Below are 144,179 nucleotides of genomic sequence, written 5' to 3' on the forward strand. Positions count from 1 at the left end.
GGGTGCAAATAGTCTGAGCTTGAAGTGTGTGAATCTTAATTAAAATGATTCCTAAACAATAAAATCACAGTACTTCACGTTTTAATTAGGGTTGTTGCTAAAAATAAGTTTAAAATGGAATCTGTGGATAAACTTGGAATTCCATCTAAGCGGAGTAGTGTTTTGAAATGGCAGCTGTACTTGGTGAAATCTTTATATAGCTTTCATGGGAAATGCTGCACGTTCATCTAAGAGATGGTTTACTGTTCTCAGCCATGCCAGTATTCTGTATATGCACTATCCTTGTGTGTGTGTGAAGTGCTGTCAAGTTGCTTCTGACTGATGGTAACCCTATGAATCAATGTCCTCCAAAACGTCCTGTCATTAACAGCCTTACTCAGGTCTTGCAAACTGAGGGCTGCGGCTTCCTCTATAGAGGACTTGATCTTGGTTGCAGTGACATATCCTTACACTTAAGAATCTTTACTAGCTCCTTTGTGGCTGCCCTTCCCAGTCTCAATCTCCTTCTGATTTCTTAGTTGCAGTCTCCCTTTTGATTGATGACTGAGTCAAAGAATACCAAATCTTTAAAAATTTCAGTTTCTTCATCATCAACCTTAAAGTTAAGAAATTCCCCAGGAGTCATTACTTTTGTCTTCTTGATGTTCAGCTGTAGTCCTGCTTTGGCAGTGTCTGCTTTAACTTTCACTAGTAGTCATTTCAGTTCACTATTTTCTGCCAATGATGTGGTATCATCAGCATATCTCAAATTATTAATATTCCCCCCCCCAATTTTCACTCCACCTTCATCTCAATCGAATCTAGGTTACTTTATGATAATGTTTTAGATTAAGAGATAGGGAGATAAAATACATCCTTGTCTGACACTTGCTGATCGGAATCCATTCTCTTTCTCCATATTCTGTCCTAACAGTAGCCTCTTGTCCAGAGTACAGATTGTACATCAAAACAATCAGATGCTGTCGCACACCCATTTCCTTTAAAACCAGCCATAGCTTTTTATCATCCACACAGTCATCAATTTTGCTGTAATCCATGAAACACAAGCTGATTTTCTTCTGGAATTCTCGCATATGCTGCAGTAACCAATGTAAATTTGCAGTATGATCTCTAGTGCCTCTTCCTTTTCTGAATCCAGCTTGAACATTTTTCGTTCCATATACGGTAACAGTTTGTTGTAAGATTTTGAGCATCACTTAACTCGCGTGAGAAATCAATGCGATGGTCCGATAGTTACTGCAGTCTCTGACGTCTCCTTTTTTGGAATTGGAATGCAAATTGACTGTTTCCAGACTGTGAGCCATTGTTTTATTTTCCATATTTGTTGGCATATTCTTGTCAAGATGTTGATGGACTATGTTTCTGTGGGTTGGAATAGCTCTGTTGATATCCCATCTGCTCCTGGTGATTTGTTTCTCAAAATTGCTCTCATTGCATCTCTTTCTCTTTCCAAAACTCTGAAGCACTACCCTTATTCTCATGGTAGTTTCTCTTTTCTGCCAGATCACCTTCAGTTAATACTATTGATTATCCCAGGAATACAATTTCACTGCAAAGACCAGTTTAACATTATGACCATTCTATTCCCAGTTCACTTGGATGACTGTTTATACAGCTTTAAGACTGCAAAGGCAATTTTGGCTGAGATCCATATAACTATTTTAATCATGCCTAAAGGCTTTGGCATGCCCAGTGGGGCTTTGCTTTATTTGACCTTCTGACCGTTGTGCCTTAACAAAAATACTTTGGAAGGTCTCCACCATTTCAAAAGCAGTTTGCTGTGGTATCGCAGAAGCACAAATCTTCTTGGCACATGAAACTAAGTGAACCATTGTTTAGATTTTGGCCATAATGTATATGAACAAAAATGCAGGTATAAACAATCAAGCAAAGAATGGAAGCAGCAGGCAGCAGACTTTCCACAAAAATCTATAGCTTGGTGGGCAGGCAGAAAAACTATTTCCAGCACAATTGCTACAGTGAGTTGCACAAATCCCTAGATTAATTCACTTGTTAATGTGGAGCGTTGGGCTATTCATAATAGAGCAGAAGCAAATAAATCAATTTGTTTTGTGTTTCTTATAAGACATTTGCAAATGCTGAAGAAAACAAAGAAACTGTACCTTAATCCAAATTTTGTCATTGTCTATTACAGTGGTTCCCAAACTTTTCGGGCCACTGCCTCCTTGGTTCCGCAAACTCAACCCCAGCGCCCCCCTACCCTATCCTATCAAAAGCATTACTCAAAATAGGGGTTTGCATGACGCACTAAAGAAGATAATAACAATAAAATTTCAAAACAGTAACAATTAATTGCACATCTATTCAAAATCAAATTAAACTTTTTTAGTTGAAATGTATTCAACAAAACTGATGAACTTGAACCAGTGGTACCAACTCTTCAAAGTCTGGGAAAAAATTCTGATAGTTTCCACCAAATGTGCCAGCATGATGCCATAGGTTGGTCTATTGTAAATTAGTGAACAACACTGTTGAAGGGGCCCAACTCTAGCGCCCCGCTGCTGCCCTCTTGCCTCTTTGTGCCCCCCCAGGTAACCCCACCTCCTCCCAGGGGGTGGTACTGCCCACTTTGGGAACCACTGGTCTATTACAAGATGCATTGTAATTGTTGCACTTTGGAGCTGATAGCACCTGTGCCTTCTGAGCCAGGAGCATAAAAAAGACCTTTAGTCAATAGGATTGAGGCAGAAGTCTGGCTTGGGCATGTGTCCATTTTAGGCTGCAAAGCTAAAGTTGAAATACAAACTGAGATGTTTGCAAAAGTATATTTATTCTAAAGAAAATTGCTAAATCAGGCCAAATTATATGCAGCTAATGTTTCTATAGGAACAGAAATGTAAAATTGCAGGTTTGCAAAGCAGGAGCACATAGCTTAACCTGGAAATCACTGCAGGCTAAGTGACCTCAGGTAGCTAATACAACACTAGCTTTTCTTTGAAGAGAGACCCTAAAAGTGCTATGAACCTGCCGACTAAAGTGGTGGAATAATGAATTGCATTAATAGGCATATAAATGAGACCTATCTGCAAGGGTCAGTGGCACCTCTAAAGTGAAATGTTTTGCCAATTTATCCAAATTCAGTGAACTAGTCATAGGGTTAAAAGACCATATAAGGCAGGATCATGTTTGCTTAAAGCATGCCATACATTATGGCTCCCTCATAATGATGTGACCCCTCATTTACTTAGAGTCCAATGGAGTAAATGAAGACCAGGAGGTTGGGTTGAGCTTCACGGCTTTCTTTATTGGCCAAGGAAGAACGAACCGGGTGATCTCAGACGCAGACTTGATGAGCTCTGCTATCTGGTCACACAGAGGGAGGGGCAATGCAAGAGGTTATATAGACAATTGACATTCCAATCAACATCCGATATAGCTTGTCACTGCTACGTCATGGTTTCTACCCCGCCTGTGTGACCATTGCTGCTTCTAGTCAATAGACCTCTATTGTTCCCTAGCAGGCTGAAGCGAAAGTATCAGAAAGGGGGGAATAGGTGGGAGGGAGACTGTTGGAGCGATCCCTTATCACACATTGGAATGTGAGTGTGCCTGCTTGGTGCTAGAGAAAAGTGGGGGGCCGCTGGGCAGCGGCCTCTGTGAGTTCTATTTGTCAGTTCTATGTGTAGCTTGTGTGTATGTCTGAACGTGATTACTCAATCACAACAATAATACATTAATTGTATAGATTATGGTGTGTCCTAGGCAGCGGGGTGCCTATTTTGGTCCAGAAAAATGTTTTCATTTTGTTTAAAATTCTTATATCCCACACTTCTTCTGACACAGTCCACAGTGCAGCCAATACATTTTATGATAAGCAGAAAAAACAGCAAAATTAACCAGAGGTAAAACAGACAGCAGCAAAAGTGCAGGAAAAAAACCAGCTATTAAATCTAGTCAGGAGTCTTAGAAGCACTGGTAAAGGGAACAATTTGATCTGGTACCTAAATGCCACTAGAGATAAAAGTAAGTTTTCTTGGGGAGGAAATTCCATAATCTAGGCATACCTGAAAAGTCCCTGTCCCCCATGGCCAAACTCTTAATGATGGTAGCCCACAGAGAATATGGGTGCTTATATTCCTACCAGTTTGGCCCACAGCCTGTTCATCATCGGAAATTAGTCAGTCAATTAATAGACAGGCTGCTTGCAGCTGATTTGCAACTAGTCTCAGGAAAGACTACATTCAGCCACCAGAAGCAGACTCCCAGCTACAGATTCCCAGCTTGAAGGGGAGGAATAAGAGATAATTTACTTCTCATATCTCTATTGCAATTGTGAGATCAGAAGCTGAACATGCCTGCTTTCCCACCACCACCACCAAAGGACAGTGCAGAGAAAAACTGATTGCTTTTCATCTCCCAACCCAAGACATAGTGATTGTTTCCTGGGGGGCGGGGGGGGGGGATGCATCAGAAGCTTACTCTCCCTCCCCCCCCCCCTGCAATCCAGAAAAACTGTTATGTCCCAGCCTGGCTGGGAAACAACAAAGTTGGAGATCAAAATTTTATAACGATTTTTTGGGGAAAGGGAGATTCAGTCAGAAGCTCAATTCCAGCGGACTCCTCCGTCAGCTGTGAGTTGGTTTCTGATTCTCTCCCCACCCTGAGCTTTCCTGGGTCCCAGCCAATCGGATGCAGGAAAGAACTTGGAGATCAGAACGTAATTCCCAGCTGTTCCCCATGCCTGCTGTGTGTTGGTTTCTGCCCAAAAGACAGCTGTAAATCCGTTCATCAGTTGTCTGATGCAAGCCAAACATATCCTTGATTAGCTCACAGTCTGGTTGTAACAAACGGTATATTCGACTGCTAGACAGGTTTGGTACAAAGTTTGTGCCATCCCTACAGAGAAGGCCATCTGAGCAAGGGTTTAACCATGTAGTCAGGTTCATATGAGAGTAAAGTAAGGTAGACACTCTTTTTGGTTCAAGTACTGGAAAAAAAGGTAGCATCAATATGTGAATATGTTGGTGTGCAGGCAAATGAAAGGATGGGTGAGAGATGAGGGTTGTAGTTGGCAAGACGCTCTTGGAGCAAGCCAATCCCCAGCGGTGTTGCAAACATTTCAGGGATTCAGATGGAACTTGGCTGTTGCTGGCTGTGAAGGTCTGGGAGACATAAGCCAGCCCTGTTGCCTTCTTTGTGCTGCTGGCCCCAGCACTGCTGCTAGTGCTCTGGTTGCTTGGGTGGAGATGCCTAGCCTTAGGCATCAAGCAAAATTGTCTGGTGTCTAATTGAGGTGAACCTGAAGGCCAAGGAAGAAGCCAAAAAAGGAGAAATTTAAGGGAAAGTTTCCCCCCATTTTTTTAACCAAGTTTCATTAGGAGAAAAAATGTAATTTGGAAAGATGCAGAATAAAACACTCCTGTGAAATGTGTTCTGTTTTTGAATAATACTCTTTTAAAGATAAAACTCAAAATGTGTAGTATGAAGATGTCTTGCATATAAATCTGCAGCACTAAATGATTATTCCTGTGTATATAATAGACACAACATATTCTGAGTGATATGGTTATTGTTTAAATGTGTTTCAGGAGGGTCTGCAGTAGAATAGCAAGATTTGAGTCCAGTAGCACCTTAGAGACAAGAAAGATTTTGGGGGCAAAAGCTTTTGAGAATCAAAGCTTCCATATCAGATACTTCAACAGATATCTGATGGAGGGGGTGTTGACTCCCAAAAGCTTACACTCTAAAAATCTTGCTGGTTTCTAAGGTGCTACTGGACTTGAATCTTGCTCTTCTACTGACCAACGCAACTACTCACCTGAAACTATCTGAAACTATCTTCACAGAAAGCACTATATTCCATGGCATGGAACTCCATTGAACTCACACACACACACACACACACACAAACTCGCACAGGTACAAACTTATATAATCTTTTTTACCAAATGCAAAAGACTGGATATTATACCTAAGGGACTGAGAGTAAAAAATCCAGTATGAACCACTTATCCTACAAACTACGGAGAACATTTTTTGCCATTCTTTCTCCAAGAAACTGCTTAAACACCTGATTAATATCTTACACTGAAAGCAGAACCTCTCTGATATTAATATTTCCATAAGGAATCAACCCGTTTACAAAGATTTTTTGCAAAAGAAAGCAAGCTTACAACTCCTGTCCCTGAAGTAACAGAGACAAGAAATTATCAAGAGAACCTCTTGCATACTGCTGGCCACAACAGTTCCTGCAAGCAATATTGTCAGCATCTTGCAGCACAATCTCAGCCTGGCAGAGGAATCTCTTCTTTCAGGAGGATTATCCTTTTGCCCCGCAAAATCCACACTGATGGTTTTATTTGTTTTAGTCTTATATCCCACCCTTTCCCGGCAGAACCGATACAGTTCTGTGGAGACTTGGAGGCCTTTTTTGCTGCCAGTTTAAAGGTGACTGATTTTGTTCAGTTAGTATGCTCCAATAAGTGTGACCACAATGATACACTACTGAAGAATCATAGAGTTGGAAGGGACCATACAGACCATCTAGTCCACCCCCTTAATGTAGAATCAGCCTAGAGCACCCCTGACAAGTGTTTGTCCAGCCTCTGCTTAAAGACTGCCAGTGAGGGGGAGCTCACCACCTCCCTAGGAAACTGATTCCAGTGTTGAACAACTCTTACTATAAAAAAATTTCCCTTAATATCCATGCGGTTCATTTCTGCCCATAATTTAAATCCATTATTATGAGTCCTATCTTCTGCTGCCAACAGGAACAGCTCCCTGCCCTCCTCTAAGTGACAGCCCTAAGTGACAGCTGAGGCTTAGTCTGGAGAAGAGGAGGTTGAGGGGGGACATGATTGCTCTCTTTTGAGTATTTGAAGAGAGCAATCATGCCCCCCCTCAACCGCCTCTTCTCCATGCTAAACATTCCCAACTCCCTCAGCCTTTCCTCATAGGGCTTGGCCTTCAGGTCCCTGATCATCCTCGTCACTCTCCTCCGCACCCACTCTATTCTCGGCTCAGAGGGACAAAGGGCATCCTCAAGATGGGTGTTTCCTTTTCCTCTTAGCTCGGGAGGCAGGAATTAATATTTCAATTTTTCCTGGCTTCTGAGGGTAAACGTCCCCTATAGCCAGTTCTATTTCCTGCCTTGATCGGGAGACCAGCCTTTCGCAGCTCTCAGCAACTAGGAATAGAAAATCTCGAGCCTTACTTCTAATCTTACCTACCTTATACCTAATTACTTATTCTTACTATTACTATTCTTATCTGCTACTATTATTCTCCTATCCGTTTGGGGACAAGGGAGATAATTTAATTTAAAAAGGGATCCCTTCCCGCGAAAACAAAATGGCTGATCGGCAGGACGACAATTACATTGCCTCAGCCGATTTGGATCCTAGCCTGCTAACGGCTATGCCTCATCCATCCGAGGCCATCCAACCCTCCACAAGTCAGCAAATTGACTTGAGGGTTAAAACTAAAAGAAAAAAATGGTGCAGGTGGCAGCGGAAAGCGCAAAAGGGCCATCTCGGCCGGCAACAAGCGCGCGAAACGCCTCATCAAAGCAGCCCGCTCTGTAGCCGCGCCGCAACGAAGCGGAGGAAAGTCCGTGGCAGCGGGCGGCACGAAGAGTTCAGCGGTGTCTGCTGCTTCCTCTTCAAAGTTCCTGCGGGTGCAAAGCCCGGAGTACGGCGACTCGCCTTTGTCTAGGGGCACTCCGGCATCAGGCGCGGAGCTCGCGCCAGCACCAGATGCCCACTCCCTGCAGCTATTCAGGGAACAGGCCCAGGAGGCTGGCGGCTCGCCTTTGCCTTGTGCCGTTTCTGAGCCGAGAAAGAGCCTTGGCTACTTACCGTGAAGGCTTCTTCTGCTCAGAGGGACGAAGGACATCTTGCCCTCCCAGATGTCCATCAATAGTTGCATTCTAATTTATAGTTTTTTAAAGTTCAAAGTTGTATATTTGAAATTCACAGTTCATGAAAATACTGTTTACAGTATAATAACGAATAACACGTTTCTTAGCTTTTTTCTACTAATCTTCTAAGGCTTGGAAAGTTTTATAACTGGCTATAGGGGGCGTTTACCCTCAGAAGCCAGGAAAAAATTAAATATTAATTCCTGCCTCCCGAGCTAAGAGGAAAAGAAAACACTCATCTTGAAGATGCCCTTCGTCCCTCTGAGCAGAAGAAGCCTTCACGGTAAGTAGCCAAGGCTCTTTCTGTCCACATCCTTTTTGAAGTGAGGCCTCCAGAACTGCACACAATACTCTAGGTGCAGCCTGACCAATGCAGTGTACATTGGAATTATGACATCTTGCAATTTAGATGTTATGTCTCTGTTGCTAATGTGATCTTGGGGTGTATCACTTTTCCAGTGTGTTCAGATCTCATTGAATTCTATATCCTCTGTGGTGTTCACTGCTCCTCCCAATTTGGTGTCATCTGCAAATTTAATGAGTAGTCCCTCCACACCTTCATCCAGATCATTTATAAAAATGTTGAAAAGTACCGGGCCCAAAACCAAGCCCTGTGGCACCCCATTGGACACCTCTCTCCATTCAGATGAAATGCCATTGACAACTACTCTTTGAGTGCGGTTCCCCAACCAGTTCCCTATCCACCTAACTATCCTAGAGTCCAGTCCACAGCCCTCTAGTTTACCCATTGGAATATCTTGGGGAACCTTGTCAAACGCTGAGCTGAAATCTGGTAACATCTGGAAACAATGCTGTGTTAGATGGACCTCAGTCTAACTCAGCAAGGATTTTTCCTATGCAGCCATCAAATTATAATTACTGTTCCTCAGTTTTACAGATATGTAAAATATTTTCTCTATCTTTGCAGATACATTTCTCCCAAATATGTTAGTCCATCATATTCCCCTCTGCCAGATTCCTTTCCCCTACAAAAGAGAGGACTAGATTTTTCTCATTCAGGCAATTTCTTTGTCACTTTCAGTTTTCTTAACTTGTTTTCTGTCACAATTCATTGCTAGGCAGCCAACTCTGTCTTCTTTAACCAGATAGCCTGATGCTGCTCTTTTCTAAACACAGGTGCTAATTTTAAAATGGGTATCCGTTAGCCAATCAGCATCCACCCCCCCAGTGCTACAGTGAACCAGTTTTCCTCTTTCATCCACTGTGCAAATATTGCAGATGCATGTGCTTTATTTCTCCAGTTTGGGGCAATAAGGTGCTAATACTGTTAGCATCTTGGCACTAAAGTCTTAGAGTCGCCCAATGCTTACTTCTTTAATAGGACTTTTGGCCTCATGCATAAATGCAGATATTTACTGGGTAGGGACTTAATTTGTTTGGCACATAACAAATACATACGTATACATAAGCAAGCATGACTAACATAGGCTTGTCCCGATGCCAGCTTAAAAGCAGAGTTATTTTCTTCTGTATTATTTTATGGAGATTGTAATTAAATGTACATATGATGATATCTGGTGCCCAGGACTTGCAGGGACAACTCACCTTGGTTGAGACAAGCCATACATAACTAGCAGCAGCCAGACTAGGAAGTGCCCAGAATTTGCGGAGGAGGGGGAGGGCGTTCAGACTCTGGGTTCAGCCAGGTGGAGCCAGTCACGATATCAAGCCCTTCCTGGAGGAAGGGAGCAGCCCAGGAAGCAGCTTCAGCAGAGACAGGGCATCAGGACACTTCTGGTTGGGTGAAAGGGTAGAGGGGTTGGAAGGGTGGCCTATTTAAGGAACATCTGCAGCAGCCCAGGAAGCATGAAGGAGCTCTGCTCAGGCAGTTCGTAAGAGTGAGGGATGTAGAAAGGAGGAGACACAAGGTGGTGCAGCTTCCTCTCCAGGGGTCCTCTAGTGAAGGGAAGGTCACGGCAGAGCAGGTAATACAGCCTTGACCAGAGGGAGCACTACATAAGATATGCTAATGCATGAGTAAATTCTGGTAGGATTTCTCTCCTGGAGTTTTTTCTTTCTTTTAAAAAACAAATGCTTTCTGTCATAGTTGTTGTTTACATGAGTTCATGTTATGTTTGTTTAATAAAAGCCAACAGGCTGTACTTGAAAATGATTTTAAAAATCCTGTATTTTTATTATTACTATTTTTTTTTTGGTAAAATTGCATTTCTCTGCAAACCATATGGTGGGATTTAGGTAATCTGATATAACTTGTTAAAGGTCTGTGCCTGTGCACATATCTAAGTCTAGAAATAAACACTGGAATGCCAAACAAAAAAAATCTAATACTTTTAGAATGACTTTCCTTTGTTCCCAAGTGTCTCATTTTATGCTTATAATATTATGCTTTAGTTCACTAAAATCTCTTCTATCAGATGTTCTTTCCAAGGGCATCATTGCACTGAGTTTCAAGATATGTTGCTGCTTCACACACACACACACACACACACACACACACACACACACACACACACACACTTTGGTTTCCGATTTAATACTCTCTGTATACTATACTCAATAGATTTACAAAGTCCTAGATTTTAAAAGCAATTTAAGTAGCTTTACTTTCCCTTGCGTTCTGGAAAAGGTTCTGTATTGCATTTTTGTCAAAGTTTATATCCTACTGCTTTTGAGTAGCCAGTAAAATACATTTAAATTAATGATTTCCTTCTCCTGGGGCTATGTTGCAAGTAAGATTATTCTTCAGAAAGTTTTGGGCTTGAGCTTGCTTCACTTGGAGCCACTGGTGAGAATCAGGCTCTTAATTGGTTTGTTTCTTTGGTAGTTTAAATCAATGACTGCAGAGCGGTAAAAAAAAAAAAAAAGGTGAGGTATACTTGTCTTTCAGAGCGGCATTTATGCTATTAGTATTTGGGGTTGGGTAGGTTGACAAGCAGCAACTTGTGCCATGCTGGCAAAGATTTAACCCATTGCTGGGCCATAAAAGTACATCAAAGGCTAAGTAGGCTGGGAGTAAGGAGCGTAACATTGTGTATCTCTATCCTGTGTGCTATGTGAATGATTCTGTCTATTTTCTCGGTAAGAAATATAAAATCTTGCTGTGCAAGAGTTGGGAACAGTGACTTGAGTATTACCATCCTCTCTCAGAGGTGATTTGCTATTGTCCGCCTGTGCGTGGGCTGAGAGAGTGCTGAGAAAACTGTGACTGGCTCAAGGTCACCCAGCAGGCTTCATGTGGCGGAGTAGGGAATCGAACCCGGTTCTCCAGTTTAGAGTCTGCCACTCTTAACGACTACACCATGCTGGCTCTCTTGTTATTGGCTGCCCTCATTCAAATGAAAGCGTTTTCCATGGATGCAATAGCAACAAGGGCCACTGGAGGATCAGGAAGACTAGTACGCATTCAGGATTGTGGTTCCATTCCCCCTTCAGACTTCACTTCTTTTTATTGTCCCTTCTCTTCCTTCCTTCCTTCCTTCCTTCCTTCCTTCCTTCCTTCCTTCCTTCCTTCCTTCCTTCCTTCCTTCCTTCCTTCCTTCCTTCCTTCCTTCCTTCCTTCCGGCTTCCCTTCATTTCTTGTTATTCCCCTTCTGCAATTCTTTTGCCAAGTGAAGAGGAAGATATTGCGTTTGGCTCTGTCTCCTGTGACAGCCATTTTTTGGTGGTGCACACCACCCCTTCTCAAAATTCCAAAGATGCTCACAGCCTCAAGTAAGTTGGGAGTCCATGCGTTAGAGAAATGATTTTTTAAAACTTTAATTTCTTTCCAGGTGGACTGTTCCAAGAAAACAGTAAGAAGAAAAGTTACAAGCCAAGTTTGAACACCTATGAGATCCTTCTCCGTGCATCCCTGTAAAATGAATGGAAATGTAGCCCTCTTGTAGGGCCATGAACCTAAAACAAGTCTATGTTTCTGTACTGATGTTTGGAGTAGCAGGTCTGCTCCTTTTTATGTATCTGCAAGCCTGGATTGATGAACAACATGCAGGTAAGGCAGCAAATCAGTTGCATTAATGCAAGAGCTTTCTTAAGTTTTAAAGCTGAGATTAGCATTTGGTGAGAAGTTCTGAGGATTTCAGTGGTACAAATACTTGCTTTATTTGTTTAGCAGAATTGGTGTACGTGACATTTTATTAAAGCTGTTGATGTAATTAAATTTCAATGACGAAGCACAGTTTTGCTTTAGTTAAAATCTGGGATTTTCTAGACTCTTGCCCTCTCCTAGAAGGAGATCTCATACCTTCACTGTTGTACTAGTGGTGTTACTATCCTACCCTTCCCATATTAGTAGTCTGTATAAAATCTGCCCCTTGTTTCTTAAACTGGAAGGGAGGGGGTAGGCAGGGCTTGCTAGGGTGAAGGAGGATTAATATTTTTTTAAAAAGAGAAAGGAATTGTGCTTCTGCAGTAGGAAAGGAGAGTGTTTAACTGCAGAAGAGTAAAGCAAGAATGAGAAGCAGAGCAGGAACAAAGCTTTAAAAAATCAAACTGTTGGGCCATCCAATAAGATGAACAAATTAATACCACTGAAAATGTGTTTCCCACGGAAACATATGCATAATTGGTGACACCCAGGTTTGATTATATGACTTGTACATGAGGCTGCTTGTGAGGGCGTTAGCATTTTAGCTGATCTGCAGCAGGTAGAGTATAAGTATTGGTGAATGGGAATATTTCTCCCCAAGTGCTGAATCAGCTTCACTGATTTCTGAGCACAATAAAAGTGCTGCTTATGACTTATAAAGCCCTAAATCGTGTGGGATCTGAGTATCTTAAGGACTGTTTACCTGTCTAACACCTTCTGAAGCTCTCCCGTGTTTCCTAGGGACAGGACTATGGACTATACTACTAATATGTTTTATCCGTATGTTATCTTGCTTTCACTGCATTATATTTCTACTTATGTAATACCATTTCTTGAATTGTTTAACACATCATGTTTAATATTGACACTTTGTTTCAGATTTCTGTAGTCCTAATTGTTTATTAAATCCCACTGTTTATTAAATGCCCCCTCATCCTATTGATTGCACTGACTTGCTTTGTGTAAATCTGCCTTGAGTCTCAGTGAGAAAGGCAGACTGTAAATAACATTAAGACAGGTGGTTACCAGAGAAGATGCCTCTAAGATGGTGGTATGCATTTTGCCTGGGCCTGCTGGGAGCTACTAGCATCTTTTAAGTGCCAAGTGAAGTCTGTCATGTGGTTCTAATGACATCTGGTGAAAGCAACTGCTATTTTTTTCAATCCTTATATGTTGCTGCTTGATCCCTTTTATTCAGTAAGCTGCACTGATGTTTTAGTCTATTAAAAATCCAATAAATTAGTAATATGGTCCTGCTTACTAGAAGTACGCATCCCAACAACAATAGTGATCATTGTGATTGCTGAGAAACAGTGGTTAAGTTCAGCTGGAATTGTAAACCATACTGTATAGCTTAAGTCACTGTGAATTAGCTTGAGGGATCATTAGGCTTGTCATCTTCCTCTTCTCCATCATGCATGGCCAGATAAACTAATATTTTCCGGGGTTCTAGCAGCAGTGGAATCCCTGCAGACCAGACTCCAAACTTTTGTTTTATCCCGGCTTGGAATCATGCTTTGCAGGGGAGCACATACCATAGTTTCCTTGCTGAAATGTAATTGTGAACATTTTTCTTGCGGCAAAAAAAAATGGAAATGTCTAATTTGACCTCCCTAAGTAACGAACAGAAGGAATGGGTGAGACTAAGAATCTTCTAATCTTGTTTGTGTCATGAAAAATCATAGCTTGCCGTTATGTCTGAACCAAGGCAGTGACTTCTTAGGAACTGCTGGGAGCTATCAGTTGGGTGGGTTGCCCGATGTACCCTACTGGGACAAAGTGAGTATCTGGAGGGCCCTTAAACTAGCTGTCATGAAAGGGGCGATACATTTAGGGTTGCTGTATTGGAAGGTTGAATGCACTACAGATAACTGTCTGGACACCTTGGGACCACGTTTTTAAAAGTAGCTTTAAAAAGCAAGTTTCTTTCTAAGCCTACTTTTCCTGAGTTGATGTGTGTGTTTTTTTATTCTGTTTTTCGTCTTCTAGACCAGGGCTTCTTCAACTTTTTCCACTTGCCACCCCTTTTTGCCTGAGAAATTTTTCATGGCCCCGAGTATATAGGTATATGAAATAGGTATATAAATCAAGCATTTACTGATAATAAATCATAAAGAAATTTATTTTAAAACAATTATTTGGTATACATATAATTTTACCATTTATTACAGATGAAAGCAAATTTGCATACTAACTTGCATACTGTTGCCAAATTTTTCATGACGCCCCACATTCAGTTACACAACCCCATATGGGGTCACGACCCATAGTTTAAGAAGCTTTGTTCTCGCTCTGGAAGAGGAGGTCATCTGTAAAGTGGGTGTTTCCATTCCTCTTGCTTCTGGGAGGCAGGACTAAAAACTTTAACTTCCTGTCTCTGGGGAAATGCCCCCTCATTTCCAGTTCTTTCCTGCCTCGCTTTGGGAGAGCAGGCTTTATCAGCAGCTCTCTGCTAACTCTTCTTAGAAGGCTAGTTTTCTAACTTTTCTTGCTCTTTCTTTTCTCAGGTCTATTTTCTAATCTATACTATTTCTCTTTCTGTCCTCTTGCTGCACAGTATAGACCCTTTTTTAGTCAGGTTGTGGCTTTCCCGCCAAATCAAAATGGCGGACGCCCCTCCTGATGGCTTTATCGCACAGGAAGATTTGGACCCCGGCTTGCTTGTTCCAGCCCCACAAGCCCAACTAAAAACCCCTGGCAGCCACTCCGGTGGTTCTAAGGGGAAGAGCAAGAAGAAGCGGGGAGACGGTTCCATTAAGAGGAAGGGAACCGATGCGGCCCATGTTAAAGGTAACAAAAGGGCTCGCGCAACTTCTGTTCCCCGCTCTCTTGCCGCGCCGCGCAGGCTCCCACCCGCGGCGACAGGGACGGAAAACCAGACGGCTACAGCCGCGCCACAAGCCACAACCTCGGAGAACCCTCCAGATGGTAAGGCGCCGACTCCCTCCTCGGAGGGTAACGCGCCCCCTCCCCTAGCCGCCATAGAAGCGATGGGACTGCTTTCTCTTAAGGCGGAACTCTCGGCACTAATTAAGGAGGCCTTTGCAGAAGGCATCAGGGCGGTGCAGCTCGCTTCCCCTACCTCCTCAGTCCATGGTTCCTCAGAACTTAGCGACCCGGGGGAGGGCCCCAGTTCCTAACCACCCCAAAGGGAGGGAGGGAGCCAGTGGCCTACCAAGGCAGCCCTTAAGGCCCCTCCGACCAAGTCAGTCACCACCACGGTCACCTTTTCCCCTGCCTCCTCTGATGATGAGAGGGAAGAAGGCGAGTTCTCCTCCGAAGGAGAGGACCTCGCTCCAGAGGAAAAGCAACTCCGGTTGTTTAGTCCCGATGACTATCAATCACTACTTTCCAAGACCCTAGCAGCCCTTGACTTGAATGCAGCCCCTGACTCCCAGCCTCAAGAAAAGCAGTTAGGGACCAAAGAGTTCTTCCATATGCACCACGCTACCCCACGTGTCGCCCCCGTCCCTGATTATTTTTTAACCCTTATTAATGCAGAGTGGGATAAACCCCTGGCTTCTCGCCAACCTCCAGCAGTAGTTAAGAAGCTTTATAACATAGCCAATAGCTCTGCTGATATATTCAAGGTCCCCCTAGTGGAACCCGCAGTTACTGCTCTCCATACCTCTGACCTAGTCACAGAGGAGGGCCAGGGCCTCATTAGGGATCCCGTTGACCGCAAAGCCGACTTGGCCTGCAAAAAGTCCCACGATGCAGCAGCCTGGGCCATCCAAGCTTCCATCACTTCAGCCCTTGTTGCTCGTGCAGCAATAGTCTGGACCAGAAAACTGGGTCAACTTATTCCAGAGGACGACAGGAATGCCTTGGAGGGGGCCTCTAGAATTCTAAAAGCTGTGTCCTTTCTAGCAGACTCCTCCCTAGACACGATGACTTTCGCAGCTAGAGCCATGGCGACACGGCGGCGGCCAGAAGAGCGCTATGGATCCGCCCCTGGCAAGTACAGCACAGATCCAAAACAGTTTTAATGGGGTTCCCCTTTCAGGGAAAGAAGCTTTTCGGGGAAAAGCTGGAAGAGATATTGGTTGAAACCAAAGATAAGAAGAAGGCCTTATCCAAGGTCTTCAGTAAAGAACAAAAAAGCTTTTCCTCCCAGGGTTCCTTTCGCACCTCCCACACCCTTTCCAGGTACAGACCGGAACAAAGAAGAAGTCATTGGAGCTCCTCAAGGGGTTCCTTTCGGAGAGGGGGCCGTTTTTCCAAACCCTCTCGCTTCACCAACTTCCAGGGAGAAAGAAACGACAAATCCTTCCGTCCAGCAAAACAATGACGCTCCCACCCAGCTGTGGGGGGCAGGCTGACTCAATTCCGCCACCGGTGGAAAACCTCCCATCCAGACGCCTGGGTATTCAACATCATCCATCAGGGCTACCAGCTGGAACTGGTTTCCACTCCCCCAGACCGTCTGGTAGCATCAACTCGCCCCTTAAACAAAGAAAAGCAGTTCAGAACAGCAGAAGCCATCCGCCACCTACTCGACATCCAAGCCATCGAAGCAGTCAATCCACAGGAGCACTCATCGGGAGTCTACTCCTATTTCTTTACAGTGCCAAAGAGAAACGGAGATTGGAGGGCTATCCTCGACCTCAAGTTCCTCAACAGACACATCCTCAGAAGACGCTTCAGGATGGAAACTCTGCGTTCAATCACAGAGTCTCTACAACCACAGGACTTCCTCACATCCATCGACTTAAAAGAAGCCTACCTGCACGTCATGATCCATCCCCTCCATCGAAAATTCCTCCGTTTCCGCTTCCAACACAGACACTTCCAGTTCCGGGCGCTTCCCTTCGGCCTGTCATCCGCCCCCCGGGTCTTCACGAAGGTGCTTGTTACCTTGATAGCCCGGGCACGGCAGAAGGGAATTCGACTGCACCCCTACTTAGATGACATCCTGATCTGTGCGTCATCAAGGGATCTGTGCCTCAACCACACCAGGATAGTCTTGGAACTTTTGGAAGCCCACAGTTTCCTCATAAACAAGGAAAAGAGTCATCTTTCCCCTTCCCAACATCTGCTTCACTTGGGCGTCCACATAGACACAGTCTCCAACACTCTGTCTCTGCCAGAGGACAAGGTAACCAAGATCTCCTCCTTGGCCAAGTTCACCCTTCTCTCCAAGTCAGCTCAGATCTTCAACCTAGCAAAACTCCAGGGCCTCATGATCTCCACCATTCCAGCAGTACGGTGGGCCAGACTTCATGGCAGGACCTTGCAGTGGTTCCTTCGCCCATATCAGAGGGAGATCTCCCTCAGGTCTCGCAAATGCCTGATTTTACCCAAGACCGTCAAGTCGAGCCTTCGATGGTGGGCCTGTCCCAGCAACCTCTCTCAGGGTCTTCAATATATCATTCCCCCTCCGATCCAGTTGTTCACCGACGCATCCCTCACAGGTTGGGGAGCCTCCCTTCTCAACCAACCGGCGCAAGGACTCTGGAACGCGAAGGAGCGACTGATGAATATCAACACCCTGGAAATCAGAGCCATCCAAAGGGCCCTACAACACTTTCATGCCCAGGTCAGAAACCAACACCTTCTCATCAGGTCCGACAATGTGGCAGCGAAAGCACACATCAACAAACAGGGGGGTTCTCGGTCCTTGAACCTGCACAGAGAGGCCAAGCTCATTCTGTCATGGGCGGAGATCCATCTCGCCTCCATTTCAGCGGAACACATACAGGGGACAGTCAACACACAAGCGGACTGGCTGAGCAGGCGGACTCTGGACGAGTCAGAATGGTCCCTACATCCGGAAACCTTCCTTCTCCTCTCCCAGCACCTGGGCTTCGCGCAGGTAGACCTTTTCGCGTCAGCTTCAAACCACCTGCTCCCAAGATTCTTTACCCGTTACCATCATCCTCAGGCGGAAATGACGGACGCCTTACTGTCTCCGTGGCCGAAGGTTCTTCTCTACGCCTTCCCTCCTCTTCCACTCATCCCCAGAGTTCTGAGACGGGTAAGGACCCTGAAAGCGTCAATCATTCTAATCGCACCTTTTTGGCCGAGACGCCCCTGGTTTCCAACCCTGGTGGTGATGTCAATCTGCGATCCCTGGAGACTCCCAGTGCGACACGATCTACTCAAACAGGGCCCTATTTGCAACCCAGATCCGGGGTGGTACCGCTTGACCGCATGGCTGTTGAAAGGGACCGGCTCTTAGCCTTAGGCTACAATCCAGACATCGCGGACACCATCGTTGCGTCCCGGCGCCCTTCCATGCGTCGCATCTACGGCACGACCTGGAAGAGGTGGTGCACCCGCAAACACGTGAACCCGTTAAAACCTCGAGTTTCTCACCTGCTGTCCTTTCTCCAGGATGGACGACTCAAGGGTCTCAAGCCAGCCACCCTTCGCCGACAACTTGCCGCAGTAGCCACCTTGGTCCCAAAGATCTCAGGCTTCCAGATAACTAAACATCCTCATATAAAGGCCTTCCTTAGAGGGGTCAGTCTTTCCTCCCCAGCAGTAGCCCATAGATTCCCCACATGGAGTCTCCATACAGTTTTGTCCGCCCTCACCAAGGCACCTTTCGAACCTTTACGCTCTACCAACCTAAGACACCTGAGAATGAAGGTTTTGTTCCTAACAGCCGTTACCTCGGCTCGAAGGGTCTCAGAGTTGGGGGTCCTTTTGGTCAGACCAGAACTATGTACCTTTCACAGGGATAAGGTAGTCCTCCGCCCAGACCTGTCCTTCCTCCCTAAGGTTAACACCAAATTCCATAGGGACCAGGAATTAGTGCTCCCCTCCTTCTGCCCCAACCCACAGCATCCCAAGGAGAGAGAATGGCACACTTTAGACCTCAGGAGGGCTCTCAAGATCTACATCTCACGCACCGAGGGCATCAGGACCTCTGAAGCCTTGTTTATCAATTTGTCAGCCCCGAATAAAGGCAAGCCCATGTCTCGCACGGCAATAAGCCGCACCATCAGATCTTGCATTTCCCAGGCCTATAGCTCCAGCAAGTTGGTCGTGCCACAAGGCATCATGGCCCATTCTGTCAGGAGTGCTGCTACCACAGCTGCCCTCCACCGACAGGCTTCCCTAGAGGAAATCTGCAAGGCGGCGACCTGGTCTTCCGTCTCCACCTTTGTCCGTCATTATAAATTGAATCTGTTCGCTTCTGCGGACGCGGCCTTTGGCCGCAGAGTCCTCCAGAGCGTTCTGCAAAATTCTTAACCCACCCGGGCCAGGGACAGCTCTTGTAAGTCCCACTTTACAGATGACCTCCTCTTCCAGAGCGAGAACGAGCCTTGGATACTCACTGTGAAGGCTCCTTCTGCTCTGGAATATGGAGGTCATCTGGCCCACCTCTCAGGAATTTAGCATTGTTCGGGATTAGCTAGTTCGTTTGGGGATCTAGCAAATTCCTGCCTTATCCACAACGGAGCCATGGCCCTTAATTGAGTTGCTGTTACTAACACTTGTTGTTTCTTCTCACAGTTACTGTTGTTCTTTCTATTTACACCTTCCTGTTCCAAAAATAAAATAAAATAAGGGGGCAGAATCTAAGTGTTCTTGTGCCCTATAGCTCGGAAAGTTTTCAAACTGGAAATGAGGGGGCATTTCCCCAGAGACAGGAAGTTAAAGTTTTTAGTCCTGCCTCCCAGAAGCAAGAGGAACGGAAACACCCACTTTACAGATGACCTCCGTATTCCAGAGCAGAAGGAGCCTTCACAGTGAGTATCCAAGGCTCGTTCTAGACAGCTCAGACTGAGCACTACAAAAATGTCTCACATATCCAAACAAAAATGGAGTTGTAGATTCTTTACATTATCAGTATTTTGGGCTGTTGTGAGAAGGAGAGGCAAGGGAGTTACTTCAAAATTAGCCTGCACCCCACAGAGAGAAACCCAGTGCAAGCTAATGGCTAATGGAACCCATAGCTTATCTAATGAAAAAGTCAAGACAAACTGCTAATCTAAAAATGTGGACCGAAGAGGGAAGGCCAAGCTTGAAGGGGAGGAGTGTGCAAACCCTTGAGGGCACTTCCAGATCCCAACTAGAGATGTAAAATATCTGAAACTTTGGAAGTCATTTGGGAAGGGGTGGGTTTTTCCCTCAGATGAAACGGAAATTTGGGGAAGATTTCAAAGGTATGCAATACTTAACATTTATATTAAATTTATGCAGTACCTACATTTCTAAACTACTTTTACTGATCTGACAACATAAAATACACCCTTTAACTTAGCATATAAAATTGTACTATTTGGCATATTTGTAGTCTTTTAAAAGTATAAATGTCTTCATTTTCTGTAAGAAAAATGGCAAGAATGCCCAGTACTTGAGAATTTCAACGGCTGCACCCTATGTTACCATAGCTAGAGTTGCCAACCTCTAGGTGGTAGCTGGAGATCTTCTACTATTACAACTGATCTCCAAGTGACAGATCAGTTCACCTGGAGCAAATGGCCACTTTGGAAGGTAAACACTATGGCATTATACCCCATTGAAGTCCCTGCCCTCCCCAAACCCTGCCCTGCTCAGCTTACACCCCTAAAATCTCCAGGTATTTCCCAACCTGGAGCTGACAACCCTAACCATAGCACATATATCTTAATTTTTTCATCTGAGCAGTAGGAAAAAATAAAAGTTGAACACAAAAAAAATTCTCCCCCAAACAAAAAATATTTGTACAGAAACAATCTTACAGTTGCAACAGGTAATGCTACCAGCATGTTAAGGTAAACATAACATTAAGAACTAAATTCTTTAATGATTGATCAATAAACCCATTATAGCATCTTAATTGTAGCCACAACTATTTACATTTAAATAAAAAAATTAGTAATTCTTGAATAAAATAATTCTTAAATAACAAATTCTTGGAAGTGTTGTCATTGTATACAGGGAATTATCATTAATCCAGTGCTGTAGATTCTTACATAAATTTTCATTTTGAGTAAAACCTTGTTTTTCATTTCTCATTTCCAAAGGAAAAAAATCAGCTTTTTGGGTGTTCCCCACAATGTCCCCAATTTGTCCATTGGAAAAATATGAAGTCTGAGGACTTTTCCTTCTGTATGTTTTGTCTGAGAAAAATGTTTGCCTTAAGAAGCATACCACTCACTCTAAGAAAATATGTCATTGGAAGTTTTTTTCAATACAACTCCAAATTGCCTGATTTTTCTCTCTAGAAAATTGGGAAAAAGTCCCAGGGGGATTTCCCCCAACAACTTTTGTCTTTCCCCTTTCCTCCAGGTGTTCACTTCTCTATTTCCAAACCAACATCTGCTTTAGTTGCAATTATTGCTGAAGTCTGCAGGCCAACTTTTCATTTGCTGCTTCTTGACTTTTTCTTATTGAGTCTCTTACATTTATCTCCTGTTTTACTGCCCATTCCTAAAGGGGGGGTAGAAATGCGGCAGACGGGAGCAGCACAGCCGTGCCACCACCTCAGAGGCTTCTTGGCCACTGAAAGGAAATGTAAACCCATTAAAAAATTAGAAAACGGAAAATGCCCCCATTGACTGCAGTGAGGCTGCACCACCAAAAAAGGTGGCGTAGCAACACCACTGCGTGAGGGGGCGTTCCCAGGGTGAGTTAGGAAGCTGCTGAAAGGCAGCTCCGCTGCTAAGGAACTCTTCCCAGGACACCGGCTGGGAGTTGTGCTGTTGGACCATCCCCAGGAGTACCCTGGGAATGCCTCCCAGCACGGGGAGTTGCACTGTTGGAACGCTGCCAGGAGGCTGTGGTTGCGTCCGAGCGCCTCGCTGCTGCCAGCAACTGGGGGCCCAGTGTAAGTTGCCCTACGCTGGCGTCCATGCCAGTTTGCACGGTGCAAGTGGCAGAGATACCGGTGTAGGGGTCATGCCGGTTCTTGTGCAGCTCTGGCCCCCCTTCAAATTTTATTTATTTATCTATTGCTTTTATATCCTGCCCTCCCCGGCAAGCCGTGTTTAGGGTGACTAACAATACAATCAGCTTCATAAATACAAGAAAGAGCAATAAAATGACATTATTATTAATCGATTAAAAGCAGGCCCATAAAATAATCATAATACATAAACCATCATTCATAATTAAAACTCAGATTGCACACTCTGTGTCTTCTCTCTTACTTCAAGGCAAGTCCTTGAAAATTCACATAAATTCCAATAAGCTATATTTGACTATGAATAAGTAGGTATTGATAAACTCTTTGTGGGGGGACTTCAAAGAGTTAGTTGGGACACATGCTGTAAAATGTAATTTCATTAATCCCACAGTGATTTGTTGAGCAAGACTGTTTTAACCGTACTTGGCCTATAAATGGCAAGAGATGCTAAAACGTCAATCTGAAATGGTCAGCTCCTAATTAATCAGAATTTAAGGGATTATTTGCTTTTTAAGCCTGTGGTCCGAATGGACTGACCACTGTGCGTATTTTTTATCTTCTCCAAAATTGGCTTGAGGCAGAAGAGGATTTAGGGAGGAAATTAGATAAAGTAGCTGGAGGGGGGGGGTCATGTTGGATGCTAGGAGTAGATCCCAGACAGAATGAGACTTAGCAGATAAATTGTATTTGCTGGATATTTTTGTTAGAGAGGTGTTTAGACCAGTACTTCATTACTCTTTAGATGACAAAAAATGATATGCAGAGAGGCTGGCAGATGCATTTCTGCAAATGATTTGGGAATGTAGGACTTGGTATACTGTTTTCAAGACCAAATAATATTCTGGAATTTTACTTGGCAAGTAACAGTTTTTTAAAAAAATGAAAAGCCATATCTCTTTATTATCTGTTAAGATTTACCTTGGCTTGTGTTCCTGTTTTATAAACAAAGAACCATCTGGTCTCTGTCAATTTTTTCCTCACACCATAACTACTGGCCCTTGGGTAGGGGGTTTTACATTCAAGGCAGAGTTCTCCTACCTCAAACAACTACTCCTGCTGGGACCCCAGTGCATCGGGGAAGGTGGAAAAGTGACAGGAATGCAAATTGTCACCGTTGTATTGGGAGTTGTTATACATAATAATGCACCAGTAAATTGGATAGACTAAGAACTGATGCCTATTCTTCTGGAATGTACCTAGTAACACAATGTCCCAGGATGTGTAAACTGTTATAGGTGACAAGGTTGTTCTCTTCAGTATGCAAATACAGATTTTAATAACTGATTTAAAAACTATTTTTTGCAGTTGTTGAAATTGTTCTCTAGTCATCAGATATGGAAACACCAGTTTGGCTTCTCCATCTACTTGCTCAGTGGAAGTGTTGCTGTGGTCAAAATAATATCACACAAGAATTCCAAAATGTTTGGTGAAATCTTTCAAGTGACCTGCTTACTGTGCAGTAGACATGAAGTGATCACATGATGGGACCTATATATGTGTGAATACTTCATATTCTCTATTTCTTTATACCTCTAGCAAAATCTGCTTTTTTATCATTTGAAGCAAATCCCCATTTTAATCCAATCGTTGGAACTAATTTAATTTTCTAAATGTCAAAGTAGCTGTATAAATCCAAGACGCAATTGTGTTATACAGAGGCTGTTCGGGGAGCTAAATTGTTAGCAGTTGACTCTTCCTAGTCAGTAAGCCCATGCAGGACCAACTATCATTAATGGAGCACATAAAATAATGGGGTTGTACCTGTTTTATCTGCTGCCAAAATGATGGAACTGATCTTTTCTCTTTGTTGCACATGCACAGCAGCAAGAAAATCTATTGGATTGGTGCACGGAAGCAGACAAGGAAGTTTTTCTTCCATTGAGTTGCTTCTACCTGTAAAGGACCGTTGCATTTCCACGTTGAGAGTTTTTCTTGGAGTTTTATCTTGGCACTTTGTTCCTACTTCTCATCTGAGGTGTCTCATAGTTCAGTACTAGTCAGATGCCACAAAATTTTCAAAACATGTTCTGTGTTGCAACGTGTGTTCCGTCAACTCGGTAGTCTGCAGTGAACTACATTTCATTGCTGATTAAAATAAAGTGGCATGTGTGTTAGGAGGATGAGCTCCTGCTGGGAACGACAAATTAGCCCTCACAAAAGGGCATGTGTGCTCACCAAAGTGCTAAACATCTGGTGATGCTGATGTGTGTTTTGTAAAGATATACAAATTGGTCGACTCATCACCCTCTTAAAACTGCTTGATGGCGTTCTCTTGCATGATAGCTCCCTTTGAGAAGCTTTGCATTATATTCAGCTCACTTTCATATGTCATCTCAAGGTCCAATTCGAATGCAGTATATTCTTTGCAAAAGAATCTGCTTTACTTGTATACATGACTTTTAGATTTAACCATCAGGTTCTCAGAGTAGTGAACAACTATCCTGTAAACTATCCAAGTATAAAAGAAGTATGAACTCAATAGGAGCTTGTTCAAACAAACAATAAGTAACAGTGAACTGGAAAAAAAAGACAGACTCATGTGGGGACAACTGAGTAAAATGTCTCTGTAAACTGGAACGATTTAATCTAGAAGAAGATGAAGAAGAAGAGTTGGTTTTTATATGCCGACTTTCTCTACCACTTAAGGGAGACTCAAACCGGCTTACAGTCACCTTCCCTTCCCCCCAACAGACACCCTGTGAAGTAGGTGAGACTGAGAGAGAGTGACTTCTCCAAGGTCACCCGGCTGGCTTCATGTGGAGGAGTGGGGAAACAAATCCAGTTCACCAGATTAGCCAACCACCACACGTGGAGGAGGGGGGAATCAAACCCGGTTCTCCAGATCAGATTCCACCGCTCCAAACCACCGCTCTTATCCACTACACCACGCTGGCTCTGTAGTGTTTGAAACTAAAAAAGATCTGGTGTCTGAGGTGTAGGGGGAGATCCTTAGGGTATTTTCTATAGTGACTCCTTGTCTGTCTCTGGTAGCCAACCAGTTTGCCTCAGTAAATGACTGCAGTTGCTGGGCAGGCATATGTGGGAATCAGGGATGTTGAAGTATTAATGGCTTTCAAGGTAATCATGAGCACTCTGAATTGTGCCTGGAAGTAAACAAGCAACAAGTGTAGTTCTTTTAGTACTGCAGAGATATGTTCTTGACAGTTTGTACCTGTCAGCAGATTAGTTCTGCTTTCTGTACCAGTTCAAGCTTCTAAACAGTCTTCAAAGGCAGACCCACATGGCACATGTCGAAATAATACCATCAGGATACAGTCATAGCATGGATAACAAAGGTCTTGGCTAACTGTCCCAGAAGGTTCCCAGGTTTGCTGGTACAGTTGAAATGTTTAAGATATTGCTGTGGCATTTGCCAACTGTATGAATATGTTTATAGTACGAATAACTTTTGGGGAAAACTGTTCGAGTTTCTAAAAGGGATAAATAGAAGGAATCCCTAGCCCACAGCAGACAATATTACTGATAAGCATAGCTTATTAAACAAAACACTTTAAGGCTTTTATGTACAGCGGATATTGAGATATTTATCATTATTTATGTCTCTGTTTCTGGTGTTCACAATAAAACAAAATCTTAGGCAGCGTAGAGGTCACTACCACCAGTCATTAATCAAATTATATGTTTACTGTAATTCTGTATTTAATCTTTGTTGACTGAGTATCGTTAGCTCTACTGAAGATTTTTTCCGGCAAGTCACTGCTACTTCATTCTAATGCGCACTCCAACTTAATGTGACCTGTCTCAAAGCTTCAGTTTTGTTTGATAAAATATGTAATCAGATTGAGTTTTGGTATTATACAAGGGAACCCCTGCAGAAGTTTGTGGGAATCATTTTGGGTGTGGAAGGTATGGAGGGACAGGAGCATCCCTTTCGATTTGCTTTAGACTTCCTAAAGCACTGCTGAAAACAGCTGAGAGATCAAGGCTAGCCCTTTGCAGATCAGCAAAGCAATGCAATAAGTTGTCTTTGAGCCTCTTTGTTGATTCCTCCTGTAGCTATATGTACACGATTTTAGTTCTTAAAAATTGTTGGGACCTTCTCACTTTTCTTTCCAAGAACTTACATGCACAGTGTGTCTTAAGTAGTATGACTTGCAGGAAAACTTCTCATGTGGTAGTGATGTCAATGTTTGCATCATGGGATTATGGAGAAGCAGTCTGATGTTTGCATGTGAATGTTCTGTTCATTCACTCTATAATTGTCTTGTAGTGCATGAACACCTTTCATTTAATTCATTTATGAAATTTTCCTTCAAATCGGCTGACCTTTTTGTCTTCAGTGTGAATGTTCATGTTTCATATTAGGTTTCTCTTTTCCATTTTGAACAAGTATGACCATCTGAACATAAGAACATAAGAAAGGTCCTACTGGATCAGACCAAGGCCCATCAAGTCCAGCAGTCTGTTCACACAGTGGCCAACTAGGTGCCTCTAGGAAGCCCACAAACAAGACAGCATTATCCTGCCTGTGTTCCACAGCACCCAATATAATAGGCATGCTCCTCTGATCCTAGAGAGAATAGGTATACAGCATGACTGGTATACATTTTAACTAATAGCCATGAATACCCCTTTCCTCCATGAATATGTCTACTCCCCTCTTAAAGCCTTCCAAGTTGGCAGCCATCACCACATCCTGGGGCAGGGAGTTCCACAATTTAATTAAGCGTTGTGTGAAAAAATACTTCCTTTTATCTGTTTTGAATCTCTCACCCTCCAGCTTCAACAGATGACCTTACGTTCTAGTATTATGGGAGAGGGAGAAAAACTTCTCCCTGTCCACTCTCTCCAAACCATGCATAATTTTATAGACCTCTATCATATCACCCCTTAGCCGCCTTCTTTCCAAAATAGCCCTAAGGGTCTTAACTGCTACCCATAGGACAGTTGCTCTAGATCTAAAATCTCTATACAAAGCTGAAATGCACAGCAATATTTTTTTGAATTGATAACAGCTGGAATGTTTTGACAGATAATGAGTAACAGTCTGTTACTTTGGAAGACATCCATAGAGGGATTGATGTTAGGCTTGTTATTACTTAACATCATTGTTGGTCATTAGGATGGAAATTGAGAAACATTTGTGTGTTAATGATAGTTATTGGAACTTAAAGGGTAGCTTTTTGTTGTTGTAAATATGTAGCTTTCACACCTGAAATCCAGCTGTTGGTATAGGAGAAATATGTGGAAAAACAGCCAACGTACATCTGAAACAAACCCCATCTGGAATGCCAGCTGCACCAGCCCTATTGAAAGTTGTGCTTTCTCCCATTCATTTGTTTCAGTGGAGTTGATACAAGACAAAATCCTAATGTCAGGAAAAAAATGGACTAATGCTACAGTGCTATGCATACTCCCCCCCCCCAAGACAATATAAATAAGATTTGGCTGTGTTCCACAAGATATTATCTGTAACACGAAGCCGCAATATTTACTGCGCACTCCTGAAATGCGCTGGCGGCCGCAGCGAAAGGCCTTAGGAGGGCGACGAAGGCCTCTGCTGGCGCAAGGGCCCACACCGCCAGCACCTGGACAGGCCCAGCCACCGGTCCCTGGCCGCCGCTGCGGCAGCACTGACCCTGGCAGCCACTGCAGCCTCCGGCCACCAGCACAGGCTGCAGCGGCAAGCAAGGAGGTGTTCCCGGAATGTAACAGTGCCCCGGAATGTAACAGTGTATATAGTTGAATGTGGTGTGTTCTAACTTTACTCTGTCTTTTTCTTATGCCAGGGATTTATTAATTTATTATTTCATATAGCGTTGGATATCTCTACCTCTTCTAGTAGCAAAGAACATCTCACTTCAGTAGGAAGATGATGTAATAGAGCAAATGTGGACTTGAAGCAGTGTGGTGTGTTTAACAAAGATAGAAGTGGGATGGAAGGATGCAGTTTTGTGTGAACATGCTTTTGCCTAATTGAAAGGTGAACCAAATTGTGACATTATGCTGTTAGGCAAAATACCACAATAATTGTATTAGCAATGAATAGGCTGGACTGCAGAGAAGATCAAGGAAAGCACTTTATCACATTTTAAATTGTTTGTCAGTTGTGGCAGCTGCGTTTTCTATTTGTTGCTACATAGGCCAAAAAGAAAAAGAACCAAACAAAATATAAAATGTTTACTTTAACAACGTCTTAACAATAAAACTACCTGCTATTCCATGGCTTGTTTTATGTTTCAAAGGACAGAGTTTTAAGGACAGAAGCTTCAAGTAGCAAATATATTTATTTTAGTATTTTGGAATGCAGGCAAACTTACTCAAAAGTAATGGGATATAAATTTTAATAATTATTCCCAAAAGCCTCCTTAATGCACTCTAATAACCTGCAGATCCATTACAATGACTGAATTATATTATTTTTCCCTCTTGATGAAGAGGAAAGCAAATAATGGTACATCATTTCATGGATGTGTTAAAGGTTGTTTTAAAAAATGGCATAATACTTGACATCATGTTAATCATGGTTTTGTAAAGGTTGTGGGAGAATTGCATTAAGTGCCTCATCCTCCAAGCTGTGAATTATGTGATTTTGACAAAGTTTAAGTTCAAGTTTATTGTTTGAGGGATTGTCTGACACACAGAGACAAAGAACAGCAAATAACATTATCTGGGTTCTGTGTCAAGTCCTAAATAAGAACGCTTCAGCCACCCTGTTGCAGCCTGACTCAAATAGATGTTCAGTAATGCTTAATGACATTAGTTTATACTGGGTTTCCAATGATTAGATAGATCCCTACATTACAATGCGAAGACTTTTAGCAAACTGCTTAAGTATTTCAAGAATGATTTGTAAATTCACTTAGAAAATAATCAAAGCTGCTTCTAAAAGGATGCTGGTGTTTGACTTTCAGGCAAATATTCTTAAACCAGGTTTCTACAGAGATAAAAATTCTGATCTATTCACTAGATGGATGTTTCTGTTTATTCCTAGCTGTTAATATTTCTTCAAATATGACAGCATTTCTTTATGGTATCTTTCAAGTATTCTGGCCAGTTTAAAGGATTAAATAATTTATTTGAGGGCCTATATTGTGGTATATTGGTACTGTTGCTTTAAGGCAATTCCCAGGGGTTCTTTAGATCCGGGATATAAGGCAAGATATAAATCGAGATAAATAAATAAAAAATAGAAAAGAGGCTCAGGTCTTGCAACCATAAGTGGAGGAGAAGTTAGTTACTGAGGCTTAGTTGTGGCCTGTTCAGTTAGTTGGCTGCTGTGTTCCAATGAACACAGTGCTTATGACCACTATTTCCTCCAGCACTGATCATTTCCCTCCCTAAAGACACAGCATATATATCCTAAACTAAATGCCAGTCTTGCCGATTCGATAGAGGCCAGTTCTAGTAATTGCTCCCTCTGGACCTTTGGTTAAGATGTGCATTATACATTTGATAAATCAGAAAGTAAATGTGAACTCTGAATTCTAACAACATAAATAGAAGGGTGAGCCCTGGACATTTGAACCTGTCTTATACCAAATCAGATCATTGGTCTAACTAGCTTGTGTTGTTCTGTTTTTACTGGCCAGTGTGGTTTAGTGGTTAAGAGCAGTGGTTTGGAGCGGTGGACTTTAATCTGGAGAACCGGGTTTGATTCCCCACTCCTCCACATGAGAGGCGGATGCTAATCTGGTGAACCGGGTTGGTTTCCCCACTCCTACACATGAAGCCAGCTGGGTGATCTTGGGCTAGTCACAGCTCTCTTAGAGCTCTCTCTGCCTCACCTACCTCAACCGGTGTCTGTTGTGGGGAGACACAGGCGGGTTGGACAGGAGTTAAACGAAAGATTTCTTGTGGCAATGGCTGGAGAAGGGACAAACTTAAGCCATGTTAAATAGCCCTATGTGTATTTTTTAAAAGACAATTTTAATTGAATAAGACATTTGATTCAATACCTAAGCCAGGATTTTCAGCCATATACAATTAAATAGCTGTATGTTTTCTTGGAAATAGATGGCAGTTTTCTGAAACTGACATAATATGGCAATTTGATTAACTCCACATTGTGACATGACCTATTTAGCCAGCCTCTGACTAAAAAGGATTACTCTGGTCTTCCAGGGCTGAACAATGTCTTAATTAATTTAGTAGCCCTAATAACTTTGTTAAAGGATTAGCATGCTTTAATTTTAACCGATTTCTCTAAATGTATCAATAGCTTAGGAGTTGCCAAAAAGGTTTGTCTGTTGTACCAACTTCAGTTCACAAGGCATTTACTTTTTAAAAAAGATGTCATTTCCTTCACATTCAAAGGTGATTCACATTTTTTTAAGTTTGGCTGTAAAATATAATTTTTCCAAGTAATTACCATAAGATAAAACAGGGCTGAACATTAATAACCAAATTGTATATTGCCTGAAAGTGTTCAAATAGAAGGTAATTTCTGGGAGATGTCCAAGGAATACAAGGGTCGTGAGGCAGGCAATGGCAAATCACCTCTGGATGTCTCTTGCATTGAAAACCCTAAGGGTTAACAAAAAGGGGGGAAAGTGAAAATAACTCAACCTGAACTAAACTAAGAACCTTAAAATTGAAAATTAACATAATTATAATATTTTATGGTGTACACACAAATAAAAACATATAACTTTATATAAAGCCTAATAATTAAAAAGAATAGATATGTATATCTATTTCCAGCATTGTTGATGATAAAAACTATTGTTAATGACCAGTAATTAACCTGACCAGTAATTAGCCAGGCAAGTTTCAGCATGTATGGCCTTCTTCAGTGGCCTTCTTTTATATATATATAAAACCTTATATATTGGGCCACAATATATATATATTGTAGTATACCATGGATATTTCACCATTGGAATTGGCTCACACGGAAGTCTTGTAATGTATTTCTAATGTTGCACAGATGTGTATACCATCAACCAGTGATAAAGCATATTTAAATGAAAGTTGGAAATTCAGAGAACCTGCTAAACCTATCATTACTATGCTAGATTGATATTTTAGTGCTATTCTTAAAATAAATGCAGCTATGATATCGATATATCATGTGCAGATAAATAAAAGGGGGTGTTGATGATGACACGGATTATGACAGCACCCTCCCTTGAAAATCCTGATTAAGGCACATACAGTCAAGAGTCGATAAAGTTTATTGTTTGTGGCCAAAGGCTATCACAAGCTATCCAATGCTTGTGGATAGACTGCCAAGAAAATCAGGAGTAAGTCAAGCATACGGAAAAGCTCTAATGCAAACAAAAGATAATATGTACTAGCCTACATTTCTTTCCATGCCTGAGATAGTTACTAATAAATTCCACATACACAATCACAATAAAATATTACAGATCACTTTAAAAACAGCTGCAAATAGCATACCATATAGCAACTCACAATGGCGGGATGTGAGCAGTGGGGTGCCTCAGGGATCTGTGTTGGGACCGGAGCTTTTCAACCTGTTCATCAATGACTTGGAGTTGGGGTTAAACAGTGAAGTAGCCAAGTTTGCAGATGACACCAAATTATTTAGGGTGGTTAAAACAAAATTGGACTGTGAAGAGCTCCGGAAGGATCTCTGCATACTGGAAGAATGGGCATTAAAATGGTCTGGGCTCCTAGTAGATCACTCTTTAAATAATTGTGCCATTTTATTTTCCTAACCTCTACTGTGTTTATTTTATCAATAGCATATTTTCCTTTAATGTCATGCAGCTGATACTCTTTTCATAAAATCTGCTTTTCAGGCCAAGCTATGCCCTGCAAGCTACACATTAATGCCCTGCAAGCTAAACATTTAATCTTAATTTCTCACTTTCCTTCCTCCCCAAAAGCACACTTCTCATATTTCTTAAGGTTTACAAGTTGATTTTAAATGTCGTTTTATATAAGGCCATTTCCTTGTCACAAACCTGTATTTTCTTCCAGGTCCTGTTTTACAAAGGGAAACATTAAGCTTAAATGAACTTTCCTCTGTATCCTAGCAACAGGCTGTGATTAATCATACCTCTCAGATAAATGCAGATAGATTACACTGGAAGGCAAAAGCAGATTCTGAATTGTTTAGCGAAAGGTTGAGTCGTGATCAGGAAGAGCATCTGCTTGGGAAAGCTTGCAGTAAGCACCAAAGGAACAAAGGATATACTTTTAATTATATAAATGCATCTGAAAAGAGGAGACAGACAAAGCCTTTTCTACTCTTCATGAATAGCTGAGGGTATGTATAGTCCTGCCATTCAAAATCGATGTTTGTCTCCTGGCTTAGTACACATGAGGAGAGTGTGGATGAGAATCACAGTACGGTGAACCATCATGTTTATCACACCAAAGGACAGTGCAGTCCAGATGTTTCTGGCATATCTGGGTAATCATCCTTACAGCTCCTGATGCCTGGCCAGCATGTAGGCTAAGGCCCAAAGATCTTCACTTGCAGTGCACTTGAGTCCCAACAGTCTGAAATAATTACTAATTTGCTGTACATCCATTGCTCTTTCTTTAAAGTCTCAACAAGATAATGCTTTATATACTGAAAATGAATGCCATATTAATGTTTTCCTGTAGCACTCTTGAGGAGTCACTTATGTGTTTTATATAAAGGTTTTTAAAAGGAAAGGCCATGGCTAATATTTTCCTGTACATGTCTTCATATATCAGTTGTACTTTACTTTACACTTTACAAGTGTTACTAGGCAAGGTGAAATAGTGCTGTAATTAATCACCAAAGGACTCAGTGCTGTTGTTAAACTAATTATGCTAATTTATTGACAGTAGTTTGCAAAGCTTCGAGCCAAAGTGGTGGTTGATTCTATAGTCTTCCTTGTTGGCAAAGCATGATAGGGATTTCTCTATAGGATAATATAGGCTCTCATACCACCATATTTAGGCCTCAGTAAAACAGTTAATACAGAATTTTTACTGGCCTGCTTTCCTCATAATGAGGTGCTACCAGCGCTTGAACTGTTACCTCAGCAACAGCAATTAAACCAAGAAAGGTTTCTGTCTCACAATATGTCCATGGTCTCACCTCTTGGTCATAGAGCTGTGGCTTCTGTTACCAGACACATGTGCGCATGTTATGAGATCATGTATGTTATAGGTCCCAGACAGCTGGGAATAACTTCTAGGGCTGTGTGCTAAGAAAAAAAATCTTATAATTTCAGATCTGGGCTTTGGTGAAGGGGGTACCATGATTGCTTATTTTTGGGTAGGACATTACCAGTTCAGGATTTAAACCTGTGTGGTTATTCAGTTTGGGACCATTATTTTCAACAGGGAAAGTAGGTGATGGTCTGTGGCAGCTATTCATAAACATAGAAACATAGAACTGGAAGGGACCTTAAGGGTCATCTAGTCCAACCCCCTGCACAATGCAGTAAATTCACAACTACCTCCCCCCGCACTTCCCCAGTGACCCCTGCTGTATGCTCAGAGTGGGAGGGAACAACCTTCAGGATCCCTGGCCAATCCTGACCCCAAAATGGTGATCAGTATTATCCTGGGTGTGTAAGAATGGGCCACAAGGGCCAAGCACTGATTCATCCATTCCTGCTTTTCCTCTCATGATCTGCCTAAGTTCACAAAATCAGCATTGGTGTCAGATGGCCATCTAGCCTCTGTTTAAAACCCCCCAAAGAAGGGCACCCCATCACCTCCCAAGGAAGCCTGTTCCACTGAGAAATCATTCTAACCATCAGAAGTTCTTCCTGATGTTTAGCTGAAAACTCTTTTGATTTATTTTCAGCCCATTGGTTCTGGTCTGACCTTCTGGAGCAACTCAAAACAACTCTGCACCAGCAAGCCCCTGAACAAAATTCCCCAAGCTCTCTGTTTTCCAAGCTATAGGAAGCTGCAAAGTACAAAAGGGTTCTGCTTCCCATAGGAGGGAGGTAAAGAAAACTGCAGCTCCATTGCGCAGGAAATCTGTAAAATCAAAGAAAAACATAAGTGTATGCTGTAGCCAGCTAGCAGTGCCTAAAGATGAAAAATAACACTGATTGTTTTGGGAGGGAGTTTTCATTAATGAAGAATCTCAGATTTGTAATACTGTTCTAGAAAATCACTGTAATGTCTTGAATTGGCAATTTCTGTATATATCTTCAGTTTGAGAATTTTGATATGCACACCCCTAACAGTTTCTGCTAAGCTTCACCATCTATCGAAGGAGAGAAAATTGCATTTTAAAGAAAATGATTAAAATTTGTTTCAGGCTTTTGCAGGTAGACTGAAAATATTTATTTATTTTGTTTACATAATTTATGTCCCACCTTTCTGCCCTTACAAGGGCTGCCAGAGTGTCTAACAATTTAAAACATACATTATAAAATTATACTATTAAACCATTAAAATTAACACCCTCCCAAGCATACATCATTAAAACAATTTTAAGAGTTACAAAATAGAGTTAAAATACATATAAAGTATAAAAACATTGGCTAGGAAGGAGGGATCATTGAGGGAATGCCAAATAAAGGTGGAAGATGGCCACAGAAAAGATACCTTCCTGAGGAGAAAGTTCCAGAGCTTTAGTGCCATGACTGAAAAGGCTCTGTCCTGGATTGCCACTCACCTAATCTCGGAAGGCAGAGGCACCTGAAGCAGATTCCCCAAAGATGACCTTAATGGCTGGTCAGATTCATAAGGGATTAGGCGCCCCTTCAGGTATGTGTGCCCCAAAGCATAAAGGGTTTTAAAGGTCAAGACCAGCACCATGAATTGTGTCCAGACACATATTGGAACCCAGTGTAGATGGCCCAAAACTGGAGTTCCTATGATCCACTCCAGTCAGCACATATATATGACGACTATGTGTGAGAAAGTATGAGCAAATTACATTATGATATGTTATGGGTCTTTTGATTTGCCAAGCCAAACTCAGCCAAATAATCACTTATAGGGTATCATACTAGGCTAGTAGGCTGTTTATCTTGACACACTAGTTGTGTGGTTTTGGTGTATAGAATGAACAAGTGGAAACCCACAAGGACTAGTGGGTTCCGTTCCCTTAAAGCCCCTATAGTCTCTCCCCTTTTCCCGCTTCCTTCTCTCCTTCCCACCCAACAGTCAACCTACATTTATAATTCTGTGAGGTAGGTTAGGCTGAAAGTATGTGACTGGCCCAACATCACCTAGTAAGTTTCCATGGCAGACTGGTGATTTGAACCTGGATCTCCCAGATGCTATTCCGAAGCTCTAATGGCTACACCACACTGGTTTTCATAGGGTTGCTGCTGTTGAATGGTAGCAAGCAGCCAGACCTAGGTGAGTCATGCAAGTCAGGTGGTATCAAAGTCACCCAGCAGTTGCTGCAAGGCCTGGCCCTGATGAGTCCTCCCTTAAAAGGCTAAAACAGCTCTGGAAAGGACCCTTCCCCTACCGTTTACTCACAGAAACCCAGTCTGGAATGCTGTGGTTGCCTAACAACAGCCACTGAGGGAATTAGTCACTTAAAGCTACAGGTGATTCTTTTATTATTTTAGGTTGTTTAAACTTCCCACTGTCTTTTTCTAGGTATCACATTTTTCTGCAAACTTTCTTTCTCATCCCATCCCCTTCTGTAAATCTTCCCCACCTTCTTTCCCCCTTCTCTATCAATCTTCCCCTCATTTCTACCCCGCCCCCTTTTTCTTCCCTCCTCCCATTCTTATTAATATATCCCCCATCTCTTTTTCCTCCCATCTCCTTACCTTACCAGCTGCAACAGCTGCGGTGTCTGGAAGCTGCTCCAGGCTTGGAGAGGCTCCCCTGTCACCGAGCCAAGGTGTGGCTCTGGGGCTAGAGCGGTTCCCAGATGCCAATGCCGCAGCCAGCTCTAAAGAAGGAAGGTAACTGCACAGACTTTTTTTTATTTGGGTGGCAATATAAACCCCCAATGTATTTTTTTAAGATTTCAGATTTTTCTGCAGGAAAATCTATTTAGTATCAGGGTGGCCCTGATCTGCGGATTTAGATATCCGCAGATGGGGCAACACTTGAGAAATAGATATTTAGATGATATAATAAGGGCAGATTATTTCCCAGTTGTATCTCCACCAAGGGATGACTGAGCCAGGTAAATATAATTGGCACAATCAAAATTAGATTTTCAGCATTAAGGGGTAATAGGTGGAGTACACACCCACTCAATTTTAACTTTGCTCATCCTTCTCCTTTGTGCTCCATTGTGAAATCTCCAGTTTCAGGCAAGGGTTGCCATTTTGACTCTGCTCTGGTTGCTAGGCATCAGAGCATGGTTCCCTGAAAATACCACAGAAACAACTGCAGCTTTGACATGGAATATCTGGAATAGTTAAAGCCTTTTGCTACCATTATCTAAAAATGAATGTTGCCTTCAGATTTTCTCAAGGACATAACACTTTTATTTCAAGGCATAATGGATATAGCCAGAACAGTTGCTCAGACTTTTGATTGTCTCTTTCTGCTTGTTCAAACCATTTTGCATGCAGGTTTTCTGTCAGCGACTCGCCATATTGCTTGTTCTAAGTAAAAATTACTTTATACTCACCAAAGTAACCCACCCTCTTTGATCACCTGCACTCACTGTGGCTCTCATACTGCCTACCTAAATTAGCTACTGGCTCTCTTAAGGAAGAGAATCCAGTAAGACTTCCTATTTAATATGTTTGTTTTCCTATAAAAACAAACTGGATTTTAACCAGGTCGTTAAAGAGACACCTGTGAAGAGGACCTTGAGGTACAGAAGAATCAAAATGATGGTTTCTAAGCAAATTGTATTTTACAGGCAGTTATATTTAAGAAGAAGTGCAAGTAAAAAAGAAAAACCAGCGGTGGTGCATCAGTCTGAAAAAAACAAAACCAAGGGATTTCTTTGTTTTAAAATAGCTGTGTTTATGCAGGCAAAACAAATCTGAAATGATAAATGACTAATGCAAAAGAAACTGTCATTTTGCCTCATGCTGACAAAATGCAGATAGGAAAATATTTCTCTGCTCTTCTCTTTGTCTTATTGAATTTTACAGTATAGCCATTGGAATACTGAAGAAATTGGAATACTGTTGGGTAGAAGTGGGATTCCCCCTGACTCACCTAGATGGAATTCCATGTAGGACATGTCTCTTACAGAATCTTGAGAATCTCTGCTTTAATATTTTTGGGGAAGGGCTGGGGTGGGGGGTTCTGGGAGATTCTGGGAATTCCTCATTGTTGTAGAATCAAGGTTGAAAACGCTGAGTAAGCAAAAAGTGGGGGGTTCTGTGAGTGGCATTTCCTGCATGGCTTCTCATTAACATTTGAGAATTGCCATTATCTTTCTTACAATAACCATCCAGATGTTTTTAGAAGCTTTCAAACCTAGGCTTGAAGGTGATGATAGCCTTCCCTTGTGGATTTTTCCATCTCACCTGCTGAGAAGTGTACACCTTTCTTACATGAGGAACCTATTTAACTCTCATAGCAAATAGCTGTTGACAGGCAAATTCATGGAGAATGGGGCTAATCCTGTCAATGCATTTTGTTACCGGAATTCTATGTGTTCCATTTATGTTAATCTGTCAAACTGCTGCCGTTTAACTTAATTGGGTGATTCCAAGTTCTAGTATGAGAGGAAGAGAAACTCATTACTTTCTCAGTGTCCATCACCATAATCTAATAAACCTCTGTCCTCCCTCCCAGGGGGTCTTTCCTCTGAAGCTAGGGTTCTAAACACATTAGCCTTTTCACTTGGAGAATATGCTCTAGTAGTACCCTTTATTTTAGTTTTACTTTCACTGAACCTTTCCCAGTTGTTGATACCTTTTCTAAAAATGGAGGAACAAGGGAATTCAATAGTTGTCTTCTGCCAGCAAAAGAGGGGAATGATCTTTACAATTTCCTCTCCCGTTGCTAGATTCGAGTTCGGTAGCACTAGAGAGACCAACAGTGTTTTCAGGGTATGAGCTTTGAAAAGTCTGTCGGATATGGAGTATTGATTCTCGAAAGCTCATACTCTGAAAATATTGCTGGTCTCTGAGGTACTATGGACTGAATCAAGCTGTTCTACTGCAGGGCAACATGGCTACCCCTCTGAAACTACCCTCCCATTGCAGATCTTTTCCTCCCGATGCTGTTCCTGGGGTTTTCCAGGGTGAGAAAAAGGAGAGGAGGAAGGAAGGAATGGGGAAAGGAGATTCTCCAAATCCTTGTGGGTCCCCAACTTGTCATGTATAAACACTGGTTCTGCAGCAAGGAGAAGAGGTTCCAGCAAAGTAAATAGTACCACAAAACTCACACTATCTGGATATCTCCATGAATCTCTTTGTTCCACTGTAGCATTGTGATCAATTGTTGTTGCTTAGCCTTGTTCTGTATAATATATAGTGTCCTGTAAGGCTGTCATCCAATTTCAGATTTTTTTCTCTCCTGCTTTTCTCTGCTTCCTTGATATGTCAAGCTCTTTTATAAAACTCTTGTTATCTGCCTCTTTTATTCAGCCTTTATTTGGTTTTCTTTGATTTCACTGTCTTGTGTGTCTTCCCTTGACACTGTATTTTCCCCTCTTATCATGCCTAACTTTCTATATTTGGGTTGGTGAGGGAGATTTATTTTTGTCAGCCTAACCTTCCTTCCAGTTCCCAGCCGCGTTATGTTCTTGACATTGAAAACCCTAGAACTTCCTATCATCACTTGTTGTATAATGGCAATACAGTCTCTGATCTGTGTGTATGAGCTCCTATAAGACAGCAAATTTCCGCTGGTCCTCTTCACTGAAGGGCTGTAGAGCTGTATTCGCATGTTGATCTGGATTTTGCACCGCCTTGGGGACCCTGATTGGATTGAAAGGTGGCATAAGAATGTTTTAAAATAAATAAATAAAAATAAATCTTGTTTGCAAGGGACATATGCTTAAGCATTCATTTGTAACTTTCAAATCTTAAACTTTGTTGTCCCTTGGCTATCTGTGAAACAGGGTTCCATTGTCTGGCATATAATTCATATTGTTAAAAGCCTGTTGGCAATAACAGTTTTTAAGGCTCCTGATCTCTTCATATATATTTTTTATTTGTTTAATCTGTCAGCTGGAATTCAGAGCTGCTGATGTAGCATTTGGTAAGCTTCAGCTGTTTGGTTTCAAAGCCCACAGTGATCTGTGAGTAATGGTGGCTGAACTTGGTCAGTCTTTATATTTAGCCCTCGAGGTTCAAGAAGATGTGCCTGTACCTTTGGATACTGCTAAAAGCTTGTTTGTCTTCTGAATATCATTGTATCCATATATAAACTCATATCAGCTAATGTAATGAAGCCCAGAAAGATTGACTCTACACACCATGTTGCTTCCTAAGTACTTTGTAAGTACTTTGTAAAAAACACACACTAATTTATAGGTAACGTTAGCAAATATCTATGTTTTAAAACTGGAGGGGGGTGTCAAAATTAAATGTACATACTGATAGTAACAGCAAGTAGTTTCACATGAGTAAAAGAAATGCATTAGTTATCCACCCTGTATCCTTTTCCTGAAAGTTGCTCCTGACAGTATGGGCTGTGGCATATAAGGCAGAATTAGCAAAAATCAAGTCGATGATGCTACACACTCACACACACCAGTACTGGAAGTGCCTTGTCAACAAAGGCATCTTTGGATCAAAGCCTCTAGGTCAAGGGTGTCAAACATAAGGCCCGGGGGCCGGATTCGGCCCCTTGAGAGCTCTTATCCGGCCCATGAGGCAGCCATCCCCCTCAGTCCCGATCTGGGCTGGCGAGGCATGGCCCAGCCTGGCCGAGTGACATTTATGTCATATCCGGCCCTCGCAACAATTGAGTTTGACGCAGCTGCACTAGGTTTTTACAGCAACTCTCTTATTGCCATTTAATTTGGGTCTTCGTAACCTGATATGAAAAGGTCTTATGAGGTATCTCTTGCATACCACAGAGCCTAGTTTCCAATTTTAATTGGGTTTATTTTGACGGCATTTTGCAGCAAGTCATTGGAAGCATTATACAATTATTTCCTAAAGCATGTATCTGGACTCTTTGGAGCTAAATTAAGACACTTAACTGGTTGAAGTTAAAACAGTGACCGTTAAAACTTAGCAATGTGCCTGATGCTGTGGCAAGAAAAGCTACCTGAAAAAACAAAAGCAGATTGACTTGGATAAGAAGAAAGACACATGAACAGTGTGTGACACTGACAAATGATAATAGGCAGGACTGGTTGGAGAAAGATAATCTTGTGCCACAGAGATCATCCACAGGTCCAGGTTCTTAAATGAACAATTAACATCTTGTTAGTGTGATAAATGGAAAAGCAAACAGTGTATTTAGCACCTGCTTACAAAGTGTAGAGAATATAAGCAGGGCCCCGTGGCGCAGAGTGTTAAGCTGCAGTACTGCAGTCCAAAGCTCTGCTCACGACCTAAGTTCGATCCCGACGGAAGTTGGTTTCAGGTAGCCGGCTCAAGGTTGACTCAGCCTTCCATCTTTCCAAGGTCGGTCAAATGAATACCCAGCTTGCTGGGGGTAAATGGAAGATGACTGGGGAAGGCACTGGCAAACCACCCCACAAACAAAGTCTGCCTTGGAAACGTTGGCATGTGACGTCACCCCATGGGTCAGGAATGACCCAGTGCTTGCACAGGGGACCTTTACCTTTTAACGCAAAGGGGCCTGCAAAGCTTAAACATGAGAAGGAATAAAAATGGAAATATTAGCTTCACAGACTTTAGCGAAACCTTTTCAAATGTACCTAACCATTGTTGAAGAAAACAGCTGGAAACAGACGGCCTTGGCTTTGCTGCTAATAAAACACTCCTGCCGTCTTTGTTTGTTCATTTATTTAGAAAGTGTATATGCTCTGTTTCCAGAGACCTGTTTGAGACAACTCCTGAAACAATAAAACAAAGCGAACTATTAAAAACATGCCAGGAGGTAACAACAGTGTAAAGCAAACAATCAGCAGTTTAAATGGTAGTAATAAAACAGCTCTCAGCCTTGCAGCAGGCCATAAAACAGCTAAAAAAGATGAGACCTTTAGTTAAAAGCCTGTGTAAAAATAAATGCTTTGGCCTGCCACCTAGTGGAAAGTAAGGTAGGTGCTGGGTAAGCCTCAAGGTGGAGGAGCTACCACTGAAAAAGCCCTGTCTCTAATTGTCACCTGCCTCACTTCTGCGGATGGTGGCACAGACCTTATGGACAAGAACTTACCTGGTAGGCTGAATGATACATAGGGTTGCCAGCTCCAGGTGGGGCAATACCTGGAGATTTTGGGGGTGGAGCCTGAGGAGGGCAGGGTTTGGGGAGGGGAGGGACTTCAGTGCCATAGAGTCTAATGGCCAAAATGGCCATTTTCTCCAGTTGAACTGATCTGTTGGCTGGAGATCAGTTGTAATAGCAGGAGATCTCCAGCAAGTACCTGGAGGTTGGCAACCCTAACAATACAATAGGAGGCAGTCCTAGAACCCCAGCCCCAACCTGTTCAGGACTTTGAATTGTGTCCAGGAATAGGTAGTAAAATAAAGGTCCCCTGTGCAAGCACCGGGTCCTTCCTGATCCATGGGGTGACGTCACATCCCGACATTTCCAAGGCAGACTTTGTTTGCGGGGTGGTTTGCCAGTGCCTTCCCCAGCCAGGAATAGGTAGGCAGCTACTATTGATCTTTCAGCCCCTGATAATAACCTGACAGCTACATTTTGGACCAACTGAAGTTAGCAATGACAGCCACACATGAAGTGCATTACAGTAATCTAAGATGTGTGAACTCAGACTATGGCTCACTGTGGCCAAATCTGTTTATTTAAACCTTTCTTATCCTGTCTTTCCAGCCAGTTAGAACCTCAGGGTAGTGACAAGCTAAAAAGATGTTAAAAGCAAATTTAAAATTTAAAGCCAGTTCAGCTGAGGGGGAAAGCAGGCTTGTGAGAATAACGTCAGCTGGTAGTGCCAGCTGTCAAACACTCAGCAGTGGCCAGGGGTATCAAGTTGGCCCGCTGGAGAGACAAGAGTTGGGCACTTGAAGATGCAAGGGTATGATGACTGAGGGGAGGAATTTTCCCTCTGGGCAACACTGGTTAACTGAGTATTTTGGATAATCAAGTAACTGATAACATCAAATTAAGCAGGACATTGTAGAATGTTATGTGGCAATCTGTCAACCCTTAAAGGAGTTCTGCAGGGCCTGTAAGACAGAGCTATTCCACCAAACCTATGGTTGAAGCCAGCTATGGTTTCTTCTTTAATGCTGGCCTCCCTAACCTACTCTACCCTACCTGAGTGTTTCCATCTTACTTGCAGGCCTTGCATCTTACTTGGACTACCTGCAGGTCCTACTATGGCCTTATGTCACAATCAAGTGTGCCATCGGGCATATGTGATTTCTATTGATTTTATAGGGCTGGTTTTAATCATGTTTAATACATTTTATTAACAAGAGTGGTAAGAGTGGCACAGAGTGGTAAGCTGCAGTACTGCAGTCCAGTACTGCTCACAACCTGCGTTCGACGGAAGTCGGTTTCAGGTAGCCGGCTCAAGGTTGACTCAGCCTTCCATCCTTCCGAGGTTGGTAAAATGAGTACCCAGCTTGCTGAGGGTAAAGGGAAGATGACTGGGAAGGCACTGGCAAACCACCCCATAAACAAAGTCTGCCTAATAAACGTTGGGATGTGACATCACCCCATGGGTCAGGAATGACCTGGTGCTTGCACAGGGGACTGTTACCTTTACTTAATAAGTTTTATTATGTTTTATATTTGTATTACTATGTGAGCCACCCTGAGTCTGGCTTTTGCCAGGGCAGGCGGGCTGTAAGACTAAATAAATAAATAGATAAATAAATAGATAAAGGCATATTTTGCCTCTTATTTTTCCCTGTTATGTGAATTATAAAATTAAAGGGGAAATAGGACTAATCAAGCTCTTTAATGTTAGCTGAGACTACATACTGTTTCACACCCCTGATTTTTGTCACCTACATAGCACAGTGTCTTTCACCCAAGGGTGATTGTAGTGACTCTTTAGAGGGTAGCTCACATTGCTCCAGCATGCCTGAGTTTTCAAATGGTTTAGAAATGCAGAACTAATCAGTATATAGAAGAGATTAGAAATATATTTAAGGCATAGCATCTGGTAACAGAACCCATCATCCTTCCTAACACAAAAGAATAACAAGATTTCAAAGAGGAACTTACAAAATGATCTGCGACATACTGGTATAAACCTCTCTTGTCCTATGGAAGTGTAGTCTTGGAGGGAACCTGGAGAAGATCAGGTTTCTTTAGACGAAATTAATACTCCAGAGTTTCTCTGGGAGCAAATCTTTGCATTAGTTTCAATATAAAAGTCGGCACCCATTGGTAGCACAGTGAAGGTCTGCAAATGGAAGAAAGGGATTGGGAAAGATGTTAATACAAAGTAAGAGTTAATACAAAGTAGCAGTAGTACTGTCTCATGCAGAGTATGAGGGTCCTCTCTGTGTCACACTTACCTCTTGTGGAAATCTTAGTCCTTGAATCAAATCATTTTGGATTCCTAGACCTTAGTTACATAGGACTCTACCACCCCCATATTCACCAGCTTCATCTCCATCATGCTGTGGGGCAGTGGGAAGGGTCAGGTGATGCCTTATTAGTCCATTGCTACTGGGTTTCAGCTGTCTGCCAAATCAAATAGGCAGGAATATTGTTTCCCCTCTTTTCTTTGCTTAAACTGGTTGGAAAGGGAAACAGCTAGACGTCTTGATGAGTCCTACTTCCTTTTTTCTCAAGAGCATCATTGGACACACTTCTGTTTCTCATAGTATGAATGTTATGAATGGGATGGATTTTTGTTTGGGAAGTACGAATGCTAGAGGCTAACATTGTCTCAATGGGGAATAACATTAGAATGTAATCTTGGATCCACTGCTTCTTGTGAACGGGGACGAAAGTAACTTCCATTTCTTACCAGTAATCTCTCTTATGGGGTGGTGGTGGCGGCTTTAAGCAAAAGCGGGAATGTACCACTTCGGCCTCTTCCTTACCAGTACTGTGTACTGGCCCATAGTGACTGATGTCACCTCTGCTTGTGAAAGAGAATTGGAGGTGACATGGATGTCATATTTGGGTATTCCTCTTCTGTTCCTTCCAATGGAAGTAAAGTATTTGGGATTTATATTTGTGTTTTATTTATTTATATCCCACTTAGAAACAGCAATCTGATTTTATTATTTTTTAAACCAACCACAAATGACCCACTGGAAGGTCATTATTAGAAAAAAAATAATTACAGAGCACTTCAAAGCATCACATGGTTGATTAAGAAAAACAACTAGGAATTCCACTTCCTCTTTCGGAAATCTTAGTAGCTACCAACATCTTAGAAGCTGCCAGAATATTTTTTAGAAATTGTGATCAGACAGTTGGTTCCCTTTTTCACACTGCTTCTTCCACAGTGTTATTTATTTAGGAAACCTTATATATTATGGCCACTGCTGTTGAAGGTTAAAAAAGGGGAAATGACATACTGAAGCTTTCCTTTTTTTTTTTTTTTTCATTTACTGCACTCTGCTGTCTTAATGTGTTGCTCTAATGATGCATGTCTGCTTCCTTTGTGTTTCCCCTTCTCATTCAGAAACAATCATTAAAGGATCAGGGCTTTGTTGTGTTTGGTTTTTTTTTTTTCTTTCTTTGTTACATCAAAACGGCTGTCCTCACCACTGTTTATAAATCCCAGTGCCAATGTATTTATTATTTCCACATAGTTTCCTTCAGCCAAACACAAAGAGAGCTTCCTAAAGTGTAACTACTCCCCTTGCTGGTGTCTTCACGTCATGACAATTTTTATTACATTTCAATAATTTCATTTTGTGATGTGTGGAAAGAATGGGTTATTATCAAGAAATTAAAGAAAGCTGGGGAAAAGATTCGTAGAAACAATCAGGATGAAAATATATTTGTATAGTCAGTTACAGTACAAAGGTTGACCTCTTAAGTCTTGAATTCCTTGATTGCTAATCTTACTCTTAATACACATACTACAGAAATAAGTAGCAGTAAAAACTATGTGGAAAATATTGTTTTGTAAAATAAAATCCTTGCTTGTGTTTGCTGAAGCTCAGTGAGTTGGATCTGCTAAGGCGACTCTTTATGAGGGAATTTTCTCATTTAGCACAAGAAGAAGAAGAAGAGTTGATTTTTATATGCCGACTTTCTCTACCACTTAAGGGAGACTCAAACCGGCTTATAATCACCTTCCCTTCCCCTCCCCACAGCAGACACCCTATGAGGTGAGTGGGGCTGAGAGTGTGTGACTAGCCCAAGGTCACCCAGCTGGCTTCGTGTGTAGGAGTGGGGAAACCAACCTAGTTCACCAGATTAGCGTCCTCCGCTCATGTGGAGGAGTGGGGAATCAAGCCCGGTTCTGCAGATCAGAGTCCACCACTCCAAACCACCGCTCTTAACCACTACACCAGTGATGGTGAACCTTTTAGAGACCGAGTGCCCAAACTGCAACCCAAAACCCACTTATTTATCGCCAAGTGCCAATCCGGCAATTTAACCTGAATACTGAGGTTTTAGTTTATAAAAAACAACTCATACATTCACATATTTTGCGTTAAAAGAAAAACACAATAACAGAGCTTTCAATGATACAAACAACTTTTTATGGAAAGGTAAAAGTTTGCATTTGGCATGCATCTCTCCAGGACTCTGTTAGCCGAATTGCTCCTTTATATGGGGAAATTAGCTGAGCAATCGGTAACTATGTATTTTTATAGCGGTCTCGCACTCAACTATACCAGAATCCGTTTAATGAGACGTTTGAATAAAGACAGAGACTAGGAGTTCCAAATTAAACAGTGTTTATGTATTCAAGCATTCAAATGGTGCATTACAAGCATACAAGAAGCTAGTAAATTAAAGGCAGTAGTACAGGGACATTTGCCAATTTGGCAGGATATCGTTGACCCAATATTTACCTTATCTAGATGAGGTGTTGTCCAACTCACGCAGGCTACAAACAGATTGAAAAGGAAGACCGAGATGGGGGTAGGGGTTCCCGTGGGCTTGACCAGCAAGGCGGGAGGGAGCGTGGTAAGGCTCGCGAAACCAAACCAACAGAGTAACGGCAAAGGTGCCAGGAAAGACCTAAGGTGACTAGAATGGGCCAGGGGTATCCCAGTTATACTATTTTCTGGGGGCGGAAAGAGGGGTTTGACCCCTCCCAGGTTCCCAGGTGGCAAAAAGGTGAACAAAAGGATTAAGCTGTGTCTACCGGGGCAGGGTAGTGAGAATTTGGAAATCTATTATAATTCCAATGGCTTTCACAACCCGAGATGGTCAGGAATCTCTCTGCTGATGTGATTTACATTCAGGAACAATGGGTGCGATCTGAGCAAATGTCCTGGGGTCGCTGCAGCTGGGCAAGGGGGACGACTCATCTGGATATCAGGATTACTGCTAACGACCCATTGAGCAACGGAGGAAGTTGGGAGGGGGAGCAGCTCGCATTGAGTACGTGGCTGTCAGCTCTCTGCGAAATGGCTGCTACTGGAACAGAGGTTTTACAGGAACATGGCTCCTCTCAGGCTCACAAGAAACGGCCCTTTGCATCTGGTTCCTAATGGCTGGTTGCCCGGGCTGGCGAGAGCGGCTGTGTCAGTTTCAAATGAGCCGCGCCGTGACCGCGCAGTAGCGTTTGGGGCAGACGCGCGGCTGGAAAGCAGTGAGTGCACTTGCATACCGGGTTGCCAGGTCCAGTCCTGGAGATTTAGGCAGGCCCGTATGCTATCAACTCGTCCTCTGCTCAGCCACCGGACATTATTATACATAAGTAAATAATTATACTGTGCCTGAACCTCCTCAAGAAGTGCTTGAAACTGTCGACAATTCAGAGCACAAGCCATGATGTAATTCACTATTTTTGTGACATCTTTGAGGACATCGTCAAAAAATTTTTGGAAGCAGGGAAATAAGAAAGGAGGAACAGGAAGGATCCATAAAAGAACAGGGGCTTTTTGTTCCATTGCAGCCTTGTCTCCTCTTTCCTGTGAACTACAATTCTTAAAAACCCTTGCGAGAGAGAGAGAGAGAGGACTGAACCCTCTGAAGATAGGCGGGGCGCCCGACAAACAGCTGAGCTGTAGCTGCAGCTCAGCTGAGAGAGAGGGCAGGGCTTGCCCCGGGTGCAAGGAGAGGGAGGGCGCCAGCGCAGGCTTGGGGAGCATGGGCTTGGGGAGAAGGAGCACCGCCCTCAGCACCCTCACCATGGCAACACGGCACAGCCCTAGGCAGACGCGACGGCTCCGTGCGTGCCCACAGAGTGGGCTCGGTGTGCCGGCTGTGGCACGCCATAGGTTCGCCAACACGGCACTACACCATGCTGGCTCTCAAGGAAGTCCTTGAATCCTTGGAGGCAACATCAGGGGAACAGCCTCAACCTCTATGCCCAGTTGTTGGCCCTCCAGAGTAACTAGTTGGCCACTGTGTGAAACAGGATGCAGGATGGGGATGCCGGTCTCCAGGTGGGACCTGGGGATCACCCAGAATTACAGCTCCTCTCCAGACTACGGAGATCTGTTACCCAGGAGAAAATGGATACTTTGGAGAGTGGACTATGTGGCATTGTACCCCACTGAGGTTCCTTTCCTACTCAGACTCCACCCCCAAATCTCCAGAAGTTCTCCAATCTGGATCTGGAACCCTAGCCTACCATCCCCCACCAGTGGCCATGAGAGACCTGGCAACCCTAATACTGGACTAGATGGACCACTGGTCTGATCCAGCAGGGCTCTTCTTGGGTTCTTAAGTGAATGTGAAAACTCTGCATTAAACTACCGTTAACTGGAACAGCAAGAACTTTATTTTGACAAGAGGTTTTTTTGTGCAAATGTATTTCTAATGGCTTGGATCCTACAAGATCTGTAAGTGGAGCGTGACTTTCTTCTTCATGAACAGAATGGGGGCCAGTAGTGAGAGAACTGGCATAAATTGCATCCCTATCCAGTGAAGGTATCCTTCTGCCATCAGAAATGTAAAGTAGAATCTTAGCCACTACTTCCAAACTGCTTTTCTGGAAAGTACCCATGACTGTGTGCAAGTAAAAGGGGGAAAGTATGTTGTTATTGATGCCTGTTGACATTTGTTTTGTAAGCTGCCTTGGGTTCTCCAGGGAGATGTTGGATACAAATATTTTACCTTTCTATATTAGCTCAAGGCTGCTGTGCAATCATAATCACATTAAAACTGCTAATATCATAAATACTTAGAAACCACAGCTTATTTAAAAAGCCACATAAAACAGGAGCAGTTAAATGTTAACAACTTTTTTAAAAAACTCTCCCCCTCAAAAAAGAATATCATTTTAGCAACTGTCTGCCAAAGACTTTTTAAGGTGTCTTTTAAGGTGACTTTTAAGGTGCTGAAATACAATAGTCTTGCTGTTCTTTTGAAAAATGCCTCGTACGTTACCTTAACATAAAGCAGGGTCCTCTCTGAAGATCATAATAGAAAGGGCTGGGTGCATATAGATTGGCTGGGGATTGAGGGTGGGATAAAAATTCAAATAAATAAATAATGTGCTCCTAGGCTAGTCTGGGTCCAAAGTGTCTTGAGTGAACACCAGGGAGTCAACCATATGGCTGAACCACAACAGCTACACAACAGCCAGAATACAGAGCTGTGTCCTAGGCTTTCTGTGTGCTCAGCAGGATAGCTGGTCATAGCCCTTCCACTGCTCCCCCACATGCTTCTGAAAGTACCTCATACAACAACAGAAGCTTGCAGTGAAGTGGAGGTTAGAGAAAACAAAGTCAGAATTTCTCCTGGGCACATGCAGCCAATTGAGCTGCTCTCTGGATTATGACTAAGTTATAGATACATGCAACTTGGGGAGGGGTTGTGGCTCGGGCAGAGCACCTGTTTTACATGCAGAAGGTCCCAGGTTCAATCCCCAGCATCTCCAGCCAAAACGACCAGGCACTGGGTGATGTGAAAGATCTCTGCCTGAGACCCTGGAGAGCTGCTGCCAGTCTGAGTTGACAATACTGACCGAGGGTCTGATTCGGTATAAGGCAGCTTCATGTGTATATAAATTGAATCATGGGAAAAATCTGATATGTGTGCTCCAGTACAGATTTGAGAGCTTCAGTAGTAGCTTGAAAAAATGAGCACATTAGGTGGACCACCTGGTTCCTCCGATGGAGCATGCCGTTTCCTACAGTGGCCAACCAGTTGCCCAGAAGGCCCACAGCAACAGCACAGAGGCCAAAGCCTTTCCGCTGATATTCAGAGGTGTGCTGCCTCCGAACATGACTGTCTTCTTTAGCCATCATGTATCAATGTTAAGAGGTTTCATAACAATTCTGCAAATGATGGAAATTACTAATCTAAAACAGAGACAGAATCATAGAATCATAGAGTTGGAAGGTACCAACAGGGTCATCTAGTCCAACCCCCTGCACAATGCAGGAAATCCACAACTACCTCTACACCCCCAGTGATCCCTACTCCATGCCCAGAAGATGGCCAAGATGCCGACCCTCTCAGCATCTGCCTAAGATAATAGAATCAGCATTGCTGACAGATGGCCATCCAACCTCTTCTTAAAAACCTCCAGAGAAGGAGCGCTCACCACCTCCTGAGGAAGCCTGTTCCACTGAGGAACCGCTCTATCAGTTAGAAAATTCTTCCTAATGTCTAGATGGAAACTCTTTTGATTTAATTTCAACCCATTGGTTCTGGTCCAACCTTCTGGGGCAACAGAAAACAACTCAGCACCCTCCTTTATATGACAGCCCATCAAGTACTTGAAGATGGTTATATCCCCTTTGTAAAGCTTTTTATTAAACAAAAGGGTTTAAACTTCAGCACTCATCAGTAAGCCTTTTCACATGCACCTGTTTGACATAGCTACATCTTTGCATATTTCCTTTTTTTTTTTTCAAATGGAGCCAAGAACAGGAAAATGTCCTAGCTGTCTAGGATTTTAATCCATTTATAGGTGTAGTAGAAGCCTGAATACATTTTTGTGTGCTTGTGAATGCTCCTGCATAATTTGTGCATACTCTGTCTGCTTTAATCATTCTTAATAATGTTTTTGTGGGCTCTATAGTAATTATTTTGGGAAAATAATATTCTTTTCAACTAATCTGTTCCACTTAAAAAAAAGCAACAATTAAGCAGTTGTAAAATTTGTAGTGCCCTGACCTGGATGGCCCAGGCTAGCCTGATCTCGTCAGATCTCAGAAGCTAAGCAGGCTCAGCCCTGGTTAGTATTTGGATGGGAGACCATCAAGGAATACCAGGGTTGCTGGGCAGAGGAAGGCACTGGCAAACCACCTCTGTTAGTCTCTTGCCATGAAAACCCCAAAAGGGGTCGCCATAAGTCGGCTGCGACTTGACGACACTTTACACACACACAAAATTTGTAGTAGTAACAACTAATGCTGTGCTTCTGAGAAGAAAATACAGTCCTGATTTTAACTGGCACTTTGTTGTCATTTAAAAGCTGATTTAGGTAAAGGTAAAGGTCCCCTGTGCAAGCAATGGGTCATTCCTGACCCATGGGGTGATGCCACATCCCGACGTTTACTAGGCAGACTTTGTTTATGGGGTGGTTTGCCAGTGCCTTCCCCAGTCATCTTCCCTTTACCCCCAGCAAGCTGGGTACTCATTTTACCAACCTCGGAAGGATGGAAGGCTGAGTCAACCTTGAGCCGGCTACCTGAAACCAACTTCCGTCAGGATCGAACTCAGGTCGTGAGCAGAGCTTGGACTGCAGTACTGTCGCTTACCACTCTGCGCCACGGGGCTCCTAAAAGCTGGTTTACCCCATACTAAATACATTAAATTTATCATTGCTTAATTGTGGTGTCTGAGACTGCCGTCACTAGCTTCTAACTTGAGTGAAATATTTTCTTTCAGATACAATCCTTAAACTCTAAAAAATAGCTGTACTCATCAAAAGCAGCCTGGATTGGCCCAAGTTTGTCGAGGCTTGGTAGCTAACCTGGGTTGGCCATGGTCAGTACTTGGATGGGAGACCATGAAATAAGACTGGGGTTACTATGCAGAGGACCACAGTGGCAAACCACCTGTGCTTATCTCTTGTCTGGCATTGCCCATGAATGGGGTCAGCATGAGTTGGTTGTGACTCGACAGCTCATTAAGGGGAACTTGGCTCTTACTTGAACCAGAGCCACAATCCTTACTACTGACTACACAAGCACTTTATTGAGCATTTAAAAGATCTGATCAAAAGCAGTATAGTTTTGAAACTTTTTTGTGGCAGTCATATTTGATGAAGGTCTGTGAGTTCTGTGAATGGATCTGTCACATTTTTACTCATCAGTCATTGTTGGGGCCCCATTGTGCAGAGTGGTAAGCTGCAGTACTGCAGTCCAAGTTCTGCTCACTACCTGAGTTTGATCCTGACAGAAGTCGGTTTCACGTAACTGGCTCAAGGTTGACTCAGCCTTTCATCCTTCCGAGGTTGGTAAAATGAGTACCCAGCTTGCTGGGGGTAAAGGGAAGATGACTGGGGAAGGCACTGGCAAACCATCCCGTAAACATTGTCTGCCTAGTAAGCGTTGGGGTGTGACGTCACCCCATGGGTCAGGAATGACCCAGTGCTTGAATAGGGGACTACCTTTAGTTGTAGGGGAGGTGGGCTGATTGAAATCAGGACTGTGGTATCACTTGTTTGTGATATCATTCCCAGTTCCTGCCAGGGGTGCTTTTTGCAGAGCAGAGGAAAAATAATCATAGCAGGGCAAATAGTTTCTGTGGGCAACCTGAAACGGCACGGAGGAAAAGGGTTAACTCTCTTTCCTCCCCTGTGCCACCACCTCAATTTGAATCAAGCCTACACAAAACCTGGCCTACTATTTGCCAAATTTAAAACAAAACATGAGGTTCTAGTTTGTGTTGTTTGATTTTCACAAGAAGTATATTACATAGCACTGTAACTGAACTTACCTGTTTATTCCAAGTTGGTCTCAAAAGAATGATTAATAGCATAACAAGACTTGAGTTTGCTTATTAGTATGCTAGGAATGGATAGTAACATTTTAAAACTTAAATATATTCATATTGAAAATAAATTGGAATCTGCATTCATGAAACATTTTCTGGCATTTATGTTGTCACTAGAGGGCACTTTATCACACAGAATTACCTTTATTCATTTGTTCCTTTAAAATGGGCCACTTATTTCAATGAAGAGATTTCCCTATATAAAATGTCTATTTAAGTTGCATACAGAAACACTCACCTTAAAAACAGGGTAGCAGTAGTGAAGACTACAGGCGGGGGGGCTGCTTTCTTCATGATACGGGCCCTAGTGAAGAATTTAACAAGCTTTTAGTATAATATCTTAATACTAAATGCATACACTGTAAAGACTGATGAGGTACAACTTTAATTCCAGTTTTTCTGTTGAAAATCTGTGTCCAGCAGCAGAAACCCTTTTTATGCGTCACATGAACCCTTTTTATGTGTCACATGAGGGGACTCTAGTGAGCCATTTCTATGCTTGTGCAAATTTACCATATGAGTGACGTTACCTCAGGTCTTTTCTCTGTGATAGCCAGCCGCATGTACTCTTACTTACATTTTTTATTGTCATGCATTTTGGATGTTAACAATGGTATGTAACGTACAATCACACAAGTAAATTTAAGGGACAGAAAAACAGAAACAGAATAATTCTGTTCAAAATCTATAGCTGATTTATTTCTTTTTTGCACGATTGACTCGGGGGGGGGACGTAATTTGTATAATGTTCATGAGCAAGCTTTAAATCTGACAGTTAATTTAACAAGTGACTGGTACTTACCAAGACTGTGAGATTTATGGAAGTTATGGGATCTGTAAAATTGGCCTATGTATTCTTCCGTAGCCATTGAATGTGGAGTTTTATACTGTTCTGAATCTGGTTCACACATGATACTTTCCCACACAGACAATCTCTGTGTAAGGAAAACCATTTACACTGTCACTTCTATAGTGTGGAGTGAGGTTTTTGTTTGCTTTCAGTACTGGCTTGGAAGAAGAGAGCTTCGGGCAATAGAACAGTGTAATAAAAAGTACAGACTCTGCTCACAGGCTTACAGTTAAAAAAAGACAAGACCTTTAGGGAGGGAGGCGAGGATCTCTCGATGTATGTGTGTTTAAAAACAGCCACAAGGGGACTAATTTGGATTGGGGCTATGGTTGCAGTTCCCTATATTCCATGATGTAATTGACTCATTAGAGAAAGAGACTGGCCCCTTGTCTTCTTTCCCTACCAGGGTGTTTATAATGCACAGCAGTGTCCTTACCCTGCCAGGTGTGCGCCCTGCACCACCTATCACAGCCAGTGCCTCCCACTATATCATTCCACCTTTTTTTTCTGCTGCTGCTGCAAACAAACTTGATCCTGCCCAGGCGAACAATGATGGATTTCTTCAGGTCATACAGGAACTTAAGGGGTGCATGCTACTTATGTATTGATTTTATGATTATTTCCACACTCTACATACATAGTCTGCCCAAAACCTAAAGCTCTCACTAACTGATAGTAGTTAAGAAGAATTGTTTCTTATACCCCACTTTTCTCTACCTTTAAGGAGTCTCAGAGCGGCTTACAGTCGCCCTACACACACACACAACAGGCGCCTTGTGAGGTAGGTGGGGCTGAGAGTTCTGAGAGAGCTGTGACTAGCCTAAGGTCACCCAGCTGGCTTCATATGTAGGAGTGGGGAAACCAACCCGATTCACCAGATTTAGAGTACACCGCTCATGTGGAGGAGTGGGGAATCAAACTTGGTTCTCTAGATCAGAGTCTGCCACTCTTAACCACTATACCACGCTGGCTCCCAAGCTGGTAAGTGTTGACCTCCTCTTAATGAACTACATGTCTCGTAGGTTTTTGAGGCACAGTGCAGCAGAACATTTTGGAGTGTGCTAACAAGTAAAGTAATCACTTGACACCCATGACCAATGCTAATCGCAGCCTTAAGGGCTGGAGTGAATCATGAAAACAGTGCAGAAGATTTAAACAAAAACTTTGCCAGAGCCCCAAACTGAACCCACCAGCACCACCCACAGCTACTGCGTAGGTAAAGCAGAGACACAGAGAGAAAATAACAAAGCTGATGAAGGCAACATTACAAGAAATTTGAGCCAAGGACCAAAAGAGAAGATTAAGTTGATAGACAATCAAACCAGAGAGAAGGTAATTACTGTAATAAAGTTGTGAAGGAAAAGGAGGATAAATCATTGTATTTGCAGGAGAGGGAGACAACAAAGAATGAAGAAAGTTGGAAATGACAAGCTTCTACTCTAACTAAAGAAGTAGAGGAGGAGGAAGAGGAGGAATTGGTTTTTATATGCTGACTTTCTCTACCTTTTAAGGATAATCAAACCGGCTTACAATCCCTTCCTCTCCCCACAACAGACACCTTGTAAGATAAGTGGGGCTGAGAGAGTTCAGAGAGAACTGTAACTAGCCCAAGGTCACCCAGCAGGCTTCATGTGGAAGAGTGGGGAAACCAACCCGGTTCGCCAGATTAGAGTCCGCCGCTCATGTGGAGGAGAGGGGAATCAAACCCGGTTCTCCATATTAGAGTCTGCTGCTCTTAACCACTACACCACGCTGGCTCTCCAAGGGAATATACATTGATCCAGGGTACTTTTGGGGAGAAATTAAGTGCAAACTGTTGTTCCGCTGCAAGCGCCCTCCTCCCTTCTGCTCTGAGTGCAGAGGAAATGCTTCTGTAGCCCACAGCGGATAGCTGAAGGTAGTGGTGCAAAAAAAGAAGGGGCACTTCCTTGCATGGCCACGGGGGTCACGGTCCAAGGTGGGGCGCAGCCTCTGCAGCTTGCCTCGAACTCCCAGCAGCAGCAGCACAGGAGGTGGGGACAGGTGCACTTTCCAGTGGAAAAGGGTGGGACAGGAGCCAGCTAAAGCTTATTAAAGGTAAAGATAGTCCCCTGTGCAAGCATCAGGTCATTCCTGACCCAAGGGGTGACGTCACATCCTGACATTTCCTAGGCAGACTATGTTTACGGGGTGGCTTGCCAGTGCCTTCCCCAGTCGTCTACACTTTACCCCCAGCAAGCTGGGTACTCATTTTAACAACCTCTGAAGGATGGAAGGCTGAGTCAACCTTGAGCCGGCTACCTGAAACCAACTTCCGTTGGGATCGAACTCAGGTCGTGAGCACAGTTTATTAGTCCAGAGTTATGCCTAGGTCAATGTATGGATAAAAATGTGCATGTCTCTGGTTGAGATAACTGGATGCCACTGTTTCCACTCCAGGAGCAGGAAGGAAATGTAAAAAGGGCCTTGGGGGGGGTAGTTTGAAAATATCCTGTTGTTCAGATGAGCCTCTAAATCTGCACAGTAGATATTTTCTTGCTACAGAAAATGTAAAAAGTGGATGCCCAAATAGAGCTGTTATTGGAGGCGCCGTTCGCTTTCATTTTGCCAGAACTGCCCCTTACTATGAAATCAGTATCATGTTTCTTCACTTTTGCCAACTGCACAGGCATTTGCTTGCACATCATAAAAGCTACTCTTGTGGTCTGCTTTGCATGACTGGCAATTACAGGCACTGAGGGCAACTGGCCAAAATGTCTTCCTTACCCCTGACCTGTGGGCAGATTATCCAAACTATGGGGAGACGTAAATTGAGAGTTCTCTTGGCAGATTGCTGTGCTTTGCCTACCTGCTGCTGCCAGTCACGACGGGCAAATAAGGCAGGTTGGTATTCTGAAGCTGAGCTAAGATGCTAAATTATGCAATCAGTAGCAGTGTTAATTTACAAGTCTTCAGCCCTCCCAGTGTGCTCTGGCCCAAGTATATATTTGTTAATTGGTCTGCTTTCCTTTTTTTGTCAAATCGCTTTTGCATACTGTTCCTGGCTGAAAGTTTGTCAATTCGTTTGACATACTGATGTAAACAATACTGTTCAGATAATGGATTTTTATTTATTTATTTATTTATTTTATGAAGCTTACAGCTCGCCCGCCCCAGCAAAGGCTGGGCTCAATTAATAGAGAACAACACGAATCAGATGGCACACTTCGTTGCGTCATGCAGGCCACAGTAGGACCTGCAGGTAATCCAAGCCCCCCCATAAAATAGAATAAATTGAAGGGGGGCAGGGCAGGCAAGTTAATTGTTTGGAAAAAATCAAAAGTTCTATGTAAATTCCAGGTATTTATTTACTCATTATTTATTGCATCAATCACACACAAAATTGGTGCTTGATATGTTTGTTCATTGAATAGATTTTTCCTCCTTGAAATTAATTACTTTCAGACGTACAGGGAGCTTGAGGCTCTATGTTTAACTGGATGGGTTTCATCACTGAGGTAAAAAGTTACATCAGTCATTTTAGATTTTCAGGGGGGGGGGCGGAAGAGATTTTCAACAGAGTTTAAAGACCTGCTCTAGGGTACATTCAATATTAAACGTCCAAAAAGCATTTTGCAGCTATGTTCCCCGCCTCCCGTAATACCTCATAATAACTGTAGCAATATTGTGAACACAGGAACACCTGTATTTCTGGCCCACTGACTGGTTGTACACAATGAGTGGCTACAATTAAACAGGCTTTATGGCCTAGGTATGCTTTCCATCTCTGTGGGTTATAGATCAAATCAAGCCTGAACTGACCCTAGAAGCTAAAATAACTAAACTGAGGCTATCATATTTTGGTCACATTATGAGAAGGCAAGAGTCACTAGAAAAGATAGTCATGCTAGGAAAAGTTGAGGGCAGCAGGAAAAGAGGAAGACCCAACAAGAGATGGATTGACTCAATGAAGGAAGCCACAGTCCTCAATTTGCAAGACCTGAGCAAGGCTGTCAAAGATAGGACATTTTGGAGGACATTGATTCACAGGGTCGCCATGAGTCGGAAGCGACTTGACGGCACCTAACACACACACATGCTTTCCATAGGCAGAAATCTCTGTTTTTACAAAAGGATAGTAGTACAATGATCAATATATGTACTGGTGCTAGGATTACCATTTAGGGCAGTGCACTGGATGAATGTTATACCATTGTCATTTTACCTAATGACACATGCTTAAAGAATTGTCTGTCACACATTCTTCTGTCACTATTAAGTAGGTATAAGTCTGCATTGTCTTTTTTGCCATGGTTCACTTTTCTGAACATCAGCAGTGAACATGGGGAAACTGATAGTTCTGACAAAGTTGTATAACCACGTCTTTAGAGCCTTATTGGGGATTGCCCACTGCCTTCTGAGATATCATTTGAGAACCCACATGTGGCCCGAAACACTCTTACTGCACAGCATGTCAAGTATATTTCTGCTGTTCACTAATCTATCCTGCTTTTTTGTTTTACAAAGGAAACCAAAGAGATCTTATTGTAATAAAAGGAAGCAACCAATATCTACCATATCTCAGGGAACATATTTAGCATACCAGGGGACAGATTTGCTAGGAGATGAACATGATGTCTAAATTTAAAACAATTTCAGAAAAAGTACAACAGTACCAAAATTGCCTTATCTGCATTTTTCATAGTAGGAGAATTCTCAGGATGGAAGTCACCATTTGAAACTGTACTGGAGGCATACATATTCCTTTATTTCACTTCTTAGGAAGATAAAGGTTACAGCATTTCAATATGATTTTAACTTTACCTGGTTTGGAGTGTGATCACGTGTACCTTATAATCTCTAACACCCTTGCGTGAAAGATACTTATTTTATTTTTATTTACTTCATTTACAGCCTGCCTTTCTCGCTGAGACTCAAGGCAGATTACAAAATATTTTTAAAACAATTCACACAGCAACGACATCCAATAAACAATGCAGTAGGACTAGGATTACAGAATCCTTTTGGTCTATTTTAATGAAATACACTTTTAAAACTATTAAGATGGCTGGAATAAAATTCTAAACCACCGCTTAGTTTCCTTCTCAGATGTTATTGTACCTTTTAATAAATAATTCTGGCAGTATATTCTTTCTTAGCAGAGTCCATTTGTATTTATTTGCTGTTTATAGAGTTGCCAGGTTGAGGGTGGAAACCAGTGGGTTTTGCCATAGAGTTTCCAGCAATTCCTAGAGCTACCCTGCATCACTTCTGGGTTTTCCCTGGAAATGATGTAGCAGTGCAACTGACATCGCTTTTGTGTTATTATTTTTCTCCTGCCTTTGCTTAGATCTGTGAAAGGCAAAGCAGACTGCCAGCAGGAAGCTTCCCACCATACCAGAAAGCCTGGCTGTGGCTCAGTGGTAGAGCATCTGCTTGGCATGCAGAAGGTCCCAGGTTCAATCCCCAGCATCTCCAGTTAAAGGGACTAGGCAAGTAGGTGATGTAAAGACCTCCGCCTGACACCCTGGAGAGTTGCTGCTGGTCTGAGTAGACAATACTGACTTTGATGGACCAAGGGTCTGATGCAGTATAAGGCAGCTTCATGTGTTCATTAAACCCTAGTTGTTTAGGTTATTCAGTATTTGTTGGACCATGTACCTATGTTTCTTTTTCTCCACTCCCCATACTTATTAGTCAAGAGTCCGACTAATGAACACCGTAAAATCAAAAACAGGATTGAAGATTAATCGGAATTTTTTCCACTTTCCATTCTGCAGATACTAGCGAAATACATTGTTTTCATGCTCTGGTTTGGGCTTTTAATGGTGGGGTTTTCAACAAACTCTTATGGCATTTTATGTTTTTATTGTATTTACTTTGTGAGCCAGCTAAAGCAGGTTCTCTGGAGAGGAGCCATAGAAATGTCTAAATGAAGAAACAATAATATAAAGTTAATTTATGTTGTGCTGTGTAACTATCAGGGCTGTAAACAAAAATAGGAAAACCTGGGCAACTGTTCTTCAGATGGATTTCCCCTTTACTATTTAACATATTTTCTCCGCATAGATTGAGCCTTATGGTCCACTCTCCCTCTCACCCACATGTTCATTAGGGTTGCCATTTGTCTGGCAGCAGTGGGCATTCTCCCATTGTGAGATGCATGTCCCTGCCATTTGAGATCAGGGAAGCTGTAACGGGGCGGGGGGGAAGGCAACCATAGAGACTGGAGGCAGAACATCACGTGGCTAAGCCCTAAAGTCTGCCCTGTGCTGCCCTGCCCCACACAACTAGAGGAGAGGAGAGCAGGAGGTAGGTTCTCCCCCTCTCACGACATCCCCCAACTTACCACATTTCTCTCCTGTTCAGCAGCACAGCCTACCGCAGCATCGCTGGCTTCTCTGCAATGGTGAGAGGCCTCATAGGCAGCAGCTAGGCCAGCAATCTGACACTGGGCCGACTGATTGCTGCTACTTGAAGCCACGTGCCACGGCAGCTTTGGATGGAGGGGGAGGGTGGAGGTCACTGTCTCTAGGAGAAGGCCTGGAGCAGCAAAGTGGAGGTGGCCCAGCCACCCTCTCCCATTCCCCCCAAAGCCAACACACTGAATGTTGGTGCAAGGCATTGTGGTATGAAGGAGACCCTTAAGCTGCAGTAGCCACCAGTGCCACTCTGGAGTGAGTTGCTGCTGAGCCCTGAGCCAGACCAGGCAGCAGGAGGGAGAGAGCATGCTTGGGCCCAGGTCCCTTAGCATCATTGGCCAGCTAGGTTGCTGTTGCCTGCCACCCTCCTCACCTTGGCTTGCTTCAGCCCTGGTCCAGCCCTGCAGGAAGATAGGCTGTGGGAACTCTTCAGCCTCCAAAGGTGGTGGCAGAGGTGAGCACACGCAGCAGGGGAGAGGGGGTGGAAGGCTGGAGAAAGGAGGGAAAGGGTTTGGGGGCAAGAAAAGAACTTGTAGGGAAGGGCTGAGAAGGCCACATTTGTTCATAGAGAATTATCTGTTTGATTTTTAAATGGTTCCATATGCAGTTTGTGTTTTACTTCAGCTGGGGAAGGGACAGGGATTCCACTTATGCATGAGCAATCCTGAACATTAAAATGTTATACAACTTTTGTTGTCTGAAATGTGATCCTGTCAAGGATCAAATCAACATTCCTTGGCAGCTTCCATAAACTGACTTAAGGGTGAAAACGCATGGTCACTTTATCCTCCTTTAATCCCAGTTTTAGCCAGGATCGAATGCACATTAGGCGAAACTGCAAGGCGTTCGATCCTGGCTGAATCCTGGCTGAAACAGGGAATAAAGAAGGATAAAGCGGCCATGCAACTGTGGCTCACTTGTGCTTATTTTAGATGTGTGTATTTATTTTAAAGTGTGTTGCATCTTGTAGCAGATAGGTTCTTGAGGTCGACTACTAGAAGATTAAAATATAATAAAACAACATGACATATAAAATAGAATAAAACCACATAATATTTGGGGGGGAACCTTTTCCCCATTCACTCAATAGGTTTATTCTCATCATAATAATTGTTCCACTTGCAGAAGAGGAGCTTCCCCATCTTCCTGTTCCCACAGTAATCTCTTGGGTCTTCCAAAAAGACAGTGATAGGCAAAGGGGGACCCATGCACTTACCAAGCCGTGTGGGTCAAGGGGCTACGGTGAGGAGGAGGGTCAACAGAATAGTGTGAGATCTGTGTCTCCATCCACAAACACATCTAAAAGCTCCTACAAGCTGTGAATTTGCATGGCCTTTGAAGTTCCCCCTTTCCCCAGGACTGCATTTCTGGGGGTTACAGGAGAATACTAGAAGAAACTGAATGAGGGGAAAGGTCCACTTTTGCCAGCACAGTAGAGGTGGATGCAATCCATTCTTAATACAGTCTTAAATTTAAGATGTGTTACCATTGTCAATGAGATAGATCACAATGAGTAGCCATGTTAGTCTGCTGTAACAGTAGAAAAGAGCAAGAGTCCAGTAGCACCTTAAAGAGTAACAACATTTCTGGCAGGGTATGAGCTTTCGTGAGCCACAGCTCACTTCAGCAGGGTATCTGAAGAAGTGAGCTGTGACTCATGAAAGCTCATACCCTGCCAGAAATTGTGTTAGCCTTTAAGGTGCTACTGAACTCTTGCTCTTTACTACCATTACCATTTTTTTTCAATCACTAATTACTACTACTAATGAAAATATTTGAAAAAATAAAATAAAATGACAGTATTAAGAAGCAGTACTGGAATTCAGAGCACCATATCTTAATCCCGCATTAAGAGCGTTTTATTATCAAGAATGTTAAGAATTGTAGTAACTGTGGAAAGAGTAAGAATTGAAAAAAGAAAGAAAGCAGTACTCTTGGTGGGATTAAAACGTGTAGCCTGAGGCTTAAAAGGCAACGATTTAAACCACCGTGTTACCGCTCCAGCTCTGAGGAGCAAAGAAAAACAATACCATCTCTCACATACCATCACCAAATTGTAGCAGAAACATTAGTTTGCAAGATGGCTCCAAATGGAAGCTTTGATTTTAACTTTTATCTTTTCTTAATGTCTACCTTTAAACTCTGTTACATTTGTATTCTGATAATGTATGCAACGTTTTCTTTAAACTTTTTTTAGAAATTCAAAGGTTTTTTTTTTTATATGTTGATGTGAATTGTGCACACAGTTGCACGCTCAAAAACATTTGCAGTTTGTCAGTGTGGACAATTATTTATGTGCCTGGTTTAGTTGAAAGAGAAAATAGTCCTGGCTGTTGAGGGGAAAAGCTGCCGTCAAATCAGATGACACAAGCAGAGCAGCTTTTCCAAATTCTGAGAATCTAAGAATGGCAGGAAACAAATGGTGCCAATTAATAGGCAGGACAAATGAAACCAGAGCTGCAGGCAGCACTGTCGTGGGGCCCGCTTGAGCAGAGGTGTCCAACCACCGGTGCCACAAGAGCCACTACTGGTCGATGCCCTCTGGACATTCCACAGGAGGAAATAACATGTGCCCCTCAATGAGGCACAGGAAGTATGCCACCAGGCGTTAGACACTCCACTGCAGCCCTGACGTCACCACCAGCTTAGTATGGGGCTGCCACCATCCCTGTCCGTCCGTCCCCCACACATCAGAGGCAGCTCTTCTGGGTACACTTCTCTGGGAGTATGCCCCATACTAGGCTGCGGCTGTCATCAGCATCCTGTGCTCTGCCAGGGCTTGTGGCTGGGACTGTGTCCGGAGGAGCTCTTAGCCTGCCCTATTGTATGGGTGCCTAGCTACGCCATGGTTTTTGATGGCATAACTTTTCCCCAGTTTGGGGGGGGGCATTCCTAAGCTGGGTCCACCCTCCCCTGCCAGTGCAGCAGTTTGTGTGGGTGGTGCCCTGCCATGTCTTGGAGATGTGCCATCCTAGCAGCTGGTAGACAGGAAGGAATTTTTACCTCCTTCACTCAAGATTATGCTGTAAATATGGGGGATCAAGAGACAATGAACTAACTTCAGAAACGTTACTCTCAGCATTATATATGTTGCCTTCTGTACCGATTCATTCATTTCATCTTGGCCTTTATTCTCTTTAGGTTTACACATTGTTTTCCCTGCTGTTGCTACTTGTCATGTATCCATGGCACAGTGCCACAATTAGTGAAGATGTTTTTCTTCTTTCTGTCTTGGGAGCTAGTTATCCCTGTAATCCAAAACCAGCAATTGTAAATATCCCAGTGACCCAGTAAATGAATCAGTATGTGAGGCTAACTGAAATCCTCATGTTGTGGGGTGAATAATATAAGTACCGCTTTCGTTCTTTTTATCTCCCATATTTTAACAATATAGGTTACACATGCTGGCCCTTCACTTCAAACAGAAAAGGCTGTTGGAAGAAAGGCAAAGGATGCACGGGTCACCGTGCTGAGTGAGATGCATAGGGGAACAATTACTTGTAAATATCTTTTCCAATTTCTTTTTTTGTTTTTCTCAACTAAGAAGAGTATTGGAAAATTCGACGCTGTAGCTTTGATCATGCAAAATGAACATGATAGATAGATAGATAGATAGATAGATAGATAGATAGATAGATAGATAGATAGATAGATAGATAGCTTATCTATATGTGAGCGAGCAATACTAGTTGAGCCATCATACATATTTGAAATGAGCAACTCCATGGCCTGTGGAAAATGCTTTTTAAAGTCTTATTAAAGAAGAGTTATTTACTTTAAATTTCCCTTAAGCATTTGTATTGGATGCAGTTTTTTTTTTTAATGGCTCAATTTCTGTTGCCCATGTTTTTAATCATTTTAATAAAGAAAAGTTAACCATGGGCCATTCACAATTCTTTGATGGTGAAATATAACATAAGTAATAGCAAAAGCAGAGTATGTCCTTAGCAGGGCTTCTTTCTAAAGTAAATCCTTTAGTTTTCCATCCAGTAGCTTTCTTTTGATAGCTTTCCTTTTTTTTTAGTAGCCTTCTTTGATATTTTTCTAAGTACACTAGACAAAGTTGGACCAAATATCTGATACTAGTCAGAATCCTTGCTCAGTCTACCAGGCATCAACACCTTGCTGTTTCTTCACTTTCCTGTGTAGTTTGTGTGTGTATGTACGTTATATTGTAGCTGTGTCTCCCCGGTAAATCCGTGTAAATCCACTGTAAATCAGTTCCCAAAGTGGGCAGTACCACCCCCTGTGGAGCGGTGGGATTACCTGGGGGACACTCAGAGGCAAGGGGGCAGCAGGGCAGTGCTAGAGGTGGGCCCCTTCAACTGTGTTGTTGGATAGGGTAGGGGGCACTGTGCTTGAGTTTGTGGAACCAAGGGGGTGGTGGCCCGAAAAGTTTGGGAACCACTGATGTAAATGAACCCAGATTCTATGCCACTTAGGTAGTGCAGGCACCTGAGGTTTTGTTATGACTATGCTTATCAAGAAGGAGAGTGACTGGACTGCACTGAATTCTTCTGGGAAAGAGGAGTTGGGCAGAATTTGGCTGTGTCTCATAGTGGCTAGAGTGTTATTTATGGACTTAGGAGACCTGGATCCATAGAATCATAGAGTTGGAAGGGACCACCAGGTTCATCTAGTCCAACCCCTTGCACAATGCAGGAAATTCACAACTACCTCCCCCACACACCCCCAGTGACCCCTACATGCCCAGAAGATGGCCAAGATGCCCTCACTCTTATGAACTGCCTAAGGTCATTCTGATCCCTGCTCAGCCAGAAAGCTCTCTAGGTGACCTGGGCCAGTTGCTAAGTTGTATTGTTAGTACAATAAAATGGATGGGGCAAGCTCTACATACCCCTTGCAAAGGAAAGGCATGATAAAAATTAGTGCTGCAGGAGTTCTTTCTGAGGAACTGCAAAGGTTGTTTCCAACTGAGGAAGACAGTGCTGGGCCACAGTGAAGCCTCAGTGGCGTGCAGGACATTCACATTGATTTACGCATACCTGTGGCACTGCTTCTGGGCCCACAGCAAAGAGCAAGCAATGCAAACTCTTCTCCAAAAGATTCCTAAGCAGAATTACACAAAGTACAGGAAAGAGGTTGTTTACATTGGACTCTTTCATTTAGCCCAGAAAAGAATTATTTCATTGAGAGACAAGAGTCAGAAGTTAAACTGAAGTTTGAGGCTTGAGGATCAGAGGGTGAGGTGCTGAGCGGCAGCTTTTGTTGTTGTTGTTATCAAGTCACAGCTGACTTATGGTGACCCCGGTGGGGTTTTCAAGGCAAGAAACATTCAGAAGTGGTTTGCCATTGATTTCCTCTGAGTCATAACCCTAGTATTCCTTGGAGGTTTCCCATCCAAATACTTGCCAGGGTTGACCCTGCTTAGCTTCTGACATATGATGAGATCAGGCTAATCTGGGCTGTCCAAGTCAGGACAGCAACAGCTATGGAAAGGATGAATTTTCCCAAGGCCTGCATTTTTTCTTGAGGTGACTGAATACCATAGTAAAAGTGACTGGAATGCAAATTGTCACTATGAGGGTTCTCTGTTTTTATTTTGAGCCTCATTGTGCTCTGACTGCAGTCTTCTTTTCTCTGTTTTCTTTGAATCCCTGGATCCCTTCTAATCCGGTTTCAGGCTGGGGTTCAGCACTCTAAGGGCACTTTCACACAGCCCAAATAATGCACTTTCAATCCACTTTGAAGGTGGATTTTACTGTGTGAACTGGCAAAATCCACTTGCAAATGATTGTTAAGGTACACTGAAAGTGGATTGAAAGGGCATTATTTGGGCTGTGTGAAAGTGCCCATAGTCTTGGTTGGTGACCTGCAATTAGAAGAAGAAGAGTTGATTTTTTTATGCTGACTTTCTCTACTACTTAAGGGAGAATCAGTCAGGCTTACAATCACCTTCCCTTCCCCTCCCCACAACAGACACCCTGTGAGGTAGGTAGGGCTAAGAGAGCTGAGACTAGCCCAAGGTCACCCAGCTGGCCTTATGTGTAGGAGTGGGGAAACCAACCTGGTTCACCAGATTAGCGTCCACCGCTCATGTGGAGGTGCGAGGAATCAAACCCGGTTCTTCAGAGTAGAGTCCACTGCTCCAAATCACCGCTCTTAACCACTACACCACGCTGGCTCTCTTGATGAAGGCGGACCAGTGCTACTGATCCTTTTGGATATGTCAGCTGCTTTCAACACACTTGACCATTTGGTCTTGGTCAATCGCCTCGTCTCCCTGGGGTGAGGGGCACTGTGCTGAAATGGTTCTCGTCATTCCTCCAAAGACATTCACAGAGGGTAGCCGAAAGTGGAGAGAGGTTGGCTCACCAGACTCTAACCAGTGGGGTACCACAGGAGTCAATCCTCTCCCTCTCCCTGACAGAGATTGTCAGGAGGATTGGAGTTGGGTGCCACCAATATGCAGATGACACCCAGCTCTACCTCCTGCTTGACAAGCAGCTGGCTGCCAGAATCTTGGCCCTGGCCTCATGCCTGGATGCTGTAGTAGATTGGTTAGGTGAGAGCTGGCTGAACCTAAATCCTTCAAAAATGGCGGTTGTATGTTTGGATAGATCTGGGGCTCAGGGGTGGCCAGCTTTGCCTGCACTTGATGGAATCCAGCTCTCTGCAGGGGACTCCATCAGGAGCTTAGGTATGTGGCTCGATTATTCCCTTACTCTGGACAAACATGCTTCCAGGATGGTGAAGACAGCATTTTATCAACCTACGCCAAGCCCTCCTATCTGTCCTGCTCTGACCTTGACACTGCGATCCTATTAGTGCAGCCTTTGGTTGACGTTACAAACCGGGGAGCTGGCCAGTTGTTTGAATAATTTGTTGTCGAGCTTGATGTTTTAATTGGTTTTATTGATCTATTTGTTGCATTTATTTATTTGTATTGCATTTGTCTTTATTGTATTTGAAATGTTGTAAGCAGCCCCAAGTACCCTGTGGAGAAAGGGCACGGGGTATAAATTAAATAAATAAACTCAGAGGTTACCTCCTTGTATGTAAACCCGTATTTCAATTAGAAATGACTTTTAACAAATTATTTCCAGTAAATGAAGCTACAGCCAAGTACAAGCTTTGATGGAGCAAAGTGACCTTTCACTTTGTAAAGCATGGGTAAAACGAATGACCTGCAGCATTTGATTGCTGAAGGTCTTTGAGTGATGTTGGTCCAGTCATCGTTTAAATTTATGCATTAGGAAAGGTGACGGCTTCTCTGCCTTTCTCCTGGCGTCGACCTATAGTCACATTTCACCGCAACTAAGATACTTTAGAGCATGCTTCTTATTTTACTTTAACACTGGTAAAGCATTTTTACAGCCTATTTCATGGCTCTTTCCATCTTAATATTTCAGGCTTGATTTAAACGTGACACGGGTGGTTAAGAAGGATTTAGCTGTGCAATCGTTCACTTGTCCACCATTTGATTTAAACTGGGCTCTTAGCACCGAGGGATTCATCGCCAAGGTAGACACTGCGCTGGCATACTGATGTTGCGTGCGTGGCAGCTCTGAATGAAATGCTCAAGATTGCCTAAGCAAGCTCTCCTTGCCTGTCAGCAGCATTGTTTAAAACAGGCCTCAGTCACTTGCACAGGCAACCAGGCCTATGATGGCGTGACCTACTAATCAGTACAGAAGAACCTGGGTATGTTTAGCCTGAAGAGGAGAAGACTGAGAGGGGATATGATAACTATCTTCAAGTACTTGAAGGGCTGTCATATAGAGGATGGTGCCGAGTTGTTTTCTGTTGCCCCAGAAGATCGGATCAGAACCAACAGGTTGAAATTAAATCAAAAGAGTTTCCATCTAGACATTAGGAAGAATATTCTAACAGAGTGGTTCCTCAGTGGAACAGGCTTCCTTGGTAGGTGGTAAGTGCTCCTTCCCTGGAGGTTTTTAAGCAGAGGCTAGATGGTCATCATCTGTCAGCGATGCTGATTCTATGACCTTAGGCAGTTCATGAGAGGGAGGGCATCTTAGCCATCTTCTGGGCATGGAGTGGAGGTCACTGGGTGTGTGTGGGGGAGGTAGTTGTGAATTTCCTGCATTATGCAAGGGGTTGGACTAGATGACCCTGGTGGTCCCTTCCATCTCTATGATTCTATAAACCTCCACTAACTTCAAGAGAAGAGTAAAAAAGACCTTTGTGTATTCACTCAGCGTAGTTATTATTAATGATTGGCTGTTTTAGATTGGTAAGCGATTCATCCATAAGCCAAACAGTCAGTTAAAGTACATCACAGCTGCTTCTTAGTTCTTCTGTGGTTTCACAGGGGAAAGTATTGGAACAAATTGCCTAGGCACAATGAGTATGAAATAGACCTGCTGGGGAGGTCATAATATCATCCACTGTTGCGCAGGGAGATAATTTCATTTCACATTTCAGTGGAGGGGAGAGTACACACCCCACAAAGAATGGGAGGGGGGATGACTACTGAAGCAGCAGATATTGAAAACAGGGCATTGCTGGAGACAGTAGAGGGGACAGACTTTTTCTGTAGTTTGAAAATATTTTTATGGCTTCATGAATACAGATGTGTATATGGGGAAGGGCCATAGCTCAGTGGTAGAGCATCTGTTTGGCATGCAGAAGGTCCCAGGTTCAGTCCAGTTAAAGGGACTAGGTAAGTAGGTCATGTGAAAGACCTCTTCCTGAGACCCTGGAGAACAGCTGCCGGTCTGAGTGGACAATACTGACTTTGTGTCATTTTTCACTTGTAGATTTCGTGGGCACTTTTCACTAGGTGCTTTTGATGCTTACATAGCCACAGTCCACACAGCGCATACAATTGCAGCGGTGCTAGCTGGGGAAAATTACATTCTGTTACTGATCGGTGTGTATGAGTGCTGAGTAAATACAGTGGAAGGAAGATGCCAGAATTCAGTTCAGTAATCAATAAACCTCTAAGCAACTGACACTCAGAGAACATGACTAGCTGGCTATGTCCTGATTAAAGTAAGCAACCTAGTATAACTACTAGCAGAGAAGATTTAAGGCAGAGCTAAGTATCAATAATATATTTAGAACATTTTTCTCCCTGCTGCTGCTCATTTTTCCACCTTGTTTTGTTGGCAGTCTGACAGGTTTTATTTTTGAAATAAATTAGCCGTAAATTAGGCATCCCAAGGAGGCTTCATTTTGGGACCGTGTTTTCTAAACTACTGCCAACAAACCGGATTTTCTCATCTACAGTTGTACTTGCTGATTGTAAGTTACAGCTGCTGCTTCATATATTCAAGATAGACATTAAAATGTCCAAAAGGAGAATTCAGGTATTCCAAAAGGAGAATCCTGAGATCCAACCAGCTGGAACTTCTTTGGATAGACATTTGTGTTCCACATCTACATTCTATTAATCCTAAGAAGGAACATGTTTAAAGCATGTTTTAGAACACTTTCATCCTTTGGGAAACATCCCCCAATTGGCAGCATTGCATCCCTTTGGTGAAAGGATATGGGTGTCAGGAGAAGGTGGAAAGTGACCCCATGGCAAAGCTGATGGTGATGGAGCCTTGGTGATTCATGCCAAATAGTTCATCCAATTCAGGATCTAAGTTCACACAATGGCCAACCAGATGCCCATGGAAGGCCTACACTGAAGGCCCAGAAGTCATTAGCACTGATACAGAAGGTTACTGCCTCTAAACATAGAGGTTGTTTTTAATCATTACAATTAAATCCACCTAAACAATGACTACATCTAGTGGCAGTAAATGTTTAATGCCTCAGGTAACCAGCTTCCAGAATTTACTGCAACTAGATGCAGAGGCAACTAGATTGCATCTCAGCCACATCCCATGTCCACACTTCAGGCGGTGGACAGATCCAGAGCAGGCCTCAGATGTTGATCTGAGAATCTAGGTAGGTACAGGAGGCAGTCCGTATCTTGATCCCCAATCATTTAGGTCTTTAAAGATCAATTCCTGCCATTGAATTGCCCTCAGAAATAAATAGGCCGCCAGCGAAGGTAGCAAAATATCAGAGCTGCATGCTTCATTCAGCAAGAGCCCCAGTTAATAATCTGGCAGCCCAGTGAAGCTTCCAAGAGCATGGAACAATAATCTAATCTGTGACCGATTCCTTACTGGCTGAAGAAGCTCTTGCAGATTAAAAAGAAGAAGAAGAATGGCATCAAAGCAGCAGCAAAAAGGGAACAGTGGGTGCTAACAGCATGAAAAAACCTCTACGCATGGAAAGTACTTTTGTTTTCACAAATGCCCATCTCCCTGGCAACTTTTGCAGTGGAAAACAACCTCCTAAAAAGTCAGTGCAACATCAACGTCTACTCCCTGTTTCAAACCAAATTTAGAGCTTAATTTCAGAGTTTTAAAAGAAGGTGTGGAAAAAATGCTCCCGAGAGATACCAAAGGGTATCCATAATCTCTGTATTGTGAACGTGACCAAAATCATGAGCTGCTGCTTCCAGCTTCAATCAAATTCTTCCATGGGGCTGACTTAGGGCAGGTTCACATGGTTCCTGTTAAGAGGATTAGGCATGCTATTCCAGTGATTACTGAACACTGGTTACTGAAAAACACAGTAAGAACCATATAGCTTTCCAGTGTGCAATAAGAATAAAGATGGGATTGCTGACATTATTGGGTATAGGTTTATTTGTAAACAACCTTGGGTTTTATATTGCTTAAACAGAGTGGGATTGATTGCAGATTGTTGTGCAAAACTGAAGGCCGGTTTCATTTCCCCCTATTAAATCCTCAGTCACACTAATGAATGTGTACTCCCGTATTCTTTTCATAGGAGAGTTCCGTTGTCAAACTGAGAACATCGTATTTTTGCTCCTGTCTGTGTTGTTTGTAATGACTTCATTAAGACAGCAGCTGAATGTGCGCACGTGGGTCAGCACAAGACATTTGGCTGCTTTCGCTTCTGCAAATGTTTATGTTCCCAGGGTCCTTTGAGCCTCCCAGGAACATTTCTGTATCCTTATTAGAGACTGACAATTAAAGGACTGTTTTCATATAAAAAGTAATCACCAAAAATTAGCCAGGGAGACCTTAGAATGCTTTGAGAATTCAAGCACTCTGAAATGGCCAACTTCCCTTCATTTGGTTCAATCAGTATCAACTTGGGGTTCCTTTTTATGTTTAATGCTGCCAAGATGGTTGTTGAGTTGGCACCGTGACAGCTTACTAGGATTATGCAATACCAAAGGAAAGGTAATTAACGCATTGTGAGACCTTCTTATCTTACTCAGTTGTGCAATTTGCACAGAGGTCTGTAGATCAATGGGATATGGCTAGAATGCTCCCTGAAAGCAATAAAGCTAGGTGGCGTGATTGGAAAGAAATCTCTACTTACTGATACTGAGCAAAAAACCCTGACCAGTTTCTAATGCTTCTGTGTTTTGTAGTAAGCTAGAGCACTTGTACTCTTTTCAGGCAAAAAAGAAAGGAATTTGTCAATCTGAGAATTATACCTCTGAAAAGAAGCAAACATTTGAGCCTTCCACTGTAAGGCAGGCCAACAGATCATAGGATGCAATTCATACCACTATATTCCATCAGCAGGTGGTTTAAAAGGAAGAGATGCACAGTATGGCAACCTGAATGATTGCAGAGGGTGGAATTTATTTTAGAAACAGGTATTTAAATATAATGTCGCAGCTGGATAGTTTTCTCACCATACTTCTATGTCTAGAGGAGAAGATTAGTTTATTTGTGTGTTCAGAGAATACTTTTTTTCAGTTTGTCCTTTGATTCTGAGAGACTTTCTGGATTACTTTCCTTCAAAAGCCTGCCACTCAAGCTCACTCTCCTAACTAAGGAAGAAAATTGAAAAGTGGGGTCCTTTTCTCTGTCTCTTACATATGCGCATGCACACACACACATAATTTTTAGGGGTAGAATTATTGGCAGGCCTAGATGGTGACAGATGCTGCTATGGAGTATTTGGGCCCAAGACACTGCCCACACGAGGTCTCATATGCTCACAATGGGTCCAGGGACTATGTAACTATAACATGTTATACTATTGCAACACCACAAATATGGCCACAGTTGCTTAAGGTACACTAGCACAAAAATTTGATCTGGTTGCATGAATGTTTAATGCACTGGTGTAAGAAGAAGAAGAAGAAGAAGAAGAAGAAGAAGAAGAAGAGTTGGTTTTTATATGCCGAGTTGCCGACTTCCTCCGCCACTCATGTGGAGGAGTGGGGAATCAAACCCGGTTCTCCCGATCAGAGTCCACCTATCCAAACCACTGCTGTTAACCACTACACCACGCTGGCTCTCCAGCAGGGATATTCAGGAGAAATGGCCTTTAAGAAATGAAACTGTAGGCCACTGGCCCTTTTGTTCGTCTGCAGCAAGTGCTATGCAATTGTTAGAAAATTCTTTCTGCTTCTTGACTGGTAGGAGTTAGGTACCATAACTTTGATTGGTAATGCAATTTGCATTTGGAGGCATCCCTTCAAATACAGTGAAATGGGAGGCCACATGCACACAAAACTCCATTTCCCCTCTGGGCTGTCTTCAGAAGCTCATTGATGTCACTTCCTTCCTCAGTCAGCAAGTGAGTTTTTCTTTAATTCTCAGCCCCAGCTGTCTGTGCTGTCAACACAAAGTTATTAAAATTCCTTTAAAGTGAATCAAAATAGCCTAAAAACAAATGTACTGGGAAGCAGGAAAGCATCAGTATTCAAAGTCCACAAAGCTCTGAGCAAAATAGAGTTGATCCAGCCCAAGATTGCAAACATTGGTCTTTCCAAGCATCTTGTACATCATTAAATAATGTTTAAAACACATATTCTTTAATCTTGTATTACCGAAAAAAAGTCTTATGTGGTTTGAAAAAAAAATAGCCTCAAGATGTAATTTCAATTGTCATAATGATAATCTCAGTGAACACAAGAATGCATACTGAAAGTGTGCCTAAATAATGTTTAATTTTCCTTCTTCAAGAAACAAAGTAAAACTTCGATCTACAAAACACAATAGTACACCATTATATGGGAAGTAATTGCTATCAAAAGGCAATCCACTGTCATAGCCTCAAGCAATAAGTAGTGGGAGGGGGTTGTTTGTTTTTAGGAAGATGGTTATTGTAAAAGACAAGAAAGTTTGTTAAAAGTCTACCTGTTAGAAAATAGTTATACATTATCAAAGTAGGCATCACACTAACTGTAGGGGTTTATGAATGTTATATTGTGGTATTTTTGTATATTATGCATATTTAATAAAACAAAATTGTTTTAAAATATATAAAACAGTTACAACATAGTCCTAAATACTTTCTGAGGAGGTCAGTGTTTTGGAGCTAGAAAATCCAATTTCCAAACACACAGTAGTTCAGAGCAGAGCGAGGTCTTCCACGTAAGTCACACTGAAGCAGCTCTGGGTCATTGATCCAGTTGGAGGATTGCCTGTCATCAGCTACAAAATGGCTGTTTGTGTACTTCTTTAAATCAAATTTGCTGTTTCTCCTGGGAATGGAGAGAAAGGTTTAGCAATACCTTCTCGGCTGCATAACTTGCCTGTTCAAGGAGACACCTTGTAAAATGCCTGCAAGTCGCAGCCGACCTATGGCAACCCAGCAGGGTTTTCAAGGCAAGAGACGTTCAAGGGTGGTTTGCCATTGCCTTCCTCTGCATAGCGACCCTGGTATTCCTTGGTGGTCTCCCATCCAAGTACTAACCAGGGCCAACCCTGCTTAGCTTCTGAGATCTGGCAAGATCAGGCTAGCCTGGGCCATCTAGGTCAAGGTCCTTTCCTTATACAATCAAGTTATTCCTTTCAGAAGTGGGAGAGAGGTTAAAGGGTTGGGGTAGTTTATTTAAGCTATTCCAGGAGACTGGTACAACCTGCATTTCAGTCACTTTGTTATCTTCTGCCTTAAAAATCATAATAACGCATATAGAAACCTTGGACTTTTAGGACTGGGGCCACTGTGCATATACAGCTCTTCGCTATATGGTCTGCTTAGTTTATTTCAGGAAAGGCAACCAAACTGCACACGCCATGCTGCTCTTATGGGTGGGGAGCCTTTGACATGTGAACATCAAGGTAAAAGGGACCAGGTTCAGGATGTTGGAATACCGTGGGGAGGGGGAATGTGAAATGTCAAAAGTCTTGAGTAGAATGTTCCTCATGTTGTTCATGTTGTCCTTAAATTTATATCTGCCAGCTTTTTTATCAGCCCTCCCTCAAAGGCGGATAATAGAAGAACTGTCCAAATAGAAGTATTCATAGCCTATTATAAAATTAAAGGTATTAATTACAAAACTATGTGGATGGTGTTTGCTCAGGAAGCAAAGGAAGCTGCCAAAGTATTAGATTTGCAGTATAAAGGCCAACATCTGTAAATCAGGTGTTTGTTTATTTTAAAATAAGAGGGCAAATTGATTTGTCTCCGTGTAGAGAAAAGCTGCAGTTTGGTAAACGGGAAGGTAAACCTTCAACCTTCTGTGTTTGAAGAAGAACAAAAGTGAGCGCATTTGTCAATGCCTTTAAACATGCCAGTTTGATAGTTTGCCTCATGAGGCTCCACAGCAATCCCTCCAGCCACTCAGACTGTGACACTGACAAGCTGTAAAGGGACTGGAGTGCCATCCACATATCCTTGCCCAGAAGTCTGTGATTGATAGAGTTGGACTGAAATTCCCACAAACGATGTCAAAACCCTTTCCATGAAGGAGGTAATGTAGTGCACTGGAAATCCCTGTGCTACCTTGATCTCCAGTTTATTATGCACTGTTTATAAGTGTATAAATAGTAAACAATAAAAAAAATTGATTTGTCCAAAACTTTCTTGTATTGAGTGCCTCTGCTTGCATCCCTTTATCATTAAAGTACACACTTTCCACATCTGTCTCAAACCCACTTTTTCTGCCTGAACCTGGTTTAATAAATGCCCCTAATCATGGTTGAATGTTTCTTTTATAGACTCTTCTTGTCACGCCGCCTATGCGCCCCTGCTGCCACCGGGGTCTCTGCCTTGGAGGAGGGTTGGGCTGGAGGAGCCTCCTCAGCCTCAGACCAGTCCGAGGGAGAGTCAGAGCTTTCCCCTCCCTCGGATGCAGCCAGGTTGTCGAGAGGTCAGCTCTCGGCCTCTCCAGCCTGTTGCTGCTTCCTCCCTGGCCGTGGCTCCTCTCTGGCCTTATAACCCCTCCAGGCCAGAGAGGCCCCGCCCTCTCCCTGCCCCTGTCCCACCCCCGGAAGCCCATAAAAGGCCTGGCGGGCGTGTTCTTCCGTGGAACACGTTGCCGCCGGCCTGCAGGCTCTTCTCCGCCCCTGCTCTCCCAAAGCTCAGCTGTTGAGCAGGGTGGGGTTCTTCGGCGCTAGTCATTCTAGCCGCGTCTGAAGCCGGGGCTCGTCGTCCAGCTCCGGCACCGCTCGGCAGGCTTGTGCTCTCTCTTCCTCGTTGGGAGCCTGGAGGGAGAGAAGGAGATGCTGCGGCCACGTCTTGCCTGCCCGGGAGGGGCTGGTGTCTCCGTGGCCCTTTCCTGCCTCTCCCGCAGTGAGTATTGTCGTTGCGGGGAGGCCTGATGGGGGGGGGACAAGTCCCGGGCGGCTGTCAGAGGGGCCCGTCCCGGGACACTTCTACATATGAAATTAGGAATTGTGTTCTAAAGCTGCGGTTCTGTGCAAGCTCGTGCATGTACAAGCACCCTGGTAGTAGTTAAACTATGAGTACCCAGCTTGCTAGGGGTAAAGGGAAGATGACTGGGGAAGGCACTGGCAAACCACCCCGCAAACAAAGTCTGCCTAGAAAACGTCGGGATGTGACGTCACCTCATGGGTCAGGAATGACCCGGTGCTTGCACAGGGGACCTTTACCTTTACCTTAGTAGTTAAACACCCAGTTTCTAGGATTGCTGTCCTAGGGCTGCATCCACTTATGGCTGGATATTGCAAAATTGTTGTGCTAGAGCAGTGGTTCTCAACCTTTTAACGACCATGGCCCCCTTCCAATCTTGTTTTCTTCCTGTGGCCCCCCTGACCTACGGGTAGAAAGATAGCTATTTAAATGTTTTGTTTGTAAATAGCCAAGGTACAAAAAAGCATAAACAGTCACACAAAATGCACACATGCAGTTCTTATTGGGAAACTGAAATTTACAAAAAAAATACCCCACAAAAAGGGAATACAACATGCTGAGAAACAACTATGTTCACATACAAGGGAGAACAAAGCCTCTACCACTGTTGCACAAGATTACAGCGATACAAAAATCCACAGTTGAAAACGATGCACAGAAGTGCAATGAAGAAAGTCGTGTTAGGTTTTCAGCCCACTGAAGGTACAAATTGTACTTCTTTTCTGTTTTCTTTTCTCGGTCACTTCTCTGTTTTCTTCACTTCTCACTTCCCTCTGTGGCCCCCTAGTCTCGCGCTGTGGCCCCCTTGGAATATCCTGGCACCCCCTGGGGGGCATATGGCCCCAGGTTGAGAACCACTGTGCTAGAGCAATCACTCACAACTGGATTGGTTTGTCCACTCAGGAAAATCCTGGTGCAAATTATTGTGATAAAGCAACGATAGTGACCTATTCAGTGTGTGGATGCAGCCCAGGGTTACTGTTGCAGAGATGTGGATGTATTGTAAAATATGCCTTTAAACCTCTTTTCTACCAAGTACAGCAGACCATCAGTATCATGGGATAGGAAATATTTCAGGAATCCATTCTGGAACACGTGTGGCTGGAAGTAACTAGCCAGAAACTCTCCGTTTCAGCCCTTCTGAATCTGATTGCAGGAGACAGAAGCAAAGTCAGATGGTTCTTCGGGTTTGGATGCCGTGGTTATGATGTAACTGTATATGGCATGCTGTGAGACCAGTGCATAAAAAACCCTTGTAACAAAATTACCATTACCAGTACACAACTCGTTCTCCTTCATATTTAATAAAGAAATATAATTTAATTCCCCCGGTGAAGAGCTGTGAAAGGTGTCTATACAGGACAAGAATCGAGAGACTGAGGAAAAAACAGATTGAGAAATATTCACCCATGAAGTATAAATCACTCTTCTTCTGTTTCTCTAACAGTAGCCCTGTCGGTAGTCTAAAGTTTATTTGGCTTGACTCGCAATCTCCTGGGCCATTATTTTAATACACTACAGTGCAACATGTGTGGAAATTCCTCAGTCTCAAATACGCCATGTCATTGGCTTGGATCCTATGAACCAGACACTCAAGGGTACTCACAGAAATGGACATCTTCTGCTTCTCTTCCCCCAGCAGCCCTCTGTGATGTCCAGAAAGCTTGTTGCTGGGGCTGGGAGATTCTTGTGGACAAATCCAGTGGGGCCATGGGTAGGTGGGCAGCTGCTGTGAGGAAAGGGGATTGAGCACAACCTTCTCCATCTCCTACCCGTGGAACTGGCCATGAGTGTTCCCCAGCCCACAGCATCAGCTTTGGTCCAACCACAGGGGGCTGCTGGAGAAAAGGGAAGATGGGAAAGATCTGCAGGTGCTTTTCACTCGTGCTTCATTGTGGCTTGGTTGATCCTGCCTACTCATTAGTGGTGAGCATTTGTCTTAGAAAGAATCATGCTCTGAAACAATCATCCTGCATCAGAAGGATCCCCAAAGGAAGTGAGGTCCCTAGTAACCACCCCACTTCCAACCAAAGGAATGCCATCAAAAGCAGCTTGGGAGGCATAGCTGCTTCATTTAGCTCTCAGCTCCTTTTTTCCCCTCCTCGTTTTTTAGCCTTCCTCTTTAACTGCCCGGAGCCTATTTCTACATAAGGAAGGTGGATTCCAAGCAGTAAGGGGGAGGTCAGGCAAGGGGCAATATGATTGACAGCCCTGAGCTGTCAATGAGGCACACTGCAGCTGAATGAAGGCTGCTAATTGTACTCCTTTGTTTCCCCTCCTAATCTCTCTGATTCTTGGAGGGGAAAACTATGAAAATGTGAAAACATACAGGTTTGGTAATGGATTTTGTGCCTGAAGTGAGGTCTTTCTTGGAGTGAATGCGTGTTGGAGCTTTTGCGTTGTGGTGAAATCAGTAAACTCTTCCCTATTGCATTGCTCCAGGTCCTTGGAGAAACATATATAAATTCTCTAAAGAAATAATAAATAATATTTCCCTGCCTCAGTTAGTTTCATTTTGACTCAGCGTTTAAACACCAGTGCACAGCAGTATTACACATTTACATTCAGTAGCGATTTACTTGCTACTGCACCTATCTTTTTGAAAATTCTCCATCAACTTTTCCGAGTATCAAATTTGTGTTTCCTGGGACTTTGGTGCTAATTGAGTGGGAAGCAAAGTAATTATAAAAGCAAACCTCTAGTGCCATTTTTATAGATAACTCATGAATCCCCATACCCGTCTTTCTGAAATGTTTTGGGAATATTACCAAGAAGGACCTCTACAACCCCTGTGGCACAAAAACACCTGACAGGACCAGCAGAAGTCTTCTTACATTTTTAATTTTATATCTGTTTGCATGAAATTTAGCAGGCATTGTTTCCTCATGTTGGTCTTCCATCACCGTCTGATTCTGAAATGAAATTAAACAGTTGCAATGAATTGAAGCGTGCCCTTCAAAATAAATGGGAAGCTATTTAAAAACACAGTAAAATAGATTCTCGTAGGTTATATGGGCTGTGTAATCGTGGTCTTGGTAAAGAAAATACCAAGACCACGGTTACACAGCCCGGATAACCTACTAGAACCAATGAACTCTGACCGTGAAAGCCTTCGACAATATTTTACAGTAAAATTGAAATCAACTGCTTTAATCAGATATGAAGCAAAGCAATTGTCAAAACAAGAAAACGGAAGAAGTCAGGCCACCAAATAAAGCAACCAAAAAAATGAAATGAATATATAGTTATTTATTACTTTATAGGTGGGCGGGAGGGAGGCAGATGGGAGGAGCAGAAGTTTCAGCTCTTCCCCACAATGCTGCAGGTGGGCGAGGGGAGAAAACAAGGTGGGTACCCAGTGCTGCCAAGGAGCCCCATGGCGCAGAGTGGTAAATTGCAGTACTGCAATCCAAGCTCTGCTCATGACCTGAGTTCGATCCCAACGGAACTTGGCTTCAGGTAGCCGGCTCAAGGTTGCCTCAGCCTTCCATCCTTCCGAGGTCGGTAAAATGAGGACCCAGCTTGCTGGGGGTAAAGGGAAGGCACTGGCAAACCACCCCGTAAACATAGTCTGCCTAGGAAACGTCGGGATGTGACGTCACCCCATGGGTCAGGAATGACCTGGTGCTTGCACAGGGAACCTTTACCTTTTTACCCAGTGCTGCCACCACCCCACCAGGTTGAAGCTGCAGGCAGCAAGGGAGAAGGAGGGCTGGGAACCGCCGCTGCTTCCTCTCCACTGCCAAACTGCAACACTGGAGGCAGGTGGGCTAGGGAGGAGAAGAGAAGGGGAGGCAGTCTGAGCAGCAGTGGGAAGATGAGGGCCAGGCGAATCGGCCAGTAGTGGGAAGCCCCTACAATCAAGAACCCTTCTCCCCCTGCAAGTTTCTTGCAGGTCCATACTTGTATATATGTCAGGATTCCCCAGCGTTGCACCTATAGGCAACATGGTACCCACAGACACTTCTCCAGGCATCTGCCATGCCCTTCAGGAAAGTAGACAGGGCCACTGTGAAGGCAAAATAATATTGTGTGTTCAATCCTCCCTCCCCCCCCATTCTTTGTGTGTGTGTTTTACCCCCCCCCCTTTGTAATCTTCTATGTATTTGCGTTATCCCTCTACATGTGTGTTACCTTCCTCCCTTCTCCCACCTTGGCAGTCTTCTGTGAGCGTTTTCGCCCTCCTTGGCTGCCTCCTCAGAGTGTTTTATCTCTCACCCACCCCTAGGTTTGCCAACTTCCAGGTACTAGCTGGAGATCTCCTGCTATTACAACTGATCTCCAGCCAATAAAGAAAATGGCTGCTTTGGCAATTGGACTCTATGGCAATTGGACTCTGAGTCCCTCTCCTCACTAAACCCTGTCCTCCTCAGGCTCCACCAAAACCTCCTGCCAGTGGCAAAAAGGGAACTGACAACCCCCTTGGTAGTCGTGTGTGTGTGTGTGTATTTATCCTCCCTTGGTCATCTTGTGCATTTGTGGGAGTGTATTATCCCAGTTTGGTCTTCTCGTTGTGTGTGTTACCTCTCCTTGGTCATCATCTCTCTGTGAGTTTTATTCTTCTTTCATAGGTTGTCTTCTTCTATGTGTGCGTTATCCCCCCTTGGGCTTCTTCTCTTTGTGTGTGTTTATATTCTCCGTCATGCTTCCTCTTATGTACATATGGTACGTGTGCTTGGCTGTACCTCCTGTGGCATCCATTTTGTCCTCGGCTCCACTTCCTTAGGCAGCTATTTGGTAGTGGTGCCCGCCACTCTGCCTCATTTGATTTATCAACTGTGTTTGTGATGTGCGTGGTCATGTTATTCAAACACTATAATGCTGATTATTTTCAATTTTCTCTTTCAGAGTCTGAAGAAAATTTAAAACAGCAGATAATTAACCAGGTATTTCAACCATTTTTACATATCTTTAAATTGTGTATCCCAAATTATGTATAACACCTGTAGAAAGAAAACAAAATGCGGGTACCACAAAACTTCCTCTGTGAACCTGAATACAAGTTGGATTATTAAAAAAAAAATTCTCTTGATTTGGTCACTTTTATTAAACCACTTAATAAAAGCAATAAAAAACCCTAGAAATTGCAAATAATAAAAAGCCCACTTGATATTCTAAATTAAATGGAATATGTCGTATTTTTATTTCAAAGTCGAAACTAGTCTGTTATTGGATACTGGCTAAAAGAAAGCTGTATAACCCGTGATAAAGGAGAAGTGTTATTGAAGCCATAGGGTTGCGTTGGGATCTTATCTGTCTTCAGTCTAGACATTCTGCAGAGGAAGTTATCATGCTTAAGACCCATTGAAACCAATGGGATTTAAGTAAGATGCAACAAATATGTCCTATTGATTTCAATGGGATGGGATGTGGCTAACTTTGAATTGGGGCTAAGACCTTCATGCATAGCAATAATTATATTTTCCAGCCAATGAGATCAAAACAGATTTGGCTTACAGTTACAATTTCACTGTGGAACCAAGGCCTTATGTAGAAATGTTGCTAGGCTGGCAAAGGTTCACAGTTCCTCAAGCATTCATGATGTTCAGCTTGAGAAAAATACATAATATTTTGACTGTAGGAACAAAAACAATGAGGAATTTAATTTTCAGTTTTAATAGACATTGGCAGATGAAATTAGAGATTAATTCCCTTTATCCAAGTTACTGCCTACACAAATCAGCTTGCTGATCTGGTTCATACAAACAGGCTTATTTCATTATGCGTATGATTTTGTACGGTCTTGTGTTAATTAAGAAAAGGAAGCTGTTCTTTCTCAGCCCTCGCCAAGCCATTCTGTCCTGATGCTTTCTGTTGTTCTTCATAAATGAGCTTCATTTCTAGCTGTTCCAAGTTGATTTCCTTCAAGGTTGTTCTCTGGACTAGTCAACTTAATTATATCAACTTTTAAAACTTTTAGATGTTAATAATATTGCAGGTTTTTAAATAGAAGGGTGGAGAACATTGCTACAAACCGTGTGGCTTTCATAACCAAGTTCTTCAGTTTACTGTCCCATCTTTGTCTGCATTGACTGTATAATAAATATTTGGAGGGTATCACTTCAGGAATGTGATGCTCTGCTGTGCAAATAAGGCATTTGTGAGTATTCTTAGCTAAATATTCATTGTTACTCACATGTCACTGGTTTTTTATGGAGCAGCGTACTTTATCACATACAACTTTGTTTACGGTGGTTCATCAACAGGTATCCTTGCATGAGCAAAGCACACTTTTCATTTGTACAAGGAGAGAGGATCTGTGATTTCCATCTGCTTCCCACTTGAGTAATATTCCATGCTGTTCCAGAGTCCCCCAGCCCTCATGAGCAACTTTCCAGGTGTTGTGAAGGACTGCAGAAGGCAGGGAAATGGGAATGATCCATTCTGTGAGCAGAGTTCTGATTGTGGTTCTTTAAATCCAACCCACTGACGCTAAGAACTGGTCTAAAAAAGTTACAGGAAACAGTCTCTGAATTATGCCTTCTTAATGCAGGTGGCCAGAATATGTAGAATAGGTTATGCGACGATAAACCAGGATTATTGGAAATTGGCATCCATTGGCACTGTTTTCTCTCCCTCATACTAAACTGCCTCACAAAGTTGCTGTGACAATAAACTCACCTTTGCAGTAGTAGGAGATGAAAATGCAAGAGAAATGCACTTTGACCAAGGCAGCTACTTCCTAAAATGGCGCACTAAGACAAGGGTATGGACTCAGGCTCTTGGTTAGTACCTGATCAGCTAGTGAGTGAAGAGGTTCCAAGTAACTACTTTCTATGTTTATTAACTTACACAAAAGGTATAAAAACGTGATCCAAGACATCTTGCTCACATCACTGTTAGCCAGAGCCCAGCAGGTCTTTGTTCCTGCTCATAAACAGAGTAGATAAAACAAAGCGCTTACAGGGTTCATCTCCATACAAATAATCAACATCAGTTATCCAGTAATTGATAACTGAAGAAGTGAGCTGTGGCTCACAAAAGCTCATACCCTACCAGAAAATATTTTTGTTAGTCTTTAAGGTGCTACTGGACTCTTGCCCTTTTTGACTCCAGTAATTGAAGCACTCAGAACATTTTTACCCCTCATGCCATTTGACCCTGAAAGCTTGAGAGTATATGGTGATGTACTCTAATCCCCCCCCCACACACACACACACACTGCATCATGTATACTTCCTTGGTGTAAAGCTCTAGTGGGTTCATGGACCCATCACTATCATCTTTTGAGAGATCTGCTCCATTATTATCTGACAGCAACCTATCATTATTACGATTGTTTTCTGTAGTCTAATCCAATATGAAGGTTCAAGAAATATAGTTTTAAAATTGTATATTTTTTGTCCTTGCATTGTTGATTTCCTTTTGGCTCTGAGTCTTTCCCTTCTTCTGTGCATCCAGTCAGAACTGCCTTTTTCCTGACTGATTTTGTTCCTGAAGCTGCAAGGGGAGCAGTTTCAAGGGACTCCTGCTGTGTATGTGAGTTGAACCTGGGGAGAGCTACCTGAGGCACTTGTACAAAGCTCAGCTGATCCCATTCCAGCTAAAAAGTCACTCCTGTCATAGTGGCTCAGCATCTCTTCCTGCAAGTGCATACTGTCTTTCTCAGGTAGCTGCATAGAAGTCCTCTGGTCACTTTCTGTTACCTTTACACAGTATCCTTCAGGGTAATTCTAAACTTCAGTTAAGGGTCTGAGTGGGCCATTTGTTTTAATGCTCTCAGATGAGAACCTCGTCGATAAGAACCTGGATTCATATACCTTCCCTTTTCTTGAAATTTCTTCAGAAGTTTTTTCACTCACAGCCTGGTATACATAATTGCGAAACTAGAGGTTATTTCCAGAATTCATTATTCAAATATCATTGTTAATAAAATATCAGTATTCACAAATACCCCAATTTGATGTTTCTGTGTGTTGTTCAAGAATTTCAGACAATCTACATACACTTAGATAATAAAAGTACAGTTACAACCATAGAAGGTTTCCAGCCAATTCGATTAGTAGTTTATCCTGTCTTGATGTGTAGGTCAGTTCACAAAATTTAAAACAAATAGAACAATAAAATCCTCAGTAAAACAGAAGGCTGGATCCTAGAATGTGGACGATACCTACTGTTCAGGAAATAACATTGCAAGGTAGGCAGACGGCAAGGTAGGTAGATGGTCGTGGATCTTGCCTACATCCCCAGCTTTCTACCAGCAGTCCTTTCTGATCCCAGAAAGATTATTCATAGGGTCACAGGACCCATGCGGACTAGTAGCCATGTGGGCTAGAGAGCTGCAGTGGGGAAAGGGAAAAGACCCTTTCTGTCTCTTCCATCAGCACAGCTTCACTGATAGAAGAGAGGGAAGAAGATGATCTTGCTGGCTGGGTCTTCAATATTTAGTTATTCTTTTCATGTTTTTGTCAAACAATTGTCTCCTAAAGCAGCTCATATAAGACATGTGCATTTTCATCCAGCGTGCAACCTATAAAGACAAAGACACACAAGGGGATGGGAGTGGAGATCAGTTTGACAGAGTCAGAATGAAGTTAGAATGTATAGCCAATTTGGGCTGGGCTCATCCACCTTTGCAGTGGCCTGTACCCAACCTTCTCTGGACTATTTCGCAAAGCAAGATTTGTTTGCTTCCTGCTGTTGCTGCATCCTGTTGAGCCCCCTGAAAATATGTTGCTGAAGACCAGTTGCTGAGGATCACTGGATGCCTTAGGTTGCTTAGGGGGCAAAGTGGGGGACCACAGAGGGAGTGTGGAATCAGCCGAAATTGTAACCTGCTCTTCTGCATGCAGAAATGCCATTTTATCAGAGGAATGGTGTGGTTGAATTATACGTGCTCTTGCTTGGATGGACTGGGTACAAAGGACTTTGCTATAGTCCTTTGATCGGGGCAGATTTGGTGGGCAATTTCAATGTTTATGTGTTACATTTATCTCATGAATGGTTGGACTATCACATAGCTCCTGTGCCTGCAGCAGAGATGCAGATTTAATGGTTTTATCTTATATTATTCCTCTTGGTAAAGATATAGAGCTCCAATAGCAAAGTGGTTCTTATAGGTGTTGTAGTTACAATCACACTTGTTGTAGTAACTTTCTATGCCATTAGGAAGTACATTTGACTTTAGGAAATACAACACCAATTATTTTTAACCCTTTGATTCCTTTTTCCTGCCTGAGAAAGGAGAACTATGTATGTTTTACATAACCATAGTTTAAATGTTGTCTGTTTTTTTTACAGAACATCAAATTCTATTGTACAGAAGAACCTACAAGGGCACAAAAAAATTTGATCACTTCTCAGAAGCTTGACAGATCAAGTACGGTTCTGAGTGAGACTGTGTCTTCCCAGGCAGATGCTAACCCCTTTCTAGGGATGGCTGCCTCCCTGACTCTTGAATTATCCGAGGAGCAGCAAAAGATCAAATTGCTTCTTAAACAGTTCAAGCAAGTGAATTTATCTCCAGCAGTGCGCCCTCTGAACAAGAGTTTCATCAAAGATGACCGCTGGAAAGCCACAGATGAAGTTCAGGAGAAACGAAGAGCTTCCCTTTATAATTTCTGCAAAAAACACATTAAAGAAAGCAGACCTGTGATTCACCTTATGCGCATGGTATCCAGAATATATGTGGAAGATAAACACAAACTCTTGTATTGCGAAGTGCCTAAGGCAGGCTGTTCTAACTGGAAAAGGGTTTTGATAGTACTCAATGGTCTTGCCAAATCAACGTATAATATTACCCACAATGCTGTGCACTATGGAAAGCATTTGAAGAAACTAGACAGTTACGATTTAAAAGGGATACACATGCGTTTAAAGACATACACAAAAGTTATATTTGTACGGGATCCCATGGAAAGATTAGTGTCTGCATTTAGAGATAAGTTTGAACACCCAAACAGCTACTACCACCCTGTATTTGGGAAGTCAATTATTAAGAAATACAGACATAATGCAGATGGAGAAGCATTGACAACAGGCTCAGGAGTGCAGTTCAAAGAGTTTGTTCAGTATTTGTTAGATTCCCATCGTCCAATAGGGATGGACATACACTGGGAGCAGATCAGCAAATTGTGTCATCCTTGCATTATCAACTATGATTTCATCGGAAAATTTGAAACTTTGGAGGAAGACGCCAATTATTTTTTGAGACTAATAGGAGCTCCAGAAGACCTGACCTTTCCTAATTTCAAAGATCGACATTCCACTGATGAAAGAACAAATTCAGAAGTTGTGCAACAATACCTAGCTGAGGTTTCTGCCATAGAGAGACAGCTGATTTATGACTTTTATTCTCTGGATTATTTAATGTTTAACTATAGTGCACCATATGTAGAGCCCTGATTTGGTTTAGTTCAATGCTTAAGCAGTTTTACTTTGCAACTCTTGAGTGAAAGAAACATAGTTTTGATTGCTGAAGTTTTCATAAATCCCAATTGGCATAAATTATAGGAATAACACAAGAAAATAATTACAGTGAAATGTCTGGGAGGGAAAACATTTCTATATTGAACAATGTGAAAGGGTTAAATGTTAGGGACCTGACCTTTATGACATTATCAGTGCAATCCAAAGGAGAGTTACTCCAATCTAATATAGTAGATAATTCACAGTGGGTAGCCGTGTTAGTCTGTTTGTAGTAGTCAAAAAGGGCAAGAGTCCAGTAGCACCTTAAAGACTAACAAAAATATTTTCTGGTAGGGTATGAGCTTTCGTGAGCCACAGCTCACTTCTTCAGAACTGAAGTGAGCTGTGGCTCACGAACGCTCATACCCTACCAGAAAATATTTTTGTTAGTCTTTAAGGTGCTACTGGACTCTTGCCCTTTTTGACTACTAATATAGTAGAAAAGAGCAAGAGTCCAGTAGCACCTTAAAGACTAACAAAAGTATTTTCTGGTATGATCTTTCGTGAGCCACAGCTCACTTCTTCAGATAACTGAAGAAGAGTATGAGCTTTTGTGAGCCACAGCTCACTTCTTCAGATATCTGAAGAAGTGAGCTGTGGCTCACGAAAACTCATACCCTGCCAGAAAATATTTTTGTTAGTCTTTAAGGTGCTACTGGACTCTTGCTCTTTTCTACTACTGCTGACAGACTAACACGGCTACCCACTGTGAATTAACTCCAATCTAATGTTAGCCAAAATACTTGGTTATTAATATTTCTTTGGGGAATTAGCAAATCAATAACAGGCAATGGGCATAACCTCAGGATCTAACCTGTGTCTACGGGAGCCTGTTCCAAGGTTCAAACAAGAGGCGGAAGCAATGGTTTCTTTTAAGAAGTTTACTTTTAAAAAAATGTGCACAAACAATCCAATAACACATACACAACAACACAGAGAGAGCCTAGGAATTAAAGAGAGTAGTATAGAGACGTTTTCCAATGTGGCATGCCCTCTGAAGACGGGAAATACTGCACCTGTTCCAGAAGCAGAGATGTCCGGGGTTCAGTGGGCTAAAATACTGGGAAAGTGGGGAGAGGAAGAAGGGTTCCCAGGACTCGACCAGCGAGGCGGGAGGGAAGCGTGGTCAGGCTGCGCAAAACCCAAACCAACAGAGTGACAGCAGGTATACCGGGGGAAGACCTAAGGTAAGGTATGGACTAAGGAGACCCCAATTATACCTTTTTCCTGGGGGCAGGGTGATTGGATTACTCCTTTGTGGTCCCCGTTATAAGACAAAAGGTGACAATAACGCTAATGGTCGGCTGCCAGGGTGGGGTGATGGGCGATTTAGACAGGCTAACTAGAACCTATGGGGACCCAGGAGACAGTCGTTGATGGGTTCATTGAGTTTGATACAAAGGCGTTAACAGCTGCGTCAGGGGTGAATCATTTCCTGGTGGCCCGAGGGGCGATCTCTGGCCGCTGCTATTTTGGAGACCTCCGATGGATCGTTAATCATGTAGATGAAGGGGGGGCTGGCTACGTGTCTAGTTGTTCCTTGCAAGATGGCATCTGCTGGATACTGGAACGGGATTGCAGGAGAATGGATTCCCTCTGGTTCACTCGGTGGGGTCATCCTGCCCGTGGATCCTTGGTGCCTTCTCATGGGGTGATGCATGAGTCTTTCCCTTTGCGTCGGGGGCTTGCTACATGTCTGGAACGGTGGTGACACGTGTTGCTGTGGTGGCCAGGTAACATAGTTCGTGAAAGGGCCACTGCCAGGCTTCACTAAGCCCATTCCTTTCAAGTGGTTTAGACTGGAGTAACTGCATAGGATTGCAACGTAAATCCAGCATTCTTCTAAAATAAGTTGGTTTTATTGTATCTCTTCAGAAATAACCTATCACGTGTCACAAATGTATTTTGTACTTTCTGGGAATACCAATTAAAAGCCAGCTTTCCAAACAGTTCTATGTACTTTGTATTAATGATTCCCATTACATCAAAATGGGTTGGTTGGTTCTACATAGAAGAATGCAAAGATAAAGGAATGATGATCCCACCAATCCCACTGCATGTGTGAACTGCAATATGGCTGCACAGACCAAAATTTGCTGTGCTAGGGAGGGCAGGGTACAAATCTAATAAATCTAATAAATAAAATTACAAAAGCAGCACACCAGGCAGCTGTTTAAGTAGAAGGGACCCAGAGTTACTAAATCTAGCCCTCCTATCCTGCTCCTAATACCTGACAGATGCTACTGCCAGCTTTCTAACAAAATGTGCAAACTATTTGGTGTGTGTGGACAACACGTGCAGCATATTGAGAGCCAGCGTGGTGTAGTGGTTAAGAGTGGTGCACTCTAATCTGGAGAACCGGATTTGATTCCCCACTACTGCACATGAGCAGCGGACTCTATAATCTGGTGAACAGGGTTGGTTTCTCCACTCCTCCACATGAAGCCAGCTGGGTGACCGTGGGCTAGTCACAGAACTCTCTCAGCCCCACCTACCTCACAAGGTGTCTGTTGTGGGGAGAGAAAAGGAAGGAGATGGTAAGCCGGTTTGATTCTCCTTAAAAGGTTGAGAAACTCAGCATATAAAAACCAACCCTTCTTCTATAGATGCCCCCAAGACCCTGTTTGTTTAAAAATCTTATTCCCCTTGTTTATTTTGAGTGCGGATCTGAATCTGGACTTTGGTGTACACAGGCTAATGATCCCAAGTATTGAAGTAGCCAAAATACATGTGTTTGTTTCATGCTATCAAGGGGATGCCTTTGCACATTATGACCCTGACACATGTGTACTGATTTGTGTAATGATATGCTTACTTGTCCAGCTAAGAATACTCATCCAAAAGCCTGCTTCCACGTGTATGTTGCTCCTAGCTGAATGTTATTTACTAATACCAACTTCTGAGCAAAAACAGGTGCTGAAGTAAGAAAAAAATGCCTTCTCCCTTCTTTGGATATCCCACCAACATTCTACATGAGACAGCTGATCTGGATTGATTCCTGCTTCCCCTTCAAATAATGCGGTGCCCACATCATTTGAAGCTGTACCCAGATCTTTTGTGGGCAGACTAAACATTCAAGCTGCTGAACCATACCTGATTGTTAATAATAATGGGGGGGGGGGGGAAGGTTGTAGGGCATCTGTGATTGCTGAAACTTTCTCTCTAGTATCATCTCAAAACTGTCTGTAGATTATTTGTTTCTTTTATTGTAAGATGCCTTGGGTGCATTTGTAGAAAGGTGGTATAGACTATTTTCAATACCTAAGTAAAAAAAAAATTCAATACCTAAGTAAACAAATGTCTGCTCTAATCCACAGGAGAGGTTCAGCAATGGAAAAAGCTGACTTGGTAGGCTGCAGAATCTACTTTCTGAAGATTTTCAAAACAAGGGCAGAAAAACAGGGACCAGGGATGCTTAGGTATAGGTGTGGAAAAGAGAACTGGACTAGAAATAAGGCTGTTTCATACTAAGTCAGACAGCTATCTTGTCCAGTATTTCCTCCAACTGCCAATAGCTCTGTTACAATCTCAGCCAAAGATTTTCTACAACTGAGGTATGGCCCTTCCCCCAGATTATCTTTTTGATATCTTTCAATATGGATTTCTATTATTACTATCATTTGCAATGCATTCTGACAATTATGGTCTAAATATAACTTGAGGGTTGCTTGTGCAAATGAAGAACTTAGCATAAATAGCATTAACTTTTTTATCTGACTTTGTCAACAAAATGGTATGACCTCTCACAAACTTTACATTTAGACAAATGCGGGTCCATCTTGTCCAGAGGCAGTCCTTGGTCCCAGTCCTAAACATTACTGCATGAAGGCACAATCTTGAGCCCAGAGTAACAGCTTGCCCTCCAAGCAGTAGATCACAATAGCTTATGCCGCAGTTGCTCATTTCCCCTTGTCCATGTTGGTAAGGGAGCCTACAATGATGAGAGACAATCTTCTTAGAGAAGAAAGGGAAGGTGGGAGGTTGTTGTGCTAGTCTTGAGCTGAAGTCTTCGTCCCTCCTCCTTTGACCAAGCCCAGGATGGCTGCAGTTTCTTAGCCTACCTCTGAAAGGGCTTTAAAGAAGAAAGAAGTTGAGAATGTGACAGCAGCAGCAAAACTGGAAACTGTAGTGTGTTACAGAGATATTTTGTCTGAAATAGATAGGTAGCACAAAAGCTGTGTGTATACCCTCAGATAATCTTCCTAATTTGTGAAACTCTTATTAAGAATCCGTATATTTTTCATGTCTTTCCCATAATTTTTTTAAAAGTAAGCTGAATTCTTGCTTGATTTATCCTGACTTCAGTGCTGTAGGTTTAGCCCTTAGGAGTGTCCTGAATGCCTAATTTTCTCATCTTGGCCATGATGGAAATAAATACATTTTTGCCGTGCAGCAAGAAAGTGCAGATACCGTGTTCTTGAAAAGTATCCATAGTGCTAGTGTTCAGTTGTGTGGTATTTCTATTATTCTCATTGTATCTGTGCGTGTTGGGATGCATATGGATAAGACACTTGAAACAATCGACTTTGGTATTGTAGGAGGACATGAAAGTTCGCTGTGTAGTCTTAGATGTTTATAGTAGGAAGTGAGTATTTTCAGGATAACGCAATTCGACACTATGGAGTCTTGTTGATTCTTCTGAATATGCACAGTTTCTCGATGAACAACAAATAATAATTCAGTATGGTAGTATGTGGGCCCTACAACTTATCAAAACCCTCCTAAAACCCACAAATGTAAAGAATGCTCTGAGGGCCAAAATACAAAATGAAATTCATGAAGTGGTTTCAGGCCATCAGTAATACTGTTGCCATCATCATTTCCACTGAGTCAAAAGACAACATCAAACATTCACAAAATCATTTTAAACAGCTTCTTGAAGTCAATCTGAACAGTTGACCATCTAGAACAGCAATAACAAGCGTGCCTCGATATAGATGTATCCCTGCAAATACGAGACAAAAACTTAATCACAGAGACCTGATAGTTATGATCATTTGTGTTATGAGATCATAAGCTTGTTAGGGATTGTCTCTTCTCTGTACTATTACACAGCCCATTCGTAAAACCACAAAACAGCACCAAAGATTGATTTGATGTTTGTATTTTGCTCTTTTTCTTCACTCCCACACCAACTGCGGATAGTGTTCAGACCTAAGTTATATTTCGGGCAATTCAGGAGAATAAATTTTGGTACTGACTTCAGGCAGTACACCGTACATCCTGTTCTTTTTTTTTAAAAAAAATTCCTCTTCTTTTCTCTTTGATAATTTCTTCTACTTCCAGCTTTGCTTCTTTGTTCCCACATAGTTGCCAGCACATTCAGTCAGCTTGCACATTTCCAATTTAACTGGATGCCAAGCTATTAAGCAATGTTTTGCAGTGGATACTGAGAACATACTGTGTTCAACACTTTGAAAACTGTCTTAAAGCTAAAAATGGTAGCCTACTCAATGCAATACTGTACAAGCTTGTCATTAAAACATTTGAGCTGAAAGCAATAGCCAACATCATTCAATTATTATGATAATAATCAATATCAAACAAAAATATCACAAAACTCTAGAACGAAATAATATATACCTTTGTTAAAGTATATATCTAGATTAAATATATTTCATATAGCATATAAATATCCCAAGAGTAAAAAACAACTTGAACATCAAAACGTTTCATGCAGAATTGGTGTCAAAGATTTGGGATGGGAGGACAAAAGTCAGGTCAAATATGATTATCACATCGGAATCCTAATTATTAAAAATTAACGATTGAAGGGGTGGGAGTGAACATGCCAAAATCTATCACGTTTTCAATTAATGTACTTATGAATCACATTTAGAGCTGCATAGGAAATGATAAAAGATTCTTCCTATACATAAATACAGATAGGACTGCCTATCTGGACTGGGATTGGGAAGCACCATTCTGCATTGGTTCTAGTCCTACCTGGGGGGGGGGGTAGGTGTCAGAAGGTGGTACTGGGGAACTACTGTTCAGCCCATTGACCTTTGGCCTGTGGGGTCCCATAAGGTTCCATCTTGTCCTCTATGCTCTTTAACATCTACATGAAACTGCTGGGTGAGGTCATTCAGAGATTCGGGCTACATTGTTACCAAAATGCAGATGACATTCAGCTCTATCTCGCACTTCCAACTGAGCCCAGGCAGGCTAAGAAACCCTGAACCAGTGCCTGGGGGCAGTTTTGGAGTGGATGCAGGCTAATAAACTGAACTTTAATCCTGACCAGACGGAAGTCATAAAACTTAATCCTGATGACAGAAGTGGTGGATGGAAGGTCTGACCCAAACTTTAAGGTGTCAGATTCATTTTTATATTTGTGTCATAAGACCTGGATGGTCCATGCTAGCCTAATTTAATCAGATCTCGGAAGCTAGGTAGGGTTGGCCCTGGTTAATAATTGGATAGGAGACTACTTCCGGTGCTGAGCTGGGCTGAGTGCTACGTCTTCCCAGGAGCTCCTGGGAGAGAATCCAAGTTTGCATGTAATTTGGGGTGTTTTACCGCACCCCAACCCAGCCCTTGCAAGTGGGCTGAGAGGCAGGAATTCCCTGCAGCCATATATGCGGTCTGACCTCCTGAATACTCCGAGGGAGCTTACTAAGTCCCCCGGAGTTTCAGACGTTTGGTCCCGTGGGCACGAAGGGATTGAAATCGCCAGCGCGCAACTTCGGCTTTAGACTCTACCCTCCAGCACCCTATAAACATCATAAGGACTATATCAAGATTAAAGCCTCACCTCCGGGCGCCCAAGTGAGTAGATAAGAACCCTTCGTCTTTCACTGGCGTTATCAAATAACAGGGGGTTGAAGAAAACATTCCTGGTAACCGCTTTTCTCCCTTAATTGAACTGGATGATTTTGCTGTATGAGATCCATCAGACAAAGCAGCAAGAGCCTTATCAAATTGATCAACTCTAACTAAAACAACGAGCCTGAGTGATTGACGTAAGATCTGCCAATCCGACGCGCTCTTAAAGGAAGGGGAGGGAGAAATCTTTGAGAATTTGCATGGGGCCCTCCAGCCACGTCTACAACTAAGAGGATTCTTTGACCGGAAGACTCTGTGCTTTACCCAACACCCCTCTCCACTCCTCTACAAAATCAACAGGAAGAAGGTCGTAGGATTGGAAATTCGTCTTACTCATGTTACTTCAAAACCATTCCTGAAGGTAATAACCATAGAGAAGAGATGATAGAAGGTCCACGATGAGGCAATTCCTGAAATACTTCCTGGCTTAGCCGATCTAGAGCGTCTGGAAACTCGTTGGTATTTTCAATTTTAAAAAAGTTTTCTTTTTAAGTTTAAATACTTATTTTTTCAACTCGAAAAAGATATTAAGTTGGTCAATGAAGTATTCTCTATCAACTATATGTGATGGACTCCTGCTAGATGACCAGCAAATTTTTAATTAAGTTACATATTCTGGAACCTCCCCCTGATCTGGCTTAATACATAGCCCTGCTCCTATGAAATCAAAGGGAATTTTACAGAATTCAACCATGGAAAAAAAAGTACAGGACATGCTTGCTAAACATTCTGAGGCGACAATTAAACAATTAAAACAGATTTCAACACAGATGGCTCAACTGATTTCAATGATGACGACTCTTGACCAATCATCACAGGTATGCAATCAGAAGTTGGATCTGGTTATAGAAGACATAAAAGTCTTGAAAATTCAAACGATGACCACAAATACAGACATACAAGCAATGGAATCTTCTGCCCAAAAAGTCATGGAAGAATACAAGGATACAAAGAAGAAGACAGAAGTTCAAGAAAGCAACCAGCCGGCGATAAAGAGATCAGACATACAAGAAATGGACTTTTCATTTAAAAAAGTCATGGAACGACGTGTGGATATAAGGAAGAAGAGAGCAGGTCAAGGAATACAGATTGAAGCCACGATGGAGATGAAGCCCAGAAAGAGTTATTTTTGGATACGTACCCTGTCTGAGGAAATGAGAGAGAACAAAGAAATCCTGTTCCCATACCTGACTGGCCTATTTCAGTTACAGAAGGAAGTATTAGACCATGGTTAAAGGATTGATTTAAACATGATTGCTGGATCCAAAGGCTTTGATAGTGTGGACGGGTGGCATGGCTATTAATGATGTAGTGGAATTAAGATTAAGACATCATTTTGGGAATATAAAAATAAGTCCTCCTTATATAGATTATCAATTGATATAAAGGTATATTGGAATGGGTGGACTTTTGATATGGATTTGGGATATGATTTACACTGAAATAAGATTGATTAAACAGGAATCCCCAAAATACCGGAGAGAATGTTGTTTAGTATGATTAAATTTATGTTATAATGGCTGCAATTTGAGGTAGCCAAATAGAAAGGGACAAAGGTTTCAGAATAAAGGGATTAAATCATTTTACTGTTAGAACTGGTGGAGTTGGAGAAACTAGAGGGGAGAATTGAAGGAATCACTGTAACAATGTACAAGATCTGGGAATAATGGAAGGTTACTTTTTATTCTGATCCAAAATGTAAAATTATGTATAACATGAAACTTTAGAATGAAATTAATGCTAGGATCAGTATATGTTAACGAAGGATAATAACACTTTATTAAGAGGTAGATGGAGGTGATGGGGAAGTCGCTTTATTTTTCTTTATGTTTAATGGTAATTAAGACAACATTCAATATAATTGTGATTGTGATATTATTTTTACACTGTTGTCAAAATTATGGAGAATTTATAGTTTTAAAAAACCAATAAAATTTATTTAAAAAATAATAATAATTGGATAGGAGACCACCAAGGAAGTCCATGGCTCCTACACAAAGGCAGGCAGTTCAAACCATCTCTGTTCATCTCTTGCTTTAAAAACCCTAGGGGCTGCCCTTAAGTCATCTGCGACTTGATGGCCCTTTCCACCCATTTTACTGTATTGTATGTGTACTTTAATTTGTTTTTAATTGGGTTTTTTTTAAGATGGGTTTTTATTGTGTATGTTTGTAATGTGTTAGCCACCTTGGTGGCCCTGATGAGGACAGAAAGACAGGATTCAAATTTTATAAGTAAATAAATAAATCACAAAAACGTCTTAGCATACATGAGGGTTTTTTTCCCTTAGTCTCAAAAGCTTCTCTATGTTCTTTCCATGATAATGATTTCAGAGACGGGAGTAACATGCAGAAGCAATCCCATGACAAAAACATAATGTGAATCTCTCTTCACTTTCCGCCCGCCCCTTTTCTTCCTCAAGCGTTCCTTTCGCCAAAGGAAAAGTGTTCTCCAAGGGAATGCACGCTAGATGCACACTGCTTTCATTCTGCCATTTGTGAAGCTGTGGAGATGCTGAATAAGAAAAGCTAGGCATTTGTCGTGTAAGATCGGCACAGCTTGGCCTTTCTATTCTGTTCACATTTATTATGCCTGGACTAAGTATCTTGGCTGGCTGACAAAAGCGCTGGGATCAAACAATCGCAGGACTTTACAGAAAGTTCTTTTGCTCCTAGTGAAAATGCAGGATTTCTCAGCCCTCTGAAGTGGGTCAGGCATTTCAATACTCCCAACACACACACACACACACTCACACACACACACACACACACACAATGGGAACTGTCTTTTAACCGTAACAGTACCTTTTTCCCTCCAGTGTTTCAAAAGCCTCTGAAGTAAATTAAACTTCTGTGCTGAGGGGGGGAAATAAACCAACCTCTGGCTTTCTTAATTGTTGCTTCAATTTTTCATCTTCTTCTCAAATTGAATTTATTCAAAAGTCAAGTGTTCCCTTAGCTACCGTAGTTGGTCTATTGTGGGCTTCTAACTTGAATGATGTCTCAGATCTAACTTGAACAAATGAACGCATGAAGCTGCCTTTTACTGCATCAGACACTTGGTCCATCAAAGTCAGTACTGTCTACTAAGACTGGCAGCAGCTCTCCAGGGTCTCAGGTAGAGGTCTTTCACATTACCTACTTGCCTAGTCCTTTTAACTGAAGAAGCCGGGTATTGAATCTGGGACCTCCTGCATGCTAAGCAGATGCTCTATCACTGAGCCACAGCCCATCCTCCTTGTTAAAAGACTCTATGAGTGTTTCCTCACAGCTGAAATGAGACTTTTTGTTCTAAATCAAGTTTGCATCTAGTTCATTTTCAATACACCGGTCAAAAAAACATTTGAAGGAACACTGTTACCCATCCATTTGCGATCACTATGATTGTATGTGTTTGCCACAGGATTACTGAATCTGGCAAGCCAAAGAGTGCACCCCAGAAAAAAAATTCCAAAGGAAAAGGATAGAAGTTTGAGTATTTTATGAAGGTTATTTTGGGAGGTTCTGAGGGAGACACCATGGCTCAGTTACAAAGCACGTGTTTTGCATGCAAGAAGTCCCAGGTTCGATGCCTGGCCACTCCAACTAAAGAAAGGTGTTTGGAAAGACCTTTCTCAGCATCTGAGACTCTGGAGACCTGCAGAATAGACAATACTGGGCTTGATAGTTCAATGGCCAATGGCTTCATATAAGGCAGCTTCATGTGTTTATCTTTGGCTGATAGCGATTAGTGTTCAACTTTTCTTCCAGTAATGTTGGCCATTTTATATTTGACTCTGACTAACCACTGGATCTCCACCTGCAGCTGATTTTGGGATGCAGAAAAGATTACACACGTTGGCATTAAGCATATATTTTCAACCTATTCGTATAATTTCAAAAAAAGGCTTAATTGCGCACCCCGACAACGTGGGCTAACACAATTCTGCTTTCACATTGCCCTGTTCAAGCTAAATTGTGTCTTTGGGTCACCAGTGATGGTCTTTTAAGAACCTGTTCTGCATCAGTAAACAAAGGAAGAGTTTTTCATTAACTGCAAATGAGGTGGGCAAACATCTCTAGGTCATTTAATTGTTGCCAGCTTTCTGGATCAGTAGCTACAAAGACTCCTCCTCCAAACTGGCTTCCTTCATAATCATATTTTTCAGCTAACCGTAACCACCCCTTTTTTCTGTGGTTACAAAAGGGATTTTTAAATACATATATAAATATATTACTTTTGCACTTATTCTTCACATCTTCAGCTCTCAAGGCATTACAACTGGAAGCTTGTAGATAATTGTTTCAATGATGCGTGTAGCTGAAAAGAATCTAACTTTGGCTTCGCAGTGTGAGCGGTAGTGAAAACTTAACGTTGGCAGTCAAGCAAGCAGATACACAGCTTAAACTGAAAAGGAAGCACAGTGACTGCTTGGCATGTAAAAATGGGGCGGGTGATGCACTGGGAAATCCAGCTGCATGTATCATTTGTGTTAGTCTACTCTTTCAGGCTATTGCAAGGCCATTTTTCAATGTCTTTAAAACTGAGCTTAGCATTTTCCTTATTATACACAAAGATGGTTTTATGATTGCCTGAAAATGCCTCTTTGTTTATTTTATTTAAACATTTATATCCCGCCTTTCCTTGTGGCTCAAGGCCATAATTAATAAATTAAAACACCAAACAACAATAAAATACTAAGTTCACCCCAAACCAAATAAAGCCTAATAAAAGGCAATAAAATTCAATCGTGTTTGCCTTTTGATAAAACTGTGGCTCACTGGTTAGTTCTTTGTGCCTAATCAAACCATGTCCCCAGATGCGCATTATCTTTCTGGAATGTTGTCACAACAACCAGTCCTCATGAACAGCCCTGTCCAACTGGGAATCCTTGGTGCTGTTTGCAAATTACCACAACCTTTATATATTTTTTAAAATGCTTGGGTGGACGTATCAGCACAGAACAGGCAGTTCATAACGTCCAAAGAATTAGAATAAAGAATTAAGACTCAAAATTCAGACAGTAGGGTGGGGAGGAAAGTAGCCTTGCGGTGGTTTGGAGCGGTGGACTCTAATCTGGAGAACCGGGTTTCATTCCCCACTCCTCTACATGAGTGGCCAGCTCTAATCTGGTGAACCGAGTTGGTTTCCCAACTCCTCCACATAAGGCCAGCTGGGTGACCTTGGGCTAGTCACAGTTCTCTCAGCCCACCTACCTCACAGGGTGTCTGTTGTGGGGAGGGGAAGGGGATTGTAAGCTGGTTTGATTCTTCCTTAAGTGGTAGAGAAAGTTGGTCTTCTTCATCTTCATCTTCTAAAATGGTTTGCTGCGCTGTTGTTGTGCATACGTGCTGGGGGCTGGCCTACCGTGTGTCAACATATGAGTTCCATAAATATTCTGTGTGAAATTAAAACCCATCATTTTGGTAGAGCAGAACAGGCCTTCCGACTGCACATCATGAGTGCAGATCAGTTGGGCAATCTCAGATTTTTCCAATAGGTAAAGATGGATGACGCATACTACCGTATATACCCATGTATAAGCCGACCCGCGTATAAGCCGAGGTGCCTAATTTCTCCCCAAACATGGGGGAAAATTAGGCACCCGCGTATAAGCCGAGGGTCGGCTTATAACCCCTCCCCCCCCGCAGGCTTACCTGACAGGGCTCTCCAGCGGCGAGGGTCCGGCGGCGGCGCGTCCCGGGGGGGCCTGGGCAGCCTTCCTGCGGCTGCAGGAGGCTGCCCAAGGCCCCTCCCGCCCGGGAAAAATGGCGGCGGGGGGCGGGAAGGGCCGGGGCAGCCTTCCTGCGGCTGCAGGAGTCTGCCCAGGCCGCTCCCGGCGGGAGGAAGCGGCGGCGAGGCCCAGGGGGACCCGGAGCAGCCTTCCTGCGGCTGCAGGAGGCTGCCCAAGGTCCCTCCCGCCCGAAAAAAATGGCGGCGGGGGCGGGAAGGGCCGGGGCAGCCTTCCTGCAGCCGCAGGAGGCTGCCCAAGGCCCCTCCCGCCCGAAAAAAATGGTGGCGGGGGGGGGCCTTGGGCAGCCATCCTGCGGCTGCAGGAGGCTGCCCAAGGCCCCTCCCGCCCGGGAAAAATGGCGGGGGGGCGGGAAGGGCCAGGGCAGCCTTCCTGCAGCCGCAGGATGGCTGCCCATGGCCCCTCCCGCCCGGGAAAAATGGTGGCGGGGACCGGGGGGGCCGGGGCAGCCATCCTGCAGCTGCAGGAAGGCTGCCCCAGGCCGCACCCGGCGGCAGGAAGCGGCACGGGCCCGGCGGCGGCAGCGACGGCGGTAAGTTTCCCCCCTCCCTCCTCCCTCCCTCCCCCCCCCCGTATTGACTCGCGTATAAGCCGAGGCCGGCTTTTTCAGCCCATTTTTGGGGCTGAAAAACTCGGCTTATACGCGAGTATATACGGTACTTATAAGGTAAAAATGTGCTCTGAGTGTGCAGAAAATATGAAACTCCTAAATCAGCAGGACAATCTAGAGGAAAAACAACAAATGGCTATCCTGTTTCTATGCAGCTATGTGATAGAACATGCAACTAATGAAACTAGCCACTCCTCCAATATTGCTTATTTACTTAATTTATACCCCACCTTTCTCCCCAGTAGGGACCCAAAGCAGCTTACATTGTTATCCTCTCCTCCATTTTATCCTCACAAAGACCCTGTGAGGTGAGTTAGGCTGAGATTGTATGACTGGCCCAAGATCACCCAACATGGCAGAATTCCAGATCCTAGTCCAACACTCTAACCACTACACCATCCTATATCTCAGTTTTTCCTAAAGATTCTTACAAACTTTAGAGTGGGTCTTTTGAATGAACTGACATTTTGTCTTTTTTCGTTTCTTAGCCCAGGATTACATATGTAACTTTTATGGGAGAGATTCTGCATACTCTGGAGATGGATGGTAAAACTAACACCCTTGGATCATGGCCAGCAGCCATGTCAAAAACTCTTGACTGATTCCCCATGGAATTCTTGTTCTAAATGTCAGGAGACCAGGCTTCTAGTATAGCTTGATGAACTGTCATGGCTAAAATTACAGGCCTGGAACTGTGAGGTTATTTGCACACGACAGATTTGAAAGATGGGGAAAAAAACCTGGATCACTGCTCAGAAACAGAATACTATGACGAAAAGTTCAGATACTCTTTTTAAAAAAACGGTAATATATAAATATGGGTTGTCTATTCTGACTGCCTGTAACCCTCCCAGGAATTTTAAGCCACAGTCTCTAAGGTCTTTTTGAGCACTGCTACCTGAGAGCTTTAAAAAAAATCTGAAGATTTTTGGGGCTGAACCTGAGACCTCCTACATGCAAAGCATGTGTCCCATTGATGAATGATGGCCAGGTGCCAAATATATACACAGCTGTTTGCAGACAATGCTGATATTACTAGCCAGACATGTTAAAAAAATGGAAGGAAGAAACAATTATCTGTTGGATTTCCTTAATCCTGGATTCTGTAAAGTGGCAAAGAGTAGGAAAAGTTTAGGATGATAATGAAAGTTTGTGCATGCAAATAATTACATCACAGTAAGTCGATAGGAATCCTGGCAACACCAACCAATCATGGCAACTGATGACGCCCCTGTGAGTGGCACACTCAGGTGCAACCAATTGCCATTTCCCAACCACTGCTCCTCAATGCCACTTTCCAACTAGGGAGGGCCAGTGGACAGGGAGAAAAGACTCAGAGACAGCGCAACCCCAACAGAGGCATGTGGCCCAAAAGTGTCCCCCCCAGCCTATAAGGGAAGGGCACCTGTGCGGCAGACAGGATACTTACCCCTCCCCCAGCAAGGGTCCCAACAGGCAGCAAACATGCTGCTCACATGCAATCATCCCTCTCTGAGCCACACACACACCCTTCCCCTGAAGACGTTTTTTAAAAAGACTCAGGCCAGGCTCAAACCCACAGCCACCACACCCCATACCCACACCATTCAGCGTGGTGTGGTTAAGAGCGATGGTTTGGAGCGGTGGACTCGGATCTGGAGAACCGGGTTTGATTCCCCACTCCTCCGCATGAGCGACGGGCGCTAAACTGGTGAGCCGGGTTGGTTTCTCCACATGAAGCCAGCTGGGTGACCTTGGGCTAGTCACAGCTCTCTTAGAGCTCTCTCGGCCTCACCTACCTCACAGGGTGACTGTTGTGGGGAGGGGAATGGAAGGCAATTGTGAGCCGGTTTGATTATTCCTTAAGTGGTAGAGAAAGTCGGCATATAAAAACCAACTCTTCTCCTTCTCCATCTCCTCCACCAACAGGCCAGGAGGGCAGCTGTGCACCAGGCATAAGACACTCCAACTCATCTCCAAGATACACCAGCATATCTCCAAGATAAGCTGGCATAGCACCTCATCAGCTCCCTGAGCACTTTTGTCCCCCCCCCCTTTCAGGATTGCCCTTTCAGTCTTAGAGGCACTACTCAATTCCTGTTTTATTTTGCTACGACAGACTAACATGGCTACCTGTTTGAAATTATTCTCTAGTGTAGATAACAGTATATTCTAGGAATGCTGAGGGCCCCTATAAATGGTACTGATGATTGAGGTTTTCAGAAAAAATATCAGAGGACTCACTGATTATCCCAGTTTCCCCAAAGCTACCCACAGCTGGTATATATTAGGTACCCTTAGGCAGCTAGAAGATTATTTTGACCTATATTTAGTAAACAAACTCAATACTACTTCATGTTAATTTTATGTTCCAGTAAAAACAAAAATTTGAAGTTAACTATTTGATATTGGGGGGAATCAGCTGTGGTTTAAATGTTACAAACAAATTAAATGCTATATATCATTTATTTTAATTTAATGTGCCTTTAGTTTTTCCTTAAATTTCTCTTTCCCCCCCTTAAATTGTAAACAACTGTAAACAAACAACTGTAAACAAACAAGAGTAGTGGGACTCTAATCTGGAGAATTGGGTTCGATTCCCCACTCCTCCACCTGAAGCCTGCTGGGTAATCTTGGGCCAGTCACTGTTCTCGCAGAACTCTCTGAGTCCACGCGGAGGCAGGCAATGGCAAACCACCTCTGAACGTCTCTCGCCTTGAAAACCCTACAGGGATCACCATAAATTGGCTGAAACTTGATGGCACATTAGACACAGGCACAAAATGAACGTGCCAACACTTTTCAGTGCCTTTAGTTTTTCCCCTTAAATTTAAATCGAACCCAGTTCTCCAGATTAGAGTCCCACTGCTCTTAACCACTACACCACACTGGCTCTCCTCATTTTAGCATACCAAAAGAGCTTTATATGATATTCAGTGGACATAATTGTCCACTCATCTCTCTTCCATGAGAATTTGCGGGAATACTTAATTTCACTGTTACTGGTCTGTAGCATCACTTGCATTACTTCCCAAGAAGCCATGTGTCTTCTGTCACGTGGTCAAATAAGATTTTTAGCGTTGTTTTCCATTTGACCTATACATTTTACTCAAACTTTATTTTTTTAAAAATTTCAGTTATTAAATGTATTTGTCATTTTATCCCCCCCACGTCTAGTTCACAAATCAATGAAATGTACAGGCGTTCATTCAAACATTACTCTGAAACTGCTAAACTGCTTGCCTAATATTGTATTGGCAATAGCATCCATACATCGTTATTAATTGTACGAAATAATGAATTTTTAGAAATGGAAAATTTTATGCAGAAAGATTAAGTGGGGCAAAGTTTCCACCACACATCTCTGTTACCTTCACCTCCCCTCCCTTCCAAACCAAACCCTCACTACTCTTTTTGGGATTTAGTTGGTTGGATCTAATCACAGCTTCCAATCACATCACTTCTGTCACTGCCAAGAAGCCATAAGCCAACTACAGGTGGGTTCAGTCAGAGCTTTAGCATCACCATGGCAACAGTAGCCATAACTACTTCTGCCTATTGGCACAGGGAACCAGCTGGCAATGGATTCCCTGGGGAATGGATTCACTGGGGCTTCATCTCACACTCCATACATCTCCCTGTGCATGAGGCCCTGGCAAGGAAGGTATAAGGCTTGGAAGGGGTGAGGCTTTTGTGAGAAATGGCAAAAATACTGCGTTTGGAGAACTGCTGCATGTAGAGCAAGATGTACTGCTACCTGTGGCACTGGGTAGTCCAGCATCTCTGTACAGTGACCTCTAGGAAGGCAAACGTGTTCTCCAGAGTGTACAACTCCACATTCCCTCTGCATTACACAGGGTATCCTCCCTAGAAGAATCAATGTGAAAATCACTGGGGGCAATGTTCTGCCTCAAAGCAGATTCCATCTAAAATGGACAGGGAAGAAGACAAGGTCTAGATGCGAGCAAATCACCTGTACTGGTGAAACATGGTTAAATTAATGGATTTTACATTCTGCATTAGCCGTTAGACTGTGGGACTATTTTGAAGGATGCCATCTTCTCGGCAGCACTGATCAGTACTTTTTATGGACAATTGTAGGCTTATCCCCCTCTCCACCCCATTGCCCAATTATCTTACATGGGATTTTGTTTCATTTAATTGACGGCTGCCAACTGTTGCACATGTATTTTCTGTGTATATTTCCGATATGCACAGAACTTAATTCTGTTGATATTTATGACTTTAAAACGCTCCATAAACAAAAGAACCTACTCCAAGTAGTTTGCAGTATACATTCCAACAACTGGGAGGTAACCGAGGGCTTGGAATGAGAGGTGATGGACAGGAGCCAGAGAAAGAAACAAGAATAGGAAGCGATGCAAAGAAGCCAGCCCAGTTACAGGGACCGAGGCTCAACTGAAGCGTGATGACATTCCAAGAGGGCAAGTCTGACAGGTGAGGGCTTTTGCCTCACCAACATCCCATTGAAATCCAGCCTTTACAAGCGAACGAGCCATGGACATTTTTGCAGCTCCTGGCATTTTTTCAGACTTCATTATTAGGCAGATCAGATCATGGGGTGGCCTTCTCAGCCCCCTGCACTGTTCTACTGACCTGAAATGGATCTGAGGAGCCATTATTCGCTTAATCTAGACCCTGGTCCTGTTTCAGGTCAAGAAAATGGACCAAGGAAGAAGGATTGAACCTCTTCTCTACTCATGCCATAGTCCTTATCCAAAGTGAGTTCCCATGCGTCTGATAATTTGGTTTGAACAAAAAAATGCTGGAAGCTGCAGAGACGTGGATGTCTGGTTATACCCTCTGCTGATGATAAGGACAAAAAATGGCCTAACTATATTACGTTTTCCCTCAAGTTAGATAGATACTTTTATTTACAGCCATTGGCCAGCATACAAAATTCAATACATCCATAATTTTTAAAAAAGCAGGAAACGGGGATCAAAGCATTATTACATTAATTCAGTAACATTTGCAGACTACATAATCTAGACATTCTAATATTTGTTACAAGATCGGCACCCTACAATTGAGGTTCAGTCCTAAATAATATCCAGTTAGTTTCCCCTCAAGTTGTGTTTGGGTTCCCCACTCTGACTTTCAGTCACACACGCTCTGCAAGTTCCCTGCTAGGAACCCAGTTCCCAAGGGTGGGGCCCCCAATTCAGATAGGGGCTTCCTGTCAGTCATCACCTGCAACATTCCCTGTCGGGAACTCAATTCCCAACACTTGAGGGCTTGATTCAGATTGGGACTGCAGCATTTAGGGAGAAGGTGAAGAGGCTGCACCCTTTCCCTGACCTGAAACAGCCTGGAGGGCTCAGTTAGGAAATCTACACGTACCCCATCAGTACACACACAGACCCTAGTGGGGCAAATAGAGCCCCCTGAACTGTTTCAGGTTGGGAGAACAGAGCAGGAGGTGGCCCGTTCCCCTTATCCTCAAGTGCTGCACTCTGAATCAGGTCCCTGTTCACTTATGAACTGAGTTCCCAGTGGAGAACATTATAGATGGCAGCTGATGGAAAGTCCTCCTCATGACTGTTAGCCAAATTGCTCGGTTATGAATATTTATATGGGGAAATTAGTGAGTCAATAACCGGCAATGGATATAACCTGCAGGATCTAACCTATGTCTACGGGAGTCCAAACCGTGATTCAAAGAATAAAGCGGAGTCAATGGATTTAGTTTCAAAGATTTACTTACTAATAGTATGTGCACAAACACTTCAATATCATGTACACAACAACACAGAGATCCTAGGAAATAAAGAGAGTAGTTTTAGAGAAGTTTGCCCATGTGGCAGGGACTTTGATGACGGGAGATACTGCACCTGTCCTGAAGCGGAGTTGTCCTGGGTTCCATGGGCTAAGATACTAGGAAAGCGGGGGGGGAGAAGGGGGGTTCCCGAGGTTCGACCAACGAAACGGGAGGGGAGCGTGATCAGACTGCGCAAAGCCCAAACCCACAGAGGGACGGCATGCATGCCAGGGGATGACCTAAGGTAAGGTATGGATTACTGGAGACTCCAGTTATACCTTTCTCCGGGGGCGGGATGATTGGATTACTCCTTCGTGGTTCCCATGTAAAACAAAAGGTGACAAAAAAACTAATGGTCGTCTGCTTTAGCAGCTTTCTGTCTGCTGGTCAGTAAAATATTTTCCTTGTAAACTTATATGTAATTGATCACTCATATTTACTCAGTGCCTAAAGGGAAACTTATATTAAGTGAAATAAAATCTTGTTTTGTAAAAACAACTAATGGCTCTGGAGAATTGTCTTATCTCTTCACTACAGGTGGACCCAAAGGGGGGGGGGGCTCCCAGAAGTGCTGAACACCAACTTATACACTGTGAAACTAGGCGATTGGGTGTGGCTCCTTATGACTCCCTCTGCATTCCGGGTTGCCAAATTAAAGCTTTGGATCCACCAGTCTTGTATCAAGCCTGCTTTTCTTAAGGTTACCGAATTTGCTGAGACTCAATAAACTAATTTACTGGACCCTGATAATTGCTGAAGCCCCGCACCAACGAGACGACCGGCCTGCTCTAGCCACTCCCGGACTCTGGCTAGTCAACGCACGCCTGAAGATTGAGGATCGACTGGAGGTTTCAGGACTCTTTTTCAAATGAACTGGCTTTATGAACTAGTAGGATTTTTAATTGAATGTTGTTTTGTTTTTATTTTCTGTTGTTTTTAAAGACAGCGCCTGTGTGGTGTCCGTTCTGTTACTGATTCATGTCCTAAAAATTCTAGCCCTATTAAAGTTTTAAATGTCTTAAAAAGTCTGCCACCTCCCTTCCTGATAATCCTTTATAGCTCCTTGGCACTGTCTTTGGCTTGTATTCATTATACACCATCTACCTGTCATCAGTGCCATGAGTTGATAAAGCAAAATGGCCATTCATATTAAGTTTTCCGTTTTTCCCCAGTGTTATTTCTGGTTGCTTCCAAGCTCCCATCAAAACCTGTACAGAAGTGGGAAAAACTTATATGATGGCTCCAAATTTAGGCTATTTTACTGGGCAATGAAGAGGAGTCACTTACCCTGAGAAGGCTTGGGTTTGTGCCTCTCAGATCATTCAGCAAAACAAAAACAATACAAAACAATAGCCTTAGATGTGGTTGGAAACCACCCCAAAGTCCTTGGCCCAGCGTAATAGAACTCTCACTTATACCCCAAAAGGTCCAGCCACAAGTGTGGGGGTTATCTTACTCAGTAGTGGCCCATCTCTGTATCTCCCGGAAGCCAACCAACAGGTTCACAAAACCTGTAGGAAATTCTGCCTGTTTTCAGATATTGTCAATAACGTCTTCTGGTATGACTTGGATCCCCAAACCCCTGAAAACGATATGGTCACCAATCCCCCTCACTAGTAATTGCACCACCTCAGGGACCCTTTATAACTGCTCCGGGAATAACCCATTCAAGGTGTTTACCAGGCTCAAAAGGCAGTGGGCAAATCCCAAGGATAGTGGCATAATCTGGATTCTTCTGGCTTTGTGGCAGGAGTGCTTACTCCCAGCTACCACACAACTGGTGGGGAACATGTGCATTTGGGACCATTGTCCCGGGGTTCTTCCTCCTCCCGAGACAACGAGGAAATATACTGGGTACTCCTGTGTTCGATGACTTAACCTGAACTAGAAGGAGTATAGACATTGGGGGGGTTCACAATGGGGAAACAAATAGCCACCCCAACGTATCATTGAAACTTATGGGCCAGATACTTAAACTCAGGATGGAACATGGGGATACCGCACGCCAATGTTCAAGGTGACCCATGTCCCTGTTCAAACATGGAAAGGACTACAACTTGGATGGTTTGAAACTTGGTTCGAAAATCTAGGTGGTCTAAAAGCTATGGTAACTATGGTCAGATTGTTATCAATTACGTGTCTCTTGCTGCCATGCTTTCTACCTATCATCATAAGAGGTTTTCGTACAATAATCGAACAAACGATGGAAAGGAAAGCAGCAGGTGCCATAATGGCCATACGAAAAAAACTCTAAATGGTGATAACCAAGGCCCAAAGGAGCCTTGGTATCAAAGGGGGGAATGAGGCAGCAGACCTGTAAGAGTTAAAAATTGAAAATTATTATTAAAACTCCAAATCCAGAAGGGCCCCTGGAAAGATATATTTGGAATGAAGAAACAGACAGTAAAAGAAGCCAAAAAAATATTACAGTTTAAGCCAGACAGTGATGCTTGTTGGGCTCAAGGTTAGCTAGAGTTAGAATGAACAAGGGGGCGCCAGGGTGGCTGGTATGTCAAAAGGAGTGAAAGATTAATTGTAACTAGATAGAAATGCCAGGTGCACTAACAGTAACTCTAAACAAGTATTGATTCTAGACCAATGAAAATATTGCTGTATTTCTGTAAACCTATGATTTTTCCTTATGTTGTAACCCAATAGGATTATTCTGATTTGTATTATAAACCAATGAAATCATCCCCTAGAACTCTGAGCCAATGAAAAGTTATTATGTAATATGCATAATTAGAATATTATAATGAGCTAATTAAAAGGTTATAAAAGTCTAAACACACTTTTGTCCGGTGCTCCAAACTTCATTTTGAAAGCCTCTGAGGGCAGAGTCTGGAGACTCAAACAGCTGTCTGAAATAAATAAAAAACCTGTTCTTCCAGAAAACTGGCTTTGGGGTCTTTGTGTTTGAAATCCAGCTCCTAAAACCTCGCTATATCAATATATACTGATATATAATAATCTGTTCTGTGTGAGGCGAGTTGGAAGTCACTTTCTGTATTGTTTTATATCACTTCTTTTCTTTTTTTCTTCACTTTTTTTCTTTTTGCACACTACGTTTTTTTTTGTACATTTTGACATATTCTGTAATATTCTGCCTATTTCCGGAAAACTTTAATTATTATTTTTTTAAAAGCTGCAGAATTAACTAACACGCTTAAATCCCAGCCTGTGCCTTAACTTCGGAGGCGACGTGTATTTTCCTGTTGCGGGGAATCAATGACACATTTGCTGGATTTCCAAAAGAGCTTGCCCTGGGCCAGCCAGGCGACCAGCCGACCAGGTAAGGGCAAGGTATTTGGGGGGGGGGGGGCGTTCAAATAGAACTTGGCGGCCTGCCCCACGGTGGACGAGGCTCTTCCCAGCCCTCCACTCCCCCCCCCCAAAAAAAACCCCCAACTCGACAAGTAGCCGTAACCCGACTCCCCCGGCGCACTCGGAGACCGCCTCTCCTCCCTCTCGCGGCTCCGTCTCTCCCAGGCGCTCCAGCCATCCATCCAGCCAGCCAGGGGAGGCATGAGCGACCGAGCCGCGTGGAGCGGCGGCGGGTGAGTCCAGCGCTGGGCGCGCATCCGCCGCGGCTTGGGGTCGCCGCGGAGCAAAGGGGGCCGGGGAGGCGAGCGCGTGGGGGAGGCGAGGGGGAGAGGGGCGCGGGGCCCGTGGGGAGGGGCGCGGGCCAGACCGGGGCGCGTTTGGTTCAAAGGGCAACTTTAGGGAGGGAGGGCGCGGGCCGCCGCAGAGAAGCGCCACAGGTTGGCTGTTCCGCCAGACCCGCTGGGGCGGGGGTCGGTGAGCCTTGAAGCCCAAGAGGGCAGGAGAGCGCACGAAGCTCTTCGCAGGGGACAGCTTTGCTCCAGGGACGCGAACCGGGCTGCTGGGGGGGGGGGGGAGGGGGGGTCCAGATTGCAGGTTCTTGGTGGCGCCAGGAAGCAGCCGGCCTTGGATCCAGCCTGCTGCCCCTTGCCGCCGCAGAAGGGGTGAAGGCGCTGGGAGAGCGGCCGCTTGCCGGGGTGCAGGTCAAGCAGGCGAAGCGCCCCAGGCGGCTGGCCCCCTGCCTCGGCGGAGACCCGGGAGGGGGGAGCTAGCCAGCCCCCCCCCCAGCTGCGCTCCCCCTCTGCCCAGGCTCTTCGGCCGTTCTGGCGGAGCCTGGCGAGGGTCCTGGCAGCTCTTCCCCACCCCCGCCAGCCCTGCCCCCTCGCCCCTCCCTGGCGCGGTGCCTGCCGTTCCCCTCGTGCTCCTCCCGTGCAATCCCAAAGGACGCCCCGGGAGCAGCAGCTTTCGCGCTTGCTGCGTGCCTCGCGCGGTCGGATCGGTGTCCTCCACTTTCACGCCGGACAGTAAGCTGCTGCAGGAGTTGCTTTAGCGGGGCTGGCCTGGTGGCTGCGGTTGGCTTTGCTCGCCTCTCCCGCCGGGTCTCCCAGTCGCTCGCTTTGGGGGTTGATCGGCGCCGCTCGGCGGGGTTGGCGGGGAGGGAAAGGTTTCGGGCGAGAGCCTGGGGGGCGTCCGGCGCGCCCTGGCAGCCCTGACTCCCGGGATGAAATGTTAAACGCAGCCGATCTGCTCAAGGTCAAGGGCGATCCCCGTCTCGTTCACCTATTTGGAAAGGATCCTAAAAATATACCTTTGCAAGGCAGTTGGCGGTTTGGTCACGCCCCCTGCCTCGTAAATATAGAGATCGCTGGTTCAGGGCTTTATCGCCTAGCGAAGGGGACTTTGCAGCCCTTTCTCAAGGGCCGTCTGCGCACGGGAGGGTTTTCCTTGGATTTGCCGCTTCCAAATTCTCAAAACTCAACCCAAAGCCCCCGTGCAGAGTTCTGAGAGTTCAGATGGAGAAGATGTGCGTCTACGGAGCGGCAAAACCTCCCAGGCATAAGTGGCCAAAGTTTGCTTTGCCAGGGTGATTCCTCTGAATGGAAAGGGGGGAGAGTCGGCGCGGCCTGCCCCGCGTCCATGTCAGCCTGGTCTCCCTCGGTATTTGCTGAGGTGGCAAAAGGCTGGACCTTTTGCACTGGGGGGGAAAAAGGATTCCAGACTTGTGCGCGCAAAGATAATATTTTGCTTGCTCTCTCTCTTTTGCCCGGCCCCCTCTCCTCCGACTGGCGCTCACCAGAGCGCACAGACCCGCCAAAAGGCCAAGGCCTTGGAGCTGCCGACCTTCTCCTTGGATTCTGTGCGGCTGCTCAAGAGCTCTGGTCCCGCTGGCCTGCAGAGGATGCTCCTGCAGAGGGTGCAGCGTCTCCAGGGTTGCAGCGGGAGACTTTGCATCCATCTGGCCTCTGGAAGGGAAAGGATTCTGGAAGAAGGTTGCATTCAGAGAGGGGGGGATGGGATGCCTTCTCCGCCTGGCTTGCTCGGAGCTAGGGTGGTGGGAAGGCGTTTCCTTTCCGTGCAGGAAACCCAGGTTCGAATCCCTGCCCTCAGACTGACCTCCCTCTGCCAGCTGTCAGGCAAAAATGCTTGGAGGAAGGGTGGAATACTAATAAATGGGTTGGAATTAAGCCATGAAGAGATAGCTTCAAGGTATGACAAACAGGGTTGCCAACCTCCAGGTACTAGCTAGAGATCTCCTGCTACTACAACTGATCTCCAGCCGATACAGATCAGTTCACCTGGAGAAAATGGCTGCTTTGGATTCTATGGCATTGAAGACCCTCCCCAAACCCTGCCCTCCTCAGGCTCCACCCCCCAATATTACAGTCGTTCTTTGTTTGGACGGATGTGCAATTTGTATTTTAGTGTGGTATGGTAGAATTGATAACCGTGTTGACCAACAGACCCAAAAATATCCCCCGTCCAACAAACTTGAAAGAAAGGTAGATATATTTCAGAACGTGCTGTAAGAAAGAAGTAATTGAAACTCAATTTTCACTGAGCAAACTATTGCTGTGATAATTGTTTTATCCTCCCCTTTTGTTCAAACAGCTCAGAGCAACATCCTGTCAAGTAGATTCTAGGAAAGAGAATGACTGGTCCAGGGTTACCTGATGAGCTTCATGGCCAAGGGGAGATTTGAACCCAGGTCTCCTCTGCACTCCAGTCCAACACTTTAACCACTAGACCACACTGACTCTTGCTGTTCAGTTACAACCCATTCCATAACCTTGCAAGGACTTGGCATTATGCTGATTTAGTTAATTATGGCTGCTCCAAAAATATCACTGAAATCCCAATTCAGAAGGAAGGTTGACATTTGCAGAGTTACACTCCTGGGTCGGTTGAAATCAGCAGGGTTTCAGAAAGGCGTAACTGTGCTTAGGATTGTGCTGTACCTGAACACACTCGAGTAATGTCAGGGTAAGGTTGAGTTTCCCACCAAGTCCCCGACAGGCTTCTGCAGAAGTATTTATGGAGTTCATAAAACTTTACAGTGTTTTAATAGATGGTGAGGTTAGGATTGCCTACCCTTTTTCTGGCAAGACTCCTGTGGTTTTACGAACTGTATGGCATGCAGGCATTTGGCAGGTGATGTTTTCCATCTCTCCTCCATATGAAAGGGGAAAGTAGCATGCTTTCAGGTATTGCTTCAAAGCACCAGAGCCCTGCAAAGCAAAATGCATTCCAGTGTTCTTAACTGCTTGTCTTCTGACTAGACAGGGAACTTACTTTACTCTTCCAGTCGAAAGTCTTGAAACTGCAAAGTGTAGCTTTCTGTGCACTGTAAAATATAGGAAGTCCACCATATGTGTAAAGTTGGGGTTGGTAGTTCCCCCTCCCATACTACAAGTTATTGGTTTTGTTGTGTGAACAGACTATGCAAAACTTTAATGGGGGATCATTTTACCATTGAGAAAACATAATGTCAAGTCTTCAGGCAGGGTGAGAACATGAAAATAAAATGAGGAGATAACTTCCCTGTCAAAGAGTTCCAACCAGTCTCCACCAGTTGGGCTGCTTTGGTTAGGTCAAATGTTTCCCAAAATATTAAACTCCAGGTTTTCACCCCAAGTTGAATTCAGTAGCTGCTACCAACTCTGGACCAAAAGGTAAGCCTCCATGCGTGGGGTCCAGAGTAACCCCTGCCAAGCTTCAAAAGTTAAGTGTAACGCTTACCCTGCAAGGTAAGCCATTGAGAAAACATTTTCTCAATGACATTTTCTCAAAAACATTGAGAAAAATTTACCATTGAGAAAACATAATGTCAAGTCTTCAGGCAGGGTGAGAACATGAAAATAAAATGAGGAGATAACTTCCCTACAGTCTGATAGTGTGACTGGGAAGCAAAATAGGGTTGCTCTAGTAAGTCCAGTAGGAGAACATGAAAGGCAGACAGTAACGGAACAATGAAGGTCAGGGGCATGGAAGACTTTGGCCTAGAACTGGGAAGAAGAGGCTCCTGCAGAGAAAAGATCTCAAGTGTTGCATGGGCATAAGTCAGTTCCCTGGCCTACCTAATTTACACTGGCAGGTACCAGGGCCTACTGAGGTAACAGATCCTGATGAGTGCCATTGTTTGCAAACATAGTAAGGTGCAGTGTAAAAGCCCTCATCCCTTTAGCAGGCTAGGGGCCAAGGAGCAGGACCTGATGAGATCTTTACTTGGATCCATGAGCAGTTCATAGTGAGGAATGAGAGCCCACTGGCATACATTTCCCCCACCCATGCCTCATGTATGTGTGTCACCTTCAGGTTTGTACAATTTCATCTGGAATATCAAATAGGTGAAATGGGCCTGTATGCCCCGGATTTGTCATAAAATCTAATGTCCCTAGGCCCATTCCAGTCAGTCTTCCAGATGAAATCCAGGAATTAACTGTTCTGCCCCAGTTCATCAGGAGGCTGGAGCAAGAAAACTGCTCTTTTTGAACATGAACCAAGTAGTGCCGGGGAGAAACATACTGACTAGATACTACAAACCCGGGCTGTCCCATGGGCAGAACTGAGATCTTGGTCAGGTGTCTGGAAGAAGGGAATTGTAGGTTATGAGCTGCTGTACTTGAACCAGCAAGGACGGAAGCTTAAATAGATCCAGTGTGGTGTAGTGGTTAGAGTGTCAGACTAGGACTAGGAAGACACAAGTTTGAGTGCCCACTCTGCCATGGGAATTTACTGAGTAACCTTGGTCAGTTGCAGAGTCTTAGTGTCAACATTGGTGTTGTGAGGTTAAAAGGGAGGAGAGGAGAATGATGTGAGCTGCTTTGGATCCACATTGAGGAAAAAGTTGGGAGTATAAGTGAATTGAATTAAATAATTAGAGGGAAGTAGCTGTGCCCTTCTATGTCATCTCTGGAACCTCATCCTGCCAAGAGTTAGTTGGCTAGTATATTTCAACGAACTGTAGATGTGGGGGCAGTAGTCTTGTTTTGTGAGATGAACACAGACCATAAACTAGGCACTTAACCAGTGCCATGTCCCTGCTGATCTACCATTTCCAACGATCTTGGTGGTCCGAAGGGGAACTGGGGGTAGCGGGGACTGCCAGTTCAGAGCCTGGTCCTGTGTGGTCAAGGGATGGCTGAACTTTAAGGCTGGAAGACCATCTTAACCCAATGGGTTAGGGTTGGCTCCTCTTCCAAGGCCTCTGGATTTAGGGAATCAGATACTAGGAGAGCCCTGACAAACTTTGGGGTCTCCAGAGTTCTGATCCCCTATTCTTCAATGGAGGAGGAATCCGTTTCCAGGTCCTCCCACTCCTTCTCAGATGAGATTACCGTGTTCCAGGATCTGTATCATTAACCATATTATCTGGGACTATGCGCTCTGGATTTTACACGTGTCACTTTGTGACATGAAATTGTACTTTGTGGCTGACATTCATTCCAGTGAGGAAAATTAAAGTAGTGCACTTGAGAATCACGCTGCAGTGGGAATCATCCCATTATCATTGTACACTCTGGAAAGAGTCATGTCCCTCTTTCTTCCTGAAATGTCAGGGATGTGAAAGAAGAGGCAACGAGTATTCAAATGGAACATCTCTCCCTGACTCCAAACTAGGTCTGGAGGCTGTCCTGACACCAGGATGTGGAGGGCTGTCTTGCAAGGCTACTGCTGTGGACACCTTTTAGCCTGAGAGAAGTGGAATGTGCAAACCAAGTATTATCTCAGGTTGCCTCTGACTTTCCTAAGTGGACTCTGCAAGTAAAAATGGCGGCACTGTTGGGATGGTCTTTGGGCTCTAGCAAATGCCCAGCTTTCTTTCCCCCTGTTCTTGAACAATAAAACCATAAAACTTAAATAAGACCCATCTCTAAAAACACCTCCCTTTGTCTTTTCTCTGCAGCCTCCAAAAAACGAGCAACAAAATAAGTACGCTGAGGATCAGAGTCCTCTAAGAGGAACTGAACCTTTTGCTCCGAAATTGCTCAAGAAGATGTGGACCATTTGTTAAAACATGGTATAATAATCCATTTTAGCCTAAGTTGGTATACGTAAAGACAATGCAATGTACCAAGGAGTCCACTGACTGAAGAGGGCAGGGACACAGCCGGCCTGAAAAAGGGATCTTTACGGCCCAGCAAAACCATTGAAAAGGGGCAATTAAATCTTGAATGCATAAAGATTCTACATAACTTTGGACTAACCAGAGAATCCATATAGGAAAGAAGAGTACCCTTAGATAACAGGCCCAGGGCAAGTGGAGGACATATCCTCCGAACATCGAAAGGAGTGTAACTCTTAATTCTAGCATAGATCAATGTGGCCCCATGTTTTTTACATTGATCTACAGAAGAAGAGTAAAGGTCTTCCACCTTCAAATTTACAAGTGATAGCTTATGTTCAAAATCCTGGAGCCACGGAGCCTTATAGGAGTCCTTGAGGGTTAAGCTTACCAAGATATCCTCCAGGGCCTCAAAAAATAGATGAAACCAATAATTAAAGGTGTGTTCCCAGGCACAATCTTCTATTGAGCGACGACCAAACTCATATTGAAAGGCTGATGGTGAAATGTACCCGGGTAGCCCTCCAATTGCTCGAAGGAATGAGGACTGCACTCTATTTATGGAATTGTCTACAGCAGAAATCCATATAGGGGCACTGTACAAAAGTTGTCACATCACTATTAAGTTAAAGACTCTTAATAGCTGCTGGGATATAATGTGCCCCAAATGCCCAGCTTTATTGCCCTTTGGAGCCTGCTCTAGAAGGAGGTGCCCCTCCCTCCTCCTTGAATGCTGTTTCTGGTGTGAGAAGAAGAATGTAATGCTGACCTTCTCAAGGCATGAGGATGTGCTCATTGGGCAGAACCAAGAGGGAGGGCAGACCAGACCTGTTAATCTGTGCTTTCCCATTGCAGTGGCTTTACGTTAGAGAATAGTGTGGCAAATACAAGAGGGGACCGAGGTAGGGGGAAAGCTTCATATCTCCTTTCTCCAAATAAACTTGATTGACCATTATGTAGCAACTCATAAAACATTAGCCCTACTTCATCTGTATCTTTACCATTTCTGGTAACTTTACAGGTGATGTAGTGATCACTTGGAGAAACCTTAAGGCTGCAGGGTAATTTCTAATGCTGCTTATGTTTTCCTTTTCAGCAAGTGTGGACGTCTGTGTAAGTGTGAGGCTGTCATGGCGGCGTTCAAAGGCATCTGGACTCAGGCCTTCTGGAAAGCTGTTTCAGCAGAGTTTTTGGCAATGCTTATATTCGTCCTCCTGAGCCTCGGCTCCACAATCAACTGGGGCGGAGCTGAGAAACCTCTACCTGTAGACATGGTCCTTATCGCTCTCTGCTTTGGACTCAGCATTGCCACGATGGTGCAGTGCATTGGACATATCAGTGGTGGCCACATTAACCCTGCCGTCACTGTTGCTATGGTCTGCACTAGGAAGATCAGCCTTGCCAAGTCGGTCTTCTATATTGCAGCCCAGTGCCTGGGTGCCATCACAGGGGCAGGCATTCTCTACCTTGTTACTCCTAGGCGTGTGGTAGGGTCCTTGGGAGTCACCTCGGTAAACAAATTTTCTCTTGTTCTTATGAAACATAAGTAACAAGCACCAGCATATATGCATTTTGTAATTGAAATCCAGGAATTGTCTACTGTTGATGTAACTACAGTTGCTAGGGATGATGGGTAACACCACGTGGCATTGGCTTTGGTCATGATTCAAGAGGACGAGTGATAAAAAGGCATACTTCAGAGAACAGGATACAAATGGAATAATGATTCTGATGTGTTGTGTCATCGTTCAGATGCAAAAACAAGCCACAGATGTGAGCTCCTCAGCCTTGCACACACACCTCAGCGCCTCAAAGATTAAGCACATCAATTTTGGAAGCAATCTATAGTTCAGCATTTAAATTGAATCACAAAGTATAATTTGTTCCCCCCAAACCAGAGTTCTAAACTGGTTTAATCTTGATTTGGAATTCTGGTTTGGAGGAAAGTGACCAAGCCATTCTTTGTAGTTCGTATATAATAATGTGTTTTGTTTGCCATGAATGTCTGTAGGTGAGCATGAGGGGAAGAGTGAAGGGGAAGGGAAAGGGAGCATACAAGCCCAAACATTGGCTCCAGCTTGTTCATGTGGTTTGTCATTAACTCTGAGGCATGCTAATATAACTAGGAGAACAGAATGAATTAATTCACAGTGAAAGATTCTGGGTATTTTTTTTATAGATGAGACTTAAGACAGGTCTTGTTTTAATCAGTTTGTAATGCCAACGAGCATTTTTGGCAGTGTAGTTTTTGCATGTGTGTTACATTTAGATATATATTGGTAAAGATGCACATTGGCATTACAAATCCTCTCTTCTGCTTCGTATTGGGTATTAATGGTGATTAGATAAATAGCACCAGTTGATTTAAACCTCAAATATGAAAATACAAATTAGTATAGACTTATGAAAAGACATTTGTTGGCATGATTTCAAAAGATAACATGCTAAATTTATTCTAACATTGTTGTATAGACAAAGGAAGATTATAGCCTGTAGGGAATAAAGTAATCTATACTAAGGTAAGGGACTTGAGGTGATGGTTTGTTATCTAATTTTTTGGGACCATTTTTCATCCATTAAATGATCTTTGGGCAGGCGCCTTGTAGTCGACACTCATGTGGATCCCTTTCTTATGAATGGGTGTAGCATGCATTCAGAAGACTAATTTTAATCCTGATAGGCTGTCCCATGATGAAATAGTTCATAAGAACAGGATCTACGTGGATTTCCACTATGAATCAATTGCTTAGGAAGTCTGTTTCGTAGCAGTAAATAAATAAATGGCAACAAATATTGGCTCTTAATGAATAAAGGTGACATGTATTCTTTAACCCAAAAGAAGAAAGTGGTTTCTTTCCCAAATGCCCTTGTTTTCTCATACAGACAGACATTACTTTGTGCGTGACAATGATTCTTTAACAGATATTTTTAGAACTTTCAGAAATCATTTAATTGCTCATAGAACAAACAGACGTGAAATGAGATTTTGAGATTAAATGATTGGGAATGTAAAAAAAAAATCCCAATGCCATTGTGATGGTGACTGGAAACTCCATCAAGATGACATGGTTCTTTAAAAAACAGGCCATGTGTGCCTCAGAGTTCAGCTTTGTTCTCTGCTAATAAAGGATCCCCATCAGTTATTCCTGCTGCAGGACCTATTAACACGCACTTGAGCTTCCTGCTGCCTGTTTTTAATTGAAACGGAAATTAATTGAGTTAGAGCTAATTAATGGATTTATAATATAACACTAAATTATAGTCCTCCTAAGAAGAAAAATCACATGTGAAATCCACACTGTAAGAAACGTTCTCTGGATTTTTGCAATGTATGCATTCAAAAAAGTGCAGCTTGCGCCTTTCCCAATCTGGCAACCATCTGTCATATATATGATGACGATTAAAAAGGCTGATTCTTCGGCTTGCTGTGACAGTGCAGAAGCTCTTAGAGTAAAGCCATGCCAACTGTTACAGTCAACGCAACATGTACGAAATTGTCACATAAGCTTCACAGCTACACAATGTGGCCATCAGCATATCAGCACATCGGATTTCTGAAGCGGGGCACCATTAAAAGTCTTTCCCATCACTGAAGTGCTTTGGACCACTTCGGACATTAACAAATGGAGCATTCCAGTTATCCTTGTATGGCATTGTGACACAGCATCAGATGGATTGCAATGGCTGTATGCAAGAGAGCGCACCAGGTCAGGTGCTGCTTCTCCCATCTAATTGCATCCCCATTAGGGTTGCCAACCTCCAGGTAATAGCTGAAGATCTCCTGCTATTACAACTGATCTCCAGCTGATAGAGATCATTTCCTCTGGAGAAAATGGCCACTTTGGCTATTGGACTCTACAGCATTGAAGTCCCTCCCCAAACCCTGCCCTCCTCAGGCTCCGCCCCCCAAACCTCCCACCGGTGGGAAAGAAGGACCTCCCCAGGAATGATTTGACCCACCTGTATGGAGTTACTTTTTAAACACTCGACACCATGCTATCCTATAGATGGGAGAAAGTGTTCATTAGCCATGAAGCAGCTTCCATCCCTTGCATTGTGGCGTCCAGCGGCGTAGCGTGGGGGGTGCAGGGGGGGCCGGCCGCACCGGGCGCAACATCTGGGGGGGCGCGCTCGCACTCGCAGCTCTCTGCCCCGAGTGGCCGGGTCTCCATGGCTGGGGGAGGGGGGGCAGACCCCCCCCGTCCCCAGCAGCCGCTCTTCTCCAGAGTCTGCTCCAGCCTCGCCTCGCCCGCCAGGGTCTCAAGGGGAAGCCTCCCCTCCAGCAAAAGGGCGCTTCACCCAACCCGCCACCCCTTTCCTCTCCAGTGGGGACCCAAGACGGCTCACGTCGTTCCCCTCTGCAGCATGTTATCTTCACCCCCACCGGGTGAGGTGGGCCAGGCGGAGAATGCACGCGCTTGGCCGAGACCACCCAACACGTGTGCACGACGCAGCCGGGATTCGACCCCTGCCCCGCCGAGCCAAGCGTCCGCCAAGCCACCCTTCCTGGCGCCGCAGCCGGCCTGGCTGCTTGCTGGCAGGGAGGCAGGCAGGCAGGCCGGCCGGCCCTGCGCCTCCGCGCCAGCCCGGGGGCACGCGCACCCCCCCAGCCCCCCAGCCCGCTCACCTGCGCGGCGTCCAGGCGGCTCTTGCTCTTGCTGCGGGGCCAGCAGACATGGCGCAGGGAGGCGAGGCCCGGCCCGGCCCCCTCGCCAAGCACCTGCGCGGCACAGGGAGCGGAGCCGGCCCGGCCCCTGCGCGGCACAGCAGCCCCGCTCCCGCGGGAACGCGCCCTTTCGGCGCAAGGCCGGCCCTTCGGCTTCTGCCACCGGCCTTTCCTTCCAAGCCAGCCCCTGGAGCACGACCTGCAGCAAGACCCCCTCCCCAAGCCCCAGAAATCAAGCTGCTCTCCCTTCTGCGCCCCCCAGCAAAGCCAAGATTTGAACCCAGGCCTCCCAGGCCCCAGTTAGCACAACATGCTCTGCAGGGGACCAGTGGCCCCCCCCCCACAGGCCCTCTCCTTGGAAACACATTACAGCCCTGGCGGAGGCTGCGGACACCAGGATGCTCTTCTGAGAAGTGTTTGAAAATAAACTTGTATTTAGATGCATTTTACTTTAATTACATCAGTATTTTCATAACAAACAATACATGTGCTTATGGGGTAAGGGTTTCTTTAACTAATCTAGTGGAAGAGACTCGAGTGCTAAAATCCACGGGTTAGGGGGCGCAAATTACTTGCCTTGCCCCGGGTGCTGACAACCCACGCTACGCCACTGGTGGCGTCCATGTAACTGTTGCAGTGTGTGGAAGTTGTGCAGCAGCAACAGGGCCTGTTGGAGTGTAACTTTCTTTATTTAAAAGGCTTTAAAGTCACTCTAGCTTCCTTACTCGTTTGGTTTGAAATGGATGTAATCAGTGGGGAGAAAATTGTATTTTCATTTTCAAGTTTTCTTTATGCTTCCTGGATCTCTGGTGTGCTTCTTTTTGCTAGGTACATGGAGACCTTTCCGCTGGCCACGGACTACTGGTGGAGTTGATAATTACATTCCAGCTGGTTTTTACTATTTTTGCAAGCTGTGATTCAAAACGCAGCGATGTCACAGGTTCAGTGGCGTTAGCAATTGGACTGTCAGTTGCCATCGGACACTTATTTGCTGTAAGTAGCTGGATTCTCTGGGAGTATAAAATAAGCCATTCTTTGGAATTTTGCTGAATAACATGATGTGAATGTTATGCAGCCAGTTGCAGTGTGTAAAATGGTTCATGTGCAATCTTAGTAACATCTGAATAGGTTTCATTGGAAGAACAGTTGTGTGTGTGCTCAGTTGTTTTTGAACTCACCTGGTAGAGTTTTGCCCCCAAAAAGTTTTTAACATCGTTACATTTCCTTGTAAAATAGGAAAAATCCTGACCTATATTACAGGATTGCTGCAGAGTGATGTGGTTTGGAGCATAAGCTAGTTGTTTGTGGAGGGAAGAGATAGTGTCCAGTGCAAATCTCATTCCTGCCATAACCTCACTGATTAGGCAAGTGACTTTTTCTCCTGTCACCAGTATTTGTGGGGTAATGTTGACCTATACTGCAGGATTGTCTTTATATTATGTGGGGAGATCCATGATAGGCTCTCCATATGTGTTTTAACCTTAAAAGCAGCTGCAGTTTTTAACCTTAAAAGCAGCTGCAGTAAGGCCCTCTTTTCGCCTGTCTACTTTTCTTGCTGGGTTAGTCAGAGGGGCAGTTTTAAGTTGGAGAGAGGTCACCACCAGCCACCCAGAACCAAGCCCCTGATCTGGTCTGGAGAACCTGGCAGCCGCTGTTTAGAACTGGAAGAAACGCACCCAACACATTGAGAGAGCTGATCACAGAACTCCAACATAACATGTAATTTGGGCCTTGGGGCAACTCTATACATATTTTGAGTGCTCTAGGAAATGCCACTGTCACGCCATTGTTCACTGCAACAAACGCAAAAAGCATGGACTATTAGATTCAAAAACATGTGTCTTCAATCACTTGTTCTAGGAACCCTGGCCCAGCCTGGGTTGGTAGACACTTGCACATTGGCGTTTCAAGACCTGAACTCTTTTAAATACTTGCTTTGATGTTTCCTACACTAGCCATAACTGTGGAACGGGCAGCCCATTCCTGAGCGGAAGGGCTGAGCTGTTGGCTGGAGGCGCCACCTCCAAAGGAGGATTCAGCCCCCCACACACACCGAAGCCAAACTGCTGCCCTCACCCTTGAGCCCCATGAAACCGCTCCATAGGGTTCAACGGGGATATGCCACCTAAAAAGGTGGCATAAATTGAGGTGAGTGTAAAGGGGGCGTTTCTGGCCTGAATGGCTTAGGAGGTTGCCTAAAGGCGTCTTCTCCCTTGGACCACCTCAGGAACACCTGATGCTGGCGTCCATGCCAATCTTGCCAGTGCAAGGGGCACGGGCAACGGTGCAGGCCCCTGCACTCCTAAGGACTTTCAGCCCTCAAGGTGAGGAAGGGGTGTTAGTTGAAGTGCTTTGAACACAGAGGAAAGTGTTATTACTATTAGTGGGAATATGGACACATAAAACGATATATGGACACTATAGGTTTACTCAGTGGACACTATAGGTTCATCCCCACAGCAAGGCCATTGGCTGGATTACTCCCTGAACAACCCTGCAGATAGTCTGCCTCATGGAGTACTCTTGATCAAAATTAAACAACCTCTGGTATTGTGAGGATGTACCCAAGTTGGCTAGAACTGATGCTTGGTCAGTGAGAGCAGCAGCAGCCCTATGAGGCATCCTAGAGGAAGGCTCACTGCCCTGGGAAGGCTCATCTTGCAGTCCTGTACCTTGTCCCCCTTGCTTTTCATGATATGGTGATGGCTGCCAACTTGGAAGGCTTTAAGAGGGGAGTGGACATGTTCATGGAGGAGAGGGCTATCCATGGCTACTAATCAAAATGGATACTAGTCATGGGGCATACCTATTCTCTCCAGGATCAGAGGAGCATGCCTATTATATTAGGTGCTGTGGAACACAGGCAGGATTGTGCTGCAGTCATCTTGTTTGTGGGCTTCCTAGAGGCACCTGGTTGGCCACTATGTGAACAGACTGCTGGACTTGATGGACCTTGGTCTGATCCAGCATGGCTTTTCTTATGTTCTTATGTTCATGCCCATTTTTCTGGACAGGCCCACTGAGGAATAATTTCTGTCCCTTTTAGGGGCCAAACATTGTTATTGTGTAATAATGATTTATAGTAATAATTTCACATACAGGTTGAGTATTCCTTATGTGGACTGCTTGGGACCAGAAGTGGTCTGTATTTCGGATCTTTCTGTATTTTGGAATTTTTGCATATACATTATGATATATCTTGGGGATGGGACCCAAGTCTAAACAAGAAATTCATTTATGTTTTATATATTCTTCATACACATAGCCTGAATGTAATTTTAAACAATATTTTTTAATAATTTTATGTATATTGAACCATCAATGGCACTACTGAGGGCCTGTGAGTATTGCCTGCATGCCGCCTCAAAAGGTTCAGTTTTCGGATCAGTCCAGATACTGAATGTCCGGATAAGGGATACTCAACCTGTATGTGTATTTTAATGCAGATCAACTACACAGGTGCCAGCATGAACCCTGCTAGATCATTTGGACCTGCAGTTATCATGGGAAAATGGGACCACCACTGGGTAAGTGATGATTGTATACTTAAGTACTTCTTATTTTGTCAGAGCAACAAATAATTGAAAATCTGACTGTTTTATTCTTTTCAAAAAAATATTTCCATGAAACTATTTCCATTAAGATCATCTGTGAATGAGAACATTACATGATCACAGGATTTCTTCACGTATCTGTTTTGTTTTTTTGAAGTTGCCCAGAGAAACTTATTTTTGTAGTGCTTTCAATGAATACAATTCAAAGTGGGTTTAAAAAAAAGCAATATTTTTTAAATTAAAACAGTATTTTTAAAATTTTAAACTAGAATATGTCTCTTTAATATGTGACCTCTTAAACCTGAATATGTGTTTCTTTTATGACCTTATGATAAAGTTGTTTTTCTTTCTGAAGAAAGAACTGTGAGGAAACCGTCTTTGCTGTGCATCATACAGCACAATAGTTCATGTACTTATATTATGGCTTGACACCAGGGGGCAGGGACCAGCAAATCACCCCAGATATTGCCCGTTGATCCATCTGTTCTGCCCGGGAACCACAACTAGCCCTTACTTCTAGGTGAGACTATTTACCCTTGCGGACCAGGGCAGGGCAGCCACATGACAAAGAGGAAGGGACAGACTTAAGAAGAAAGGAACCATGCAAAGAAGAAACACCTTTTAGTTACAGCGTGGATTTTGCCGAAAAATTCTGTTGAAAGAAGGATTTCTGTCAGTGGAGTACTTCTCTGCCTCCCCCCCTCACGCTGCAACTCCAGATGCCCTCTGAAATGATGCTCCTGAATTTTAAGGTTACAGCAGCAAAATAATACGAATTTTTGTTGAGGAAGTATTTCGATAATAATGGGAAAGTTTGATTTGTTTTTTTGGGGGGGGAGAGGATTCTTCTGATTTATATCGCTTTGGTTTAAATTGATATACTCTGAAGACAGCACTTTGATTTTGTATTGAAACCGAATCAGTATAGTAAACCAGAACTTGAATAATCAAACAGGATGCGCTGCATGATAGGGCTGTCTAAATTTGGCAAGATTTCTGTGGGGGAAACGTACCTGTGTCTGTGATAGTATTTGAGCTTCTTTTAATTTGCTCACCAGCATATATATTTTTGTGGGGGGTTGTGTAGCACATGTTAGTAAACTTCCTGAGACATCTATAGTGCCATTCTGTTTAATTCCTTTTATATTTTATATCTGTATTGATTCCGTTTTATCAAAAGATATTGTATGCTGATGTATTAAAAAAGGAGTTGCCAAGGCAGATAATGAGCCAGTTCAGCACATTCAGAATTCTGTGTTCAGCATATTCAGAATTCTCTTGTATAAAATATGATTGTATCACCATGCTGTGTGTGCTTATTTACAAGGACACAGGCAGGACCTGGAACATAGAAAGCTTTTCTTGTTCATGTGGTTTGGCTAACATAACATGCAATTGATACATACCCCTTAGGAAGTGTGTTACCAGTGGGCTATGCAAGCACACAACTATATGGATAGAAGCTTTGCACGTTCTTGTAGCACCATGGGAGTAGCCATGGAGGAGGCATTAACCCTTTGTCTTCAGGTTACGTGCAAGACAATCCTTGTCCATAACCTACAGTTTCTTTTGAAGCATTGCTCTTACTGCATGATCTTCTGTGTTTCTGTTCCACCTTTCATGCAGATATATTGGGTGGGACCAATTATAGGAGCAGTCCTTGCAGCCGCCCTTTATGAATACATCTACTGTCCTGATGCCCAGCTCAAACGCCGTTTCAAAGAAGCCTTCAGTAAAACAAGCCAGCCGTCCAAAGGGAAGTACACAGAAGTAGAAGACACCAGGAGCCAGGTGGAGACAGATGATTTGCTTTTGAAGCCAGGAGCGGTCCACGTCATTGACATTGAAAAGGGTGAAGATAAGAAGGGCAGAGACCCAACAAACGAGGTGCTGTCGTCTGTATGACTAGCAAGGAGCACTGAAAGCAGAGAACAGCCTACTAGCTTGCCCACAAATAGCCTTCCACCCATCAAAGAGACAGATCTGTTGTAAATTAGGCCCCTACCTCTTCTTAAAATTGTAGGGAGATTGCAGCAATCAATTAGTTGCTCTATCAGACCACAACCCCATTCTGTTGAAGTGGTAGCAGTTAACAATGTTGAGTGATTATTCCAAATTCAGAAATGTCCTTTTCGTGATGATGATGATAGAGGGAATCTTTCTGCTGCTCCTCTGTCCCACATGAATTTTAGAAGAGGCACGCATTTTCGTGCAGCCAATTCCAAGAGGGAAATAACAGTCGTTGACAATCAGATTGACAGAAGAGACTTATCTGAAGATGCCTATAGACATAGAAGAGCAGTGTCTATCAGATTGTTCTTCTGACACTTAATTGCCTGTTGTCAATCTTGATTAGAATTTTAATGACAAAATCTATGAAAGGCTCAGAGACAGCAAGGCCAACATAGAGGACACAAAAACCCTTTAAAATCATTGGCTTTTTTATATTCCATTCTAAAACAACCATTCTATCAACTTTTAAAATTGATGCTGCCTCGGGGGGGGGGGTCATACTCCCTCCATTAAATTCTATATACTGTGCCTTCACTTTATAATAAGAAACCCTTCCGATCATAACTAATAATGTTAAAACTGAAGGGTGTTGATGATGCTGTTGAAGGAATGCATCCCTTTGTTATCCTTCCCTTAAAAAGTTCTCGTGAGAATTCAGTTGTTTACAACATAACATTGGTAGACCTTTGAGGGTATACAAACAACAAGAAAACTTCATATTTTATTCCATCTCAAAAGTAAAAGATGGATACAATCCAGCCAAAGTCAAGCACTCTGCAGTACAATTCTAAGAACACTTTCTTGAGAGTAGACCTGCTTAGGATTTCATTGTTAAATACCCATGTATTTCACTGGGAAATCCCTAGGCACATGCTTAACTCTCCCGTCAAAATCAGTGTAATTTTACAGTTCTTCACTGTGGCTGGAGCATATCCAGCAAGAATCCAGATATCAGAAGGAAGATGAAGGCTGATCTGTTTTCAGTGCACTTATCCAGTCAAAAAAGAAATCACTGTGCCAAGTTTATGTAACTGAAATGTTAAACTTACTTATCCACTGTGCTCACAATGTGATGTGTTTATTAATAGCAAACAGGCATTTATTAATTATTTAAAATACTGGCTGTGAAATACTTTGGCAATTGATGCTTTGCTTTTGTCTGCTCTGCTGTTAACAAGATTGGTTTTAGAGCTGCTTCAGATGCTACAGATTTTCTACATAGAAAATGTTCCATGCAGGAAAAAGGTACACCGCATGTGGCAGTTATTCAGGTACGTCTGTTTCACCATCTGTACATTCAGTCTACATGTGCTGAAAAGCCACCACTAACAAAGGCGAGTGCAGTTGTCACAATGAAATCTGTGAAGTGGAATCTGAATTTTCAATGGCATTAGGAAGCAGCAGCATGCAATAGCTTGCAACATTGGGCAGCAAGTCTGCCATTCATGAACTTCAAATGCTTTTGGTCAAAAATGTTTACAATTTCCAAACATCAACAGAATTGACTTCTAACTGTGGCTGATCATCCATTTAGAATGGTTTGTTAACAGATGTGACAAAAATATAGAACCACTCTGAAAACATCTACTGCAATAAGAATTGGTAATCGCCAGAGCAGTTTTATTGGTGGGGATAGCGATTGTGCACACACAAAGACATATGTACAAAGAACACTCCTTTCAATTGAGACATTGTGTGTATACATTGGAACCTCTGCCCTTAGAACAAATTACTGGTTCAAAGCCCAGTATGTGTTCCTCATAACTTTGGGAAAGAAAGTTCTTCCTTTGTTTATTATAAAAATAAAAAGATAAAACTTAAGTGATGCCTTATACTGGAGCCAGTCAAAAATGGTATCTCTGAAGTTTAGAAACCAGCCTGAATTCACTGACGGTGATCATTGTGCCAGTTCTCAGTATCCTTTGCAACTTCGATAATCACATAGACTATTCAGAGAAAACATTTTTACTTGTGGGGCATAAATAACAAGGTTTGGTCACATGACCTTAACAGGCTTTCTTAGTTATATTTTCTCCAGTACAAGGGTGACTTAAGGTATCCCACAATGGACTGCCTGGAGAAAATGATTTTACCTTAACCTCAAAGGTTGGATATATGCTCTTTCTAGAATGTTTTGCACTGGTATCATAATTTTGGTTAAGCACTGTAGATTAGCAGTTGGGTTTTTATTACTGGGGGGGGGGGGTTGTTAGTTTTTTAACTGTATTTTTACCCTGTGGTTTTTCCCCCCATTTAATTTTGTATTTTGGTATTACTCCATCTGTGCATGTTTATATTTTACATTTTGTTAGTTTGTCAACTGTGACATGCTTAGAGGTTATTTCAGTGGTTTATTGAGCTGTTTTACAAACAGATTTGAATGTGCTAATCTTGTGTTTGAGATCATTTAGGCGATCCCTGCCACTTGGTTCACAGCAAGCATGAGATGCAGAGTATTTTATAGCTCCAACCTCTGTTGGTAAAAATTCTGTGCTGGCCATGTGGTGCTTCTCATGCCCTCATCAGCAGAGATATGTCCAATTAAGAAGCTTGTATATTTAACAGACTTTGAATACCCTATCAGACCAGCATGGAGTCTCGGAAGTGACTGTGAAAGTAGAGAAATTGCCACTGACACTCAGCTTTTCAGGATTTTCACTGGTCAAATCTGAATGCCATTTTTCTATTCACTGCATTTACACATCACAAACGTCCATACTGGTGAATCATGTTGGTGCTGAGAAATGTCAAGCATTCAGATTTTTTTTCTGAATGCATTGGCTATAGTTGATTACTGATGGTTCATTTAGTTTAATGTTGAAACTGGTATATAGAGCAGGGGCGACAAACATAAGGCCCACGGGCTGGATTCGGCCCCTTGAGAGCTCTTATCCGGCCCGCAAGGCAGCCAAGGCAGCCACCCACCCCACTCTAGATCTGGGCTGGAGAGGCATGGCCCAGCCCAGCCAAGTGACATTTATGTCATATCCGGCCCTTGTAACAATTAAGTTTGACACCCCTGCTCTTGAGCTTACTGGCTGCTATATGCAAGCGATCTAAGTGTGACCTCCTAATCCTATCATCCACTGGCTGTGGAAAACTACTAAGAAAACGGGAAATCAATGTTTTGTGAAACCATACATGCTAGAATAAAGGCTGAGCAGTTTTTGCAGTGATCACCCTTGTCTCTATGGTCACCCCTGCCAGCTTCCTGCCTTTCCCACTTCTGCCAGATATTTGCAAAGAAAAATACCCCAATTATTTAAAAATGTAGATGTTGGAATTACAATATTTTTTATAGAATGGCGGAGTAGGCAAAGTAGACCAATGCTGAACTGTTAGATGTAGTAGCATGTGTCACTTTAGATATATGTTTCTTGTTTTTTAAAATATATAGCAGCCCCCTACAAACCATTTGCCTTACTTGTATCCATTTAAATTAGCATGATTAAGTACCCAAGGCAGCAGTTTTGCCAGGGTATCCACTGTAAGGATGCATGCCAGCATCTCCACCACGCGTTAAGATAGTCCATCTTGTTGAAAGTCTGTTGAGTAGGCAGGCATAGTTTTCTGTTTCTTGAAGGTACAAGGATCAGAAGCCCTATAGAGAGGCAAATGAAGCCACCAAGTGAAAATGCAAAGCTGCCATAAATTAAATGACATGTTACAAGCAGACCATGCTCAGATCTCAGATACAAATTCCGAATTATATTTACAGTAGATTCTTTAGAAATGCATGAACGATAATCTACTACTTGTGGGACCTATGACATGGGATTAATTGGAAAAATACTGAAGTATCGCCATTTCCCCCAAAAAATATTCATTATTACAGTGTCATTCAGCACATCAGAACTAACTTGATAATAATATAAATTTTAATGTGTAACATTTGGAATAATCTACTGAAAATAGATGTGCTACCATCAATAATAGATTGTTCTTTCGTTTTCTTTCTACCATGCTGTATCCTTTATTATTTGTTGTAAATAAACTATTGTCTGTTTTGATTGACTGCTGCATTTTCTTCCTAATATACATTTAAAATATTGCCGAGTTATATTAAGATATCTGACAAAGGGAGCTTTTGCTCTCCAAAGCTTATACCCTGGAAATCTAGTTGGTTTTTAAGGGGTTATTGGACTCAAATCTATGGTTATATTCAGGGGTGCTAAACTTAAACAAGGAAGAAGGGAACCAAACCCAAACCCAAAAACAGGTTAGGAACCAAAAAAGTTGTGCATAAAATAACAAAATAGTATTTTTTATTGTATGTACAAATTCATAAAAAGATTAAAAACCAAAGCCTCGTAGAGGTATTAAAACCACCATATATAAAAATACAGTTTGGTAACACACACAAATCACTTTGACCAAATGTGTTTTGGCCAAAAGGCCTTCCTCAGTCGTCCCAGAAAATATATACACATGTACAAATGTAAATATACAGTTATTTTTCAAGCCAGAGCAGGTAGCATGTTGAAATCTGGGGGTATAACACAAAAAGCAAATAAGATGCTGTTGTCAGTTAACTGGGTCAAATAGCCAATCACCTAAATACACATAGATTGTTGCTACTCACTGTATATTATAGTAAAGGCTCCAAAACATTTTTATCAGGCCTAAACTCATCTACAAGCCCCCATCAATCTGTTAGGTATGTGCCACAATGGTACTAAAAGCAATACAAAGGTTTTTAAGTGCTAAGTGTTCCAACTGAGCCTCCCAAAAAATAACTATCCAAAGCTCCATCATTCAGACCTGCTCATGGCTGTGCTTGTATTTATAGTGTGTGGCCATGCTTAAATCAAGTAAGGTGGTACCAATCTAATATAGGAGTGACAGGGGTGCTCCAGTATCTATTTGGTGTGAATCAATATCACTTGTCGAGAAAAAGATTAGCCGTAGGTTGAAAGAGGAAAGAATGTTTCAAAAGTATTTCAGAGTGACTCCTTTCAAAGTTGTTTATGCCTAAAATTGTAATTTAAACACCCAAATGATCAGTGACAAATCATTATTGACCATAAATTAGGTGATATAATTAAAGCGCTAAGATTTCTTGTGCGTATCTCACATGTAAAGGCATCTCAGTTTGCTCAATAATGAGGAGTACTGCACAGAATAAGATAATTGCACAAAACAAGATAGTAACTAAAACAGCTAATCCTGAATACTAGGTACATTGCTGGTGTAGTACTAGCACAGCTAGTCGATATCCTATGCTCTAAGCAGAGAAAATAAATTCCAAAAAAGGCCCAGTACAAGAGTGCATAGCAACTGCACTGAAGTCCATAGTGACACTGCCACCGTCCACCCTACCATGATCCCTTTTCAGGTTTGGTGCTGTAGTCACTCGTAGCAAGAGTATGCGCTAGGCATCCTTCTGGCACAGGGCTGGCAAATTACTTCAGCCATTCATCCCCCTTCACGACAGCACCAGGAGAGTAATTGACAGTCACACAACCAGTGGCATGAGCACCATCATTGCAAGGGGGAAATGGGCACAGGCTGGCTGCAAAGGCACAGAGCCAAGTTTCTATCCTAAGCAGTTTATGAGCATTGTGTTGCTAATTTCTCACAGTCTGGGCGTGTTGTCCAATCTTGTATGAAATATCATGACTGTTGTCTGCTACAATAGAAAACGGTAGTCGTTCCTGTATCTTATTAACATTTACAATATTTTAATATAGAAATGACAGTATTTCATCAGCGAAGTGGCCTATCTTGCTCATTATATCAACAATAACCAAAAAGGGGCCTCAGGAAAAGTTGCAGTCAGGCCAATACAATGGCGCCCAATACTTGTTTTGTCTGCAGCAAGCCAGTGGTGTTTTGCTGTCTCCAAGTATATGTATGAAACTGCCTGATTCTGAGTCACCCCACTACTCCATCTAGGCTAATATTGTCTGTTCTCGTTGCATGTAGTTTCCCATGGTCTCAGGCAGAGAATGGTCTTTCCCAATGCTTGGAGATCCTTTAACTGAAGAAGACGAGCCATCTGCATGCAAAACTGGTGCTCTGCCATCAAGCCACAGCCAGTGGTGCTGTCCAGGGTGGAAGTCCTCAGTTGGGCCCTCCCAAAAAAGACTGAAGTTCTGCATTTGCAGTATACATTACATCTCAACAAGCCTGCAATACAGCCATTCAGTTCAGGGTTACAGTTACTTCATTGCACCAGTGGCCATAACCTTCTCTCCGTGCATTTGTTGGCATTTACGAGGGCTTCCCCACCCCCATACCAAGACTGTTAGTGGAGGGGCACTCTTCAAAAAGTACACAGGGAGCGTAGGGTTAAACCTTTGCGTACACTGGATCCAAGGACTCACATCACTGCTATTCCCTTTTCAAAAAGCTGCAGAAATTAAGCCCATTTATGTTCTATTGAAATAAGTAGAAATTCTGGACACCTTTGCTATACTGGGTGTAACACTTTGAGGAAGATAATTTTCTTGAACATTTGTGAAAAGGATCGTGTTAGTTAATCTTGGGAGGTCACGCTTACTCAAGGTTCAGTGGTTTTATCAAAAATCCTTTGTTAATACAGATCATAAGTCTACTTTGCTCTGTCCAAGGTTTGCATCATGTCCAGTCTTGTGACCTCAGAGATGATGAACTGTGAACTCTCTGTGCTTTAACTAGAAATAGCACATCTGAAATGCAAGCTAGATATGATGGCAATATACCCTAATTTAGGTAATATCAAATTAATATAAAGTATAGGCTGAGAGAATACTGTTCACATTTCTTTTTAAAGAATGCCTTTTAGGTATATTTTCCTAAGTCTGTAGTTATATGCAAGCAGAATGTGATAATTACACCCTTCTGTGCTCCAGAGAAAAGTAAAGTCATTGTACATAATAGGGAAGTGTACCTTAAAAAATGGTATTTTGGGATCCAGATATCAAGGAGCCAAAAAATACTGGTATACCGGGTTATCTGGGTTCCAAATATCAGTTTGGTATTCAGATCCTTTGGGGGGAGAGGGGATTACAATATTATTTGGTTCTGTTATTCCCTATGGGAAATCTTTCCAAAGGACTGGAGGGGCTGTTTTTTTTAAGCAAATGGCACCAAAATTACAGTGTAGCTGTTGGTGCCTGTCCATGAAACAACCCCCAAGTTTCAGGTGAATTGGACTGGTATCCTGAAAAATCCCATATACCATCTTGAGACCCAAATGTATCTGGAAAGTACCGATAAGGTATTTTTCAGATATATATTTGGTTTGGATATATCTGAACATACATCTCTAGTACAGAAAGGCTTTGAAAGTAATAATGGAATTCTCGAGTCTCTTCTTTAAGATAAACCACATTACTTTTCACATGTCTTCAGATGTTGGTGTGCCTTCAGTTAATGAATCTGTTTAAAACAAACTTGTCGGGTGCCATCAAGCAATCAGTGTGGAGACAGCCACATGCCTAATGCCTACTCCACAATATCTCCCAAAAGATGGGGAGCTACACTTTGACTGACATCATCTGACTGAAGGGGTTAATCAGATCTTTCCCCGGTACAAAGCTGTTGCCTCCAGCCTGAGCCCTTCAGTTTGAGCAACTTGTTGAAAGGATGAGCTTATGTGGCTGGCCTTGTCTGTATTTGCCCTTTCTACTAGCCTTCACCTCTGACCGCATCTGTGGATCCTGGATTCTGCCAGTTTTGGCAAAAATTGTGCCAAATTTGGATGTTAACTGTCTCTTTGAACTAGAATGGTTGGAAAAGATGTTGGTTTGAACCAGTGTGGTCGTTCATCTATATTCCTGTATATTAGTGCATACATCCAGCAACTAACTCCTAATAGAACCCATAAAAATGACAAGAAAACCAATCTTTCATATGCCAATGGGACATAGTTATTTTTGTCTGCAGAAGCTGGCCCTGAATTTGGACAGAATTGACCGTATCCAAAGGGCGAAGTAAACTTTGTGGTTGAAGAAGAAAGACACCAAGTTGCCATAAGAAATAAAAAGTTCTTGTGGCAACCCTTAGAGGCCACACTGGGAAAGAGGGAGGGAGATGTCCATCTCATTGCATGATAGGTTGAGTTGTCCCTGTAAACTTTTGAGCACATGCCAAGGGACATACTTTAAAATAAAGACTAATGTGTAAAGATGAAATATGACAGAGTAGGGACAAAACAAGCTACAGAGATCAGAGAGATGTTGGGCTGTGCTGTCATTTGCCTGTTGGTGATGCTCCAGAGAAACAGCTGCACAGCATCTTCTCAAAGCTAATTTGGACCAGCTGCATCACTAACGGGAGGCACACAACCAAGGACAAATGTTTTCAAAAGCACTTATTATTTCTCACTCCACACAGCTGTCCAGAACTGTTCAAGTTTACTGACTGGCGCACACTGCTAGGGGACAAGTGAGCAGCTCCCGTAGCCTCCAGACTCAAATCAGAGCATGTCGCTCTGTGTCCTACAACCTTTAATATCTGAAAATGCCTAAAACAGAAACGGGGGAGGCCTGGCCACCGGAGAAGGAGGAGGTCAAAGAGTCCATCTAGAGATATCCCTCAAACTAATCAAGACCTCAAGCTACCCTTGAAAATTGATGCCATAGATGCAGTCCAACTTATGGGGAAATTTTTTCATCCAGCTGACTTTAGTACTAGCTTTTACAAAGGGCTTGTAGAGGCAATTTTTTTTCCCGAGAAATGACAGCACACTTGCAGCTCTTGGGGGAGGGGAAATGTAGGCATTTGCCCTCCCGTGGAGCCTTTCTGACAGGAAAATTACATTTTCCCCCAGCATCAGAATTAGTCGAGTTGCAATGTTGCTAATGTGATTCTTGACCTGAGCTGGCGCCTTCATGGCCACTGAGATCATTGCTGTAGGTAACGAGGCTGTCATACACACCTTTTTGAGACTGCCTGTAAGATTGCAAACAAAAAAGGTACTACATATTGTCGAAGGCTTTCACGGTCAGAGTTCATTGGTTCTTGTAGGTTATCCGGGCTGTGTAACCGTGGTCTTGGAATTTTCTTTCCTGACGTTTCGCCAGCAACTGTGGCAGGCATCTTCAGAGTAGTAACACTGAAGGACAGTGTCTCTCAGTGTCAAGGGTGTAGGAAGAGTAATATATAGTCAACCCCTATGGGCAACAGGTGCAGCTGCCCCAGGCTTGGAGGGGCCTCAACTGCCTATAGTCCTCAAAGAAGAGGGAGAAGAAGAAAAGCAGGCTCCTGCTGCTGCTTGCAGCTGCCTCGTTTGGGGCTTGGGCAACTAGTTTCCAGTGGCAGTATTGGCTCCTGCCCACCTTTCATGGGTGAGGGCTACTCCATTTTTGGTCCCAGTGGGATGGAGGGTGGGGATGGGGATAGTAGCAGTGATTCTAGGGCCCCTTCCTGGTCTTTTGCCCAGGACCCCAGAATCACTAAGGCTACACCTGGCGATACGGTTCATTCTGCCACTTCATGCTGCTGGATGTGTAGACTGGGCCTGAGACTTTAGCAGTTCCATTGCGCAGGTGGGAGACAGGAGTTCATATGTATGCGATCACCACAGAAAATGCTAGTGGCTTGCCTTGCATTCCCTCACAAATTACATACATATGACTTCCTATTTCCTGGAAGAGTTTCTGAGGCCATACTCAGGTGATTTTTAAAACCTTTTCACAGGATGTTTGCACTAGGAGAGTACTTGTGTACCAGTAATCTTGTGTCCTTTTGTAATGAATGAGGGTTTAGTTAGCTTTGCTGTTTCTGTAGTCAGGTAAGATATTCAGCTAGAAATGATATAGTTTGGAAAAGCTTTAAGCTTCTATGGGGTATGAGAAATCACCTGTGTTTGGAGATACAATATGTATGTAAAGTCCCGTCGAGTCACAGTCAACTTATGGCAACCCAGTAGGGTTTTCAAGGCAAGAGACAATCGGCGCTTTCACACATGTCAAATAATGCACTTTCAATCCACTTTCAATGCAACTTGCAGCTGGATTTTACTGTGTGAAACAGCAAATCCACTTGCAAATGATCATTAAAGGGCATTGAAAGTGGATTGAAAGTGCATTATTCAGTATGTGTGAAAGCGCCCTAATACAAACTGAATTATGTGGTATTCTCTATACTGGGATTCTTGGAAAGTTTGTTTCCTTCACAGGTAGAAATACAACTTTGTCTAATATTTTGTTTTTACCATTTGACACATCTGGCTTTTTGGCAAAGGTTGTAATTAATCCCTGATGCATTTATAGGAGTAACTTCCCTCCCAACAGTCAGATTTCAATTTCCAAGTAGGTGACTTGATGGTCATGGTGAACAATTTAGCCCTTGTGTGTGCTGAGTGTTTCTTCCCGTCTGCTTTCTAGTGGATCTCATGGGAAACTGGAGACATGAAGAGTTGTTTGTGTTGCTAATTAGAAAGTCAGACTCAAAGATGGTCCCAGGATGACTATGATTTATTCTTTCCTCTTTGGAGAATGAATTATCTCAGTGGAGGATGTCACCTGGCTTATGATACACAGCCATAATAATCTACTGAAAATGGAGTTTTAATTTTCTTTTTGAAAGGATAATTTAATGCTGTCCAGTGGAAGCTGAGGGAGACGTATAAAACACTGGGATACTAATGAATGACCTTGGCAGCTGGCCAATTATTTTTGTTCATAAAAGAAATTAGGCACATTGGGATGTAGGTCTAAATCTAGTGTCCAGAGCCCCATTTCCTCTAGTTTATCTTGGTTGCTTCTGCAAAGTAAAACATGAATGATTTGGTAATTATCTAGCTCTTTGTTTTTGTGTGTGACCTATACATTTCTGCTAAGCATTTGAATAAATGCAAACATGATTGCATTCACAGCAGTGGGCTAGGTTTCTTTCTTTTTTTAAATTGCCCCTCATTGGACAATGCACACTTTCAAGAAGTTACATTCAATACAACTGTTCAGACTCCAGCTGGCAGACTGAGTTTGGGGCACATGATATGCAAATAGAATGTTCTGTTCTGTATTACAGGAGATGAAACATTATATTTAACCATCTTCTGGAATCTATGCCTCTTAGCCCAGTTGTGAGATATACACAAAGCAGTCTTTTCTCATAGAATACCTGAACTTGGCCATTATGTAGAACCTATGTGATTTAGTGGTTAAACAGAGTGTCCATGGACCAAATTCCATGGTCCAAATTCCAAGTCAGCCATAAACTAGAGGTGTGTGGCGGGGGGAGGACTGGCTTGGATAGATGCTCTCAGCCTAGCCAAGGAAAGCCAGCGTGGTGTAGTGGTTAAGAGCGGAGGACTCTAATCTGGATAACTCAGTTTGATTCCCCACTCCTACACATGAAGCCTGCTGGATGACATTGGGCTAGTCACAGCTCTCTCAGAACTCTCTCAGCCCCACCTACCTCATAAGGTGTCTGTTGGGGGGAGAGGAAGGGAAGGAGATTGTAAGCCAGGTTGAGACTCCTTAAAGGTAGAGAAAATCGGGGTATAAAAAACCAGTCCACACTGTGTCCACATGACCCTGCATCCCCCTCCCCATTTTCTCTGTCTCCCCCCTCCACTAGCCGTTACATTTCCTTCCCTCCTGTCTCCCACTCATCCCTTTTGAATCCTCGTTTTCCTCTTCTCCTTTCTTCTCCTCCACCCTTGCTGGTCTTACAGGCTCTCCCAGCTTCACTCCCTCCTGCCTCCCTGGGTTGCACAGCCACTGCCAGCCAGCTGATGGGAGAGGCACTTTCAGCTCCAAGCAGCTAGTGGAGGGGGCTTGGTAGAGCTGCATGCTTGCACAGTGCTGTGACTGTGACCTGGCAGCTTCACTACTGCTTCCCCTTCAGCACAGCTCAGTGGTGGGAGGCTGGGGTATCCCCTGCCTCCCACTATATGAGCTAGTGATGGTTGGGTGCCATTTTCAGTCACTACAGCAACCAAAAATGCCATTCAAACTTTTTTTCTTCTGTAAAGTCTGCAAAAGTGTCGGCATTTTTTAATTTGGGGGGAAATTAAGCTCTTACATGTAAGTTCCCCAGGTCTGCAGAAAGATATATCCAGTTTCCAGGTAGCCCCATTTTGGAGGTGTTTTGATTTCATAGCCTACCTAGCATAACAACAAATCCAGCTTATTTATTTTACAGTGCATGTATTTACTCTGAATGGACTACTTCAGTTGCAGAACATTTTTTTAAATTTGGTATTGATGTGAGAGAGCTTAATTTCTACAATATTGCATGATTTTAAAAAGAGTATCCAGTTAACCCACCCCAAGAGATTAAGCCTTTGAGCTAGAGCAGGGGCCCCAACCTGTTTGAGCCACTGAACACCTTTGAAAATCAGCCACAGGAGGTTGAGAGATCCACAAAATGGCATCTGTGGTAGATGGAGCCAACCACAAAATCTCAGGGAGTGAGGTGATGCATAACTGATATTAGTGCTTCAGTATATCAGGCAGAATCTCTGTTTAACAGGATGCTCTTTAAAGTGAACATATTATTTAAAAATACTTTCTTGCCTACACGCAAATGTATATATTGAGCCAGCTAAGAAACACTCATCTGGCAGTATCTGTCAGATCTCCAATGGCCAATCAGAAAATGCTTGGCAAATGACCAATCAGAAAGTGCCTGGCCCCGTCTGCCTTCTACAAAACACATGGTGGATGGCAGGAAAGGTGTTGGCAGGCTTCATGGCACCCACGGGCACCACAGTGGGGACCCCCAATCTAGAAGATGCAGAATGAATGACTTGGAGAAGCAGCATAAAAATAGAGTTTGTGGCACCTTTTTATTTTATTTATTTTTATTTCAGTTTTATTTTGGCATAAGTGTTATGCATGAAGTCCACAAAAACTTATGCCAGAATAAAATCATGCTAGTCTTTAAAGTGCCACAAGATATTTGTGGTGCAACAGACTAAAACAGCTTCATCTCAGAAAGAAGCAGGAGGTTGAAGGAGTAACTGGATTAAAAAAAAATCAAAGCATTCACTGGCTTTATGACCTTTTATCAAAGCCTCGTGGACTCATGGGCAACTTCAGTGAGAGGCAATAGTTTCATTTGTGATGTAGCTGCGCTCAGCTGAACAGCCAGCAACATTCTGCTACTCCAGCTGCATAATTCTTAGCTTCAGATGCTGGTGAGCCAATATGATAGCTGTTCAGACATCACCAATGCATAATCTGGAATATGAGCGGAAATTTTGATTATAGAAATATCTTAAAATTTGTGGCTTAAATTTTTTTTTTCCAGTGCCAGGACATCCAGAGTCAAAGCACTATTGTTCATGGCAATTGTCCCTCTAAATTGTTCTCCATTCTTTCTGCTTCCAGATCAATTAATTTTTCTCCCATAACTAACCACAGAATTTATGTATCAATTGTTATCACTTCTTGTTTTAGGGAGGAAATGAGGAAATTAAGTACTGTTTTTCACTTTACAGGCAAAGCCACTGCTCCCTGTTTTATTTTTTTATGATTGTTACAGCACTATTACGGTACAATAGTATAACAAAAAAAAATTACAAGTAGTTATGGGTGGGGGAAAGAACACCGCTATTAGACCTTCTAACTTTTTGCATGAAATCCAGAGTGCTATAATTAGCTCAACTGTCCATTTCTAGTGATTAATGTAAAAAATTGTTCTGACTGCTATCTACCACTCCATCTTTCCTTTCACACCCTTTACCATGCTGTCATAAGGAAGCAAAATTTGTGGTTTATGCTGTATGCTTGGAGCTCAGATTGTTCCCAGAATAGCTTGTCATCTTGGGGTACAGTTTCATAATGATGCCCAAGAGCCACATGTGAACATCCTGGTATTTATTACTGGAATTTATTTGTGTATGTACTTTACCTCTGGCACAAGATTCACCCTACAGTGCCTGCTCACCTATGCTTTCTGTATTTGTGTGCGTAGCCACAAATAGCAAGATATTTTTTTTTCAGTTGGCATGGCAGGTTCAGATACAGCTAAAGGCTTGCATCTTTGTTCACTGTAGAACACATGACTGACCTTAATACAATGAATGCAAAAAAAATGCAGCTTCTTTACCTCTGGTTATTAAAGCCTTGAGGTAAAAACAAAACACTTTGTGACAAGTTTTTTCCCTCCAGAAAAGGCAGACTGATCCAAAACTATGAAGTCACTAAGAATACTTTGAACTTAAATAAGCAATCAGTTGTGCTCAAGCCCATATTTTAGTCCTTTAGGAAATGGTTTGAGTTTCTGCACATTATATGTATTTACATTTGACCATTGACCAATAATTTATTGACTTTGCTGTCTGGAAACTTTTGCTATACGTTCAGCAACAATTTTGTGGTGGTTTTGTCATTGTAAACCAGGACTCTCTTGGCCTGCTTCCATACAGGACAAAACTCGCCTTGCTTGTCCTGATGTTCACTTCAGCTGATGTTGGGGGGGTACATCAATGCTGGCCCTCCTGGACTCTCATTGGTTTTCAGTATTGTTAACCAATATATCCTTCCAAGCCATCTGGCCAAAATAGGATTATGAAGCTCTGTATTACAGTGGCTCCTGTTCTCCTTTAGGGAACTGGGCATTCTTTTTGAGGAATTCAATTGAGGTCAATACTGGGAAATCCATTATCGTGTGTCAAATGGAAGGTAGATATTGGAAAGTAGTGCTGAGAGATCAGACTCCTAAAGTTGCGTCTTACCATTTCCCTCCACAACAGTGGTATCTTTTTCTGATGCAAGAGCTTTTCTGCCAGAGGAACACGCTGATGTGAGCTGAGCAAAGCAGTAAGATACAACCCGTGATTTCCTATATGATGAACACCATACCCTATGACTGAATGTAAAATTCCTGGTCATGGCCTAGCCATGACTCACAGCACCTAGGCTTATCGGTAACATAATTTACAAACCCATTTTTTAAGTTTAAGTCAATTTCAGCAATCAGTGAATGTGCTCCAGCAAAGCAGCTGGCTTTTTTTAGAGCACCTTGAAGAATGCCAACCATGCAGGTACAAAATTATCTCATGAGTTCTGTATCATTATTGATTTCAATTGCAATTAGAAGATCCCTTTCAGAGACAAAGGAGCTCCTTGAAACACAGTCATGTATTACAAGCTGGGTAAAGGTATATGTTGTACCTGTTCCCATTGAACTTGGCACAATCTCAATGTGTACTAAAATGAACACTGAATGCTAAGACTTAAGAAATGGTACATATAATTGCTGGCTGAGTGATTGATTTGCTTGCTGTTTATACAATTGGCTACTAAGTAGTATGCATCAACAGGCCTATGGGGGCTGGGAGAAGGGGAAAGAAGGACCCCCATCAGCATGTATGTGAATGTGCCAACTGCACTTTACTGTACAGTTTGAATACATGAAACGTTAGCTGAACAAACAGGTTCAAATTATTCACAGCCGAATTGATGAAAAATCATCTCCCTGTCCATGACTGGCATACAGACCATGAGCCGAGCTGGCGCATGTTTGTACATCCCTACTTCTGATCAGCCTATTGAAGGCCAAATGTAAATAAGGGGTACATTACACACGGATATAAATGAAGCTTTGTGATATCAAATAGTGCTTCTGAAAGTGCCTCAGAATCCTAAAACTGTCTGGAAAACTGCATTATCTTTAACAGCATATGTGTATGTAGATCATAAAAAGGACTCTACAAAGAACGTGATTGGCCTCAATCGAAAATGATAAACATTACATGCATTATTAACTAATGAAATAATGTAGTCTAAATATTATTATTCTGAGCAGAATAGCAGCTTGTCATTGAACTTGCATGATGAAAGATATGAACTGGGTGTGTTTGGTACTAAAACCAAACAGTACCTTTGTAAAATTAACCTGTGCCACCACCTGAACTTGACAGTGGTGTAGTGGCTAGAGTATTGGATGAGGAGATCCAGCTTCAAATCCCTTCCGAGCCATGAAGCACACTGTATGACCTTGGGTTGGTCTCTATCTCAGGTTTGTTGAAAAGATAAAAGGGAAGGATAAGGAAATTATATATGTTGTTAATAGCTCTTTGAAAGAAAGTAAAAAAGTCATGGGAGGCTGAGGTAAAGAATGACTAAGTGAATTCTGAGGCAGGATTTGAAGCAGGGACTTCCTGATATTTTTTCAGAGGCTGTTACCTTCAAAATGTCAACAAGTTAGACAATTATTTGTTCATATGCTACAAGAGAAGGAATTTAATATTTTAAAACTGTGTGACTTCTACGTTTAAGTAGAGAGTTGCTTTAGATACACCCTTGTGTGGTGAGAGCTAGAGCTTACCACATTAGCCTGAACATTAAGATTCTCTTTCACAAAGTGAACAGTAGCTAAGGTTGCCAGCTCCAGTTGAGAAATTCCTGGAGATTTTGGGGGTGGCGCATGGGAAGGGCGGATTTTGGGGAGGGGAAGGATCGAAGGAGGGTATAATGCTTCTCTTAAATCAGTTCTCTTACCAAGGGATTTCAAAGGGAGATTAGAAAGAGAGACTGCTAAATTACAACTAATAATGAAGCTCAAGACAATGCATTCTCCTGGATTGAATAGAGATCTGGTATTTTTATCTCTTTACCAATGCTAATTTCTCCACACCTACTGTCCCTCTGCATATCACACCTAATCCAATCATGCCCGCTAATGTCATTTACTTGCTTTTGACATTTATATTGCCATTGTGTGTCTAATTCATTTGACTCTACTGAAGGATAGATGGACTCACTTTCTACTGTATCTGAAGAACTGAGCTGTGTCCCATGAAAGCTCATACCCTGCCAGAAATTTTGCTAGTCTTTAAGGTGCTACTGGACTCTTGCTCTTTTCTACTGCTATTGACAGACTAACACGGCTACCCATCGTGATTTATTGATGCAAAACACTCCTCCAAAGCTAGGGCTCCAGTTCGCTCTTTTTTTTTTGACTTCTCCATTAGTGGGTAAGGACAGGAAAAGAAAGATCTGACTGGAAGAGTTCAAGGTAACTTGACCAGGCACATCTAGTTATGCTGGCACCGGCTGTTCCTCCTCTCGGGCTCTGCCATTCAGAATTATTGTCTTTGCCATCTTTTATCTTGCTCACAGGGGACAAGGGCCACCAGGAAACATACGTAAAAATCATCTGTGGCACACAGAAGGGGAAGAGAGAAAGTTGTTGGTACATTTCAGCATGCCTCATTAAAAACAACTCTAGGCACTACAAAGTGCATGTTATCAATATGCATATGTGAGGTCTCTGAGGCAGAGCTGCCTGTGAGGTATATTTTCAGCAGGACCTTTTCCCATGTGAGGCAGGGAACAACAGTGAATCATATGCGTGGGAGGGAAAGGGCTGCAGGCTATGTACAGTATTTATTCCCTTTTGTGTCTTGCTTCCCTGCTCCTTTCTCCTCCTCTTCCCCCTCCCTTCTCCTAATGGCTTCTGCAATTACTGGAAACAGGGCTTTGCTAGCTGGCAGAAAATGGTGGCGCTCTCACAGTCAGATTGTTTCAAGGGATTTGTGTGCATAGTGAAATGAAAAGGCTGCTCATTCCTCTCAAATGGAGAAGCTCATCTAGAATCTCAGCAGCTAAACGAGTCAGCGGAAGGGCTATGCCTGAAAGTCGACTATTGCTCAGACAAAAGCAGAGGGTGTCCGTGGCATGACTTTGCATTACAGCAATACAAAGGGGAGGACAGGGTATAAATAACATTTATTATTATTATAAGAGCAGGCCTTGAAATGTGAAGTGAGCTCTACAATGCTCACAATGATGTTTTTGAACATTCCAACAGGAGGTTTCAAAACTAGGTCAAGAGACGCTGATCTCCACTTGATCGTTAAAACATGAAAAAAAAAGTTTCTTGTGTGCTTCCTAGAACTAGCAACAATGCCTGATCTTTCTTTTTTGCTTTGCAGATTGTTAAAGGAGACTGTTAAATGTAAAAGTCATACAATTTTAAATATCGGTAGATACCAGTTCGTTAGAAACAATTTCTCCAGCCCCTTTCAGTGTACAAGGTGGTGCTTTGTAATTTATCTCAATCATTTATTTGAATACCAACACTATAAGATACAAAAATAGACTTCTCCAATTTCTTGACATGGAAACAGGTGGACATCTATAAAACTGCCAGAATCCTCCTGTTATATGAAATTTTGCCCTTAGTCTCATTAACTGAAAAGGTTGTCTTTTTTTCTCTAGGGGGGTTATTATAGAGAAGGTAAGATATTTACTAGGGAGTCCCGTGGCACAGAGTGGTAAGCTGCAGTACTGCAGTCCAAAGCTCTGCTCACAACCTGAGTTCGATCCCGACGGAAGTCGGTTTCAGGTAGCCGGCTCAAGGTTGACTCAGCCTTCCATCCTTCCGAGGTTGGTAAAATGAGTACCCAGCTTGCTGGGGGTAAAGGGAAGAGCACTGGCAAACCACCCTGTAAACAAAGTCTTCCTAGAAAACGTCAGGATGTGATGTCACCCCGTGGGTCAGGAATGACCCAGTGCTTGCACAGGGGACCTTTACCTTAAGATATTTACTATGGACCAGTAATGGACAAAAGCAGCTTAATTCCCCTCTCCAACAGATGATTTTTAAGGAACGTTTAAGATGTTATAAGATCCTTCCTCATCATTTATCTTTTGTGTCACATTAAGTTTTGCCCCAAGTCTTCCTGTATATCTTTTTCTTTCTCTTACGTAATTGTTTGCAATGTCTCAATGTTATTCAGACAAGACCATGTGTCTTCCAGGGGGTGGCCAAAGTACTTTCTCAGCTCCCCACCCACCCCGTCACACCTTCCAGTACCAATGACCAGCTTCCGGTACAGTGCTGGTCCAAGCAAGATGTCCCTCAGGATTCTCCCTGAGGGAATTCAAGAAACATTCGAATAGGGGTGAAATTAAACACCCCGCCCCAGCTCTAATTAGGGGACTGGGGAGCAGGATTTCCTCTGCAGCCACGAAGAGTGGTTTTTGACTCCCATACTCTCTGAGAGTGCCTATAAGCCTCCCGGAGATATGGATGTTGTCCCACGGGCATTTGAGAGGACTACCATCACCATGAACGTTTTCTTGGCTTGAGGGTTCGACCTCCTTTACCTATCAACACCTAAAGAACAACATCATTGAAATGAAACCCTCACCATACAAAATCTGAGTAAGTTACAAGAACTCTTTTGCTTTTACCTTGAATCCGACGTTTTGAAAGATCGATATAACCATCAATGCAATCCGCACCTCTCCGCCCAGAATACAAGTGATTTTGCAGTTTTAAAAAGACTATAGATAAACGGCAGGAGCCTTATCTATCTGATCTCTACTCAGACATAACAAACGGGACGTTTGAAAGACACTCTAGCTACCAATTAGATGCCGAGGTGCTAAAAGGGGTGGGAGCGAACGGAATAAATTCCTCTGGAGCTGACGTCTTTCCGATTTAAGAAGGTCCTCCAGCCATGTTTTCCCTGGAACGGCTGTCTTGAGAACCGGAAGACAGCAAGGAAACACTCTCGCTGCTTCACCAAGCAAAACCATCGAGACTGAAGGGGAAAGACTATCACAGGAACTCGTAGGATCAGAAGTGTGTCTCCCTTGTGCAACGGCCAAAATATTCCTACCACCTGGAATCTAACGAGAGGGGACGACGGAAGGTCCACGAATCAACAACACCCTGCTCACTCCCTCCTTTACAGCCGAGCTAGAGTGTCAGTAAAACCTGATGGCTCTTTAAAACCACATTAATTGTTTTACAACGAAGAGAAGAATCTGCAGTCTTTTAACCCCGGGACCATAAAATTGATGAATAGGAAACTGTCACAAGGTCTCGGCTCCTGCCAGTACATTTAAAACAACATTCCTTCGATACTGGTGAATTTTTGGAATTATTTTCAGAAATAAACATGGAAAAGGTCGACAATAAGATACAGGAAATGCTAGCAAAACACACTGATGCCTTTACCAAACAATATGAGCAAGTATCTCAACAACTGGCTCAGTTAACCAGCATATTGACTAGTCTAACCCCAACCACTAACCAGTCTAGTCAGAAATTGGACATTTTGACAAGTGATATTAAAAATATGAAATCTCAAGTCTCTACAATGAAAATTTACTAGAAAAACAATATGTATTAAATGAGTGTTAGGGAGAAATGGAGGACTTACAAAATAATTAATTTTAAAATGGAAATAATCAAATGCTTTTTATTATACTAATCCATTTATTATTAGTGAAATTTATTATTTCTCTTCTTTTTATTCTTATTTCCTTTTTTCTTTTTTCTTTCCTTTATATGATATTATTAACTATTAATCTTTTTTTCTTGAAAAATATAATTGTCAAAGAGAATTTTGTGCAAAAAAGATTACTAATTTATCACAAGATGAAGGGAGGTGTAGGGGAAGTCAACAATCTTTTATTATATATAATTTTTTTAACAATGTTAACTATTTGTTTTTACTTTTTACTGTTTATGTCATTGTTAAAGTATGTGATTAATAATTTTGGAAAAATAATTAAAAAAATATTTAAAAAAAGAAGAAGGTGGGTCAGAGGCGAACCTTGGATCAAGCAGAGCAAATGCCTAGCAGCTTGAGGAAATTCTGCACGAGTTTTAGTCCCTCTAGTAGTCAATTCAGCATCACCCAACTTTAAATAAAGCATATCTCCCTGCAGATTTAAACTGAATTTTTAATGCTCTATTTAAAGCTGTGTGATGTTGAATCGACGACTAGGGAGAGCAAAACATATGCAAAACTGGAAAAAAAAACACACCAAAGAAACAGTAAGTTAGATGGGAAGATCATGAGAAT

General features: G+C 43.1%; 2 protein-coding genes across 2 annotated transcripts; both read left to right on the forward strand.

Annotated features, from left to right (window-relative positions):
* Positions 1–11,734: 11,734 nt before the first annotated feature.
* On the forward strand, positions 11,735–84,917 carry CHST9 (carbohydrate sulfotransferase 9). The gene is made up of 3 exons (XM_056853994.1): positions 11,735–11,849; positions 79,363–79,400; positions 83,755–84,917. The coding sequence occupies exons 1-3, from the start codon at positions 11,750–11,752 to the stop codon at positions 84,856–84,858; spliced, it is 1,242 nt and encodes a 413-aa protein (XP_056709972.1). The 5' UTR covers positions 11,735–11,749; the 3' UTR covers positions 84,859–84,917.
* A 22,441-nt stretch (positions 84,918–107,358) lies between these two features.
* On the forward strand, positions 107,359–123,591 carry AQP4 (aquaporin 4). The gene is made up of 5 exons (XM_056853990.1): positions 107,359–107,408; positions 114,333–114,747; positions 118,731–118,895; positions 121,349–121,429; positions 123,083–123,591. Exons 1-5 carry the CDS (start codon positions 107,377–107,379, stop codon positions 123,359–123,361), a joined length of 972 nt encoding a protein of 323 aa, XP_056709968.1. The 5' UTR covers positions 107,359–107,376; the 3' UTR covers positions 123,362–123,591.
* The last annotated feature ends 20,588 nt before the right edge of the window (positions 123,592–144,179 follow it).

Source organism: Euleptes europaea, chromosome 8 (genome assembly GCF_029931775.1).
Source record: "Euleptes europaea isolate rEulEur1 chromosome 8, rEulEur1.hap1, whole genome shotgun sequence".
Lineage (NCBI taxonomy): Eukaryota > Metazoa > Chordata > Lepidosauria > Squamata > Sphaerodactylidae > Euleptes > Euleptes europaea.

What these genes read in the sequence shown, in the direction of transcription:
- CHST9 (XM_056853994.1), top strand. Translation starts at nt 11,750, where the DNA reads ATGAACCTAAAACAAGTCTATGTTTCTGTACTGATGTTTGGAGTAGCA. An exon ending in GATTGATGAACAACATGCAG is followed by an intron (nt 11,850 to 79,362) that starts GTAAGGCAGCAA and finishes TTTCTCTTTCAG; the next exon opens with AGTCTGAAGAAAATTTAAAA. An exon ending in AACAGCAGATAATTAACCAG is followed by an intron (nt 79,401 to 83,754) that starts GTATTTCAACCA and finishes TTTTTTTTACAG; the next exon opens with AACATCAAATTCTATTGTAC.
- AQP4 (XM_056853990.1), top strand. Translation starts at nt 107,377, where the DNA reads ATGAGCGACCGAGCCGCGTGGAGCGGCGGCGG. An exon ending in GCCGCGTGGAGCGGCGGCGG is followed by an intron (nt 107,409 to 114,332) that starts GTGAGTCCAGCG and finishes TTTCCTTTTCAG; the next exon opens with CAAGTGTGGACGTCTGTGTA. An exon ending in GGTCCTTGGGAGTCACCTCG is followed by an intron (nt 114,748 to 118,730) that starts GTAAACAAATTT and finishes TCTTTTTGCTAG; the next exon opens with GTACATGGAGACCTTTCCGC.